The sequence below is a fragment of the Arvicanthis niloticus genome, chromosome 16 (genome assembly GCF_011762505.2).
Source record: "Arvicanthis niloticus isolate mArvNil1 chromosome 16, mArvNil1.pat.X, whole genome shotgun sequence".
Taxonomy (NCBI): domain Eukaryota; kingdom Metazoa; phylum Chordata; class Mammalia; order Rodentia; family Muridae; genus Arvicanthis; species Arvicanthis niloticus.
This window is the reverse complement of record NC_047673.1, coordinates 21,414,572-21,558,750: the sequence shown is the minus strand read 5'-3', so window position 1 is coordinate 21,558,750 and position 144,179 is coordinate 21,414,572. Positions and strand designations below refer to the sequence as shown.

At 35.9% G+C, this 144,179-nt stretch overlaps 1 long non-coding RNA gene across 4 annotated transcripts; it reads left to right on the top strand.

The window, feature by feature from the left end:
- The first annotated feature begins 64,080 nt into the window (after positions 1-64,080).
- Positions 64,081-140,646, top strand: LOC143434602 (uncharacterized). Of its 4 annotated transcripts, XR_013104218.1 has the most exons (7): positions 64,081-64,203; positions 98,943-99,116; positions 100,955-101,072; positions 105,428-105,499; positions 108,246-108,328; positions 111,559-111,584; positions 139,663-140,646. It is a non-coding gene; the product is annotated as an uncharacterized LOC143434602 (long non-coding RNA). The 4 variants fall into 4 exon arrangements; XR_013104216.1 differs by lacking the exon at positions 100,955-101,072; XR_013104219.1 differs by lacking the exons at positions 108,246-108,328; positions 111,559-111,584; positions 139,663-140,646 and adding an exon at positions 105,791-106,549.
- The last annotated feature ends 3,533 nt before the right edge of the window (positions 140,647-144,179 follow it).

Below are 144,179 nucleotides of genomic sequence, written 5' to 3'. Positions count from 1 at the left end.
TAACTGTTGCTCAACTTTAACAAAGTACCCAGTTTATTGATGTTGTATGTATGTAATATTTGGATTATTTTTATTTTTAAATTTAATTTATTTTTTTATATTTATTTAGTTCCTGTTCACTGTCCCCCTCATGGTCGCCCCCTCCCACAATGCTTTCCCCATTCCTCCTCTGTTTCTTCTCTGAGCAAGTGGGCCCCACCTTGGGTGTCCACTTACCCTGGCACTTCAAGTCTGTGAGGCTAGGCACTTCCTCTCCCGTTGAGGCCAGTGGATTATGTCTATTAAAGACTGTCTGAAAATAATCTTATATAATGTATATTATATATATATATGTAAATATATATGTATATATATGAAGAATATACACTCATATATCTTGAAATTAATATGTAAGAGAAATGAGTAGCTCATTTTAGTCATATTTTAATGTTTGATAACTTATCATACTGTTTTTTTATACCAGCATAGTCATTAGTGGAGTGCGTGAAAGTCCATGCATTTCTGTCCATTACAAGAATGCCACATAAATATGAATAATTTAGATTTATTCTATGTAACACTGATGATGTAAATTATTTATTTTATTATTTATTTATACTGTTTTGCTGTTGTAGAATATAGTTTGCACAATTTGAACTCATTGAAGTTCACAGATACATTGCAAAAAGATTTATTGTGCTGTCAGGGGTACCTCCTATGCATGGCAACTCTATCAACTTTGTAAATAAAAATATAATAGATCATCATTCATTTATTTGTAAATTGTTTTGTTAGTTGCATAAGTGATTAGTATGATTATATCATTCTGTTAAAGTGAAATGATGATTATTTATGGCTTTATCTCTTGAAAATTTCCTTATTCTTAAATATACTAATAAAGATACTCCAACTTTCGTTGTAAAGCACATTTTATCTTCATCCAACCTTTCCTATTAAACTTGTATACAGATTTATAAAGTTGTCAATTTGGATCTTGATTCAATTCCAATATTAGCATTTCTGCCTTTAGTTTATTTTATTAAGTTAGATAATTTATTTTCATAAAACAGCATTTCAATTCTACTATAAGGAGTTTTAATGTAGATTTAAGTATGTGCATTTTGGAGTTTAGAATCTAAAACTTGCATCCTTTAGAGATAGATATGCTTAGAGTGGGTCCAGGTCTATAATCCTAATGAGGTAGATGGCTGAAGTTTTTATTTTGTGTGTATGAGTGTTTTTTCATCCATATATGACTATGTATCACATTTGTGATTGGTGTCTTTAGAGGCAAGAAGGAACCATCAGTTCCCTTGGAACTATAATTACAGTTGTAAGCTGCCATTTAGTTGATTATGGCAGATGATATGATTTCTGAAATGTTGGCACTGATCAATGACAGGCATAGACCCTGACTACACTGCAATAAAAAGCTTTGACTTGCTTAATCTATAGGAGAAATGAGAGTACTAAAGTTAGAAGATTAAACAAACATGATGTGATGGAATATTGACGAGAAAATATTAATAACTAATTACATCAAACCATATGAACAGTATTTACATAGATTTTTTTCAGAGCTGAAAATTACCAACAAATAGTAAAAATCTTTGTCCTACCATGATCCATGAAGCAGAGTATGACATAGATTTAATTTGGAAACATAGACCTAGGATCACTGAAGACATAGTGTACAAGTTTCCAGGCATGAATGCAAGCAACCCTAAAAATGGTTCATGTTTCCAATGAGTAAAGAGCTACCCAAAAGTTCAAGAGCTATTTGTTTTTGTAGTATGGTTGTCCACATCCCTAAACCTTGTGACTTTAGAAATGATATAATTGAGAACTATATAAAGAATATACTGATAATTATGTACTTAGGATGTAGTAAGACACAAAAAGACAATCCCAAGAAAGAATCTAGCAACCAAAAAGAGTAAAATGAAAGTAATGTCAGATTATAATCATAGAATCTATATTATACAAAGATGCCTAAAAAATTAAAACAAGGTTTAGTTACTATGTGGTATACTTCACCATGAAATATTTAGCTATTGAGTTATAAAATAAGAAATATTAAAATATGAAATTCTCAAGTAAATGTTTGGAGCTGAAAATAATTATTATGAACAAGATAAACCAGACCAGAAAGACAAACATGATCACATTTTTTTCTCTGAATTATGAGTGTTATCTTTGAATCTTCAGTTGTGTGTGGTTTTTATATGGAATCCTCATAGAGGTCTGGAAAATAAGAATGGATAAAAGGGAAGGTGTATTAAAGGAAAAAGAGATACAAAGTAATACTATATAAACTTGGAGAGCTTAATGGACCAAGAAGGGTTAAACTAGGAACAGAAATGAGAAAACAAGCAGAGGTAGAACTATAGTAGGATCAAATGAAAATCATTTGAAATGACCATATGCAAACCTATGTGTAACTGGAAAATGTCCCTACAGTATGTATAACACATATATAGAGTTAAAGTGTAAACCCTCTAGATAATGGGACAATAACCCTATCCAACACAACTGGCTGGCATATAAAACCCACAGGAATAGGTTTAGTTGTTGTTCAGAGAGGTTCCAAATACCCTGAAACATTATTGGATGTTATCAGTGTTCTTGCCTATTGTCCCATTACTTGATGACAATGCCCTAGTCATGCACACACCATATATGTGAGTCAAAGAGTATGGAAAAATTCATGTAGTACAAACCTGGAAGCTTTCATTCTTACTGGATAGATTTCATGATACTAGAAGCATTAATGAATGCTATTAGAGAAAAAAATAATCACCAATTTTACCCAGTTGTGAAACTTAGAGCTAGTGACTACTGGGGTGGCAATAGAAGATACTCAGTGTTTTAATAGTTTCATGAATAATAAGGGAGTGTGTTGTGTCCTACATGGTCTCAGGGATCTACTTGAGACTAGAAAAGTGATGAAATCTAGATAAACACACAGACACACAGAGTATCTGGAACCTAGTAGGCTGTGCACTCTTATGGAGATGTCACTGTACCCAGAAGTTCAGTGCATATTATGAACAGTTGAACAAATGGGTGGTGTTATTGTCTACAGATGAAGAAGAAGAAAACAGTTATTATATACAGATAAACAAAAAATACAGAGTTATTATATACAGCTGTACAAGGAGATAGGTTATCTATCTTTATAGGGACAGCCTCTGTAGAGTAACATTCTTCAGGCCATTAATATCTGGGATCAGAATTCTATGATGTACATATTATGTACATACTATCAATATTCAGATTCTCATCTTAGAAATGCTTTGCCATTTCTCTGTGCCTCAGTCAATGAATTCTTCGCCATTCTGGTGAAGCTGAGGCATTATGGTTCTTGGCATGGCCTTTCAATGTCAAAAATAAACATTCAGTCAAGAAATTAAACTGTTCTCTACAGGAGTAACCTACCATGTTCTGATTTAAAAATCACTTCAAAAGATGAAACTCATATTTGGTGCAATTCCTGGGACAAGAATTATGGTTAACCATGTCATAATTCCTAAGAGGGAATCATATTCTGCTATATTGAAATAATATGAGGAGGATTCCTAATTATTTATTGTTGTACTTTTGGATTGATGCATTTCTCACACTCCATGATATAAACTATTACATATTATAGATGATGATAAACATGGAGACCTAAAACTGGTCAAAACGGGGAAAATAAGAGTCTGTGGCATGTTCATGCCTAAGGAGTATCTTACAGTTCTCTCTTCCTCCCAAGTCTCAGGGCTCATTTCAAAAGAGGTGGAGTAAAGAGAAAAGAGTACAAGAGCCAGAGGTGACAAAAGAATGAAACGAATGCATGTGCTCTGAACACAACAGGGTAGCTGTAGCCCTGTTCAAAGTCAACTAGACAAATTTTAGCAAGGAGAAAAGAGTGGATATATTGTCCCACATCTAGCAGAGAAGCTATAGGCAATGGCTAGCTTACTGGGAGAGGAGAGTCAGTTTTCTTTAAGAAAATTGCCAGTGGATAGATCAGCCACACTTTAGTGGAAGACCATACATTTATGCATGTGTAGACAGCATACATTTGATTTGACAGGTAAAAAATAAAGATATAATATACCATCAGTAAGAAAGGGGGTGTATCTGGAAGGTGTAATGGGGAGAGTGTGAATATGATCAAAATATTGTATGAAATTCTAAAATAAGAAGAAGAAAAAGGAGGTGGAGGAAGAGGAGCAGAAGGAGGAAGAAGGAGAAGGAGAAACAAAAGAAGAAATGGATGAAGAGAAGGAGGAGAAGTTAAGACATCATTTTGTTATTTGAAGACAAGTTTTATATTTTCTAACTGTTGGCAAATATAAGTAGTTATGGCTTCAAACAACTCTGACTCTGAAGCCATTCTTTCTAGTGCAGCCATGTAGAAAACATTGGGTACCACCATGATTTTCTTCCAGGTATCCTTGTATACATGCTCTGAGTAAATCATACTGTGTCAAATAACTCTAAGATATTTCTCATGAGAACCACAATGAACGTTGTCAGTGGCATTTGGAGCATAAATTGCAGGTTCTTACTGCTGACTGTAGAGTCCTTCACTGAGAATTCTATTCAGGTGAATTTGGGATTCTGGACTACCACAGAAAATAATATCAGGACTTTAGTTTTATAAAAAGTGGTGGTATTATTACAATCTAGATGAGGTAGTGGTAATCAAGGAAGAAAAGGAGATGATACATAGAAGAGGACATTATATATCCCAGACACAAATGTTACTTTCTCACAAGAACCATGACAAGTTGACGAGGTTTATTGCTTCTTGTCATGTTAGAGTTGAATCTTCTTAATTGTTTTTTATTAGTCTCATAAATTGTTTTCTTTACTTTCCAATTAACAGATTTTGTTTTAATTTGCAGGATAACTATATACCTACTTTTGTTATATTGTTTTAGTGGTTGCTCTAAACTTTATAGTGCATAATTAATAAATTTATTGTATTGCAATCTATCTTCAAATACTACAATACTTTGGGCATAAAGGTCTAATAATAGTATATTTCTGTTTTCCTTTTATACTATTTTCATTTAATCTTCTAAATATTTATGCTATTACAAATTATTTCTCATAAAAGTTTTAAATGTTAAAAAATTAAGGTAACCCTACTTTAACATTTCTAACATGTTAGTTCTGTGACCAAATATTCTCTTTTTGTGTGTGAAAATTATACTGTATTATGTTTCCTTTAAGTCTGAATTTCACAGTTCCATGATATTGTCCCTGTAAAGAAATAAATATCTAATTTCTGCAAACCTGTAGTTGAAGTTTCATCATTTGATACTAGGTATTTTCATGTTTGTTTCTGTAGATAGATGCTCCCTTTCATTTTTTTTTTTTTATTTTGCCTTAACCTTAGACTCATGACCAACAGCACTAGATCTCATCTCTAAACAAATTTCATCTTGTAGCTCTGCAGTTGGTGTAAGGTTTATCATGGTCTCTTTGTGTTTAGAACTGGTCTTGGGACTGTTGTTAGGTATCACTTCAAATAACAAGACTGACATGTACAGAGCGCAAAGATATAAGAAGTGAGGTATTAGTCACCTTTAAGGGTGGATAAATCAACCCCAAAGATATTAATGTAATTGCTGCCATTATTCATGGTACTAAAATTGGGTATCCACAAAGATAATCCATTCAATGTGGAAGACTCACAGAGAATCTCCCTTTGCTTTGTCACATTGCTCACACTGCCTTAGCTATCCGATTCCAAAGGTAAAATTTGGTGGCATTTTTCTGTTTTGCAATAACTGTATAATATGCAAACTCCCAGTGCCAGGTATCTCTCTTCTTGATTACTAACTCCATTACTCCCCTTCACCTCTTGTATTTCTTAATCCCCAAAGCAATTGACCCCAGCAGGGTCTTCCACACATGAACTAATTATTTTCTTCCTTCTAGAAGACATTCCCTATGTATGCTCTTAGTTCTCCAGTGTCCTTCGCTATAGTGTTCTGTCAATACCTCAGCAATGGTTAAACCTCTCCATTCTAAGCATATACCTTATGCTTTCAAAACTCACTACTATATGCTGCTGACCCATTTACAATAAAATTGACAAGAGACCTTAGGTTCCCTTTTAACTAAATATATAATTTTTCTTCAATATATCAAATAACTGTATCTTTTCTCTCTAAAATAGAAAAAAGTAATCTTTTTTTTATTCATTCTAAGTACTCACAATGACTAAACAATGTTCATTTTCAGAGGAAATAGAAGCACCTAGGGAAAAAAAGTGCGTATTTACTAAATACTTACCAAAATGCATCTTTGTTTCCATTTCCAAACTTTTGTTTTCCTTGCTTTCATGCAGGCCTAATGTCTTGCCCATCATTCAGTCCACTTTCACTCACTTAAGGTCCCATTTACAGCTATTATTCTCCTTACTGAACAGCAACATATTTCTCCTCTAGGCATTTTCCCTGTAGACTTCAGGATACGGCTGAAAATGTAAACTTCTGTGTTCCTCTTTAACTCATTTCCCCCTGTCCCTCATCACTACTGTTTATGACAAACCTTCTCTGTGGGATCGCTCTTCCTTTCCTCCATTGCTGTTTCTACGACTTGACACTCTCCAGTCAGCCCTGTACTCAAATTTCTTTCAGAAAAGATGTAAATCGAATTTGTGATTATTCTATAGTTCATGTCTTGGCTTACCTATGGCTCATTTGGTATAGTCAGTAGGTTTATTCTTCACTGAAAAATCTCACCTGTTAAACTCTAGAACATAACATTCCTTTGCTTACATGATTTTACTGGGAACTCATGATTCTGATTTGAGTACTCTCCTTTCTCTAGAGCTCTGACCATTTGGTAGTCCTACCATTCAGCTCCAAGCTCTTAATATTTCTGTCAATGCTCCTGTCTCTCTTAAGTCATTTCACTTGACCTGTTATCTGATGATTGCTTATTTTCCTGGATGCTATATTGTTCTTTGCAATCACATGTTCAACATTAACATGCATATGGAAGCCAAACAAACAAATCAAGTTTTTCAGGCCCTCGTGTTGATTCCTTGTTCACTCTGATGTAATGACGCTCTCTTCCATATGCTTCCATCACAATTATTGGTATTTATATTCCTTCTATTCTAAGACCATGAGCTGTTGACCTAGTGATTTCTGACTGCACCTGCAGTCTGAGTCTCCTAGTTTCTGAAGGAGGAATTGCTCAATATATTATGTCATCAATAATATCAATAATATTCTACTGTTCATTGCTTTCTTCTTCTCAAGGTCAAGGCTGAGGATAATATAGAATAGTCTTAAGACATCTTTGAATATTTTATGGCTTTCTCTTCCTAAAGAAGAATATCTCAAATCCTTACATGGTAATGCAAGTTCTTACACTATCCTACTCCAGTCTTTTTTGCTAAGTTTATTTTCCATTACTATATCATATAAACTTAGCAATCCTACTAAATGTTAAAGAATTTCTGCTTTGAATTTTTTCATTTGTCCTGTTTACTTTCTTTCATCTTTCAAAATCTCTCCAGTGTGACTCAAAGCTTTTCTTATAAGTAAGCCTTTTAAATCTCATCTACTCAAAGTTTTTCTTTGTTAAACTCTTCTGGCATATCTGATTTTCAGTGATAGTATGTTCGTTCCTCTAACTTTTTGAAAATTCACTCTGTATAATATTCATAAAGAAGTTAATATATTATAACTAGTATATACATATCCAGGTTAATTAAAAATTTTCCCAGTTTCTGCATGTAAAATTGCAGCCATTAATTCTCTGAATTCCTTACAGCTTCAAGGACAGTTCAGGAAGGTCTGTTATATTTTAAATGAATGAATCAAGAAAATAGGGTAACATAGGACATTACTTTAATCACATGAAAAGGCTTACCCCCCCCCATAATAAGGGTGATTATTCTGAATTTGGAGATAACTAGTTGCACTATAAAACATTGTCCAAGGAAGAAATCTCATGAGCTTAGTAGCTGTCATTCACTAAAATGAATTGTTTAATAGCTGCAGAGAGAATGAAAATTTGAAAGGGACACAGGACTATTAGACAATTAGCAACTACAGGAGGTAGGTATAATCCTTCCTACAAAAAAGGCAAATGGTTAGAAATTAAAGCATGCAACAGTGGTGGAGGATTCCTGGTGCTAATGTTCAGACCTCTGACAGATAGGCACTGATTTGCCTGTGGAACCATGCTTCCACCAGCTATACAAGTATTAGTTTAATACCCCAAAGTTGGAATTAGTTACTTGTCATGAACTTAATGGAGGGAAGTGATACTTTGGGAATGACACTCAAACTATAAGTGAAAGAAAGAAAGAAAGAAAGAAAGAAAGAAAGAAAGAAAGAAAGTCTGCCTTGCATCTTCTTGCTCTTGAGTTTCTAACGTACTTATTGGCAGGCATTAAAATAAAACATCTGGAGAAACTGAAATGGGCTTGGCAAGGCCCTATCTCTAGAACTGTGAAGCAGAACACAGAGTGAATTTGAGACAGAAATAGTAACTTAATCATTCCCATGCCCAGATGCCCTTTACCACCAAACATGAAGAGTTTCTTATAACTGGTACTGAGGCAGGAACTCAACATAAGCAAAAGAAAATTCACTGGATAGATGATGCAAAAATAAGTAATATTTTAAGACTCTTGCTATTTTCTGATACCAACAAGTAGGTGTTAGAATAGACAGAAGAGGAGACACATGGACGTATCTGGAAAGTTATTTATTACAACAACAATAACAACAAAACTTTAAAAATTCACTTTGCCTGCTTTTTATTAAATAACCTTTGAAATGACATTGAAAAACTTTATGGGTTTTTACATTCTCCTAAATTTTGTTTTTAGACTTTATCCTTTTCCTTTTTTAAAAAAATTGTTTTTGTTTTTGTTGATTGGTTTCAATAGGCATCTCTATTTTTCAGCTACTGCATTCTTAAGTGTTTACTAGAGCTCTCCTTTGGAGTGTTTGCTTACACAAGTGATCTACGAAGAGGAACAAGTTTTACAACAAATCCCTCTGAAGCTTCAAATCAGAAATCCTTCAGAAATCAGAATCAGAAGCTTCAGAAATCCTCTGCTCCAAAATATATATATATATATATATATATATATATATATATATATATATGACCTAGACTGAATTTCTTTACAACTGAATTCCTACAACATGTCAGCAGGGTTTAGGGAATTATGGTTCATGTCATTACTAAGACAGGAAAATTTATAAACCAAAGAACAAAGAGTCCCACTAGAATACAAACACACACACACATACATACACATTAATATATGTTCATTTACACACACACACATTAGTTTGTATCATCTCTGTTTCAGTTCAAATTTATAAGCAAAATATATCATGGCTGAATTATGACTGTTTGGAGTGAACACTGTAACATTTGGGTTTTTTTGTGAGGACTAGATAATGTTCCTGGAATGCATGATTATATTTTTCTATTAAATTAAATGCATTGTTAGCTTTAAATTATTTCAAATGTAAGATCAAGGGATCATGAAACTATCAATTCTAGCAAAATGTGTCTTATGGGGATTAATATTAAAATAAAATCATTAAGTTTGGTTCATCTTAAGTATTGGAGGTCTCAAATATATATATATATATATATATATATATATATATATATATATCACTCAATATATCTACATATTTACCTCTATTTCTATGTCTATCTCTCTATATATATAAAATACATTTTTATTAAAATTTCTTCTTTGCTTTTTTTTCTTACAGAGGTTAAGGCTCAGCACGAGGTGAGCCCTGAAGTGAAGTCAGTGCTACTTCAATAGACTCAGAGTCAGTAGTAGATGCAAGCTGTCTGTTCACGTGCTCTCTCTCTTTGCCCAAGGAATCTCATCATTCTTCCTCTTCTCCTTTCTTCCTTTACCCTTTTCTGTCTTTTGCATTCTTCCTTTCATTATTTTGCCTTTTCTTTTTTGACACATTTTTAATTCTCTATTCTTGATGTCCTCAAATTCACCTCTGGTTAACTAATGCTGCAGTCTTCACACTGGAGGGTACATGTATTGTCTCATAATTCCAAATTCAAGGTCAAGTCTGGCAATGAGCAATTTCTTATTTTTTTTATTGGATATTTTATTTACTTTTCATATGTTATCCCCTTACCTTGTTCCCTGCCCACCCAGGAACCCCCCCCCCATCCCATTCCCCTTCCTCCTGATTATATGAGGATGTGCCTCCACCTACCCACCCACTCCCACCTCCACACCCTCGAATTCCCCAACACACAGCATCCAGCCCTCATGGAACCAAGGATCTCCTCTCCTACCTATGCCCGATAGGGCCATCCTCCCTTACATACACAGCTGGAGCCATGGGTACCTCCCTAAGTTCTCTCAGGCTGGTGGTTTAGACCCTAAGAGCTCTGGTTGGTTGGTATTGTTACTCTCCTCATGGGGCTGCAAAACCTTTCTGCTCCTTCAGTCTTCATTCTAATTCCTCCATTGTGAACCTCTTGATCAGTTCAATGGTTACCAGTGAGCATCTGCTTCTGAATATGTCAAGCTTTAGCAGACATCTAAGGACACAGCTATATCAGGCTCCTGTCTGCATGCACTTGCTCACATCCACATCAGTATCTACCTATGGTGACTGCACATGGGATGGATACCCAGGTGGAATAGTCTCCAGACGGCCCCTCCTTCAGTTTCTGTCATTTGCTCCCTTGAGTATTTTGTTACTCCTTCTAAGAAGGACTGAAGCATCCCCACTTGGTCTTCCTTCTTCATGGGCTTCATGTGGTCTGGGAGTTGAATCTTGGGTATTTCAAGATTCTGGGCTAATATCCAATAATCAGTGAGTGAATGCCATGTGTGTTTTTTTGTGATTGGATTACCTCACTCAGGATGATATTTTCTAGTGCCATCCATTTACCTAAGAATTTCTCAAATTCATTGTTTTTAATATCTGAGTAATATTCCATTGTGTAAATGTACCACATTTTTTTATCCATTGCTCTGTTGAAGGACATCTGGGTTATTTCCAGCTTCTGGCTATTATAAATAAGGCTGCTATGAATATAGTGGAGCATATGCCCTTGTTATATGTTAGAGCATCTTCTGGGTATATGCCCAGGAGTGGTATAGCTGGGTCCTCAAGTAATGCTATGTCCAATTTTCTGAGGAACCACCAGACTGATTTCCAAAGTGGTTGTACCATCTTGTGATCCCACCAACAATGACAGAGTGTTCCTCTTTCTCCACATCCTTGCCAGCATCTACTATCACCTGAGTTTTTGATCTTAGCTATTTTGATTGGTGTGAGATGGAATCTCAGGGTTGTTTTGATTTGCATTTTCCTGATGACTAAGGATGCTGAACATTTCTTTAGGTGCTTCTTGGCTGTTCAAGTTTCCTCAGTTGAGAATTTTTTGTTTAGCTCTATACTCCATTTTTTAATAGGGCTATTTGGTTGTTTAGAGTCTAATTTCTTGAGTTCTTTGTATATATTGGATTTTAGCCCTCTATCATTTGTGGGATTGGTAAAGATCTTTTCCCAATCTGTTGGTTGCCATTTTGTCCTGTTGACAGTGTCCTTTGCCTTACAGAAACTTTGCAATTTTATCCCAGGAATGCAGGGATTGTTCAATATTCAGAAATCCATCAATGTAATCCACTATATAAACAAACTCAAAGAAACAAAACACATGATCATCTCCCTAGATGCTGAGAAAGCATTTGACAAAATTCAACATCCCTTCATGGTAAAAGTCTTGGAACGATCAGGAATTCAAGGCCCATACCTAAACATAGTAAAAGCAATATGCAGCAAACCAGTAGCCAACATCAAACTAAATGGAGAGAAACTTGAAGCAATTCCACTAAGATCAAGGACTAGACAAGGCTGCCTACTCTCACCTACCTATTCAACATAGTACTGGAAGTCCTAGCCAGAGTAATTAGACAACAAAAAGAAGTCAAAGGATACAAATAGGAAAAGAAGAAGTCAAAATATCAGTATTTGCAGATAATATGATAGTATACTTAAATGACCCCAAAACTTCTACCAGAGAACTCCTAAACCTGATAAAAATACTTCAGCAAAGTTGCTGGATATAAAATCAACTCAAACAAATTAGTAGCCTTCCTCTACATGAAAGATAAACAGGCTGAAAAAGAAATTAGGGAAATGATACCCTTCACAATAGTCACAAATAATATAAAATACCTTGGAGTGAATCTAACCAAGCAAGTGAAAGATCTTTATGACAATAATTTCAAGTCTCTAAAGAAAGAAATCGAAGATCTCAGAAGATGGAAAGATCACCCATTGGCAGGATTAATGTAGTAAAAATGTCCATCTTGCCAAAAGTAATCTACAGGTTCAATGCAATCCCCATCAAAATTCCAAATCAATTATTCATAGAGATAGAAAGAGTAATTTGCAAATTCATTTGGAATAACAAAAAACTCAGGATAGCAAGAACTATTCTCAACAATAAAAGAACTTCTGGGGGAATCACCATCCCTGGCCTCAAACTGTACTATAGAGCAGTAGTGATAAAAACTGCATGGCATTAGTACAGAGACAGGCAGGAAGATCAATGGAATAGAAGAATGCAAATTGATCCATTCTTATCTCCTTGTACAAAGCTCAAGTCCAAGTGGATAAAGGACCTTCACATAAAACCAGATACACTGAAACCAGTAGAAGAGAAGGTGGGGAAGACCCTCGAATACCTAGGCACAGGGGAAAAGTTCCTGAACAGAACACCAGTGGCTTATGCTCTAAGATCAAGAATTGACAAATGGGACCTCATCAAATTGCAAAGTTTCTGTAAGGCAGAGAAATTTCTACAAAAGGACCCTGTAGGCTTTAATGGCCTCTGTGGTTATGTTATCTAGATTCTTTCCCATGACTGTAAAAGCCAAAGGGAGGCCAGTTCCTGGTCTTCCACAGCCACATGACCACCTTCATTACTCATTCTTGAGAACTTCATCTGTTTCATTTATCATTCATCTGGGGTGACTAATTAGGTCTGAGTAATGAGGGATATATATTCCCAAGAAATGGAGATTTAAAGTAAAATAGAAGAGACAGTCTTAGGTCAGTTTCAGGCCAGCATCAGTCATCAACACAGGTAAGGATTGTGGTGATCAGTGGTGTCACGATGTCCAGGGACAGGCACTGTGTCACGTCTCCTCTTATCCAGCCAAACCCAACCCATCACTATCTTTGGCTCTTTTTGAAAAAGTTTTTCTACATATCCCAGGATAAACTTGAACTCATCATGTATTCAAACTACCCTTAAACTCCATCTTCATGTACATCACCAAACATAACCGTTTTCTTCATATATTTTCAGTGCATTGAGTCATATCCTGAATTCTTGACAGTAGTCAAAAACCTCCTTAGGAGAATTTCTTCAGTTTGCATGTTCTAGTATTCTTATTGTTTATGTGCTGAAGTTGGACTTAACATGTTATAAGCCATGGCTCAAATTTCAGCAACTTACATATGACTATATATCAGCACTTGTTGGAAAAATACCTTCCTCCAAATCCAACTGCCCACGTAATTCTGCATCTCAGTCTGGATTCCCTATTATTTTTCGCCATCAATACACTAATAAAACATAGTTTGAATTAGTGTGGTTTTTTACATATAAAATTTAAAAACTGTTAACCCTCCAACTCTACTATTTTAATTCTTTTGTAATTGACAGATCAGATCATTATGCACTCCTGTATGTTATATGATGTATTGAACATATATGTATTCACACACATAAAACTAATCAAATTTGAATAATTACTATGTCATCATCTTAAACACTTAGCATTTTTCATGAAGAATTTTAATGAGTAATTTCATATCTTGTCACTATCTTGAAATTTAATATTTCATTGTTAACTCACATTTTACTCTGTAATCCAACATTCGATTTAACTATCCCTCTTTATAACTTTATACTAATTGTTCATCCTTTTCCCACCAACTCATCTCTACCTTTTATAACCTTCTATTTCTATTCCATTCTATTTCTAGACAGCACTATTTACAGAATCAATATATAAAATCAACTAAAATGTCAATCAGTTGATTCAAGGTTTCAGAAAACAGATTATGCACGTGCAAAGGCAGAAATTCAGATATGACAAAAAATGTTATAACAGTTACAGTTCATAGGTGAGTGGGGATGACATTCTGTTTAACATGTATCTTGGTACTTCCTCACCTCTTTGCCTTTTAATTTATAGCTTAGGATAATTACTTCAATTGTTAATAAAAGTTTTGTTGATTATTATTGTAGCTATGCTAAATTTACATATTAATTTGGAGAGATGTATTAAATGATATATTGCTTGTTCTGACATGTGAGGACAAAGTACACATTTGAAACCTTATTGTACTTTTAATTTTATTTTATATTCTGAAAAAATGGTGTATATGTTTTGCATATTTTGTCATGTTATACTTTTTTTATTTTTTGAAATTTAAAATATAATTATATAATTTTCTCTTTCCATTTTCTGTCTCCAATCATTCCCATTTATTCCTCTCTTCTGTTCTCTCTTACAAATTCATGGTCTATTTTTTTTTTACTTTTTGTTACACATGCATAAACATAATATAAACATTTGTGTGTATGTTCTGTATATAAATATGTATATATACATATATATGTATATACATGTATATGTACATCTATGCTATATATATATATTCATGTATATACAAACTACTCAGTCTGTCTAATATTACCTTTATGTATAGATTTTCAGATTTAATTACTTTGTATTGGATAGCCAATAGGTGGTGGCTTTCCTGGGAAAGATTATTTTTTTCTGCTCTAAAGATTCCTTATCTGTTCTTGTCATCCTTGTTCAAGTCTTGTTTAAAGAGCCATGTTGATGAAATGCAGTGCATGTAGTTTCTCTTATCCTTCTAGGAAATAATCTCATAGCTAATTTCCTGTTGCTCTAGCTCTTAAAATCTTCTATCTCTCTTCCATAGTTTTACCTGAGCCTTAGGTGTTGAGAATTGTATTGGGCAACACATAATCATTCTTTTTTGCACTTTGATTGGTTATAGCTTTCTGTTGCAAAAAGAAGTTTCTTTGGTGAGTGGTTAAAGCTAAACTTATCTGTGGGTCTGAGGATAAATATTTAGATTACAGTTGGGAATTCTGCTGATCCAATAAAGCATTGGTAACAGCTTCTCCACCAAGATCTGTGACTTCACTACCTTTAGGTAATTGGCCAAGTTCTAGGACTTTACATAATTTTTCTCTCTGAACAAGCCTTCAAACCAACTAGAGAGCTGTTAGTTGCTGACAAGTTATACTTGCCACTATTTCACCAAAGGGTTACCATTCTGTACTGGTCCTTGTTGTATTCATATGTACCATAGTAGGGTAAGATTATTACTTGCTTCCCATGGAAGCCTTCATGGCACCTCTGATATCATGAGAGATAATCTTCAAGAAAGATGCTTGCAGGTCAGTTTCAGCACAGGTTCTCTGGTTTCTGTGTCTAAAGTTCATAGTAATTTCAGCAATAGAGACTCGCCACCCACCTCTAGGGTACAATCAAGGGCAAGAGCAGTAGTGATTAATGTTTGGGGAGTCTCTTGGGTAATCTTGACTCATATCTGGTGCTGGGGGTTTTGTTACATAGTCTGTGTGTCTTGTGGGAAACATTGTTGGTCCAGGTGGAAAACTTCATGCAAACTATATATGTATATATGTATTAAGACAAAATGTGTTAAATATAAATTTAAATAAATAGATAATTATTCCTTATAGCTTTTTCAAACAGCACTATTGTTATTTTATACTCTTTCTGCTTTGCACTTCTGTATTGATATAACTTCTCTCTCCCTAATTAAAGCCTCTTCCCCAGTTTCTCATTTCCCACATTCAATCACTTGTATCTGGTATTTCCCCTTTCTCTCCACATAGGTTTTGTTTACTTTTACAACTGAAGACTTGGAGCCAGGAAACACAGATGAGAAAACACATAACAATCTTTCTTGGTATAGGTTATCTTCCTAAATATGATATTATTTAGCTTTGCTCATTTACATATATAGTTTATGATTCCATTTTCTCTTCAGTTGAATAGTATTTAGTATTATGTATGTATCATATATTCATTCTCCATTTATCAGTCAAATGATTTTGTTTTATTTCCATTTCCTGGCTATTGTGAATGGAGCAGCTATGAACATGGCTGATCAAATATATGTGGACTAGGGTGTAGTGTCCTTTTGGCACATGCAAAAGAATGATATAGCTGTGTCCTATGATAGAATTAGTTTTAGCATTTTAGACAGCTGTACACACTGATTTCTAAAGTGGCTATGCAAGTTTGCAATCACCTAATCAGTGAATGAATTAGAATCTAACCCCACAACCTCTGCAGCATGTGTGATTGGTTTTTTTGCTCATATTTGCTATTGTGAATGGAATAAGATAAAATCTCTATGATTTTTTATTTATATTTTCCAATTTCAAGGGCTAATAAACATTTTAAAACATATTCTCTAGCCATTTCTTGAGTACTTTCTCATAAGATCAGTGCCCAGTTTTGAATGAGTCATTTGTTTTATCCTGACTGATTTTGTTTGTTTGTTTTAGCTCTTTGTATATTTTGGTTATTAATCCTCTGTCAGATGCATAGCAGGCAAAGTGCTTCCTATTTACTTGGTTGGTCATTTCATTATCTTTCCAGAAACTTTTTACTTCTATGAAGTCCTACTTGTTGAAGGTTGGCCTCAATTCCAGGGCAAATGGCATCCTATTCAGAAAACCCTAACCAGCATGTATTTCTTGGAGGGTGCTGCTTATATTATCTTTTAGGTGTTTGAGTGCTTCAAGTTTGATATATATGTCTTTGAGCCACTTAGAGTAAGTTTTTGTGCAAGATGATAGATGTGTTCCTTTCACTGTGCTGTAGACTAGCATGTCTCTAAAGTCAATAAGCATAAAGAAATATATTACTAATTCCTACATCTTTCTCTTCATTCAGGAATTTTCATGCAACTAGAAAGTACATAAGATCATTTTCTATTTTTAATAGTAATAGGAACTCAAGCTTGTAATAATTGAGTTATCCCAAGGTCTCTGTGTAATTGAAGAATCTTTTGCTCCTATTTTATCTTGTCTTCTATGCTATATTGTGTGCTAGCGTTGATGTTTGTCCTGTTTTTACCTGTCTCCAGAAACTACTAATTTTTCTCTACTAAGTTAATAAGATCATATATCATCCAATTCTAGTTCCATTCATTCATTGCTAACCTTCAAAATCAAATTCTCCAGTCATATAAATACCTTCCCAACTTTCACACATAATTCATCTACATTTAATTAACATTCTGTAATTGTGCATGTGTATGAGGCCAAGTCTAGTATTTCAATGCACATATACATTGTATGTAGATCAAAGCAGGGTACCCAGCATGCCCATCCAATTGTCACTACTTCATGGTGAAGACATTCAGAAACCCATCCTCTAATTATTTTGAAATATGAAGTAATTTATTGTTGTCTACCATCATCTTTCTGTGCAATTGGATACCAGAACATACAAATATTGGCTGTTGTAACATAAAAATAGAAGTATAATATATGGTTTATGTCTTAATGGACGATCTCATGACTTATTATTAAAGTCACATATTACAGAACAATAATGCAGAATATACCACTTGCTTCTCGAATCAATACTACTCTGAGTCCCAGGTTTCTGAAACTTAGGGAGATATAAATGAGACACTGGATTCTGTGAGACTGTAATAGAGAGCATGTTTCTAGCACAAGAACTAAATCCAATGTTTCTTATAGTTTGGATTTAAATGATGGCAGAATGCAAAAGAGAAATGTGCTGTAATACAAGACTCTAATAAATCAGGTGTCTACATGACCTTATGAACATTAAAGCTCCATTGCAACTCAGAGAAATTAGAGTTTTCAGGAGGGATCCAAGACGTGCATGGCTTCTGAAGGTCAGACACCACCTGGAATGTGTAAACAGAGTAGCACAAACTTTAGCTTCATTAGTTCCTCATTGTGGATCTTTATTTCCAGTCCCCAAAGAAAATGCACTTTTTAATAATTGTAATATTACTGACCTTTCCCAACAGCCTGTTGATTGATTGTATAACCTTTCAGTCTACCGTGGCATTGTGTACTGCCAACTTGTGTCCTGGACAGCAGCTTAACTCGATGGGAGAAAGGCTGTGAGGCTGATCTTTCCAATTAAAAAACAGTAAAACATTTAGGCTACAGGGAATGCCTATATCCACCAGAAAAGATAAAAAAGTAATTAACTGTTGATCAAGGGAAAAATCAAGAACAGGGAAGTGAGAGAATAGCTTTACTTTCCCCGTGGACTCTTAGTTACCCAGGTAACCAGTGCCTGCCCTTTGCTTGTAGAGCCCCAGATCAGAGTTTGGAAAGAGAAAAATTCTTATGGAAGAAAAAAACATATATTTGAGTTCTGTGCACAAGAAAATTATCAATGAGCAAATATCATTTAAAAGACTATAAAAGAATTAAGCACAGAATCACAACAGCCAAATAACATAGAACCATCCTAGAATGGTAAATATTGCCAATTAAAGAATTAGTTGAAATACCTATATTTTAAAAGCCCATAACAAGTTGAAAGAACAGATTTCATTAAGGCATTTGGGTTCTGATCTCTTATAATATTGACAAAGAAAGGGAAGTAAAATAGATAAAACAGATTAATATTTTATTCTATTCTTTAAAACATTTCTTAGTTAACTTGATTATTTTTCTAATTTGATTCTTTCCCATTTTGCCTATATCTTCCATCCTAACTAGAAACCATGTATCAAATGAATATGCTTTGTCCAAGATAAGATAAGTCTTTATAGATAATGACATTGAACTTAATATATTATTTTATTATTAAGAGATGTCTATGCATTAAATAAGGGTTCTTTTTGAGCCTTTGTATTATTTTCCAGTCAGTTATTACAATTGGTACTGTATCTACTGGGACCCATCTCTTTCTCTAATATTAGTTTGAATTATTTTGTGCTTTAAAAGCAAGAATATTATTTGAGATGGGGTTTTTAAGAGATTGGGAGAATTTAACATTTATATTTGGGGGTCTCTTCCAAACATTTCTGAGGAAACATATTTTTCTGATCTTAATTCTGAGAAAAACAATCAATTGAGTTATCAGAGAAATGAGAACTATATTATAATTCTCCTGTTTAAAAAATAGATATAAAAATAGAAGCCTAAGGCTTTGAGTAAATTCATTTATGTTATATTGAAAGAAGACTTAAGAGACTAAAGCATTTTAAAATTATTATCTATCAACATTCTGAATTTCTCTGGTATCTTTTATAAAATTTCTCTTTCTCTGATTATATTTATTTGGGCCTCTTCTTTCTTTCTGGGTATGGTATTTGTAGACTTTGTTTATTTTTTCAAAGAATCCTCTCATTGAAATGTTCTCTTTCTCTTCTCTCTCTCTGTCTCTCCTCCTCCTTCCTCCCTTCCCCCCCCCACACATACACACACACACACACACACACACACACACACACACACACACACAAACGGGAGGCGGGGAGGGAATTTTCTTTATATATCAGGTACTGGATTAGGTTTTAGTTTGTTCTTGTTCATGCAGACGCTTCACTATGTCACCTATTTGTGCCTCTCTTGGTTTTTTTATGTTGTTTTTGTTTTCAATAAAAGCATATCTATGTATGTGTAAATACATATATACATACATACATACATATATATTTCTTTCTTAAGATATCTTTTAATGTATTATGGATTTTGAGTATAATATATTCTCATTAGTTTTAAAAAGAAAATTTCTTTCTTAATTTTTCCTTTGACCTATTCATCATTTAGCAGTTCATTGTTTAATCTTTAATGCATTTGTGTAATTTATAGGCTTCTTTAGCTGTTGATTTTAAGATGTATTGCACTGTGGTCAGATAGGATACATGAAAATATTCAATTTTACTTTATTTGTTGAGATTTGTTTTCATTTTCTAGTGTATGAACTATTTTAGATAAAAATCTACTCTAAGAACAATCAATAATCATAATCAAGGTGGTGAAATATATCTACAATGTAAGGTGTAAATCCCTGAAGTAAGAAATTGAGAATCAGAATTAATGAAAGACTTTGAATGATGTTACAGTAGTAGAACTAATATTTTACTAGAGATGCCAATAAACAGAAAAGGGTATAATGAAAACGTGGTATATATACATTATGAAATTCTATACAGTTTTAAAGAAATGAAATTGTGAAATTTGTAAAGAAATTGATGAGACTAGAAAATATCTAACTGAGGAAGGCCGGACATAGAAAAACAAATGGCATGTGTTTCTATTATTTCTGGATACTAAGTCTGAATCTTCAGGGTTGATTATATTACCTGATATCAGCCCAGAAGGCTACAAAATCAAAAGAGACTAAGTAGTGATAGAGATAATGAGTTGAAAAAAAGGGCATTGGAGGACATGGGTGCCCTGAATGGGAAAAGGGGAAAGTTTGGAGATTCTAACATGAACAGGTGAGGAGAGGTAGCAGAGGGATAAGAAGGAAGAAAAGCTAAAGAACAGCAGGATGTTTGAAAATGCTTTAGAAAAACATAATTGTATAAGCTTATTTCAAAATAAATATGCAATATATGCATAATTTTCATATTTGTGCATAAGTATACATGTAGATGTAAATGGAATAACATTGCAAGGTGTGATAATACTCCACTCCAAATTTGTGGAGTTACAAAACTCCAGGGCTGCTCATGAAAAACCTCATATGAGACTTGGATATGAGACTTGAAGAAACTGACCTGGAAATGACCCAGGATCTTTATACTTGAGGGCTGGATTTCATAGTATTATAACATTATAGACAAGGTTCCTAAGAAAGAAAGCAGTTGATAGCTATATAAGTTACATCATTGACTGGCTCAGCAAATACTTCTTGTAGTGTCTTTAAACATATAGCTTTAATACTCACATTCTGTGCATCAATGAAGAACAATGTCGATAGCTTATGTTATTTGCGAAGCTCACAGACTTCCCTCCCCAAACAAACAGTTAATTGTAGATACTCTGACCTTTTCAAACATGCTCAATAAATGTAACCACACTATGAAGAACTTCTACAATCAAAACTTCAAATACCTGGAGAAAAAGATTTGGAGAGACGCTAGAAAATGAAAAGTGAAGATATATTCGGTGTTAATGGGTTGGTAAAATGATATGACAATAAAAATTCTACACAAATTAGTATACAGATACTATACAGAGTTAATCAAAATTCCTACAAGAACATTTAAGGAACTAGAAAAAAACTTAAAATTTATATGCAACTAGAAAATAGTCACGTAATCAAACCAATCTTGAGCAAACAAACATACAAAAGATAATACTGGAGGGATTCTAATTCCACACTTCAAAATACATTGTAATGCCATCGTAATCAGAATGGTATTAGAACAGAAACAGACATTCCATGTAGACCAATGGAATGAAATAGAAAATTCAAACAAGAGTCTTTGTAACAACAGTCATCTAATATTTGCCAAGAAAGCAAACAACAGACCCTGGAGAGAGACAGCATTTTCTACAAATGTCATGTACTGTGTACATATGTGTGCAGGAGTAGATGTATGTGTTGCAAATTCCATAAGTTGTAGCAATTTTAAGAGGACCATACTAAGTGATTTCAGCCTAAGTCCAAGATATAAACACATTCCTGGAAAGGTTGATTTGATTTTATCAGAGATGAGTAATAGAAATCACTATATAGATCACTGATATATTATTTGAAATAGAAATATTTTTGATTCAAATTCCTCTCAGTTACTCAAGCAATAAAAATGTGATTTATGTTTCCCATAGATATGTATGATGGGTATAGGGTTATTTATACATCACTACATGTAAACTTATTTATAAATGTATCAATCTGCAGCCATAATAAACAATTCATGCTAACTTATTTAGCTCCAATTCCAAACAGACCATCTCAACTTTCACTTTCCTTACCTGTAACGGCCCATTTCTGTGAGTGGTTTATTTTTTTATTATCTAAGATATGCTTGATTGTTCAGGCATAGATGTACAGCAGTATCAAAAACATTTATGAATAATTTGACGTGAAGTGATTTCATTAGGAAGAACAGAATGTTCAAGTGAAAGCGCTTTGTACGCTTCTGTTTCTGTATCTGCATTCTCATGGCATTGTAACATACATGGACTCACAGGAAAAAAATCTTTCCTATCACACTAATTAAGGGTCAGACTTTGCCAGGTAAACTTTTGTGATAATGGAAAATTTCCATCACATGTATGCCATTAGAATGACATTTATGGTAGATTTATGATTTAAAATTTTTTGTGTTTACCCAGTATACTGCAAAAGCATATCAATAAACTCCAGGTAATCATAGAACAACTTATTGTCTCTATCTTTCTGTTTATATAATGCCAAATATCTTAATTGATAATATTTAAATCATTTCTAGAGTCATTTTATGTGTCATACACTAACTTAAAAACATATTTTTGTCATGACATGGTGGCCTTTGCATTGAGATCTATAAGATTCAAATCCATGAGAATCTGTTGGGGTTAAAGAGTTATGTATACTTAGTTACAATAATAAAAAGTGACCATGCTACTCTATTATAAAAAAAATAACTGATTTTTAAACATGAAAACATCAAAATATTCATTTGGGAATTCTTGGCATTGTAGTCTATGAATATTCCCAGTTTTCAAGGCAAATTATGTCCTTATTTCTCCAAAGCATTGAATTACTATATAGCCATAAAAGATAAGCACATAAGAATAAAATTTTGAGTTCCTATACAAAAAATACACATACAATGGTTGATTCTTTACTCAACAAACATGCAAAGATATGTGGGAGAAAGAAAAGAATATATAATTTCACCTTGGAGAACTAATTACAGTTATATTAAATACAAAACCAAATCAGTGGCCTTGGAATATAAAGTTTCTATTGTTATTATAACATAGCTGTTACAAAATGACAAAAGATGCTTTGTATTGAATTTAACAAAATCAACACAATGTTCATTATGAACAAATGTAAACTAGAGAAAGTTATATAACCTTAAATTATTGCTATTTTTCATAAGTAAATATTAGTCTTCAAAAAATTAACCTATACTTTTGATTATATTCTCCTTACTTTTAAATCTATATTTGTAATACTAGAGTGACTGGACAGTAGCATGCTAGTATTTTCTATGACTTAGAAATCATTGTGAAATTTCTTACAGAAATATTTGTTTATATCAGTATTAGTAGAATAGTTTCATAAAAGTAGTTCTAATACATTTTTCTAATTCTCAACATGACAAAGAATAACTTTGCAGTTATAAAATGTTACTCTAAGTTATAGTCAATTTTAAATTTTATTTGGATTTTTATCCTTTATAAGACTGGTAGCACATAATTTTCTTGGTTTGCTTATCACTGTGTTTTTAGTATGAATTTGTTTGACAGCTAACCACTGAACTGATCATGGGGTTCCCAACAGAGGAGTGAGAGAGAAGACTGAAGAAGCTGAAATGGTGTGCAGCCCCATGGGGAGAGCAACAATACCAACCAACCAGAGCTCCCAGGGTCTAAGCTACCAGCCTGGGAGCACACAGAGAGGGACCAGGGCTCCAGCTGCATAGGGGAGGATAGCCTTGTCAAGAATAGGTGGGAGAGGAGGTCCTTGGTCCCTAAAAGGCTAGATGCCCCAGTGTGGGGGAATTCCACGGTGGGGAGGTGAGAGTGGGTGTGTGGGTGGGGACACATCCTCATAGAAGCAGGAGGAGGGAGAATGAGATGGGAGTTCCTGGGTCAGGAGGGAGAATGGGGAAAGGGAATAATATCAGAAATGTAAATAAAATAGCCAACAAAACAATAAATAAATAAAAAGTAAACGTGACAAAAATATTCATTTTTAATTTTATTTCATTTTAGTGCTTATTTTGCTATTTTTGACTTTTTTTCTAGTGCTATACTGCATTTCATTTCAACTGCACACTTGCCTCCTTTCAGCTACACTCCTATCTGGACCCTACTCCATCTTAGCTTTATGACTTCTTCGCTAATTATTATTTACACACAAACACACACACACACACACACACAGAGAGAGAGAGAGAGAGAGAGAGAGAGAGAGAGAGAGACAGAGACAGAGAGACAGAGAGACAGAGAGACAGAGACAGAGACAGAGACAGAAAGACAGAGAGAGCCCTATAGCCATGTTTCAGGTTTTTAGGGTATGATTACAACAACATAAATGAACCGGAAAGTCTTCTATTAAAGAGATGTGCTAAAATATAGAGATTTGCTTATATATGTGAGCGTCTTCTTTTGTGGTTGGCCATTGTTCTAGTTTTTTGGTTTTTTAGGCCATTGATTTAAAATGGAGTCTAAGATTTCTTTATTTAAGAACTTTAAAAAGTTTTCATCTTTATTTTATCTGGATTTAATATATGACAGTAAGATCAATGCAGAGTTCTGTTTTTTTTCTTCCTGTGAAAATCTTCTAAGCCTGAATTAGTTCATAATTATTCCACCTTTCATCTTTGAATCCAGGTTGAACTTGGAGATTCATCAAGTTTTCATATATTCTAGATATATCAAATTGATAAACTATGAAAAATAACTACTTCCTGGTAATAATCATTTTGTGTTGATTTAGTGACAGTCATTTTATAATTATTCAGGCCTGACAAAATATATGCTTTATAATCTAATCTTTTCAGGGCTGTGTTTGTGGGAAATTCTTGAATTCAAACTTAAAATATAACAGCAAATTGTATCCATTTTTCTCATTTCTGAGTACACTGTAGTTAATATATTGTCTGAAGATATCATAAATCACCACAAATGAGCAATAGGATTTATTTTTTACAAATTTGAGTTCAGAATTCTAAACTTTACATATGAACAGGATGTTCCTTTGACGTCCTCTAAAGGAAAAGCATCCTTTACTGCAGTCACAGTTTTCGGTGGCTCAGTAATCTCTGGCATAGTAATCATTGTCTTGTGTTCAGTTTTTTTTTTTTTTTGCATCTTTTTCTTCTCTGAATCTTTGCAAGGCAAATATCCCCCCCCCCCTTTTTCAAATACAAAGATCCAATTCTTTGATTTTAGCCCTTTGAAAATATAGAAGGGTATAATTGTGAGATTCCTAATTACATTTCCCAAGACTTTACATCCAAATAAGTTCACGTTCACTAGCACCAAGGGATTGGGACTTAATCATATATTTTCAGTGTATGCAATAAACCTTTGACAATTATGTTCATTTAAATTACAACGGAATTGGAGTCAATCTACCTGAAAATATAGTACAACTTTCTCTTAGTCGAAATAATTTCCTGCACTGAAGTTTTACCCATTCTCTTAAGATAGGCCAGATCTTACTAATTTTGTCTTGAACATTTTTAATTGCTACTCTTTTAAACCATATAATGTTGTTCACTATGACTATTTTTAAAAGTACAGCTCCATTCTTGATTATAATTACTATTATATATTTTCATATTTTTAAAGAAAGAATTTCTGTTATGTTTTTATGACTATTACTCTCAAAGTTTAAAGGATGATGTTTTATATTTATTTTGATTAATGTTCAAATTTTATTTCTTTAAACTCATACACTATTATTCTATTGACAGAGTATTACAGATATTAGTATAGACTCATGTGTGCATAAGTAGATAAAGATAGTAGATTAACTATAAGTTAGTGTATGTGGGCATGACTATTTTTTCTATGTCTGTTCACTGAAAATTTTTAGATGTTGGACACCTAAGTAGACAGGAGTGATTCCAGTACCAGATCTTTGAAGATTGTCTGGGATTAGGACAAGGAAAATACAAGATAATCCTCTAACACTGGGTAGTATCAGGAAATGAATGTTAAATAAAATGTAGGTTGAGAGATTAGAAGCAGATTTCCTGGCATGAAGGTTACTAAAGAGCAAAGCAGAAATGGTTTGAACAACACAGGAAGGTTTTTTGGATAAAATTCCAAAAATAAAGTAACTGTCTATCGATATATTATGATACAAGTAAACAGCTGCTCAACAACTAAGAAGAAACAAATCTTAAAAGACATAAAAATAATCAATGTAGAAAAACAGTTTGAATATCAATTATACTTAATCTAGACACTGCCCATTAATGAATTCCACGACTACTAGGGAAGATTTAGAGGAAGCAGAATATTTGACTTCTTACTGAGTTTCTCTCTAAAATCTTTGCTGATTACAATATAGTTTTATTACAATTGCAAATTATTTTGTCTTCCCTTCAGAAGGACTCCTCCTTTTGAGGAAATCAAGTATATACTTACTGCCTTAGTCACATGCCTGTTCAACATCATCAATCATTAATAAAGCATGTGACTATCACAAACCTCCACATAGGATGTAATGAGAAGGGCATACTGAGGCCTTGACATTTTCCTAGAAATTGAATTGACTGTAGTCATTACAAAACACCCGACAAGCCAAAGTCAAAGGTCATGCTATATAATGCACAGTCTCCACACCTCAAAAGAACCAAAGCCTTTTGTGTTATAAAATATCAATGTTAAATGGAACAAAGACCATCATTTAAAAACTAAAACACTGAAAAATTTAAAAGAACATACAGGGGTTTCTTTTCAAGATTTGAGTGATCAAGGACTTTTTAAAAAAGAACAGTTGTAGAAAGACATGGCATCAAGTGGAAGGATGGGGCTGCCATCCCACAGTCAAAAACTCTGACCCAGAATTGTTCCTGTCTAAAGGAACTGCAGAGACAAAAATGAAGAAGAGACTGAGGGAAAGGCGGTCCAGTGACTAACCCAACTTGGGATCCATCTCAAGGGCAGGCTTCAAGGCCTGACACTATTACTGATGCTATGGTGTGCTTACAGACAAGAGCATGCCAGAGGGCTAACATGGCTGCCCTCTCAGAGGGCAGACTGGTAGAAGCAGGTACTTACACCCAACCAATGGACTGAAGTCAGAGACCCCTATGGCTGAATTAAGGAAAGGCTGGAAGAAGCTCAGGAGGAGGGAGACCTGATAGGAAGACCAGCAGACTCAACTAAAATTGACCCATTAGATCTCTTAGACACTGAGCCACCAAGCAGGCAGAATACACTAACTGGTACAAGGCCCCTGACACATAGACAGCGGGAGAAGTTATACCCAACTCTTTATAGACTTAAGGCCCCAGAGAGTGGGAAAGCCTGGTGGTGGTGGGGGCATCCTCTTGAAGAATGTGGGATGGGGAGGAATGGGGTGAGGAACTGTGTGAGGGCAGACAGGAAGGGGGCAAAGGCTGGACTATAAAAAAAATAAAAGTAATAAAAACAAACAAAAAACCAAGACCAGTTGTAAGTATCTGCATCTGTCTAAGTTAGCTGCTTGGACTGAGGTCAAGGACCCTTATGAAAGAGTTAGGGGAAGGACTGAAAGAACTAACGTGGATGGTGCCCCATAAGATTACCAACAGTGTCAGCTAACCTGGTCCCCTGAGAGCTCCCAGAGACTAAGCCACCAACGAAAGAGCATACAGGGGCTGAGGCCCTTGGCATATATGTAGCAGAGGACTGCTTTGTCTTTCCTCAGTGGGACAGGATGTGCCCAATCCTGGAGAGACTTAATAGCCCAGGGAAGAGGGATTTTGGAGACAGGGGTTGGAGCACCCTCTAAAAATTGAATCAGAGAGGGGATGGGGTAAAGAACTCTGAAAGGGTAGGTCAGTAAGAAGGGTGGTGGCAACACTTGAGATGTAAATAAATAAAACAATTAATTAAATAGAAAACAAAAGAACAGCAACAGTACAGGATCTATTCCAAACTATCAACAGTTGGGACTTCTTGGAAATAAATAAACATGCTTGTCACCCAAGGAAATGATCAGAAGAGTTTACAGATAGCATAGAGTGGGAGAAAATTTTTACCAGCTACACTTCAGAGTAAAGGCTAATGTTCAGAATTTATAAAAAAAACACACAAAAAATCAAAAAATATGCCAAAAAATTGGGCAAATGGATTCTTTTCAAATAAATTAGGAAATACAATTGGCCAATAACTAATTTTAGAAAGTGTTTAATATCCCTAACCATCAGGGAAATCTAAATTAAAATGACTTTGCGATAATAACTTACCTTGGTTAGAATAGTTTTAATTCAACAAATTTTGCAAATATTGGAGAGGAAGTGGAAGAAAAAATTTTCTCACTGTTGGTAGGGGTGCAAATTAATGCAGCCATTTCATTAAACAGTCTGGAGAGTTCTCAAAATATTAAAAATAGAATTAACATTTGACTTAGCTCTTTAACCCTTAGGTATATACCCAGAAAAATTCATACCCTAGTATGGAGATATTTATACACCATGTTCATTGCTGCTTTATTCTATATAGTAAAGAATTATAATGAACCTAGTTGATGGATGGATAATGTAGAACTTGTTGTATACATCAAGTGAATTACCATTTAGAAAGAAAAATAAAATTTAAAATATTGTAAGAAATCAAGTTATGCAGTCTCAGAAGGAATGGAAAAACATGTATTCTCACTTAAAAGCAAAACCTAGTATATTCGTTATGGTTTTACTGCTGTGTACAGACACCATGACCAAGGCAGCTCTTTCAAGGACAACATTTAATTAGGGCTGGCTTACAGGGTTAGAGATTCAGTCCATTATCATCAAGCCACGAACATGGGTGCATCCAGGCAGACATGGTGTAGAAGAAGCTGGGTTCTACATCTTCATCTGCAGGATGCTAGCAGAATACTGACTTCCAGGCAGCTAGGATGAGGGACTTAAAGCCCACACTGACAGTGACACACCTACTCCAAGAAGGCCACACCTACTCCAAAAGGGCCACATTTAACAGTGCCACTCCCTGGATCTAGAAATACAAACCATCACCTTCCACTACCTGCCCTCATAGGCTTGTTCAAACATATGAATCTATGGGGGCCATATGTAAACATAGCATAATGCAAAATACATTTAGTCCAATTTCAAAAGTCCTCATAGTCTATAGCAGTCTTAACAATGTTAGAAGTCCAAAGTTCAAGGTCTCTTTGCAGATTCATCCAATCACTTAAGTGTAATATCCAAAGCAAGACAGAAAAACAGCTGGTCAAACTCCAAACTCTTTATCCCCATGTCTGATGTCAAAGCAGTCTTTAGATCTTCAACTCCTTTTACATCTTTGTTGACTGCAACAAACTTCTTTCTCCTGGGCTTGTTCCACTCTGCCATAGCATCCTCAGCAAATAGCCCATGGCTCTGTCATCTCAAACATCTTGGGATCTCCAAGGCAACTTCAATGTTACAGCTTCTTGTTTCAATGTCTGGGATCCACACAGGATCTGTGCTCCTTCAAAGTGCTGGTGTCACTTCTCCAACTCTGCTCTTTGTATCACTTTAAGCTCAGGTTGATCTACTCCTGATCATCTCATGGTACTGGCATTTCCAATACACTGGAGTCCTCTGCTGCAACTTCTGAAGCTATTGGCACTACCAATAGCTTGTCATAGACTCTCTTCATAGTGCCAAGCCTCAAATCCTTTGATGACCCCTTCAGTCTTGGGCCATCAACTGCAACCTCCATTAATGGTCTTCATGGTCTCTCATGCCAAGCCTCAGCTGCTCTTCATGAATCCTTCATGCCTACAAAACCAATATCAAAACCTGGATGACTCTTACACATTACTAAGTACAGCTGCAGCATGAGGTACAACCTTGGCTATCTCTGGAACACAGTTTCTTTGTACACTCAGAAAATGCTTCCCAGAAGATTTGACTTCAGTGATGCTGATCTCTTCTTAATCATCACTAATTTCTTAACTGGAGCTAACCAGCATCAATTGTCCCAGTAGTCTCCTTCTCTTCTTAACTATAAAACCAGAGTCACATGGCCAAACCCACCAAGTTCTGCTGCTTGCAGGAGCTGGAACATGGCCCACATTTTCTATTACATTATCACTACCTTCTTCTTTTCCAGTTTCTTCACTGCTTAAATGTGGCTGTCCTGGATCTTGCTCTGTGGGTTGACCTTGAACTCAGAGATCTGCACACTTGTCTCTTGGGATTAAAATTTGCATGCCATTAATAGATTTAAGCTTTTTTTTTCACCTATAACTTGCTCTGACTCAGGCTGGCTTTGAATTTAGAGATCTGGTTAACTTTTATTTCCTGGGATTAAAGGTGTGTACCAACTTTTGTATTAGTTAGGTTTTACTGCTATGAACAGACACCATGGCCAAGGCAAGTCTTAGAAGGACAACATTTAATTGGGATGGCTTACAGGTTCAGAGGTTCAGTCCATTATCATCAAGGTGGGAACATAGTAGGATCCAGGCAGGCATGGTGCAGAAGGAGCTGAGAGTTCTACATCTTCATCTGAAAGCTGCTAGTGGAAGACTGACTTCCAGACAGCTAGGATGAGGGTCTTAAAGCCACTCACAGTGACACATCTACTCCAACAGGGCCACACCTTCTAATAGTGCCACTCCCTGGGGCAAGCATATAAACCATCATACCTAATCAATAATATATGTATCTATGTAAGCATATGTTCATATGGGTACTGTGTAACATGCATACAAGAAAAGTCTAATATATAAAGGATGCATAGGTTGAATGCAGATAATGAACATGATTTATGAAAGAAGATATAAAGAAAATTAATTTTTTAGTTTTATATCTATGATGGATTTATTTTTTGTTTTGTGGGCAATAAGTACATAAAATGTATTTAATAGTGAGAGTGTCAAATCCAATGAGAACTCCTTTGACTATGGAATTTCTACTCAGAATTTACAGAAGTTAATTTATATCTATCTATCTATACATATAGATACAGATATAGATAGATAGATCAATAGATAGATGTATAGAGAGAGACAGAGTGACTTTTGTTCTGATTAATATGAATATATGATGTTCCATGGTATTTTAATTGAAATTTTTAATAATAACATTGAAATATTTTTTAAATTAAAACAAAATTAGAGTCAGAAAATTCAGGGAGAGGCTGAGTAATGCAGATTCAATGAGAATAAGTTTACATAATGACTAAGTACAGCAAGCACATTTTACCAGATTACATCCTATGAAAGGAAAAATAGCATGTATTTAAAATGTGGTAAAATCCAAAGATTCTACTTAATAATATCATGGCAACATCAAATTTTCAGCTTTGATAATCATAGTGTTCACTTAAGATATGAATATTAAAAATCTAAAAGAAACTTTAATAGGAAGTCAATGTTCCTTCTTTGTGAGGGAGAGGGAAAGGGAGGGGGGAGGGGGAGGGGAGAGGGGGAGGGGAGGGGAAGGGGGAGGGGGAGGAGGAGGTGGGGAGGGGGAGAGGGAGAGGGAGAGGAGGGGGAGGGGAGAGGGGGAGGGGAGGGGGAGGGGGAGGCGGGGAGGGGGAGAGGGAGAGGGAGAGGGAGGGGGAGGAGGAGGGGGAGGCAGGGAGGGGGAGAGGGAGGAGGAGGAGGATGGGGAGGCAGGGAGGGGGAGAGGGAGAGGGAGAGGGAGGGGGAGGGGAGAGGGGGAGGGGAGGGGGAGGGGGAGGCAGGGAGGGGGAGAGGGAGAGGGAGAGGGAGGGGGAGGGGAGAGGGGGAGGGGAGGGGGAGGGGGAGACGGGGAGGGGGAGAGGGAGGGGGAGGAGGAGGGGGAGGCAGGGAGGGGGAGAGGGAGGAGGAGGAGGAGGGGGAGGCAGGGAGGGGGAGAGGGAGAGGGAGGTGGAGGGGGAGGGGAGAGGGGGAGGGGAGGGGGAGGGGGAGACGGGGAGGGGGAGAGGGAGAGGGAGAGGGAGGGGGAGGAGGAGGGGGAGGCAGGGAGGGGGAGGGGGAGAGGGAGAGGGAGAGGGAGGGGGAGGAGGAGGGGGAGGCAGGGAGGGGGAGAGGGAGAGGGAGGTGGAGGGGGAGGGGAGAGGGGGAGGGGAGAGGGAGGGGGAGAGGGAGAGGGGGAGAGGGAGGGGGAGGGGAGAGGGAGACAGGGAGAGGGAGAGGGAGAGGGGGAGGAGGAGGGGGAGGGGGAGGGGGAGGGGGAGGGGGAGAGGGAGAGGGAGAGGGAGAGAGGGAGAGGGAGAAGGAGAGAGGGAGAGGGTAACAAATGACATAGAAAATAAGGAAAAAGCAGATATGGAGGCTGCAGGAATATCAGTGCTATCATCTGATGAGATTAAATTTACCAGGATTCAAAACAGCATAGTATGATGTTGGGAACCGCATTAGCACCATGTTGGAAGCCAAAAAATGTTGAGAACTGCACTAGTCCCTCGTTCGGACTGCCAAAAATGTTGCGGCCTGAGCAAAATGTTGAGGCCCGGGCTGCCTCACGTTTGGCGGCCACTGTATCCTGGCCCAAGCTGCCGCTCCAGTCCGTGGGTCGGGGTTCAGCAAGAAAGAGAGAGTGAGAATGGACTGGAAGAATGAAGACCAGACAGAGTATGTTTCAATCCCGTTTATTCTTCAGTCTCTCTTCTTAGTCCAAGTCCCAAGTCTTGAGTTCCTAGTTCCTAGTTCCTAGTCCCTAGTTCCTAGTTCCTAGTCACTAGTGCCTCTAAGTTCCAAGTTTCTTCTTCCAAGTGCCAAGTGCCTAACGTCTAATAACTAACTCCAAGTTGTTCTCTCTAAAGTGTCTCTTTCTCTCTTCTGTGTCTCCCTAATGTCTAATTCTCTGCCGTCTGCCTCTGCCTTTTATATGTCTCACTTCTAAGCCATGCCTCTAAGTTACACCTTTAATCATGCCCTTAGATGTAGGAAGCCGCTGTTAGCAGTGGCTATATATTTGCATTTCCAAGATGCCGCTGGCCGCGTGTCTTCTCCAGATGTAAACAATTATCTACGCAGTTGCTAGGCTGATAGGCGTGCAAAAGTCACTGCCAATCCCGAGGCATAATATTGGGTGGTGAGCGAACAGCCAATCAGAAGTGAATACATCACTCTAGATTGTACTTAAGCCGGACCCCTTCCTCAGCTCTGCCCTTCCGCGCCTCTCCGCGTTTCCCCACGTATGTGAGACAGATTAAAGCCTCATTTTTGCAGTAACTACCTGATCTCTGCATCTCGTGCTTTCTTTCCCACGGATGCAAGGCTAAGGGGGGCGCGTTAGACTTAGATCTTGTCTCTAAATCTGATCTCTACACTTCTAAGTCAAACTCTTAAGTTACACACCTTTAATCTCACACACCTTTAATCTCACTCAAGGTATCTAAACCAAGATTATCAGAGTGTGCTCAGCTGTTGTAGGCTATTGTAATCCAAATCTCATGTCAGGGTATATGGCTCAAGATGGCTGCAAAGCTGATAGCCACTTTCTGCTAAAAGTCGGCCCCCAACAGTATGAAATAAAACAGCATTATTTTCAAGTCTAAAGATTTATTAAGCATATATGCTTAATACTTCAGCTGAAGACAGTGACTAAAGATATGAGTTTTATTGTTAGTAGGAACAGAGACTGAACAGGACAGGTCACCAGCAATCATCAGTGAGTAGCAGGGATGCTAGCATGAGGACATATGCACCGTGAACAGAGACATTTTGGAAGAACATTGATAGAAAGCCTATTGCTTTTCATCAGAGCTTCGCTGGCATGAACTCTTCCAGTGGGCTTTCTTCATTTTTCTGAGAAACACCTGCTGTTTCCTGTGTCCCACGGCGGTCACCACCAAGGACTTTTTGAAATCCTTGTACCACCATACTGAAACTTATGATCAGCACCAGGCTGGGAGGCCGTCTGATCTCAATTGTCTATGCTGTTCCCTTAGCTGCCAGTGTGACTCCTCCAAATCAGTCTTTCATGTTTGGGATTTCTGTTGGAGATTCTGATTTTCATTTAATCTAAAGGTTTCTTTATAAATTTGTTTTATTAATGCATTTTTTTTTTTTTTTTGTTTCTCAAAAGCAGTTTCTCATGCTATTTCCTGTAATCATTTCTTTTGGTTTGGGAGATTATAATTATATTATTATCCTCTTCTGGTTTCTCTCTCCAAAGTCTCCCATGTATCATTTCTTGCTCTCTTTGAAATTCATGGCCCCTCTTTTTCTAAATTAATTGTTGTGGGTATATGCATATACAATCTTAAATATATACATAAACCTGCTCAGTGTGTGTAATGTAACTCATAGGTATGATTTTAGGGCTGACAACTTGGTATTAGAAAACCAGTTAGTGTGCTCTTGCCTGGAGAAGGTTTCCCTTCCTCGTGGCATTCCTTAATTGGTTGGGGTTCTTTTGTAGTGCTGAAGCCTTTTGGGATTTCCCCTGATTCATGTCACCATTTCTATTGTTGTCCTTGTTCAGCTCCTGTTTAGGGAGCCATGTTAATGAGACCTTATGGATACATTCTTAGGAAACAAACACATAAACAAATCTTTCAAATTTGTTTTGGTATGACTAAGCACTGAATGAATGAATGAATGAATGAACGAAAAAATATATAAATAGTAAGTAAACAAATAAATGAATTACAAAAGAAATGAATGAACTATACAAAATCATGAGCAACTCCTGCTTAGCCCTATATTAGGAATTTTGTCATTTTGAATATTTATTTCTGTAAATAAAATAAAATCATTCTACAATTTGACGAAAAGTAACTTTTAGGAGGTAACACTGTGCTGGAGAGAGAATGTCTCTGGGAGAGGGTTGTGAGTGTTTATAGCTTTGTTTCACATCCAGTTTGCTTGTTCTGCTTCCTATGTTCCTTTGAGGACTGGTATTTGTGCTTCCTCTTCCTGCTACATGCTTACAAGAATTTCCCATCATTACAGACTGTCTCGTGGGAATGAACATGCAGCTAGATAGTAACTATAAAAAGCAGCTTGCTCTTCATGTCCGACCGCTAATAACTGGAGCAGGGGCTGTGCCTGTTACCTGCCTTTGAGTTCCCTCCTTCTAACTGAGGTCCTTTGTCTAGCTAGGCTCAACCAGAGATGATGCACCTACTTCCTAGCAACTTGAGTAAACAAAGAGGATTGATACCCATGGGAAGCCTCCTTTTCTCTGAGAAGAAGAGGTGGGTCAAGTAGGGAGGGGAGGAGAGGGACTCAGAGGAGAGGATAGAGGGGAAGCTGTGATTGGAATGTAGAGTAAATGAGTTAATTAATTAAACAAATTAAACAGAAATAATAGTCCCTGTCCCACATAGTTTTTTTTACAGACATTTCATCATAAATGAAGTTGATCTTCAGTTGAATATTTTCTTTGGCACTGTCTTTTAGATTCTGAGGAATTTTCACACACAGCATCATAGTAGACATAAAAATATAAATTTTTGATAACTTACTGTAAAAAGGTTGTTAAAGTTATATGTCTCTTTCTGGGACTGTAGTCATTTAAATACTAGCTAGATGGAATGAAGAGAGAAAATAAAGGCTGACAGTTTCGCAGAGTGTTTGAACATTCCTGTGTCAGTTACAAAACCCCAGGCTTTGATCTCTCGTACAACATATAATAGATATGCGTTCCTAATAGAATGTGCTGTTTATTTTCTAAAACAGATGTAAACAATTCAATGACAATCTAGACATCTTAAAACAAATTGGTTTTGTGCAGGTTAGAAATTCAATACAGTTGTTATTGGAGAGGAGTTGTGGTACTGGTAGGCTCTGCTTCAGTGAAGGTCTTACAGATAATGTCTTCCTTGCTGTTCCAAGCTAGAAGGAGAATTTAGTTCCTCATAGTTGGAGAACTACATAGATATTCATGTTCTGTTGGCTTCTGGTGGCTTTGGCCACCCCCAGTGTGGTAGAAGCTGCCTGTTAGCCTCAGCTTAAGGCTCCTTCCTTTTTTCACAGTCAGAGCTCTCTCTCTCACTTTGAATGTCTCCTGCACATTCTTCTGTTGTCATATTTTCTATTTTGCTTAGTTTGCCTTCTTCTTTTCCATTAAATCATGTCTTTAGACAACACATGCAGATAATCCAGCAACAACCTATTTTAAGATGAATTTAATCACTTATTCCTATCTGCAAGCTGAATTTCCCTTATGGAAAATAATATTCTCATGGGTTCTGACAATAGTGATGAGTATGCCTTTGGGAATCAATCATTCCATCTTCAGTACAGTAAAAAAAAAAAAAAATCTATATTACATATCAAACCACCTCCCATGTGACCAAATTTCTAACAATGTCCAAGCTGGGATGACTCTGAATCTTGGAGGTCCTGTAAAAGTTTTGTAGACAATAATGACACATCTATGTCTGTACTTTTGCTAGAATCATAATAGAAATGCTTTCCTAGATCATCTCTAAGTTCATCAGACAAAACGCTTTGTAGTCTTTGAAGTGTTTGCCTCCTGAGTAGAAAATAAAACCACATATTTTTAGTCTCCTGAGTTTATGTTGGATTGTGTGGGTTTTGTTGCTTCATAGAATGTTGGCAAACATGGTGTACATTCTTCCTCATTTTTTTTCATAAAAAAGGAACCATTTAGTAAGTGATCTTTTACAGTTTCTCCTGTCTTTTCCAAGGAAGAAACACAGTAAAGTCAAGGACATAACAGCACAAGGGGGCTTTGGTATCTCTGTCACTAGAGATACATGCTGTATTTTTAGCCCACTCACATCTATGATACTATTATTAAATAATAAGATATTATACTCTTTTCAACTAAACCTGTTGAATTCAAGGACACTCTAGTGTAGCTTTTAACATGCCCTGAACTGATGTCATCTGACGAACACTGACTAAACACTGTCTTGAGGGCTTGAAATCAATGACCAAATAGTGGAAACAATTTAAATCAGCAAACACAGGATCTAGTATGCATTACAAGCACATCCATATATATTTCTTTTTCTGATCCCACTTGAGCTAACAAATGAAAATCTAAAATGATTTTTAGAGTTATATAAATCCCACTTTGATTTTATACAAATGGAAAAAGAACCTAGATTCTTTTAAGTGATTGCCTCACATAGACTCATGCTTACCTATTTAATACTTCCCATTTGATTCTCAGGCCAACCGATCCTTTTTTTCTTCCACTTTTTCATTTTTCGTCTAACTCGAGACAGTTGTTGAAACAAGAATGGAAATGATATGCAAATTAAGTAATTAGAAGTAAAAGTACTAAAACTATGTTTCTCAAAATTGTCCATAAATTAAAATTTATAACAGCAATTTCATAACACCTCAACACCTCTACCTCAACCAACAGTGTAAAGACAAACATCTGTGTATAGAAAATTCTTTGGCATGTGATGCATTGTGTGAGATACAACTTACATACCTCGACTATAATAGGAATAATTTGTTAAGTATACTTCAGCTCATGTCATTTTGTCATTAATTCTTTTTCATAGATACTTGTTATTTTACAATTCCTACATTTAAATTTTTTAGCCACAGGAATTTCATAAAATGTTTGAGCATAGTCATCAGAGAGAGCATACTAATGTTTAAAATATTAGGTTTAGATGAACAAGAAACTGAAAGTTGTCAACACTCACAGTCCCCTGTTGAGTAGGTGAGAAGGTTGTTGAGGGAAACTGAGGAAAGAGTGTAGGCACAGCATGCACAGTCATCCACCCCATCCACCAAGGATGCTTTATGATTCATTTCATTTGTCATAGTCGCAAAAATGCAAATTCTGTTTCTAAGAACAGAAGTTCCTTCTGCTGAACATTCCCCACCTATAGCTGATCACATAACTCATCATTGTTAAGCAAACTGAAACGATTTATAAAGTAACAAGAAACTATGCATTTGCCCATGTAATACAACACACAAAAAGAGATACTCATTTCAATCTGGATAGCAACAGTCCAATTTTAGTAATTGTCTAAGTGGAGGTGTCAAAGATACCTGTATCGGAAGTCAGGATATGATTTCCTCTTCTGCCTATCTTTATTGGACTGTGGGATGGAATTCAAGTGATTGCATTATACTCACCTGAAAATAATAAGTGAACAGGGGATGAGGTCAGGTTAGCAAGAAATGAGGCGGCAAAAGTAGAGTTCTGTATTTCTGAGTGTGGGTCAGTCACTGCGAGAAGCTGTCTACCAAGACGTGTTACTTGTGAAACTTTCCGACCTATTTCATTTACAAACAACTGTAATGAAAGAGTACCTATTTAGTATCAAATATACTTCAACTCAAGTATAATCTAGCAGTGTGGACCTGCTATCATAGCCAAGCACAGGGTAGAAATTTGTCCAAACTTAACCTACTATTTAGGCAAAGTAGATACATAACACTATGTACTTATATAAAAGGTTATCTTATTGCTCCAGCAAGAGCCTTTATTTCAGTATTGTGATATAGAGGGCCATGCAGGAGGAACAACTAACTCATGGAATGCAAGTGGCTCACCAGTTAGCACAGCCAAGATGGGTGAACCGCAGTTAAGGCATGACCCCCGAAGACTAGTATCCCAGGATTTCATGCTCTTATGGAGTTTTGCTAGGCTTGATGGCCTCACTTCCCTCTTAATCTAAGAATTGTATAAACTCTAAGGAGACTTCCAACAGCTTATTGGGCAGTATCTCTGGAAATAACAATAATAGTGCTTGATCTCTTTAAGACACTGCTGCTGGAGCAAATTAATGATTCAATCACCACCCTAGGAAAGAACTGAGAGATGTGGATTGTCAGCTATAACTGCCCCTCTTAAAAAAAAAATCAGAAACATAAAAACGTTAGTGAAGTTAGGTTAAGATGTTCATGCTACTGGCTTTGATGTCAAAAATCTTAGGGAACAATGTGAAATTCAGAAAGGCACATTCTTATTAGTTAAGCTAGAGATATTCTATGGTGATGTGACTCTCACTGATGCTGGACTGGTGATAATTGATTTCTTATACCTCTTTTTGTCTTCAGCTTTCTGGAATGACTTAATAAGAATTGCTGATGAGTAGATACGCATTCTGAGGATTTAAATTAGATATGACTGACTTTTATATAATATTTTAGATTTGTGATTATTTTAAGATTCTTACAAGATTACTTTTAAAGGGAAATAATAAAAGAATTAATTCTTTTTTGTAACAGCAAATTGCAGCCTACCCTTAAGAGAAACTGACTGAGAAAACTATCTTGCTAGTTTACACTTTGTTAATCTCTAACAGGTTGCTTAGTTAGGAGTATATATAAGGTCTTGGGAATAATTTGTTTTTGTACCTGTACTGGGTAATGTTATTTCTTGTAAAGGTATTGGGGAACATCCTCTTCTTTCAGAGTCTTTATTAGAAGAAAACTAAAATGTAATCACATTGTAATTTTATACTGCTTGAAAGATTTTGCTAGGATATATAAGCCATAGGAGAGAGACAAAAGTCAGTGAAACATTGTTCCTTCCATCCACCAACTACATGTATGTATGTATACATGTAAAGTTTGTGTGGAAGTATGTTGGAACATCGTTCCTTCCACCCTCCAAGTATGTATATATATGTGTGTGTGTGTGTGTGTGTGTGTGTGTGTGTGTGTGAAATGGTTGGAGCCTACTTGTTGGAACTTGGTTCCATTCACCCACCATATATGTATATATTTATGTATATGTACATATATGTATATGTAAATTGCTTGAAGCCTACTTGCTAGAGCTTTTTCCTAACCATTCAATGTGTAAATCTATACATTTCTGTTTATAAGCCTGTCTTCAAATATGCACACATGTATGTATGTATGTATACATATATGTATGTATACATATATGTATATATGTATGTGTATATGTATGTATTTGTATGTATGAAGTTATTGAAGTCTGCCTTTTGCTTCATCCACTTAATGGCTGTGTATATGTATGAAATTTTGCTTTTCCCTTTTATTTCTTGTTGGCCCCAGGTGTTAAAAAAGCTCAGAGTTTAACATGGGCCACAGGGAGTGCCAGTCCCAGTAAATTAAGCTTTATTCCCTGAGAGAAAAGCCTGTTGAATAATTTCTCTAATCACTGGCCGCTATAGGTAGCAGTCCCCAATTGTATCAGGACCAACCCCTGTCAGTGGCTCTAAGCACTGACCCCCATAGGCTGCATACCATGGTTTATGTACCCCATGGGTGCCAAACTGGTTATTGGCAATGTGAAAGTCATGAAAATGAAGGTACACATAATATTATGTCTATAAGGAAGGTTCTGACCAGATGCCTAGAAAACTATACTCTACTCAGTCAGGCAACATATTGTAGCTACAGTGCTACCTCTTGTCTGTATAAATGGTAATGGGGGGTCCAGTAAAGCTGAGCCCTCATAAGTTCTATGTATTGATAATTTATATTAAAATACAAAATTAGGGACACAGTCAAGTTTTTACACTAATATTTTGGATTGTGCCATCTACTCTTGAACCAAGTTAATGTCATGTCTGAAGCTCATTCTTCATTACAATTCCTCTGTGGTCTTCCTGATTTTATCCCCCAGGCTCCAGAATTACTAGAGAGAAATGTCAAAGATGACAGTTATCTTCAATTAAGCACCCTCCTTTTTATAAATGTGAAAAGCTTATGCCAAAAAAGGATGACAGTTTACATTTTTATTTCCTCCTGGGATCTTTGTGATGAAAAGGCTTCTGAGAGTTCAGTGGTTCAGAAATCTTTAATCATACAAAAGCCCTTTTATTTATCATGGAGACTATGACACATATGTAGCCCCACACACACACTGCTATTTTATATGTGGTCTTGAGCCTCTATTCAAATGATGCATTTATTATACTAAACATTCTTTGTCTGGCTGTAGATTTCTATTTTTAAGGCATTTCCATGTACAAAAAGTGAACAAAACAATAATGTTAATAATATTCTTACCACTGAAATTATTTCTACATAGTGATTATTTTCAGTTACTCTTAAGTATATTTATTCTAATAACCCAGTGTTTGGTCTCACCTGAGTTTCTAATATTTGCCAAACGCCTACTCTTGTGACTAGCACACACAGTGGTCTCCACCTTAGAAGTGGTTGCTTGTTGTCTTCTCATTTATGAATCTTTTCCCATCATGGAACTACTTTTACCACTGACTGCACATTTTTGTGTGGCTGGGGAGAAAAAACTCACTGATTTGCATATGTGAAGAAAGTTCTCTGCTACTGAGCTACATGCACAATTCTTTGCTCTGGGTCAGTGATTCGTTGGTCCTGAACTCATTAACCTCCTGCCCCCAATTTTGTCTTCATATCCTTAAGAGCTGAGTTTATAACCATATACTAGCATATGTAGTTGATTTAACAAAACAAGAAGTATAATATGACAGTTGTTACCATAGCACCACTTGTCATGATCATTGAGTCAACACTATTAAACTATCATGCTTGAAGGTAATCGCATACAAATAATAAATTTATTATCATCATTTTATGCAACTAAGAAGAATCAAGTAAGAGAGATTGTATATGGCAAACATAGATAGAAGTATCTATTGCATAGATGTTTGAGATAGATAGAAGGAACCTATGTATTTACTCTGCCGTTCTGCCTTAAAGTTTATTCTGAAATGTCAATATCAGAGGTTATTTACATTATTATAATTTAACCTTCATTATATTTTTAGATTAAGAAAAAAATTAAAATTATTTTAATGGACAGAATTTGTATTCATAAGGCACAACATAATTTAGTAATATAGATATACATATGGAATGATTACACAACCTTATTAAGCATTTATTATCTGAGATGCTTTGTCTGTGTGTTTATATGTGTATCTAATTAGACCACTTAAAATCAACTATCCTCATCGTTTTAAAATATATATTGTTATCAAATATAGTCACTGTTAAGCATATTCACACTAGTCCTAACAAATGTAATTTTATATCTTTTTACAAATACATCCTAAGTGATATATAATCTTCTATAGCTTCTTTTCTAGTTTTTGCTTCTGTGAGCTATTTTTCATATTTCAAATCATTTGGTATGTGTCTTTATATTCCCTGTTCATATCATTTAATGTAATGTCCTCCAGCTTCATCCACATTTTCAAAAATGGTAAGATCTCTGTGTTATATATGAGATGTGTTTGTTTTAACACCAATTTATTCAATGGCCTAGGATGGTTAACTATCTAGACTTTTATGAACAGTTCTGCTATAGCAAGAATAGAAATATTTCTGGAATGTAATAATTTCCTGACCTTTATATGTAAACTCATTAGGAGGGTTCTTAGGCAAAGTTCTATTGCTATGAAGAGATGCCATGACCAAAAAATTGTGATAAAAGGAAGCATTTTGTTGGAAGACTTACAGTTTTAAAAAGTTGGGCCATAATCAACAAGGCAAGAGGCAAACAGGCATTGTGCTAGAGCAGAAGCTGAGAGTTTTACATCCTGATCTGCACAACAGAAAAAGAGAAAGAGAGACACTGAGCCTGGCATGGGCTTTGGAAAACTTAAAAGTAACATACCTCTTACAACAAGTCCATACCTCTTAATCCTTCTCAAAGTTTTCTGCAAGCCAGAGACCAAACATGCAAACATATCAGCTTATGAGAACCATGTTTATTCAAACCATCATAGTATGGTTTCTAGATCAGATAGTGGTTCCACCTTTAAGCGTTTTGAAATTAAGAAGACTTCCCCACAACAATTATACCAGTATTATTTTGCTTACTATAACCTTGTGCAGGTTTCAAATGCAATAGTATGATAGCTCTAGTTTATTTTATTTCTTTGTTGTTTCCTCAGAGATTGACATTTGGATCCTTTTGTTTTAAACTTTTTTTGTTATTGTTGTAAAAAAATGTCATTGCAATTTTGATAGAGATTACCTTAAAGCTATATAAAGTTGAGTAGCATAGATATTTTAATGATATAGATTCTTCCAACAAATGTACTTAAGATGTCTTTTAAAAAAAAATTGTTTCTTCTTCAATTTATTTTATATATACTTTATAGTTTTCTATGTATTGCACTTTTACTTCTTTGATTTAAATTTTTCACATATATGCATATTAAAATTTTACAAATGGGAATTGTTTAAATTTTAATTTTTGGATAGTGTAATTCCATTTGAAGAGATGTTAATGAAATTTGTGCATTGCTTTTTAGATCTTATAGCTTTATCAAATTCATTAATTTATTTTGATGATTTGTTTGACATATTTGGAGATTTTAGTATATAAAAGATAACCTTATGTGAGCAAAGATAATGTAATGGCTTCCTTTCTTATTTGCATGTTTTTATTTATTCCTCATTGGTAATTTCTCAGCTTAGAAAATCTATGTTGAATAGAAATGATGGTGATGATGATGGTCAGCATTCATGCTTTTGTGAAAACTATTTCAGCATTCCATATTGAATATGATATTAGTTGTTGCTATGGCCTATATAATTTTAATTTTATTGAGAAATTTTTCTTGTATATGTAATTTGTGGATATATAATATATAATATTTTTATGCTCTCCTAATTAGCATTCAACTTTGGAGAATTATACTTTTGTAACACTATTTTACTATCTTAAAAATTAAATTTAAGATATTAACATAGTAAATATATGAATTTAGTAGTTATTATTGTTGGGTAAAGGCAACTATTTAAATCAAGTATCTACTAATATTCAATACAAGCCAGATAAATATGAAACAAATAATATCACATAAGCCTAAGATTTACAGTGTGACTATGAGAAAGGATATACTACACAGGGTGAACAATTGTCTGAAATTGATACTACGTCTTTACCTATGTCTTGATCTTTTCTAGAATAGATTGGCCATTAAAACACACACACACACACACACACACACACACACACACACACACACACACAATCATAGAAAGCATGGGTAATCCAGGAACATATGAAATTAGTTGAAGCTACAAAGAACAATTAACTCTCTGTTATGGAAATACTGGCTATGGTTACCAGGACAGTTGTAGAATAGACTTAATATTTTCAAGTGGAAAGAAGTTTATTTATTTTTGGCAGTGGGTAGAAGTAAGAATTGCAGAGATCCTGGAGAAATGATGGAGGATGTTGACAATTTTATATCTTAAATTTATTTTTTACTGCTTATCAAATAGGTGTCTTCATACGACATCAGTTTTATACCAATGCTTAATATTGGTTAATAAAAAGTATAGAAGTAGTTAAATTCCAAGTATTGATCTCAGAAAAATAATATACAAAGATTAATAAAATAGAATAAACAATATGAGAAATGAAAATTTTCCCAAAGTATATATATTAAAATATTAATTTTAGAATAACATTGTTGGTATATGTTTTTCTCTATTATTGTCAAATTTTGCATATTTATACTTTTCAACAATAGAACAGTTCTGAAAATTTCAAAGAAATCCTCTCTTTTCTTTTAAATATGCCTGTTTAAAACATAATATAGGTTTAAGCTCACTATGTATGCAGTGTGAACCAAACCTTCTCTACAGCACTTAGCTCAGGGGAAACATAGTCTTATATTAGTATCTAATTCTGGAAAACTAGGTTAAGTTTTTAAAAATGTTGCACCCCTGAAGAGGTTCATCAACCTTAATTATATATATGTTGTGATATCACAAAAATCTAACACCATATAAACTCACACATTTTATTCATTCCATCAACATTGAGTAAAAATATATTAGAGACTTTGAAGAACATGAAGAATATTTGTTTTCTATTAACCAAAAATATCTAGTGGAGGAAAGGGTTTAATTCACCTTACAATTCATCTTTTAAGGGAAGTGAGGGCAGGAAATCAGTGGAAGAAGGTGGAGGGGAGAGGCATTGAAGAAGTGCTAATAACCTGAATTCCTTTCCACATCTTGTTCTGTTTGTTTACTTATGCAATTCAGGGATACTTGTCCTAGGGTTTCATTTTCTATAGTAAATTCCCCCCCCCCCATCAATTATAAGTCAAAAAAAAATGCCCAACACTCTTATCTACAGGACAACTTAATGGAGAAAATTCCTCACCTAAGATTTGAGATTCCCTCTTCCCAATTATAGATAGATTTGTGTCAAATTGACTAAAAACAACTAGCAGAATTGACACCTTGTTGAATTGAAGCACAGGCACACTAGTATTAAAACTTACACTCTCTTTATTTTTGGTACCCAAGATTGAACGTTAATATTAATACAAAAATATAAAGCAATCCAAGTTTTAAAAATAACCTCACCACACCCCCAGCTATCTCTCCAGTGCCTGTGTTTTCCAGTCTTGATTGCTAATACAGAGAACAATACTGTAAGTTCTCTTTTATTCACACTGGCAGAAATTTAGAGTGGTGAAACTTCTTGCTAACAGATCAGCAAACTGTTTTGGAAATGATACAGCGCATTAAGAAATTTATTTGAAATGGCCTCACTCTGGCATCTCCTGTGCTTACTAAAATTGTCAAGCTATTAAGCCTCTTTATGTTTCTGTTACCCTCTTTGAAAGTTAAGAATTATAATAGTATCTATTTACCAAATGTGGATATTCAACAAAAAGTGAATCAAATCCATGTGACTGCTTAGAACAGCCTGTGGAACATGGCATATATCCAGTGAATGTTGATTATTATTATGTGACTACTAAATATTTGATGAGACACCTTTTCTGCTGCAATTAAGTTAATGACATTTTAAGTGAACTACTGCCTCTAAATACAATTGAGAAAATGACCTATTGGTCAACAGTCTAAGAGAAAATATAATTCTAGTTAGAATAGTCAAATGGAGCCACCAAATAAAATTTGTAATTTATAGGGAAGTACAGTGGATGGCTAGGCACTCAGAGACCTGGTGATCATAAGAACCCATCAATCTAAGACTATAAAAGAATCAAAACAACATCGCTAAAGCCTTAGAAGAGTGATTAACAACATGTGTTATATATGCAAAGAGACAGAATCATTGCTGGGGGTTCAGTATCCAAGAAAGATTCACAGGTAAACACACACACACACACACACACACACACACACAGAGACACACTTGTATGTGTGTATTGTGTATGCATGTGTGTGCACGTAAATATATGTATGTGTGTATGTGTGCATGTGCATATGCATGTGTATGTGTGTAAGGGAGACTGCTAGTAAGGAAGGGAGGAAAGCTGAGGGAAAGAAAAGGAGGTAAGATATTAGGGAATGAGTATGTTTCATGTACATTGCAAGTATGTCTGAAAATATCAAAAGGAAACCTATTCTTGGGTATGATTAATACATGCCAATACAATATTTTAAAAGAGTCAGAAAAAATGGCTCAGCTCTAAAGAGCTCTTACCTTTCCTCTAAAGGACCCAAATTAGGTTTCCAAAACCTACATAGGAACCAGAATCATGTGTAATTCCAGCTTTCAGGAACCCCAGAACTCTACTGGCCTCCAAGGCACTTAATCATGTTCACATGAACATACATAAAAATATATAAAACACATCTTTAAATATATGTATTTAAAAAACATTACTATGTTCCAGTGCCTCCCCTTTGTTAAATCACAACAATTACATAGTTTAGGAGAAACTAAGATCAGCTTTCTAGCCTCAAATCAGAGATTGAGACTAGGTTAGACCTAAGCCATCATCATAATTAATGTAATGAACATATAGCATTGTATTATAGGAAAAAATATAATTCACTAAGATCAGGGGCAACAGTCTGCATGGAGCAGATAACTTGTAAAATTCTGTGGAATTTTCAGGTTTAGGTAATGTCATGATGCAGGAGTAGCACATATGAAGACATATAATTTAGACTTCGATTCATCTCTGTGTAGATTGGACTTTACTCTTAAAAATTAATCACAATAGTTTCTTATAAAATTTTGTACCTATCATAATTCTTTAAACAAAATAAGAATATATTTGGAAATAGAGTGTCTTAGTTAGGGTTTCTATTGCTGTGATAAAACATCATGTCCAAATGCAACTTGGAAGAAATGGTTTGGTTCAGCTTACAATTCTTGGGCCACACTCCATCATGGAGAGGATAGGAACTAAAGTTCTGTTCTGAATGAAAAATCTTGAAGAAATGCTACTTTCTGTCGTGCTCTTCATTATGTGATCATCCTGCATTTTTGTTCAATCCAAGATCAGCTGTCTAGGACTGGTACCACCCACAGTTGACTTTGCCTACCCACATCAATCATTAACGAAGGCCCAGAAGACTTACTTGTAGGCCAGTCTCATGGAGGCATGTCATCAACTGAGTGTATTCTACCATGATAGCTCTAGCATATGTCGAGTAAAGAAACAAACCAACCAGGACAATTACTGAGGATGGAACAAGTACTGAAATTACTGAATCATAATATCTTCAGCCATAATAGTAATATCCTAGGAAACCATACTTCATAGTCAAAATAACTTATTTAGGTGCACTTAAATAAGTTTTTGGATCATTGAATCATGCATCTTCTTTGGAACTACTCTTCTTTCTTTCTCTCTGTAACTTTTGCTCCCTTGATTAAAAGAACAAGATTGAGTGTTGTAACATCCACAGTGTAGCTTCCTATAGCAGTCGTGTTGATAGCCAAGGGCCCAAGGAATATGCCTGGTATGCAAGCAGTATTCAAGATAAAAAAGTATTGATAAGTAGAAACAGAAGTATCAAGAGAATAAAACTGAAATACCGAATGTCGTGTGACAACAATATCAACAGACAAAGTCTGCCGGGAATATAGAAATATATCGGCTACTTGGAAGGTATAGGTGTACCTGGCTGTACTAAGACCATATATTCTCTCCAGAGTGCTCCTTCACATCACGGCTTACCGCCGAGGCAGGGATGGCATGAGTTAAAACACAGAGGCACATGGATTTTGAAAAGAGAGGGCATCAAGGACAAGGTATACCCTCTGATTTTTAGTGGTCCGAGTGGTTATACAGGTGTCTATTGTAAAAGCCAACAGGAAATTTTCTGAATACCCCTCTTGTCCATGCTGCCCACTGCAGCATCCTGAAGACTTCTTTTTAAAGCCCACCACTCACATGCCCAACTCAGGGGAATCACGGATTTTTGACTTTGCAGAGGAAAGAATTTCAACATGAGCTACTATGATATTCTTGAGCAAGTAATTCAGCATAGTCTTAAGAATAGGAGTTATTTGAAGGAGAGAAGTTCAGCAGAAGAGTAAGACTTCAGTCAGCTTCTCACACAGTAGACATACATATGACTCTGGTTTTCTCAAGTCACATCTCCATAGCTTTCAAAGACCATTTTCAAATTTATTCTCAACGAAAGTATGGCTTTAGAGGCACTGTGGGTTTTATTGTGACATGATATGACAAAAACACAGAGTAAGAGTTTCATGAAGTGGTAAAACATCTATTTTTCTATAAATGTAGTTTTCTGAGAAATTGTAGGTTTCCCGATGGGAAAGGAAGAAGTCTATCCATGCTTGGCCTTAAGCATGATACACAGTCATTTACTTATTTGTTTATTAAGACCATCTTTATGTAATAGTAGCTTTGTCTTTGTGTGGCCACTTCACAAGAAATATTGATAATCCTAATGAATTTCTTTACTCTCAGCTGGCAAGAAGCTTCAGTCAGAGACTGAGAAAAGAGCCTCCTTCCCTTCTGATGTCCCTTTAATCTTCCCCATTTTCCTTGCCACAATTTTACGTAAACATTTGCTTCATAAAACTTAAGGAACTCTGAGAGAATTCTATATGCTTTTATTGTTGGCTTTTGTTGAATTTTACCTTTGCCTTTTGTTGAATTTTACCTGTGCAGAGCTCTTCTGTTTTATTTGCAAAGAGTACGTAATTTTGCTCTATAACTTTTGTTTCATTTTTAAATGTCTCTGCAAGTGTCATGCTCTCCCTGGAGTATTATGAAGGGTGTAGGCACAAATGTAGGCTAGATTCATTTCCATATGCTTAACAAAATCACAAAGTGTTTTAAGTGCAACCAATAATTACTAGATTAACGGCAGCCACTTTCCAATGGCAGCATGTAGTTCTATCACCTTACTACTAGAAAATCAGATTCCTAGAAAATGCCTTCTCTGTAATTACTTCACAAATTAATTTTTCATTATTTTCATTCATTTTAACTTTCAAACTTAATATTTTGCATTTATATTCAAAACTGTGCGTTAGGTAGAAGTGTAGTTCAAAGTTCATGTGTTTGGAAAAAAATGTAAATAAAGAGAAGCACTAGCCATATTTAGATATACAGATTTCAACATAATAACACACAAAACATTTAGTAATGTTTTACACTAATACTTTGTAATAAACTCCCATAATTTATATCCTCATATATGTTTCTAAATAGTCTTTTATTTCTTCTGGATTTTGATCCTTATAAAGCTAGATTTCTAAATTTATCCTAAACATTCATTTAATTTATAATATTTTTATGTTTTAGACAATTTTCTACATGTATGGTCTGTCTTTATTACATACTACTTTAAATTCCTGTTTCTACTTCCACCTTATACCTCTCAAACATCCCTTGTTTACTCTCTCTCTCTCTCTCTCTCTCTCTCTCTCTCTCTCTCTCTCTCTCACACACACACACACACTGACCTGAATAGTTGTGTTGTCAACTTGATGTACCTGTGAGGAGGAAACTTCAATTGAGGCAGTGTCTCCATCAGTCAGATTGACTATTGACATGTCAGTGAGAAATTTTCCTGATTGTTAATTTATGTGCATAAAAGGATGTAGCATCCCTAGACATGTGGCCTGGAATGTATAAGAAAGGTAAGTGACAGGCAATCAATAGCTACTGAGAGAGGAAGAATCAGTTTTCTCCAGGAACAAGCTCCCTGATAAGTTATCTAATGCTATGTGGTCAGCTCCAAATACATGTACATATAAAGAAATCTAAAGGGACTCAGTAGTTTACATACATACATACATACATACATACATACATTCATACATATATATATATATACACACACAAACACACATACACACACACATACACACAAGAAGAGGTGATGAATTTGAAAGCAGTATGATTCAGGGGAGTATGGGAGGAGCTGGATGAGGGACAGGGAAAGTAAAAATGACATAAATAAAATGTAGAACATTTAAATTGAAAGGGGAAAAAAGCAGCTGAATAAGGGCCTGAAAGGAATCTGTGAGCACATCATTCTGCCATGAATCATTGTTTCAGTTACTCACTCTAGGTCTCTGTCTTGAGTTCCCCGTTAATGATAGATTTGTCCCCACATTTCCTTCAGACAGGAACAATTCTGAATTTTGAAGATGAGTGGTGGGCCCCATCCCACCACTGGGGACCCTGTCCATCAACTGGAGGTTGTCTCTTCCCTCTTCCGGTTCCATCTCCTCACTGTTGGACATTTAGTCTAAGATCATCCCCACTGAGTCCTGGGAGTCTTTCACATGCCTGGTCCCTAGGACTCTCTAGAGGTTTTCTCAGTCCCCCATGCATATTTCTATTCATTCTGGTCCTGCATGTCAACAGGATGTAAAATCTCCACCTGCTGCTCTTCTCTCTTGGAGAGGTTTATTTGCAAACTGGCTAGTAATGCACAGAAATGATAGCTGAGCTGAGGTGTAATACTCACCATTGCTGTTGCTTCCCTGAGGAGATTCCCCAAGCAGTGTTTTCATTTCAGACTTTTTAGGATTTAAGTTTATTATATAATTCCTCCAGTGACTTTCAGGCTTCTTAACAGTCACCAGAAGTTCTTCAACTTTACAATTTTTCCATGTGTACATATTTTAATGTAGACAATACATTCTTTTATTCAATTTTTCTATCCCTCTGCTTGCAGTATTCAATTTTCCCTCTGTTCTCCCTCTCAAGTTTATTACCTCTTCTTTAATTTACATATATAAATATATATCCATATATTATAAATATAATAATTTATATATAATACAATGTATATTATATATTTATATATATAAATATTAAACAATATATAATATATGACATATTTATAAATATAAATAGTTACATATAAAATAGTTTGTATATATATATGAGTCTAAGTCTGAGTGTGTGTGTGTGTGTGCATGTATTTGTGTGTATGTGTGTATACTCTTGAGTTCGTTTGGTGTTGCTCATGAATATATTTGTATATTTGTGTATTTAGTTTGGAAATGGATGGCTATAAGGAAGCTTATCCCTGTAATAAACTGATGTGACCTCTCTCAGCAACCATTAATTGGCTGTAGTTTTTCATTTAGGGACAGGGCCTATAAAGTTTTCCTAATGTTCTTTGTATGTCAATTAGTGTGGTTAATGTAAAGGTCTTGTCTACATGGCTAGGATGTTAAGATATTATGAATGCAGCTTCTTTGTCAAATGTAAAAAACATTTGGGCTGGGAAGATGGCTTAGCGTTTAAGAGCACTGACTGCTCTTCCAGACATACTGAGTTCCACTCCCAGCAACCTCATGGCTACTCACAACCATCTCTAACAGGATCTGATGCTCTCTTCTGGTGTTTCTGAAGACAGCTACAGTGTACTCATATAAATAAATTATAAAGTAAATACATCTTTAAAATATACATATATAGAAGACATTTTCCAGCAGACATTCCTTGATGTTCAGTTAACTTTGGATGTAGGTATGAAAATTGCATATGTGCCATGTGGGGTTGGGCAACTGATGATCTGTTGTTCTCTTCATTCTGAGCTGTTGTAAATTTCTGTAATCATCTCCATCTGATGCTAAAAGAAGCTTTGTTGATGAGGAGTGGGAGCTATGTTTACCTCTCAGTATTATGGTATTTAGCATGTAGCTGTACTGGGTAAGGAAAGATGCAAGTGGATGCTCCTCTAGGATCTGTCATGTCAGCTCTGTGGATAGTTGGCTATGTTTATAGTAACAGGTATGAATTGCATCCTATGGAACAGAGCTTAAGTCTAATTAAATAGCTAGTGCTGATGTTACGCTAAATATGTAAGTCCCACAAATATACCACAAAGGATACACTGTCTGACTTTTGCTTTAGTCTATGAGCTTTAAAATTGTATAAGACAATTGACTGTTTTTTTCCTTATGTAATTTACTTAGCACATTTAGATGTTGTGAGAGCTAATTACCAGGGAAATGGCTTCCAGGTTACCTTTACTTATTCCTCCAGGTATTCTTTCTGAATTGTCTGATATATTCAATAGGGTCTTATTTTCAAGTTTTGGGAGAAAATGACATGGGTAATCATCTACATTTGGTGGGGTGGGGTGGGGTGGGGTGGGGGTTCTGTTCAACTCCATCAACCAACAACTTCAAGGGGGGTTTTATGTCTACCACTGGGGATTTTGCTAGACAGTATAATGGTTTGGGGGGGCAGTATTATCACTCCAAGATAGGTAGCGGGATATATATATATATATATATATATATATAGTATATATAATAAATATAATTACATTATATAGCAAAATAGTTATGGCGTAGCAAGCTAAGTTCATTTAATGTGTGCTAAGGCATGGCATAGCTAGATCACATGGTAGATTAAGGTTTAGCTGTTTGTGAATTCTCTAAACTGATTGCCACAGCATCTACACCAATTTTCAGTACCACCCACATGCTTACTGGAATTTGTTGTCAGTTGTTTTCCTCATACTGAATATTCTAACATGGATAAAATGAAACTTTAATGTACTTTTAATTCTCATTTCCTCCTAATAAAGGATTTTAAACACATTCTACAAACATAGTTAATAGGACAAATTGACAACCTACAGAAAAAATAACTTAACTAATGCCACAATTGATAGAGTACTAATATCCAAACTATATAAAGAACTCAAGAAGTTAACCACCAAAACACCAAACAACCCAATCAAAAAATGGGGTATAGAACTAAGCAGAGAATTTATCATAGAGGAACCTCAAATGGTTGAGAGACACTTAAAAAAGTGTTCATTTTATGTATATGAGTACACTGTAGTTGTCTTCAGACACACCAGATGAGGGCATCAGATCTCATTACAGATGGTTTTGAGACACCATGTGGTTGTTGGGAGTTGAACTCAGGACCTCTGGAAGAGCAGTCAGTGCTCTTAACCACTGAGCCATCTCATACCACTCCTGGGCATATACCCAAAAGATGCTCCAACATGTAACAAGGACACATGCTCCACTATTGGGAAAGAACCCAGATGTCCTTTAATAGAGGAATGAATACAGAAAATGTGGTATATTTACACAATAGGGTACTAATCAGCTATTAAAAACAATGACTTCATGGAATTCTTAGGCAAATAGATGGAACTAGAAAATATCATCCTGAGTGAGGTAACCCATTCACAAAAGAACACACATGGTATGCGATCACTGATAAGTGTATATCAGAATACTCAAGATACAATTCACAGACCACATGAAGCTCAAGAAGAAGGAAGACCAAAGTGTGGATGTTTCCGTCTTTCTGAGAAGGAAGAACAAAATACTCACAGAAGCAAATATGGAGACAAAGTGAGGAGCAGATACTGAAGGAAAGGCCATCCAGTGATTGTCCCACCTGGGGATCAATCCCACATACAGTCACCAATGCAGGCACTATTTTGAAGGACAAGAAGTGCATTCTGACAGGAGCCTGATATAGCTGTCTCCTGAGAGGCTCTGTCAGAGCCTGACAATAACAGAGGCAGATGCTTGCAGCCAACTATTGGACTGAGCATGAGGTCCCCAATGGAGGAGTTAGAAAAAGAACTGAAGGAGCTGAAGGGGTTTGCAGCCCCATAAGAAGAACAACAATATCAACCAACCAGACCCCCCCCCCGAGCTTCCAGGGACTAAACCACCTACCAAAGAGTGGTCCATGGCTTCATATGCATATGTTACAGAGGATGGCCTTGTTGGACATCAATGGGAGAAGAGGCTCTTGGTCCTGTGAAAGCTCAGTGCCCCAGTGTAGGGGAATGTAAGGTGGGGAGGCACGGGTGAGTGGGTGGAGGAACACCCTCAGAAGCAGAGGGAGGGTGGATGGGATAGGAGGTTTTAGGGGTGGCAGGAAAGGAGATAACATTTGAAATGTAAATAAAGAAAATGGCAGGTAAATAAATAAATAAAGTGGCAGGTCACTACAATAATAAAAGAAAAAAAAAAAAAAACAGAAATGTTCAAAGTCCCTAGTGATCAGTTAAGTGCAAGTCAAAAAAAAAAAAAAAAAAAAAAAAAAAAAACCCTGAGATTCCACCTTACACCAATCAGAATGACTAAAATCAAAATCTCAGGTGACAGCACATGTTGGTAAGGACGTGGAGAAAGAATATTCCTCCATTGCTGGTGGGATTGCAACTTATTTCTTAGCCATTTTGTTTCTTCTTTTCAGAACATTGTATTTATATTTGTAGCCCATTTTTTAAATGAGTCATTTATTTTCTTGAGTCATGGTTTTTGATAGTTGTGTGTAATCTAGATAATAATCCTCTAAGAGGTATATAGATATATAGATGGCCAAAATTCTCTCCTATTCTATAGAAATTTTCTGCACTCATTTTTAAATATTTTTGGGGTTTGTACAGACAATTCTTAGTGAAGTCATATGTTAATCTAGAAAAAGTAGATGAGTTTTAGAATTCATCCAAATTACCAAAGTTACAATAAGAAGATATCCACAAATATCTTAAATAGACACATAACAAATGAAGAGATAAAAGCAGTAATAAAAAGGATTTCAGCTAAATAAACCCAAGCACAGATGGATTCACAGCAGAATTTTACAAGATTTTCAAAGATCTAAAGTCAATCCTTTTTAAAAAAGTATTTTTACAAAATAGAAACAGAAAGAACACATGCAGCCTCATTTTGCAAAACCAGTATTACTCTAATGATACAACAACAAAACTATTGGCCAATCTGATAAATATAGTTGCAAAAATTCTCATAAAGCACTTGCAAGCCAAACTCAGACATATAGAAAAGAAAATCCACCATAATCAAGTTGCCTTTGTTTCAGAGATGCAGTGATGGTTCAATACACTTTATTTTAGAGATTCAGAGATGTTTCAATACACATACATCAATAAATACAATAAAACATATAAATGGACTTAAATACAAAGGCTACAAGTATCATCTTAATAGATTCAGAAAAGATCTTTGACAGAGTCCAACAACATACATTCATGAACAAAATCCTAGAGAATAGGATTGGAAGGAACATGATTCAACATTATAAAGGCTACATGTGACAAATTCCACAGCCAGCATTCCCCTTAATGGTAAAACCTTAAAGAACCCTATTGAAATCAGGAATAAGTAAGGGCCATCCATTAGTTTAGGTCATTTTCTGTTTAATCTTTAAGTCCTATGCTAGAGCACTTAAGGCAGTGGTTCTCAAACTGTGGGTCTCAACCCTTTTGGGATTCATATGTTTGATATACTGTTTATCAGATATTTACTTTATAATTTACAACAGAAGTAAAATTATGGTTATGAAATAGTAAGTATGATTGGCAGGTCACTACAACTTGAGGATGTGTATAAAAGGGTCATAGCATTAGGAAGAGTGCAGTGACTCAAGGCAAAACAAGGCAACCAAAGTGACACAAGTAGAAGAGTTCACATCATTCCTATTTACAGAAGATGTAACATTCCAGGTATGAGGTCCCCAAAATTCTACCAGAAAGCTTTTAGAAATAATCACCACTTTCATCAATGTTTTGAAAATCAATTAACAAAGATTTGAAAATCAATTAACAAAATAGGTAGCTTTTTTATATACCAATATCAAATGCACTGAGAAAAAGATCATGAAAACACTATTATTCACAGTAGTCTTTTAAAAAATTAAGTAAAATATCAGACAATAAATCTAGCAAGATAATGGAAGACCCCTACAATGATAAAGATTGTGGAAGATGCTAGAGAATGAGAGATCTCCATGCTAATGATTAGTTAGTAGAATTAATACTGTGAAGGTAGTCATTCGAACAAAAATAATTTCCCATTCAGTGCATACCCAATGAAAATATACTTGACATTCTTCACAGAGATGGAATAAACCTTAAATCTATATAGAATAAAAAAAGGACTCTCGATAGCCAAAGCAACCTTGAGCAAAATGTACAATGCTAGAGAGATTACCGTTACCTATTTCATAGTATTATTGAACTATGATGACAAAATCCTATGCTACTGGTACCAAGACAGACATTTAGATCAATGAAACAAAATGGAAGATTCAAACAAGTAGATATGAAGCTACAGCCATCTGCTATTTGACAAAGACACAGAAAATATATACTTAGGGACAGAAAACATCTTTCATAAGTAGGTAAATATATGTCACCACAGAAGAATGAAATTAAGCCAATGTCTTTTACCCCACTCAAAAATTAACCCCAAGTGGATCAGTGACCACAATGGGAAACCTGAAGCACTGAAACTCCTATAAGAGGACATACTTAGGATCTTGTAAGAAACAGGTATAGGAATAGACTTTGTCAATAGAACTGCATTCACCCAGGAATTAAGGCCTACAATTGACAAATAATAGCTTGTATACTATTTTCTCTTGCCCCATTTCAGTAGTGAGGCTTCTAATCTGCCAATTCCCCTCTAAGTTCCGAGTGAGTAACAGTGTTATGAAATTGGTTGCTGATGTAGATCTGTGGCCCTTCACTATGACTCAAAACTTTCCCTGACACAAACTTGGCTCTAAGGAGATTTTTTTATAAACGAAATAGCATAATCAAAATGATAATAGCAAGTGAATAAATTTTTGTTTTTCTCCAGGATTTTGGTAGTAAGGAAGATAATCCTTGGTCCTACTTTACATACAAAGCTATCCCTAATGAATATTTAAGCAAATGAATGCTAAATACAAATGAATTGCCTGCAATGCCCAAACATTAGAATACCCACGTGGGTTATATCTTAATGAAATCTCAAAGAAAACTAGTTTGAAAAATTATTTGAATTGATTTTAATTGGCCCATCTATTTTCTTCCTTGTCAGAGAATGCTTTTAAGTATTTAAAAACATTTAAATTAAGGTTGTTTTAGATAGTTTAGGCTAGCTATAAATATCAATTTTTCTTCTGTTGACATAAAAATCACAAGTCTTACCTCAAAGAACATGGGAGAACGGTTCTCCTGGAGGCAAACATAAGTCACTGTACCCTAAGAACAGGGTATAGTGAAAAGGGCTCACTAAGTTCTTATAGAAACAGGATGAAATCAAATTTTAAATCAAAGCATCTTTGAAGTACACGGGTAGAAGCATCAGACAGGTGGTCTCTGCAAAGTGGGGAAATCTGCCATAAGCCTTAGATCCTTCTGAGCAACATTATTTGCCTTAGAATAGAAGAAAGCAATCTGTGAATACATCTCTTACCTTAAGGGATTAAGAAATAGTTTATTCTAGGGCCAAATTCAGTATACCCTGGGCCAGAATTTAGGTTACCCAAAATTTCATGTATTGACTTTAGTGAAGTTTTTCTAGTAATAAAGGAAGGTAACTCATAAATTAAAGCACTTTGCAAATATTAGATACATAGATGAGAACAAGTCAGAGAAATATCAGCCATATGCTTCTGATAATACATGAGGATACTCTTAGTCTTCCAGTTAGGGAATTATAATATTTTGTTAAGCTAATATAAGGCAAAAGTTAGCTACAAGGATATTAAGTCAAACACAAAGGTAAAGAAAGACACTATTATGAGGACAAAGATAGGACAAGACAAATTGTAATTAGACATTGGACTTACAATAATACAGCTTCACAATCAGAAATGTTATGTAGTCAGTCAATGAATCTCAAAATATCTTAAACCAAAATGAGGGTTTTGTGTTTTCTGGGAGATTTCAGTTTATACTGGGAAAGACTTTATTTCTCTCTTTGAAATGCTGGAGGATGTCCCTTGGATTAAGCTTATTGATATATGCCTTTTCCAGAGAATCTGTGTGATTTGCTTCTTCTAGGATGATCTCTGTTTCTTCTTGTCATCTCACCAGGCCTAGCCTCTTCTAGGTAGCTTGTTTGATCTGTTTCAAAACTCCAACATGCCTGAAAGTGTCTGTCTAGAGTCCTTTCGCCTTATGTATATGCCTGGGGAGGGTGGGGTTTAGTGAATCCAGTTAATTTCACTGCTTCCTGAAGCCTTTGTCTTATTTATTTCCTGAGCTGAAGAAGCTTACCTGTAAAATAAGATGTTTCACCTTACCATAGGTGCTAAGGGTTAGAACATCCTGTTGTTACACTGTCCAATTTCTTAATGAGTTTTTCTAGACAGAAGGTTTTAATCTTAAAGGAAACTCCTATAGAAAAGGAGGGTATAAAAGAAAAAAAGAAGGGGTATGTAGGAGGGTGGTGTGTGTGTATGTGTGTGTGTGTGTGTGCGCACACGCGTAGAATCATCAAATGTATTTGAAAATATAATGAAATAATGCTGTGTATCTTATTAAAATTAAATTAGTATTTTAACATAACAAAGATTATCATGACAACAGTACTGATGAATTGATTCTAACAACAAAATTTACAGCCAAGTATTATCTAATCATAGCTAGGCTGCCTACTACCTTTGGGGAGAAAAGGGGTTTGTGTGTGTCATATATACCAGTTCCCCCTCAGAGTCAGAATTGTTGGAGCCAGGAGGAGTGTAAGTGATGACTTGGAGTGATCACTGTCTTTCACTGATGACTGAGAAATAAGTCCCCAGAATGATGAATCACCTTTTCTCAAAGTAGTTAAAGGTAAATCTGTCACTTAGACCAACAAAATGGTTTTATAAATGCCAGTTGGAGGTAATGTCTGGCTTATTATGAGAATACTTCTACCCATTATTCTTTGCTCAGAATATTGAAATGTCTATTTCTAGAGCATATCTGCTATCTTTTCACAGCAAGGCCCACAAACAAGAGTTTCTCCAAAACAAACTGATAAAGATAGAATAGGGGTTGTTCTCAGTAAGAAAATGTGCAAATCACTGCTGCATAGAAGACCTAGCCTTAGGTTTTCTCAGGATGCTCACCAAGCAGGCAGAGCATCCTCTGCAGATAAGAGTCTGTTTATAAGCTGTCCTAAATGCGTTCATTTTGGTTGACCTTATTCAAAATGACATATTGACAGTTTAGATACTGGGACCGCTTGTCCAGTTTTCAAAGCCTTAAGCTTTCAGGAACAAATATAAAGAAGTGATTTGAAGTACAAAGATTGAAGCAGATGTTCTCAAGTGTGTTTCATAAAAAAAAAAAAAAGAAAGAAAGAAAGAAAGAAAGAAAGAAAGAAAAGAAAAGAAAAGACAAAACAAAAAACAAAAACCACACTTTTCCTTTCCAATCATGAAATGTTCCTTGGGATAAAGGCTTTTGGGCCTATCTGTTCTTTGTCATCATCAAAAGAAACAAAATTATATCATCGAAATGACAATGTTCAAAACAATTTAATACTCCCATGTGGTAGGTTAAATGTACACACACACACACACACACACACACACACACACACTCACACAGAGTGAGAGAAACAGAGACAGACAGAAACAAAGACAGACACAGAGACAGTTAGAATGAAAAGAGGGAAATTAAGCAGGATATTAATTGAGAAAATAAGAATAACTTCAGGGAGTGTAAAAGAGGTAGATGTTCTGGAGAAAGGAGAAATGATAAATGTAATGCCTGTTTGCTTGTTTGTGTGTGTGTATTTTTATTACCCACAAAGACTCCACATTTTTCTGACCACTGATTCCACTTGGACATAGAATCCAAGCTTGCTTCAGGTCTACCACAAAATCCCAACACAACCTTTGTCTAACTAAGCCTCCCTTGACTTATTCTGAGGTAGCCATCTGCTAGGCTGCTGAAACTGTTAGAACAAAGAGTAGGATGACTGTGTGTCATTGTTTACCAGCTTGGGAAGACCTGACCATAAGAAGCAATGGAGAGAGCGAGAAATAGTTCCAGGCAGGGTGTGATAGGGTAGAGCAGTCCCTGTAACTCAACTGTCACTCTCCCAGTATTGTTCACCAAGATGTCATTCTCGTTACTGTGATTGGCTGGCTGCAAAAGAGGCGGACACTGCCTCGTATTCATGCTTTTCGTGGCAAGTGCTACACCTTTCTATCCATTCTTGACTCTGAAATCAACTAGCCAAAGTTGTACATTAGGTAACATTTTATTATATATGTTCTATTTCTGTGATGAATTCACAGCAAAGCCCCATACTTACTCTCATATAGTCATGAGGGAAAGGAACAATATTGAAACACTGCTGAACCATTCTAAGTCTGTCATGCAGGCCACCTTTGCCCACCCCTGTGAGTCCTGAGCATCTACCAAAGAGCATTACTGGTAAAAGAGTGAACAAATATAAATTCTGCTTTTATTTTGTTCCATTGGAGCAAAGGCTTACTCAGTTTAAGCAGATTACACTCCTAAATAGAAGCCTGTGGCATGATTAACAGACAAAAATAGTTCCATTTATATGTCCACCTAAATTTATCTTCTTGAACTTTTTGAATTGTATTGAGTTTTTTCAAAACATGAAAATTTTGATTCAAAGGTATTAAAAGCAATTGAATTAGAGAGAAACAATATTGAAATCAACATACAGCATTTCTAGAGAGAATATTTTGTGTATTAAATGGATGTATCACCTGTTGATTAAAAAGTTTATGGTCTGTAAGCTAGGCAAAAAAGATAGAAGTTTGGACATCTGAAAGACAGAAAGGATTCTGGGATAGAGCCATGGGGGAGATCCACCTGAGAAGATATGAGGAGATGAACGCATGCTACCTCAGTGCAGGTAACCAGCCACGTGACAGGATGTAGGTTAAAATAAGTGCGTTATCTTAAATTTTAATTCTAGTCAGAGAAGTAACCAGGTGTATGGCCAAGGTATTTGTAAATATATTTTGAGTCTGAGTCTTGTTCCTTGGAGTATGACGCCGGGAAGAAGAACTGAACCTAACTTCTACTAGCTTCCATAATTAATTTGGTATCACGTAGAAGTTTTTCAAAGGGTGAATCAAAATTTTGAATTTTGAGGAACTATAGGGAAACAAGCCCTTTAAAATTACACATGAATTTGGCAGCATGATGTATTAACATAAGGAAGGCACACAGCAAGTGACCTGATGACAGAGACTTCCAATTAGTAAAATATTGCCTACAGCTGGCAACCTCCAATTCAAATATGGGTTACAGTAATATCCCACTTTATATAACAGCCACAGAAGGATTCACCTGCTCTATGGAACATGATAACAGGTCGCTGAGTTATGACACAATGTTCTGCCAAAGCCTACTTCTCTCTCTCTCTCTCTCTCTCTCTCTCTCTCTCTCTCTCTCTCTCTCTCTCTCTCTTGTGTGTTTTCTTGAAATAGAACTTCATGTTAGAGTCTACACTTCAATGCAAAGGAAACAAAACAGGTGAGAATCCTCCAGAATTCTCTCACATTGTTCACCAGCAGTCCTAGAGAGTGAACACAGAGCAGTGTCCAGAGGCACCATGATCACTGAGGTAAGCCTGAGAAAATTTAACATTAATCTTTAAACTTTTATTTATCTTCCTTCAAGAGTATTTGAATTGCAAAATTAGGAAATGCACTTTAAATTCAAAGAACCTGGTCTTGTGAGGTAGGAAATGCTCAATAAATGTTAGGCAATAATATTATCCTCTAGGTCAGTGTATATGTCAGTGTATAGCTTGAGATAAACATGTGCTTATGTTAAGAAATACTTGTAGAAAATCCATGCTTAAGCCTTGGTTTCCATGAAAACACTAATTCACAATAAATATGTAATTCCAGGATATCCACTCATTTCTTTCCTAGTAATATAAAATAGGGAAGGCACGTATTTCAGCTGATAGTTATAAATAAAAATTAGTCAAAAATCTGAAAATCCCTTGTTCAATCAAGACATATTCTCTTTCAATAGATTTTTAAAAAAATTCTCTCTCTATCCTCATCTTTTTCTTCCAGTATCTTTATATGATCTATTGCTCATGGGAGTGATAGAAAAGGAAATGAGTGGAAAATAATAATGTCATAGTAATTTACTTAGAAATGAATTTTTTAAGACTATTATTTTTTTCTTTCTCCAACAAAGAAAGTATACTTACTCCCCAAACACTAAAACTATCTTTATCATGCAAGTGGAATCTTTTTCAAATAATGGAAACTAGGTTAAAAATGCACAATCTTCTTTTTGTACAAGAACAGCAATAGTACTCTTTCAGCAAGTAATGGTATAGCTTTATAGGAGTGTTTGTTTGTTTATTTGTTTGTTTGTTTCACAGAAACATGAAGAGAGTGACTACTATATAAAACAGGAAGTAAATTTAAAAAGTATAAACCTATAAAACCCTCATTTATTGAGACTCTTTTGATATGATTAATCATATCTTATTAAAGTTACATGCAAACATGTGTACATATATGCAATCATAACTTATTCAAATTATAAGCAAACACATGTACACACACGCATATATATGAACATACACTTTTTCCAAGTATATGCATTTTTCCTTAAGCATTTATATGACTATAAACACATTTCAAGCTCTCTACTTGAGTGCTAGATAATAATATAACTAACATTTTTTAGTTCTCTCCATTTAAAAAATTGTAATGTGGAACTAAAATGGATTGACAGATTTAATAGTTACAGTATACTTAAGAAATATTATACAATTTACCCAAATCAGAAGAAATAAATCAAAGTTTAAAGAAAGTAAATAAGTTGTTCCAAGTCATTTGCTTATCATTTATTACCCAGGGATTGGCCCAGCTTTACTAAAATTCCAACTCACACTAATACTGTAGACAACTGAAAGATGAAATAATATAAATATCACTAAGATAGTTTTATGAAAGTCAATTTAGGAAAAATAGAGCAGTCATCAAAAATGTATTTGTTATCACAATAGAAATTTTCTAAGAAGAGAAATTTTCTTTCAAATGAAAAACGTAAGAAAATAAATTGTAAGATTTATATACTGCATTATAAAAATAAACATATTTTCATGAGAAAAGTAATAGCTATTTTCCAAAGGTCAGATTATAAAGAATAAATGTAGGGTCTAGGAAGAAAATTACCATCTGACTCAGTGTCAGATAAGCATAATATGAAGGGTTATAGAGTGGCTTAAAAAATATTGTCAGTCAAAGAGAGAGAGAGAGAGAGAGAAAAGAGAGAGAACAAGTGCTTTATAACAAGCTCAGACTATCAGAAACATCTAAAATTATATATAAATTGTTAGTAGCATCTAAGACTAATGTATATGTATGTATAAATATATATGTACATATATTTATCAGTGTATATGTGTGTATATGTATATGTATGTATATCATGCATGCTAAATGTTTCTGAATTGTTATTGGGGCTCATACAATGTCTCCTCACCATAAGACCTATACTGCTAGAGATGACCTCTCAGCTATTTCTTTGCTGTCCCATCACTTACTCTTTGCCTCTGATATTATATGCCAAATTAAAGGCTTTTTTTTTAACAAGTTGCCTTGGCCATTGTGTTTTTTCACAGCAATAATAAAGTAAATAAGACAGACTCACTGGTCAACCTCACAGTTATTTGTGGGTTTGAGGCACAATGGAGATAGGTAGAATTCTGATCTAGGTTGGTAAAGGCTGGCATGGAGAGTCTTGCCTTTCTATTCCACTGCCAGACTACGGAAGAAGCTAAGCAGGAGACTGGCTCAAAATGCTAGGGTTAGGAGTTTTCCCAAAGCACATACAAGTGAGGGAGGCTTTGAGCCACATTTGAATATGCCTATCCTTTTCCTTCTGAGATCCTTGTCACAGTGGCTTTTGGAAACATGTGTCATTCAGGCTGTAGAGTAGGTATTATCAACCAGAGTAGATATTACCAAACACTTTAATTGATTTGGATTCGGGAAATTATATGGTCCATCTTTATAAACAGAATTACTGGTTTGCTATATACAACAATTCATTCAGGGCTCTTATTTCACTTGATTTGAGACTCACTCCTGTGATGTGGAATGAGACTGGCTTTCTGTTTTCTCAGTACATTAGAAAATGCAAAGCCTAAGACAAAGGTCCAGGAGTCATTCTTGATTCGCACACATCTAACACCTAAGCCGATGCTCGTTAGATCAGATGTGCAGGTTGTCATAAGCTAACCTCTGATTATCGATTCACCAAGAAACATTAACCTGTTGCATAAGATTCAAAAACCAATCTGCCTGATCTCTTTTTGTACTTATGTTTTCCTATGATGTCTGCTTACCCAGGAAGTACCTACACAGAAAGCAGGCTTCAGTAGAAGAGATGTTTCCCACCTACGCCCAAATTCCTGATGGACCCATCTCTCATGTCTCCTCAGAAAGGTGCAGTTCATCTTGATCTCGAAACTCTCATCTCGAAACTCTCATCTCTTCCCTCTGGCATTTCCTTACTCAGCTTCCGTTGTCACTAGTGGTTGTTTAAATATTCTTTCAAAACTCTCATTGTTTCCTTTTCTTGGTTTCTTAAATCCCAGTTATTTGTTAATAGTTGTAAAGAAACAACAGGATTTGTTGCTTTTGTTTTATGAGGCAGAACCTCACTGCATAGTCCTTGCTGGTGTGCCAAGAACTCGATTTATACACCAAGCTTGCCATAAACTCACAGAAATTGGCTTGCCACTGCCTCTTGAGTGCTAGAGTTAAAGAAATGGTGCTAGCATGCCTTATAGGTTTGTTTGTTGTTTGACTGTTTTTAATGAGAGAAAATACAAATCTTTTTTCTGTGATTTCTGCAATACCATGTCTTACTCTTGTATCAGGTACTTACTACTCCATCCACTATTTTAACATACCCACAGTTCATAGAGTATTTGAATATGCTTATTCTTGAGATGCTGGTGACATTCATTGATTACTGATGGTTTTCCTATGGTAGTGACTAGTAAAGATTAGTGAGAAAAAGCTAGCTGCTCTGTGTAAGCTTATAAATGGTTTGGCCATATCATATTCAAATGAGTTAATGTTCTGGGTCAGAATTAACAAGTGTCCAGATCTAGGTCAGGATGCTGCTCTCTCTGAAGATGAGGGAGGGGACTCTCAGACTAAATCAGCTTCTTTGCTCTGACTAAGACCCTCAGAAAAGAAAAATCCATTCTGTTCACCAAAATGGAGCTGAAATGGAATATCATGATTAAAATATAAAGGTAAACTTTCCACAAAAATACAGTATTTGATCACTAAAAATCAATAGACAGACTTGATTTAAAATTATAATTCCAAAAGAGTTTCACTACATAAAATAAACAGTTCTAATGTTTGGACATGAATTTATTATGGCTGATTCACTTCCCTACAGGAAGGTGACCACCCATCACCTTTGTCTAAGTATGACTTCAAACCTGGAATAATTGGTAACTATGCTCACAACTAATTATAGTCAGTAATCTTGCCTAAGTTATATGACACCAAATCCTGTTTTGAGGAAAGAGAAAAGTCAGCTTATTGAACAACATAGACATATAAAAATATAAAAAAGAGATCATAACAATAGACAATTGGTGGTAGCTGCTATTAATTAAAAATAACATTTCATAATGACTTAATTCTATGTCCTTTCTACTTTGTCTCATGTGATATGAATAACACATTTTCAAGGTAGAATACATTGTTATCCCTGTTTTAAAGGGCTTTAACAAAACTGATGCACAGAAAAGCTAAATGAACAGTTAGTGATCCAGGCATCCTAGATCCAGACCTCCACATACAACTACATGTCTCTGTCCTGTGCTCCATGCTGGTTCAGAGCATATATTGCACTCAGATGCTCAGATCAGTAAGAAAATCTCAAGCATATGATGACATCTAGGACTCACTATCTTTATTATTTGCCTAATAACCTTCAGATGCAAGTATGTAAGATAATCTAGCACATTTCTTAATAAACAGCCTGAGATTTTATTCCCAGCAACATCAGACCAGAGATTTCATGGCTATTTGGTATTACATAATGCTTATATGCAGTTGGTTCCTGCCATATCATGATTTTATGAAAATCATGAATTTGTTAACTGATGATCACTGCCAAGTTTCAAACTCTCATCAACAATATAAAATCGCTATTGGAGGTGTATGTATGAAAGACTTTTCCTCATTCTGTGTCATTATTCCTGAACATATTTATAGACTGTAGGGAAAATAGCAGAGCATGTTTCTGGTATGTTTACATTTTGTGCCATATACATATTTGTGTCTAGCAGCTGGTGTCATACCTATATATTTAATGAACAATTATACCAATCTAAAACACCAGCTGCTTCTAGGTCCTGATATATTAGGTAAAATATGATGACCTTAGCATTTGGTTACTGTAAAGCATCTTTCTCTGCTCAGAAACCTACTGTGTAAGGCTCACTCTAATATAATGATAGCTCCAGAAAATGATTCTTAGAAAAGCAAATCCATGTCTAGGACAAATATTTGTTTTGTAAAGACAGAAAAAAAGATGTGAGAGAGGGCCTGCCACCAATGACCAAACTGTTCTCAGAAACGTAGAACGCCAAGTGAAGATTGCAATTGGATATTGCTAGTAATGCTTTCAGAATTTAGAATCAGCACACACCCCCACAAGAGAAATGAATAAAGATTCTCCTTCCATGCTGCGACTCTTGCCCTCAAGGGACACTTCTCCTAGGTAGGCACAGGTGGATTGTTGCTAAATAAGTTAATACTATATGTTATGCTACAAACGATAATTTGGGTGAAATTTTCCCAGTGGCTTTAAGAAGAAACACTTTTAGTGTTGGAAAATGCAGATAACAAAAATTTAATAACCAGCCACATTCAATATAATCATTCTTTCTCTTGCACTAAGCAATGATTAAGACCCTGAATGGACTGAAAAGTGTAAATAACTTTATATATTTATAGTTTATTATATAAAACAGGTAAGCTCTATTGATTCAAATTGGGTTAAGTTATGGTAATTATTTCAATGAAAATCCTTATGCTTCTATAATATTTCCATTTGCATATTGTGACACAATACACATTGATTGAAAGATTACAGAAAATTACTGTGAGTTTTAAATGAAAGAAATCATAGCATAGATAATAAAATCATTTTCTCCACACAAGTATAAGCCCCTTGAGATACACTAACATGTTTCATTACACTTAATCTTCAGTGTTATTTGGTAATTATACAGCAAATTATCTATTCTTCCTTTCTAGACTCTATTAAACAGTTAATAAAAAATTTAAACACTAACATTCAGTGGTTTATTTTAATAATATTTCTCTAATCCCAATCTATCTGTAATTAAGCATTTATTTCATTAAAGCTCTGTGAAAAACAATATTGCATTTTCTTTCTAAGCCTGTATGTGTACACATGGCCATTAAAAATGGTTTGTCTTCTCATTTGCATACTTTATTGGGGTGATAATCTGAGGTGACAGTCTCTTGGGAATATTGCATTTAAATGGCTAGATTATTGCCATATTAGAAGCACCCAGCCCAAACCAGAGCTTGAATCCTGGCAACAGGTGAAGTAACTTAAAAAAAAAAAGGAAGAAAAAGATGGAAGAAGGAAGGAAAGAAGGCGTAGGTATGAACAGAGAAAAGGAATAAAAGGGTAAGAAAAAAGTGGCTCTCATTATAATTGTTCATACTACTACATTAAGGCTGTATACGCTGAGCTTTATCCTAGACACCTGAAGATAAATGGACCACTAATCACTTGTATCACCATCACTGGAGAAAAAAGAATTTTAGGAGGTACTGTTTTTAAAGTGCATAGTTGGTCTTAAAATGATTTAAATTTAATATTTGGTAGAGGTTAGATCAAAATTAAATCTTCTTTTTATTAATATTATTTGACAGCCTAGCAAGGACTCTTTGAATGTATTATGCTAAACTTGTCAAGAGATTGGTTGAGACGTAATCCAGTGATCGACAAAGAACTGTGGAGTTGTTTTGCATCTTCAGGATTGATACAGGAAAACAAGCCACAACCAACCAAACAAAAACAATAGCAACGACAAAACACTTAGAATGAGCACTTGATAGGAAATATACTGACCTAAGTATAAACAGACCGAGACTGAATGTGAGAGGCAGGGGCATCTCTGTGATAAGCTCTGGTCTTTAAATCTTTTGAACTTTTTATAGTAGTGCTGAGATTACAAATACAGTTGGTCTTGGGAATTCATTAATTAGAGAATATCAAGAGCATTTATAGATGAGAAAGTTAGTGTGATGCTTTTATACTTCTTAGACCTTGGTGAGGGCTACCTGTAGAATTAGCATCCATGAATACATTTCTCACAAGGAAACTCACCCAATTCTTTGATTCTCAGATCTGGTTCATCTATTTCTCCATTCAGTGTGTCATATTTTATGATACAGCAACGTTGAAATTACTCTCTGCCTTTTGTTTGCAGAATTTCCAGTATGACATGCATCTCAAAAATACTGAATGCAATTGCAGTTGGAATGTAAAGTACATATTAGGTACAGATTTGTTTCATAGAAGAAGTCAAAGTGTTTTCTGAAGATAATAAGAATCTTTTAAAACTTGAACAAATTACACACAACCCATACTTATTTATTTTTTAATTTGTTTCTTTTATTGAAAATAGATTCTTTTTTCATACAATATAACCTGATTATAGTTTCCCCTCCTCTGAGTTCCTCACCACCACCCCCTCTCAGGATCTACTTCTTTTCTGTCTCTCATTTAAAAAAAAACAAAAAAACAAAAAACAAATCAAATCAAACAAACAAAAAGAACAAGAAAAAAGGCTTATAAGTGATAATAACCAAAAAACAAAATAAAATATAATAAGATGAGACAAAAGTGTCATATCTATCATATGAAAGTTGGACACAGCAACCCAAGGGCAGGCACAAGAGTCAGAGATCCACTCATTTTCACAATCAGACATCCCATAAAAATAAGCTAAAAGCTATAATACATATGCAGAGAAACTAGTGCAGACCCATGCAGGTCCCCCTGCTTCAGTTTTTGTGAACTCATATGTGCTTCACTTAATTGATTCAGAAAGTCTTGTTCTCCTGGTGTGCTCCATCCCTTCTGTCTCTCAGGATATTTAGAGTCTTCTGCAGAATTCCCTGAAGGCAGAGGGAAGGGATTTTGATGGAGAACTCCCATTTAGACACTCTCCACATAATGTCTGGTGCCATTTATTGAAGATTTAGTGAAATTATTTTTTAGTTTTTCTCCATCCCTATATCTTTGGGATGAAGTCTACTTGATAATTGTAGATGGTCTTTGTTCTTGGATTTGGATGCAAGTATTTTTATTGAGTATTAGTGCATGTATGATCATGAGGAAAATTGCTCTGTAATTTCCTTTGTTGGGTCTGTATACGGCTCTGTTCTTATGGTAAATGTGGCCTCAAATGAATTCAGAAATGTTCCTGCTGTTTCAATTTTTAGAATAATTTAAATAGTATTAGTGTTAGCTCTTTAAAAGTCTGGAAGAATTCTGTGCTAAAACCATCTGATGATGAAGAGTGGATGGGAAATTTTAATAACTGCATTTATTTCAATAGAAGTTGTAGACAGATTTCATTGTTTAAACTTTATTTAACTTTGTTAAGTGGGATCTATCAAAAATTATTCATTTCTTTTTGATTTTCTGATTTAGTAAAATACATTTCCTTATGATTCTCAGAATTTCCTCATTGTTTTTTGTTATATACCTCTTCTCTTTTTTGATTTTGTCAATTTGGATATTTTCTCTCTGCCTTTTCATTGGTTGTAATTAGGAGTTGTCTATCCTGTTGCTTTCCTCAAAAAACAAGCATCTTCCTTCAATGATTCTTTGTATTGTTCTATTTGTTTGTAATGTATTGATTTCAGTCTTCAGTTTGATTATTTCTTTATTTCTTGCCATTTACTTCTCTTGGGTGTTGTTACTTTTATGTTGTCATTTTTCTAAAGGTTTTCAGGTGTGCTGTTAAATTGATAATGTAAAATCACTTCTTTTCTTTCTGTTGTAGGTTCTTAGCATTATAAACTTTCTCTTAGCAATGATTTCATTGTGTTCCATAAGTTTTGGTATATTTTGTATTAATCTACACTGAATTTTGTAAAGTCTTTAATTTCTTTATTTTTGTCTGACCAATTTTTCATTCAGTATATTATTTTCATTCAGTTTGCAAGAATTTTTAAGTTTTCTATTGTTGGTGATATCCAGCCTTAATCCATGATAGTCTGCTAGGATACAAGGGGTTGTTTCAATATCCTTGTATCTGTTGAAACTTACGTTGTGTATGAATATGTGGTCAGTTTTGGAGAAAGTTGCATAAGTGGAAGGATAGAAGATATATTATTTTGTGTTTGAGTGAAATGTTCTGAAGATATGTTATATACATTTAGTTTATAATGTTTAGTTTCTCTCTCGATCACCTGTCCATTGGTGAGAGTGGGATATTGTATTCTCCCACTAACAATGGTTGAAGGTAAATGTGTACTTTAAGCTATAGTAGTATTTCATTTACAAACATGTGTGTCCCCTTGTTTTGGGGCACAGATATTAAGAATTAAAATGTCATCTTGTTGGACTTTTTTCTTAAATGAATATGTATCATTCTTCTCTATGTCTTTTGATTAAACATAATTTGAAGTCTATTTTGTTAGCTATTAAAATGACTGTAACATCTGTCTTAGGTCCAATTTCTTAAACTATTTTTTCCCAACCCTTTACCCTGAGGTAATATCTACCCTTGATGTTGAGGTAAGATTTTGGGATGGAGCAGAAATATGAATTGTGGTTTTACATCCTTTCTCTAGTCTGTGCCCTTTTATTGGGGAATTGTAACTATTGATGTTGATATTGAGAGATACAAGTAACGGGTAATTGTTGATATCTGTTGTTTTATTGGTAGTGGTGGAGTATGTGTGAAGGGGGGGGAAGAATGACGAAGAGCATGTGCTTCCATTCTTTGTTTTCGCTGGCATGAGATTATTTATTGCTTGTGTTTAAATGGGTGTATTTAACCTTCTTATATATCAATTATATATTGATCATTACATGCTGTATTTTTGGCCTTCCTTCTGATCCTCCCTGCTCTTCACTTCTGAGAGTCTACTCATACCCTGGCATCTTCATTCCCTGGACATCAAGTCTCTACAGGATTAGGCACATCCTCTCCCACTGAGGCAACACATGCAGTCCTCTTCTACTTATGTGCCAGGGGCCTTGGACCAGCCTGTATATGCTCTTTGGTTGGTGGCTTAGTCTCTGGCAGCTCCAGGTTAGTTGAGACTGTTGGTCTTCCTGTTGGTTGCCATCCTCTTCAGCTCCTTTAATTCTTCCCCTATCTCTTCCATAGAGGTCTCCAAGCTCAGTCCAATGGTTGGCTGTAAGTATTTGCATCTGTTTCAGTCAGCTGTGGGTAAACTGCAACATAACATAGCAACAGTAATAGTGACAGTGTGGCATGTACCCATGGAATGGATCCCAAGTTGGGTTGGTCACTAGATGGTCACACCTTCAGTCTCTGCTCCATTTTTGTCTGTACATTTCTTTAGACAGAAACAATTCTGGGTCAAAAGTTTTGAAGGTGGCTTGGTGTTCCTATCACTCCACTGGGGGCCCTGTCTAACTACAGGAGGTGGTTTCTTCAGGTTCCATCTCTCCACTGCTGGACATTTCAGTTAAGGCATCAACAGTTTAGTCCTGGGAGCCTCTCACGGCACAGAGACAGTATCCAAATTAACAGAATCAGGAATGAAAAGGAAGACATAACAACAGAACCAGAGGTAATTAAAAAAAAAAATCAGATCTTACTACAAAAATGATACTTGACAAAACTGGAAAATCTAGATGAAATGAATGATTTTGGAAGCAAATATGGAGAACAAAGTGTGGGGCAGAAACTGAAGGAGGGGCCTTCCAGAGACTGCTCCACCTGGGTATCCATCCCTGGTACAGTCACCAAAGGCAGATGCTGATGTGGATGTCAGAATGTACATGCTGACAGGAGCCTGATATAGCTGTCTCTTTAGAGGCCTGCCAGAGCCTGACATGCACAGAGGCAGATGCTCACAGCTAACCATTGAACTGATCATGAGGTTCCTAATGGAGAAGTTAGAGAGAAGACTGAAGGAGCCAAAGGGGTTTGACACCCCATGAGGAGAGCAACAATACCAACCAACAGAGCTCCCAGGGTCTAAACCACCAGCCTGGGAGCACATAGGGAGGGACCCATGGCTCCAGCGGCATAAGTAAGGGAGGATGGCCTTTTCTGGCATAGGTGGGAGAGGAGGTCCTTGGTCCTGTGAAGGCTGGATGCCCCAGTATGGAGGAATTTGAGAACAAGGAGGTAGGAGTGGGTGGGTGGGTGGGAGCACATCCTTATAGAAGCCCAGTGGTTGTTCCTGAAGCACAGGCATGGAGAATAAAGCTGGCACTTTCAATGTCCTTTGCATATTTAGCTCCTTTCGTGTTTAGTGTTTCATGTTCTAAATCAAAGAATTTATTTTTGGTCTTCTACTATATTTGTAGAGGGGTGTGTATATCTCTCTCTGAGTGTATGTGTGTGTGTATGTGTGTGTGTGTGTGTGTGTGTTATGTATGTGCATGCATATGCAGGTGCACGTATATGTACAAGCATATACAGAGAAGCAGGAGATGATATCAGGTGTATTTTTTTTATTGCTCTTCACTTACTTTATGACACACTGTGTCACTGAACCTAAAATTCACCAAGTCATTTAAACTGGCACTCCAAACCCATGAGATCTTATCTCCTCACTCTCAATGTACCAGTACTTAGGTTACAGATGTGTGGTTCCTGGGGATCCAAATTCATGACTCCATAAATGGGCAGCAAACAAATTACCCAGTGTATCATCTCTCCATCAACTTAAATTAACTATTTTAAATTTTAAAGAGATAAGAGAAGCAGAAGTACCATCATATTAACAATCAGTATTTATTCAAAAAATGGCCAAAACCCTTATGTGCAGATTATAAAACTAGGAAAATGTGAGATTGGAGAATACAGAGAAGAAAGAATTAGAAGCATGCCATTTGAGCCATTTAGGTAGATATTCCCTGGATATGATTCAGCCACAGTTATGACGATTCTGGAAGAGCAAGTATTTGGTTATTCTGGGAATGCTCCTGAAGTAAGACACATCAAGGAAATTAGCTTCTGCTATACATATTTTTAAGTGACCTTAGTCAACATCCTGCAAGTAGGAAGAGAAGAAGGCAAGTATTCTTCATTTGAAAAGCATTCCACATGGATGACCACATGCAATTAGATTAATTTTTGTGTCAAGAAAAATCATCCTTTTCTCTTCTAGTTATTCATCAGGACACTGGTAATCATACCAGATGGGATAGTTCCTATACAGGATTTCTTTACTGTTGTTCATTAATAAAACTCCCATTTGAAATCCCTCTTAGAGTGACAGATAAGCTAAGCTACAGTACCAGCAAGGTAATACAGTGATACATTTATGTAATATACTAATATATTTCATGTAATATAGTAAAATCCTAGTCACAGTTAAACCCCACATGTTTTGGTGAGTATTTTGAGTGCCCCAAATGTATATGTGATGTGCTATCTGAGGAAGAAAAAGTTTCTTTGAAGAGGAATGTATTGAATGTTTGTTCACTAAAATCTGAACCATATTTGGTTGAATACATACATACTATTGTTGAAATCATTAATTATATAGCATATATAATTGTATGTATGTATGTATGTATGAAACAGGCAGCAAGAAACACAAAGTAGAAAGGAAAACATGTGGGAATGAAAAGAAGAGGAATAATATACTATTTATATATCTCCAGCAAACAACATTTATACAAACAAGAGCACAGACTAGATAGATAGATAGATAGATAGATAGATAGATAGATAGATAGATAGATATGGATATATATATCCTTGTCAATCTGAAATATGGAGGTTCTAGAACTCATTCTCCCTCATCAGATACTCCATTAGCATATAAAATAACATCAGGCTAGGTTGGTCTCCCCACAATTTCATAACTTTCATTTCTCTGTTTATTCTACAATAAACATTTATAAATGAATTTCTTAAAATAACTGGTTGATGGGCCTAGGCAGTTGGGTCAGTTAGCAAACTATAACTCAGGGCAAGCATGAAGACATAAGTTTGATCTCTAGCATGAAAAAAAGCCCATGAGTGAGTTATGTTTACAGTTCCATTATTGGGGACATTGAGAGAGGATTCCTTGGATTTGGTTGCATAGCCAGTTTTACTGGTTAACTTTAGGTTTTCTGAGAGATCCTGTCTCATGAACAAAAATAGTGAAGTGGTTGAGAAAGACAGCAAATGTTGACTTCTGGCCTCCATACATGTGTACACACATGTATCTGCACCCAAACACACTCAACCACACATAATTCTCAATACAGAAGTACAAAGTGAAGTGAATCCTGTGTATCTCTGCATACAACTCTTATGAGTTAAGGGACTATAGCAAATTCATGGCTTTGAGTTTATTGTTAGGGTGTTTTCCATACTTCATTTATAAATAGCTGAGAGGAGTTAACAGACAACAGTCCAGATTACCTTACATGGATAGGTGGTTTTCAAAACGTCAGAAGTCTATAGAATTGATGTTACAAATATTTCTATATTAATGTTCATTTTGATTAGAGACCTGTCTGCTCCTGAGAGCTTCCTGTCATGGATTCTAAGAAGAAATTGAGCATCCTTGGAGTTACTCCAGTTGTGCAGTGACAGCCACTAGGCAAGAATTGCCACTTTCCTTCTACAGACAAATTACTGTCCAGAAAAGGACACACATGCAGAATAGTCGACGGATTATATCTGCCTAGACAGAGTAATCAGCCCTTAATAATTCTGCATCACTAAGGTCTGTCAGATGATTCTGGGCCAGAAGGCTGAATATTTGATGCTCCAAAGTTCGGTAGTATAGGGGCTTTCCAGGTGTTCAGCGGTCTCTATAAATTGGCTAAGTTTTAGAAGCTATGCTTAGTGCTTCTTATAATTTCAGTTAACTCAGTCATTCTGGATTTCTGACGGGGTTGAAGACCTATAGTCTCATAGCCAATCCTGGCTATTTACTTTGAGAGAACAGATCTGAGAGGATGGTTTTCAGCTGACATTCATTCTAAAGCCAAGAAAAAAGCCAGGTTCAAAACTAAGTGTTTTAGTTAGGAGAGATGACAGAGGTTCTGCTTAGTCAACAAAATGATGGACTGAGTATTAGGACTATCTTGTACCTCACTGGTACAATTAGGAATAATTATGCTTTAATTGTATTTTGAAAGAAAAGTTTTATTTTAACAGGAAGGATGTTATGAAGGAGGAGCTAAGGGGGAAGGAGTACCGAGAGGAAGAGATGGAGTAAGGAGAGGAGAAGATGAATGAGAGGAAAAGCCAGGTGATGAGAGAGAAAGGGGGAGGGGCATGGAGGCAGATGTTTACGTGTCTCCACCAGTCAAAGATAGTTTATATATCTAGTTTGGGTATTGGGTTACACTTCTGATTTAGCATTACCAAACTTATAAAGCCTTTGATTAACATTTTAAAAAATTGTATAAAAGCAAAAAGGATAGAAGTTTTCTATGGAGGGGAAATGGGGAAAGGGGATGGCATCTGTAATGTAAATAAAATATAAAATAAAAAAAAGAAAATTAAAGGAAAAAAAAGAAGTCTTTAAATTGATCATGAAGTGAAAACCTCAAGATTTCACAGCGGCCAGGTATGTCTCTCAGTGGAAAAGCCCATGCATAGTTTCCAAAAGGTTTCAGCTTACATCTTTAGGAAAAAATATATCACACTCTGCTCTTCGAAGCTGTAGGCATGATAAAACCTGTACTTTTCTATAGTCTTTTCTTTTTCATTTTTCTTCCTTTTCAGTTTCTAGTCACACTAGCCTGAAATATAATGCAATGCCACCTACAGTGCTCTAGTGAGAGTACACAAACTATTCCTTTGACTGTGATGCTTTCTCCCAGCTCCAGCCATCTCACTTAGTCCCATCCTTTTTGGTCTGTGCTCAAATTCCACTTTCTAATGAATCGGTTTTCTTGATCTGGTCTCTGTCTTGCGTGGCACATGGCAACTAAATAAAATTTCGTTGGTCAAGACCTTCTAACGTAAAATCACTATCTGTGTAATTAAAAGACTTATGGGTTAAAGGGGGAAAAAAAGCAACAAGCTACTTTAACTCAAAATGGGGATAACAGAATGGCTCAGAACGTAAAAGTTTTTGTCCATAAGCCTGAAAACTTCTGTTCAATCCCCTTAACACACTTAAAGGAGGAAAGAGACAACCAACCACACAAAACTATCCTCTGATTTCCATATATACACTGTGGAAAACATGCACCCCACACACATCATACACATACACACAGACACACACACGCGCACACACATGGACACACACGCAGACATACACATAAGCACATGCACACATACAATAACAGTAATAGTAATTATAGTAGCATTAAAATAAACCAATCATAAATAAAACTAAAAGGTAGAAAACCTCACTAAGAGAGTTAATTTAATAAAGTATAAATTTGCAAGAAATGGTACAGATTAAAGAAAGGAGAGATTAAAAATAAAAATAGTGTATTAGGAGCTAGATTATTAAATACTTGGTATCATAATGCTTGAGTTTCAAAGACATTTCAGGAACAAATCCCCAAGAAGATTGGACAATGAAGTAAAGCACATACATATGCTTTGAAGTCAGGGCACTGCTCTGAAATCAGCCATGACGTGACATTGGCTTCAGCAGACCGCAGTCATAGCATCTCATATGTGTAGATAAAATTCAAAAAACATAAAATGTACACAACTCTAGATTTAGATGACATGTCAGGTGTTTCTAGCTCCAATATTTCAGTGAAAGACAAAGTAAAAACAGTTCACCACCAAAGTCAACGTGTGTTGAATAAGTATGAGGCTTCATATAGCAAACCCAAAGGTGAAACACCCATTTCTGGCTACACTTCCCAACTTCATGACATGCCTGCTTATTGACGTGCCACACGGGTGCACAGAAGACTGAGTGCAGAAAGCCTGATGAGAAGTTTGTGGCACCAGTAAAAACCTGTGTTCAGAGCCATTTCTAACTTTCTAGAGGCCCATTCTGGTTTTATTATTGCTGCTAAGGATCTCAATGGAGTGTGACTTAGGGGCTGGGTGCACATGGCTTTCACTACCTGTCACAGGGACTCTAGAATATAGCCCCAAGGTGATTGCCCATATTTTCCTGGAGTGTTTTATTATTCCGAAATGGATACTGCTGTTTTCACATGAATGGACGCTGTCCCAGAGAGACAGCATTAGTCAACTTGCACAGCAACTTCAAGCTGGCAGGCGCATACATCTGGAATCCATTACCTCCTTTCTACCCAACCTGTCTAGTTCATAACCACGTCGACATTTCACTAGTCATTTCACTAGTCCAGCTCTCCTTTGATCATCATATCCTCAACAAATTTAACATGTTTCATGCTAACTGCCCCACAGTGTTTTATAGAAAATAACCTGGTGGCATCACTGTCAAGGGTAAATTGAAAGAATTCAGCTAGAGTTCTTTTTACATCTAGAACACCTTCACATTGTGAGGTAGGTCCTCCTATTCCTTCCCTAAGACATCATAACAATTTTTACTCCATGTGCACCCTCTTTTCCCTCCACTCCTGTTTTCAGATTTCACTGTCTCCTCACAGGTATATCTATTTATACTTTTGTCTCTCAAATTCCAGTACAGATATACCATGCTGTCCAAACCCTTCCGTGATAAGATTGCACTCCTCACATATGACTATGGACCCTTCTTCCTATGCCCTCAGCATGCCCATTGAGTTTCATGTGGTTAACTGTGATAGAAGGTCAGTTGCTAGGCAGTACTAACCTTGATGACTAGTTGTTTTATGTAGTATGTAACAAATACCTGGATATTTGACCCACCTGATGTTGAGGATATAGCTCATTTGTAGTAGTTTTCTATATGAGTGTATGAGGCTCAAGGTTTGATCCACAGCATCCCAAATAAAGAGATAAATAAACTGGTATAATCTTTTAACTCTTGTGAATGGAAGTCAGTTAAATGGTAAATGTTTGTCATGACTGCTGAGCATAAAAGATTGGGAGAGATTTTAGTGTCTGGACAAGAATAGCAATGTGTTCTTTCCAGTTCATGAGGCTACTGACATCATCCAGTCTCTTCTCCAAGTCAAACATTCTGCCCTCAGCAGACAATTTTGCTTGCCAAAAGGTACAGCTGCTTCCTCTTGAAGTTGGTATCAGGAAAGTTTACATGGGCACAATGACAGAAAGATAGACATGAGTAGAGAAAACTACTTTCACCTGTGCCATGTTCCCCACATGGCCCTCAGGAGAAAACCCAAGAGGCCATGATGATTTTTTTATACACTTGTAGAACTACAGGAAGTTAAGGGACATCAGAAGTACAGAGACATAAGAATAATTTTTATGAGAACAAGTATGTTCCCACAATTCTTTTTTTATTTCCGAAAAACTTGTCATCATTGCCAGATTAATTTTTTTCCAAATTCACTTGAGTTTCATAGTTTAATAAAAAACAAGAGTAGATACTAGTTAAAACTCTAGTTTTTCCTTTTCGTGTCATTCAGGTTTCGTTTTATTATGTTGAGTTTCTGTTTAAACTTCTTCCTTGAACAAATTAGCATTTACTAATATTCTCATGGGACTTAGAAAGAGTTTTGAAATCTTATTGATCCATAAAAGCCCAAGTTTGAGAACAAGAAAGTACTCTAGACACAGCATGAAACCACTGATAATATTGGAGAAATCGTGGGCTGGGCTGCAGGGAGCAAGTGGCCAGAGTTTGCATCCAAATTCTCTCACTGAATGTATGACTGTCAACAGTTGCTCTGGGTGAATATGGAAAACCTAAGTTCTACACTTGAGTAAATCGCTGGTTTTGTAGATCTTTCTGGGATGGTTGATTGTCACCTCTAAAGCTAAAGGAGAAGGAAGGAGAATGTGTGAAAAGAACATGTATCTCCTACGTTCCTCCTTCCAATGATAGAAGAGTATCTTTCAGATATTGTACCTACTGGGTCTTGATGAGATGTCATCAGAGGGAAAAACTATCTATTTCTATCTTCATGTACATGTCTAATATAGGATCATGTTCAATCTTTAATGCAGCTTTGCCTTTTCCATATCTTGATGAACAGCTCCAAATATTAACGGTTCAGACACACAACCAGAGTCATCATCTCAATTTCCATCTTTTACTCATAACCCACATAAGATTTAGGAGATGTGTTGTTGGTATCTTAAGATGCATCAGTGTTACAGTGTGTCTCAGCATCTCAGCTGCCACTGTCTGTCACATGGATTTTATGAATGCTTCCTTTATCTGTTTTATTGGAACCCTATGGTCTATCCATACAGCAGCAAGGTACAGAATTACTTTCCTTAGAATGTATCAGTGATCCTCACTCAAAAGAAAAGGCAAATGCAAAGTCGTGAGATTAAAAGTCCTGATGATCTGAACTAAGAGCAGAGATGGTTCCTGCCTTGTAGCTTCTTGCTTCTGCCATCTTAATTCATTCATACATGTAGCTACTACATGCTAGCCCCTCATTTTTTAAAAGTTCTTTCTAATTTTACCCCCCCCAACACAAACACACATCTACACTCATTTATTTACAGTATATTTTTATTAAATATATTATTAAATTTTTGAAGTTAAAATGTAAGTACATACTTCTCTTTCATTCCTCCAATCCTTTCCATGAACCCTTTGCACTATCTGTCTGTCTGTCTATCTATCTATCTATCTATCTATCTATCTATCTATCTATCTATCTCTTCCTCTAAGTGTGTATGTATGTATCTCACTCTCAAATTTATGGCTTCTTTGTCTTTTTAATTCATTTGTGCATGCATGTGTGTGAGTTTGTGTATGTGTGTGTGCATTTGTGTTTGTGGGGGGGGCATTTGTGTTTGTGTATGTGTCTGCAGGATTTATGTGTGCTGTCAGTACAGCATTTTCTACAGGCAAGGAAAAGGTGACAAATCCCTTGACCTGGAGTTATGGACAATTGTCTGCTCCTATGTAAGTGCTGGGACTCAACCAGACCCTCTATAAAAGAGGTGAAGATGTTTAACTACTGAGCCACCTCCATAGACACTTGGCTAACATTTTCTTTGGTGGCTGTTTGTTGCTTCCCAAGGACTGCTGGGCACTTTGTTTAAACCCACAAGGCCAGTATGTACTCCCCTGTGCTCCTCTCCCTCTTTTCCTATAGGACTTTTCTTCATTACCTGCATCACTGTCATTACTCAGTTTTGATTAGTCTTTTTTCTTATCACTGACATACATTTCCTAACTGAAGTCTTGATGACAAAAGTCTCCTCTATCCCCACTTTCTATTGGATATTTTTTTTAACTTTTTGAAGTAACAGATTGTATATTTTTACTGATTCTGCTTCCATGTGGCATCCATTTTTACTTAGTAATATGTTCATTATGCAAAATCAATTTTATTTTGCATGTATGTAGTGGATTTCTATCCCATCCAAGCTCACTACTGTCTTGTTTCCCCTTCTACATTATGCTATTACCTTTGTCTTCAAAAATAACAACTTCCTTATTTCAATTATTTTTCAATTAATCTTTGTAAGTATACACAATATGGAATTTATATGTGAAATTTTTACATATGTATGTCATTGTACTCTGGTCATATTTGACTACATCATCCTCCCTTTTCATTGGCTCCCTCTTATATGCAAGGCATATATACTTTATATTTAACAACCACACACATGCACACGCCCATACATTCATGCACACACACTTGCTGAATCTGACAAATAGTTAATGTGCAATATTTGTCATTGTTTTTCTTTTCTCTCTTATTAATTTTCTCTCATTTCACTTTTTCTCTTTTAGAATCCTTCCATCCCTCATGACACTACATAGTCATCTTTATATTTACACACATGCATGGACCCACACTTTTATACAAATATATATTTCTCATAGGTGAAAAAATATGGGCTATTTCTGTTCCTAAGTAGTTTACTATACCTAACACAACAATGTTCAGTTCACCCACTTCATGCCTTTGTCATAAGTATTTAAAGCCATGTTTCTAGTAAACTAGGTATTCAGTTAATATTGGTTGAGTAACACCAAAGTCAAGAAAAAAATTAATTACTGAAAAATGGAATTTGGAGGAATGATCTGATCTCCAGAAGCTCTTACTGCTCCCAAGTACCATGATTCAATTAGTTAATATAGAATATTGATTCTGTGGACCCAGGCTGCCTTAACTGTGAAACTAACCACTACTAGAAACATGAACAACAAACCATGTATTTTCATGTGCTAGCTAAGTGAAGTAACATCTTGCTCAACCATCTTTTATGTCAGAATCAATTGATTCCTGCTATTTGCCCCCTGTATCCTTAAGAGCATCATTTGTAGAGTGACTCTGAAATGTTCCTTTCTTTTATTTTTGCTACTGTAAATTTCAGACACTGGGAGATATAACCTAGAGTTTTCACTGTTGCTTATATTTCTACATGGGCAATAAGAGCCAAGAGTAGAATAATTTAATAGCATGAACCCTTCTGGGAGATAGCGTCCAACATGGGATCTGTGAAAGTCAATGCAGCTAGGGTTTGAACAAGTTCTTAGGACTACAAAGGCAAATACCTATTCAGAAGCTTGTAAGGGCATATAGCCCCTCTACTGGCTTAGCCCAGAGAGCATGTTTTCCAAGAGAAGTATATTTTCTGCTCACTTTGTACAGAAATTTTCAGTTTTGTCTCCTTGTACCATTAAATCCATAACCAGCTGTGTACTCTTGGAAAAAACAGGGTGCTAGCCAAGGATGCTAAGATAGCAAAGGGCAGAGATAATGACAGCTCATCGTTCCTCCCATTCTATCCAGCACTGGCTTTACATGGATTCCTTTTCCGTTTTCCTTTTAAGTGTCATATTAGAGGTAATTTTCATCTTTTGGAGAGGAAAAAAGATCTGATATTAGAAAACACTGAATCATATATTTTTGAGAAAAGAATGCAACTGCTCTTGTTTGGTAGCTATTCTCTCTCTCTCTCTCTCTCTCTCTCTCTCTCTCTCTGTCTCTCTCTCTCCTTTCTTAAAAGAAATAAAAATTTAATTAATCATTACAATGAGGTTTAGAATCATAAAAGTAGAGTTGAAGTAGCTCAACAATTTCTTTAATGTGTGGTATTATTATAAATCTCAACTTAAATTACTCTTAATTTTCTCTTCTTTAATTTGTGGGTAATGCCGGCCTGAATACCTGGTTCTGTGGTAAGAAGAAACAGCAGAGTGTAACTGGATTGACATACTTATGAGAGAGGTAGAAGGAAGGGTATGCAGAGTTAATCATAGGGTCAGCTATGAAAATGAGATTTTCTTCCTTTGTTGTTGCTATTGTTGAGGATGAAGAAGATGGTGATGATGATAAAGGTGTTGTACCATAGCCCTCCACTGGTATTACAAAAAGGCTTTAGAGATGTGTCATATTAAATAATTTATATCCTGTGCCCATGGAAGGCCGAAATTGACACAGAGCTGAAAAATTCAAGAAATGAATAACTGGGTGAATGGCGTCAGGAGTCTTGGTCTCTTTGTGTTGCCTGTGAAATTGGTTAGGGACTGTTGAAACTGGAAAAACCTTAAAACCCTTTAAAGATACATGGCAATTAGTTTAAAGCCCCCATGATTTTCTTTCTGTATCACATTCCTTTCTTTGTCTCCAGATGGTTTTCTAGATGTAATTATGTTGCTATATTGCGAAAGGAGGAATAAAGGAAGCTTAGAACTCTGGAGAGTTATTTTCTAACACAGTTAAGTGGCCTCTGTGTCAGGATTTCATTATCAGGGTCCAGGATGAATATGGCAGAAAAAGGAGGAGGACAAAGACAAGCAGATGAGAGTGTGATCACTGCAGCCAGAAGACATTCAATTATGTGGATAGAATGGCGTGCTCTGACATTCTCTTCATTCACTGTGAAGAACTTGGAGGGTATCCATCAAGGACTGGGAAACATACCTGCTCTTTAGGCAGTAGTAGAGCAAATTCAGTAGGTTCTGAAAAGAGTTATAAATGGTAAAAGTTTGGAATAAATTTCTTTTTTTTTTTTTATTTCTTTTTTTTTTATTAGATCTTTCATTTACACTTCAGATACCATCCTGTTTCCCCATTCCCCCCCCTTAGAAAACCCCTATCCCATGCCCCCTTTTCATTTTGCATTTATACATTTTTTTAAGAAATGTTAATCATAGGCTTTATAAGTTTGGTATTGTTCAATCAGAGGTGTAACCCACTACCCAACCTAGATATATCAACTATCTTTGACTGGTGGAGATACATGAACATCTGCTTCCCTGTCTCCCCCCTCTATCTCTCTTTCATCACCTAGCTTCTCCTCTCCTTCTTCTTCTCCTCTTCTTACTCCTTTTCTTCCTCTCAGTACTCCTCCCACCTTAGCTCCTCCTACACATCACCCTTCCTGTTAAAAGGAAACTTTTCTCTCAAAATACAATTAGAGCATAATTATGCCTATTTGTACCAGTGAGGTACAAGATAGTCCTAATACCCAGTCCATCCTTTTGTTGACTAACCAGCACCTCTGTCATCTATCCTAACTAAAACACTTAGTTCTGAACCTGGCTTTTTCCTTGGCTTTAGGATGAATGTCAGCTGATGACCATACACTCAGATCTTTTCTCTCAAAGTAAATAGCTATAAGTTTTCAACCCCATCAGAAATCCAGAATGACTGAATACAATAAGGGCACATATCAGATGTCTACAAATTGTACATCCTTAAAATATGGCCATACAAACTAATTTTGAGGTATTTGAAAAGCTTATATCAGGTTTTCTATTATTTTATTTCAACTAAAAAGAAAAGGATATTTTATATAAATATAAATATAATCTGGACTTCTTAAGACTTTGATTTTTTATTTATTTACATTTAAAATGTTATCCCCTTTCCCTGTTTTCCCTCTGCAAACTCTATCCCATCCCCTTCCCCCTGCTTCTATGTGGTTGCTTCCATACCCAACCACCCAGTCCCTCCTCATTGCCCAGGCATTCTTCTACACTGGGGCATTGAGCCTTCACAGAACCAAGGGCCTCTCCTCCTGTTGATGCCAGATAATGCCATCCTCTGCTATATATGCAGCTGGAGCCATTGGTGCCTCCATGTATATTCTTTGGTTGGTGGTTTAGTCCCTGGGAGTTTGATTGGTTGATATTATTGTTCTTCTTATGGGGTTGCAAACTGCTTCAGCTCCTTCAGTCCTTTCTCTAACTCTACCATTGTCAGGCTCTGGTAGAGCCTCTCAGGAGACAGCTATATCAGGCTCCTGTCAGCAAGCACTTCTTGGCATTCACCATATATTTTGCTTTATTTTTTGTTACAATTTTAACATATTTTGGCTTCATTATGGGCTTCATACTTTATGTATTCATTTACATACATGTGCATTATTTTTTCCTAATTTAGTTTCCTTCTCAGTTGGTCCCCTTGCTGGTCACCCTTCTCTCAAATAACGTCTTTCTGTTTTCATGTCACATGCATTTAACAACTCTTTTTCTGACTGTCATAGCCCTCCTAAATCAATCCCCTCTTTCTCTCTCTCTTCTTTTTTGCCCTCAAATTCCTTCTTCTCTGCTCCCTCTCACTTCTTCTTTCCTTCACTCTCTCACTCTTAGGCATTTACAACACACACACACACATGTATATATTATACATATATTAAATATATGTGTACATGTGATCTAGATTCCGCAAATGAGAGAAAACATGTAGTACTTGTCTTTCTACAGCAGGCTTACTTCTCTTAACATAATGATCTCTGTTTTCCTAAATATGTGATTTAAATTTTCATTATATATAAAAATAACATATTCTGCATGTACACATCCATCCACCTAGTGATGAGTAGATGGGTAAGCTCGTTTTATGTGAACAGTGCTACAATACACATAAATGAGCATATGAGTTGGTTGGATTTGGCTCAGAGTCCTTTGAGTATACATGATCAAAGTGGTAGCATCAGCTCATTTCTTCTAGTGATTTAAGGTCTTTATTCTGTGTTTCAAAATTCCCATTGCAGTAGTCTTTTATATTCTTTGTTAGGACTGCTCTTAGATAATTTTTCAAAGCTACTGTGAATATATATATTTTTTCTGATATCCTTTTCAAGTTCTTTTTTGTGTATAAAGAAGCTATTGATTTGTGTATCTTGATTGTTTTTATCCAGCTACATAACAGAAGGTTATTATCAAGTCTAAAACTTTCCTGGTGCTGTCACTAAGGCCCATTTAGCATAATGTTGGAGACAGGTTTATAATATATAACCTTTATTATATTGAGGAAAGTTCCATCTTTGCCTAGTTTCCTTGAGACTTTTACTATGAAATGATACTGAAAGATGTGTTTCTTGCATCTATTAAGATGATCATGTTATTTATATCCTTGAGTCTGAGTTCTGTAATTACATTTATTGATTTCCATATTTTGAGCTATATCCTCCCATCCTTTGGATGAAACGAACTTGGACATGGTGCAGGATCTTCTTAATGTGTTTTTGAATAGCATTTGCAAAAAATTTTAATAAGAATTTTTACATCGTATTCATCAGGATAACAGTTAAGTAATTTTCTTTTTTGTTTTCAGTGTCTCTTGTTTTGCTCTCCAAATAATCCAAGCCTTGTCCAATGAGCTTGCTGGGAATCATTTCCATTATAATTTGTAGAACAGTGTGAGTTGTTAGCACCTCCTTAGTGCTACCTCAGCACCCAGCAACTGAGTCCAAGCAGCCCTGGACTTTTCTTTGCAGGAAACCTTTTGTTACTGAGAAAAATCGCATCCCCTTTTACTCTTGTATTTAAGTAATTTAAGTCTTAGTATTTGGATTTAGTTTTTGATAGATTATAATTGTGAAATAATTATAAGTTTCTTTTAGATATTCCAGTATTTTGGAACATGAGTTCTAAAGTATGTCTTAACGGTCTAATGGCTTTATGAATCTATTGTATCTAACTATATTCAATTCTAATTCAGTAAGTTTAATTCCTCTCTCTCTCTCTCTCTCTCTCTCTCTCTCTCTCTCTCTCTCTCTCTCTCTTTCCCAATTTCTCAACCTCATTTATCTTTACAAGAAATCCCTTCTTTGACCAATTAAACACATATTATGAATGACATTTTATCAATAATAAAAGGCCTCCTGCAAAGAAAAGTTCAAGGCAGATTGGATTCAGAGCTGAATGCTAACATTAAGGTAGCATTTACAAGTGTGTGTGTGTGTGTGTGTGTGTGTGTGTGTGTGTGTGTTTATTCTGTTTTGTCTAAATGCCATTAATTAATGCCCAAGTCTAGCTTACTCTAAAATTTCTTTGTTGACTTTTTTTCTCTTTTTGAAGGACTGTTTTTCTTGTTTGTTGTTTTGTTTTACTTTTTATACTGCTTTTACTGAAATAAAGTTATATCATTAAAACCCTCGTCCTCTCTTCCTCCAGCCTCTCCTAGTTACTCCCTTGTGACATCTTACATACATAACTCTTTTATTGGATAGCCTGTTTATCCTTTGAGTACATCCCTGGGATAGGCTAATTCTTCTCTCACCAATCCCTAGTTACAATGATTTCTTAGGAAGCCATACCAACAGACACATCTACATTACCGTTTCTAAACCTGTAGCTCAGGGCAGAAACATTTTAAGGCTCAGAATACCTGGAACTCTGTTGTAAATTAGTCGCAGCTAGAAATGACTGCATAAATAAGATTGGAACAATAACAGTATCAATAGACATGCTAATGTAGAGGGGAAATTTGTCTTAGATCCTAGGATTAGACAAAGGACTACAGGAAACTTTTGTTGATTTTCACTTTCAATGAGCTATCTAAAAGTGAGAGAGGCCTATTGGAATAACCCACTGAGATTTTCCCACAATCCAGATGACCTCTCACATCCATTAGCATCTTTAAATTAAATTAGGAGCACCAACATTCAGTGGATATTTTCACAATTGTTACCTTTTGATGGATTGCTTTCTTTATTAATCTTCAGTGTTCTTTATCTCTTCTTCTTCATTTTAATTTGAGATCTGCTTTGCCTTATATTGAATAGCTTTTCTTTTCTATTTCTATTCTTTTGATAAATATTCTTCTGCCTGTTGATTCTCATGTTTTGGTTATTTTTTGACAGGAAAAGTGTGCTTTTTCAAGGCTGCAAAGCATTGAATATAGGTTGTTTGGTTGTTTATTTTGTATTACAGGTTTCCAGCATTAGACTATACATTCTTTTCAAGTTCTACTTTATCTATTTAGTCACTCCTGAAATTTTTAATATCCTATTCTGTCTGTCGCTGTTGAGACTCTCTTTCTCTTTTCCATCTACTGCAGTATTCTGTTTAGTGTGTTTAGTATTCTGAAGTGCTGATATGTTGGCCAAGAGGTTCCTAATTTATGTCTTTTGGAAATATATATATTTTCTCTATTAAAAGTAATATTTTGCTGAGTATAACAATCTTGTTTAGCAATTAACTACTTTCAGGGCTAGGAATATATCATCCCATGCCTTTTTGTATTTTATATTTGCTCATGAGAAATCTGACATTATTGTGAAATATTTGCATTTGTAGGTATGTTCTGCATTCCATTATAGTTTTTCCTGTTGTATATTTGTTTTGTTTTTTGACATCTTGATTAAAACATGCTATGTCTTCTTGTCTCCTCTCTGGTCATGTCTATTTGGAATTCTAAATATCTCTTGTGTTTAGACATACCCCCCTTTCTCTAGAAATAAAGAAATTTTCATTATGATTTCAAGAAATAGATTATCTATAATATTAGTCTCTATCTCCGTTCTGTTTTGCTCAATGGATCTATGGCCTTATCTTAATCAAGATCATTGTTTTCCACTGTATTTTTGATTATATGGGAATTTTATTCCCAAAAAAAGGTGTTAGTGGTCAATTTCCTTACTGATTTTTTTGTATGTTGCTAAAATTTTTTCAATATTGCTGATTATTGTTATATAGCTTGCTAATATTTTCCTCTATGTTGCAATTTTTCTTCATATCCTTGATTGAATTTCTTTGTATCTTTATGAATATCATTTCAGTAGTAAATATTTGAAATCTTTATCTTGTACATTTTCTGGTAATGTTAAATTCATTACTTGAGTTATTATGTTTTTTGCTGTTGACTGTTAGTTGCTGTGATATGACATGGTCTGCCAATATTTAACAGTGTTTTTATGAATAAGGAAAATAATTTCAAAAAAATGAAACAGAAGCCAATAAAGCTTCTATAATATATCTATAATATCTCTGAAAGGTGACTATATTATTTACCAAAAATTTATTACTTCGGCAGTGACTACCCACCATTTTCCATGGTCTAGTGGTATATGTCCTTCTGATCCTCTCCTCCACAGATCCTCCTCAACATCATAGATCTATCTCAGGTACCACATTCATCCCCGCACCACTCTGGCCAAACTGTTTGTACCACAACAAACCAGATCTGTCTGCCCTGACCTACAAGCTTCTCCCATGCCACATCCAACCTCGCCATCCAGCTAGATCCTGTCTATTCTTTTCACCCAGATCTCATCACAAAAATAAAAACAGTTTGTAAGATCAAGCCAATATCTCCCTTACCAAAAACCTATCAATCCTTTATAAATGTAGCCAGGGGCAATTACCTAGATGAGCCTCAGGATGCCAAACTTAATCATAAAATTCATCAAATAATTCAAGATGTTTGAAAAAAGACACAAGAAAACTTCTCAATGAACTTAAAGAGAATGAAAAAATGATAAATATTTGAATGATATTCAAGAACACACAAACAAGGTTGATAAAAATAGGAAAAGCAATTCAAGATTTGAAAACAGAATCTAATAAAGAGATACAAACTTTGAAGAGGACACAAGCTGAATAGAATATGGGATTGAAAAATCCAGTAACACAACTAGAAAACTCAAATAAAAGTTGAATTAATTGAGTAGAGATAAAATATGAGGATTCAAAGATAAGGCAAAATAAGCAAAGAACATGAAAAACTTTTAAAATGAGTAAGAAACATACAGGACACCAGAAAAGGTCAAACTTTCTAAATATAGGTATGAATGAGGGAGAAGAATTCCAAGTCAATGGCATAGACCATCTCCTCTAAAAGATCATACAAAAAAAATTCCTCAAACTGAGAATGGATACACTCATCTAAATACAAGAAACACACAGATCAGTAAACACAGAAGATTTTTTTAAAAAGTTCATATCATAGGTAGAAAAAAAGACCTGAACAATACATTCCAGATTCTAAAAGAGGAGGAAGTTAGATAAATAAATAAAAGGGCATGAGGTGAGTAAAATAACGATAAATATATCCTAAAGAGTCATAAGGAACCATTCCATTAACAGTCTACTTAAAAATACATGTAAGGTGGGCTGAAGAGATGGCTCAGTTGTTAAGAACACTGACTGCTCTTCCAGAGGTCCTGTGTTTAATTCCCAGCGACCACATGGTGACTCGCAACCATCTAAAATGGGATCTGATGCCTTCTGGTGTGTCTGAAGAGAGTGATAGTGTACTCATATCCATAAAGTCAATCAATCATTAAGTAAAACACATGTAAGTCAGGATATAAATATACATATATGTATTTTATAGGAAAAATTTCCAATCTAAGCTGACAATTTTTAACTTACAGACTAGTAAGAACCCCAACACCACCAAGAATGAAATGACCCATTTGAGTTGGTTGATAGGACTGTCCAAGAATTTTCTATTAAACATTATATAGGTTATTAATATTACTCTTGGTTGCTCCACAGAGTGAAGTCCCTATTCCTGCAGACACCACACACTTAAAAGATAAGGCCTACAAATCCCCAATTAGACCTCATCTGAAAGCACATTTTCTGTGAACTGGTTCTCATGGGACCTGAAAAGGTGCCATGTAAGCTTCCAAATCAGAGGAGCAACAATAATCCTAACCAGATATAAAATTCATGAATCACAACAACCATCAGCATGGCATGATACTGTAAGGGTGCAAACCCTGGCAGTAATTAACAGCACTCTAATTATATTTAAGACCTGCTCCCTAAAAGAAACTTGCTTACTACTGCAGTCCTTGACAGTTTCCTGAGGCTAGTGAAGTTATAGAACTTAGATCATTACCTACAACTACCACTTTACTGAACTAATGTAATCCCTAACTATATTCTAAACAGCCTTATGCCCTCAGATAAGTATAGTTCTCAAATATTGTTAACTATACTTCATTATGCAACCAAGACCATTATAGAAACTAAAACCAATCAAAAAAACCATATCTACCCTACAGATATGGTAGCTAAGACTCGGGTATCATTGCAAAAGAAGAGAAGGAATGATTGAAAGAACTAGGAAACTACGATGTGTGATGTGAGATTGTCTCTTTTAGAAATATCAGAGAAGCTACAGTTATTAGTTACATGGCTATCCAACACATGACCCAAACAAGAATGACATCAGTAGACATGCTAAAATGAACATGGAAAATCCCAAGAAGCCTCAAACCTAGAATAAAAGCTTCAAGCAACTAAGAGAAGATGAAAGAAATGATATTCCCTAGTGGAAAGCATAGCAATTAGTTTCTCTAATACTACATTTTCATCCCTGAAAACATTTCCATACAGGTAATACTATAAGGAATAAGAAGGTTATATTTTTGTATTTGGGAATACACATACAGAGATATGTTTTTAAAAAAGAGGCTATGAATTTGAAAGCAAACAATCTAAGGGGTATATGGAAGGACTTGGAGGCAAGTAAGAAGAAATGATATATTTATATTATAATCTCAAATGACAAATATTTTAAAAAGCACATTAATTAAAAATAAAATATTTGTTTTCTATTTTTAACATTTCTCTTCTTGGTAACTGCATTTTCTCACTAATGTGTTAGGTTCTTGACAGCACTAATTCTCTTTTGAGTTCTTGCCTCTGTTTATGTTATTCAGAAAAATATCCAGAACAGAATGTAGTCTAATACATGTTAAATGAATGGCTAGGACATAGAAATTTAAAGATTAAATCTAGCAGGTTTAGGTGTAAGCACATTCTAGCACTCAAAGCTTGTGGCAAGAGTATAATGAGTTTGAGGCCAGCTTGGGCTATATAATAGAGACTGTCTCAAAAACCATACAAAACCCTTCTGTTATTATCTGAAGACAGTGAAGAGTATGGTAAGTCTTCTCACCATCTAATGTCTTAGGACAATAGTAGATAGCTGTATATGACATGAGAAGGTCTTTGGCTGTACCAAACCTCAAATCATAATGGGTTCAGTGTAAATAAACTGCAAGATATGAGAGATTTTGTTTTTCTTTGGCATCTGTAATGTGGATAATTAAAAGAAGTGAATGCATTTACCCTACATGAAAAAGAAGAAGAAAGGTTCATATTTCACTCAGACCACCTTGCTCTGGAGCTGCCAGCCCCTTCCCCTGGGTCCTCTGCCCTCATTAGCTATATTTGAATCTATTCTGCATTCTGATGAGGTCAAACTGCAAGGATCCAAGGTGTATATGAATACACCTCCATATTCAGCTGTAAAAAACTTTGAGCAATTCTCAAAATTATCCCAAATTATCCTAAACACAGAATACATTGCCTGAGTAGAAGCCAGTGACTTACTTGTAAGTAAGTCTTTCTTTCTCTACTTTCACATGTAGAGATCAGAATGAGGTTATTGTATTGTCTGGTATCCCAGATGATTCTACAGAACCGGTCCTTTGTCTTATGCATTGAAAAGCACAATATAACTATATATTAATATAGGTTTTGACCATCTGCCTAATATCAGACTTGATACATGCTAAATATTTATATGTATATGTTATATTTATATGTTAAATCACAAGACAACTATGCAGGTAATAGTGAATGGATTTCTGGACAGAATTGAGGACTATAAATAAGGAGATTAGTCAGTCTTTGGTCACTAGACACACCATTGAGTTCAGCAAAATATCAATCAAATTCCTTAGCCTGGCATGCAATTTTGCCTTTCAGATAAACTAGCATTCTTTGACTTGATGATTGAGTTTTTCTACAGACTTCATAGGTGATTTTTTTTTCAGCAACAGTTATCTGAGAATTTATTCTAAGGAGGCCACAGGCTTTGAAGAAAAGTTCAGGCATAAACGTTTATTACACTAGTATTTGGGTTAGAGTTCTGTAACTTACTGATTGTGTGAGCTTGGGGAGTTTAATAGATATTTCTAAATCTATTTCTTATCCACAAAGTATATATATATATATATATATATATATATATATATATATATATGAAATTTTGGGAGGATGTTGCAATATAATATTAACAGAAATTGCCACCTCTATCCCTAAGAAGTGATATTTTTATTTCCCACTTATTAATTCTAGTGGAAATAGGCTGAACTTAGTGAAATTTAAACTAAGATAAATACTTCATCCTGACATCGGGTGCTATGACTTTCCATATGCCACTCTCCAGTTTCCTTTTATGTGTAAACCAAAAAAACCTGGGATCTTTGGGGAAAATAACCTGATGATTACTAATTAGAACTGTGAGATACACTGAAGCCCTGGTGTTTTGGTTCCTTCCTTTACCATATCTCCATTTGTTTCCATGGAGAAGCCATCTCTATCTCTGTGAGCATCTTATTTAATGTGATTTAGGCATTCTTGTGCCTAGATCTGAACTCTTCCTTCAAAGACCCTATTTTTGAAATAGTCTGAATTTGGTGCTACAGAGAGACAGCAGAGTATTCAAGACATGGTTCTTAGTAGGATGTTTTCTGGTCACTGAGAGAATGGCCATGAAAACAGGACAGTACTCTTCCTCTGTTCCTCTTCCAATCTTCTACCAGGAAGTAAATACTTGCTTTATTGTTATTTCTTCATGTGATATGCTGCTTCAAATATAGTTCCCAAAACAACAGAGTCAACCAACTGATATCTATATTTGCTTTAAAGCAATGAGTATATATGGGCCTCTGTTGTCGGGGATAGCCACCCACTTTCTCATGCCAAATACAGCTACCTACTATTATCCTAAGACGTTAGGTGATAAGAGGAGTTACCCTACTCATCACTGTCTTCAGATAATAACAGAAAGGTTTTGTACTATTTTTGAGACAGGCTTTATTCTGTAGCTTAGGTGGGCTTCATATATATTGAATTTTCAAATGTTTTGGTACATTTGTGAAATGCAGATTAACTAAATATTTTTCTAAATTTAATATATTTAAATTCTCTGTCATTGAACATACAGTAAACTGACCAAAACCTTGCAACTCTCTCTACTGGGATTCACATGATTTTTCTGCAGTTATGTTTATAGACATCAAAGGGTCAGTCTACTATCATGCTCCAGAAGGGGAACATTAAGATGTTTTCCAGCAATTCCTTATCAGGACTGCTATAATGTTGATTTTATACAGTTTCTTGCCAACGATGTCAAATTTGATGCATTTATGGTGCATTTTTATCTCTTTTCTAGATCTGATTGGGACAAAGGAGTTAGTTCTAATTAGTTTACGTATTAGAGTTTATGCATCATCCTGGAACTGCCTAGGGGCCCATTGGTATTATAGGTGTAATAAAATCCTAGTCATTAATCACAATAAAACCACACAAACACTTATGCAGTATGAAGTTTTAACTTGGGGCATCTCTGAAAGTGTCCGAGGTAATTCAAATCATGAAATATTCCATTAACAAACACGGGGCTAGTCTCAGCAATAGAGTGTTCTGTTCATTCTCACCTCAGCTATCCTTCTACATGACTCTGCTTTGACAGGAAAAACCAATTAAAGTCACTGTTTTAGAACTTAGTTCAGCATTTCAACTGTTTCTTTTTGTCTCCTCTCTCTATCCAATCTTTCATTAGCACAAACTACACAATACTCTGGCTTCAGCTGTCCAGAGCAATAGAGGGGGGTTGGGGAAGAATTGAATATTTTGTAGAAAAGCTAGAGAGCTCTCATGGAATGTGGAGACATTGAAATAGGACACAGTGGCTCTAGAGGCTGCCCATGCTTTCTAGCATTTGAAGGAGTATGCATAGAAGCCACCTCAGCATATTCCCATAAGGGCCAGATCAATAGTGACATAGAAAGTAGCCATAGGAAAAAGATGTGGGTACTTATGCGATGTTAAAAGAATATTTGCAACTCTCAACACATCTCAGAAGCCTTGGCCAAGGCAGATGGAATTGAGTGTCTCAGAACTATATCAGGGTCCTTTCTTAAGTTTAATGGAATAATATGTTTGACACAGACAGGAATAGCCTTCCTTATCAAGAAGCCTGATACAAGTGAGTGGGCATCAGGTGTGAGCTCTCTTTACTTAGCTCATTAAAGCAGCAGGATCATCCCTAAGCTAGGTGTGTTCCAAAAGGCAAAGTGAGCAACTGGTTTGTACCTCAACGGTGGTGCATACACAGTATGAACTGGATTTTAGGTTCAATTTCAATTCTCAGCACCATACACTAGATAAAACATATAAATTAACTGTATCTTTAATGTACAAATAGACTGACAAATCTCACTTTCAAATTTTATCGGTGTATGCCACAAAATACATAGTCAGATTTATTTTTATACATGTATTTAATTGTGTAATCATGACCCCTATGGAAGTATTCATTTCTAATATTTCTAGTGGTTAATAGCATTTCATTATATATGGAGATTCTTTGATAAATATTATAAAGTCCATAAAACTTCCCGAGACATTAATAACCATAGTGGTAATGGAAGAATGGAAGGAAAACACACAGATGACAGAGAACCTACATTTCACTTTTTTGTTGTTGTTATTGCCACTCTTGCCATGCCTCTTTTTTGGAGTGTCTGAAGGCATTCAGTCGATTATGTTTATGAAGGGAGCAGGCATGAATGACTATATTTGAACCTGTTAGCCAGGGTTTCTGTTTGTCTTTTTTAAATTACCTGTTTAGTGAATAAACTTCTTATATCAAGAACTCTACCAATGAGCCTTACACATTTGTTCAAGATGAATTCTTTGTCATTTTGGTAGACTGAGTTACTTCATATAACATATTACCACAATATTGACTATTGTCAATGGATTGTAGTATCTCTTAACCTTGTATCATAACTTGAAGATTTATTTTTCTTCTTTTTCTTGTAAAAGACCAATTTTCTACGTGGAATTTAAATGATGAGTGCCTACTATAGTGGTTACTGATACTTTTGAACTTGAGGACATGAATATTGAGTATGTTTAATATATACTGACTAATGCATCCACCCATCATGCATCAGTACTTCCATGGATATGGTGACTTTTTGATGACAAACACCATAAAATGTATAGAACAAATTATTCAGTGATACTACAGAAGGAGGAAGAGAAGGCAGATATAGAAAGGAATACTCAAAAACTCATGCTTTCCCTGCTTCTGCAGAAAGTATATTCTTGAATTAAAATTTTAACATCAGGTGACTTAGCACATCTACTGTCTTTTTGTTACCAGATAAAGGCAGAGACATAAGAAAGATGTTCATAATTCACTTCCTCTCTTACCTTCCCATTCCCCACATCTATTCTCTAACCAATCAGACTGTTTCCTTAAACAACTTGGTCTTTTTCTCTATAGAAGGACTTTACAAGGTTTTATTTTCCTCAACCTTGGTCAGTTGCTGCTATGCTTTGTCCAGTGCAATCCATAACATCTTTGCTATTCTCCCCTATGCTGAGTTATTTTTGTCTTAGATACTAACTTTAGTTATAAAATAAACTGGGAGTAAATCTTGCTAAGTAAGACAACTATAACTTAAAACAAGAGGAAGGAGAATATAGACACTTTTGATGTTGATGTGGTAATGAATGAAAAGAATGGAATCTGGTAGACCAAATATATTTTTAGAGTTTTTATTCTGTCCTCTCAGCTATTCTGAGGACCAAAATCTTAACTTCAATAAAAGAATTTACTGCCTCATTGCTTCAGCATTTAACAAATATGTGTTATGCGTGCTAATGGCTGGAACTATTCCAGATGAAAAATGGTCCCTATTATAGAGTCTAGACCTAGTGAGAAGCTGAAACAATAACAATGTAAATAAGAATATAGTTTTAAGTCATGATAAATGTTACTAAAACATTAGTCTGTGAATAAAACAAGTGATTTCCATGGAATGACATGAGCCAGTTCTTCCTGTGATTAGGGAAAATCCTTCTTAATAGGCAATTCCTCCAAAACCCAGACTTGAAACACCTGGGACAGGGCATTCTGAGCAAAGAAAAAAAGGCTATTAAAGTTGATTGTCTACAGGTTTATGTCTTAAAAGTTTAATGGCAAGTTGACATGGGGCAAAGTAATTTTTAGTTTCAATTGTCAACTTGACAGGATCTAGCATCACATGGAAGATGATTGTTGGTAGTATCTTGCCTGAGTTATTGGAGGTAGGGAAACCCATCCACTATGAGTGGTTTCATTCCTTGCCTGAGATCCTAGACTGTATAAATTGAGAAAGAAAGCTGAGCAATATCAAAAGGACATACATCACTCTCTACTTCATAATTCTGTTTCCAATGTTACCAGATATTTTAACCTGTCCATTGATTTTCCAAACATTATAAGTTTACCTTAAATTAGATATAGAAAGAAGCCTTTCTTTTTATGTGGCTTTGATTAGAGAATTTTATCACAGCAACAAGCAGAGTTTATGACATGCATATAGAAGCGAAGATAGAATCATATTATAACTAGAATACATTTTAAGGTAGAGCTAATTGTATTTGCTAATGGGCTTAGCAGTGTAAAGGTAGCAGTAAAAGCAAGAAAAGAAAATGCTTTATAAAAATTTAGCCTGAGTAATTAGATTGAAATAGGAGTAATGAATATGGACTGCAAAGAAGGGAATATCAAAGTGCTATATTTCTATGAAGTTTAAAGGAGTAAGAGTTGGGAAAACACTGTACAACCATCAGTTTATCAAAGTAGACACTAAGGGTCAGTAAGGGGTAAGCTAGAATAGCCAGGAGAATATGTATCAAGAAGCTATGGAGAAATTTTTCCATGGAGAAATGTCAAACAGGACAAATAAAGTGATAATAGAATTCTAATCTAACCAATGACTGTACCTGATTTGCAGCTCTCCGTCTCAAGTAGCTCCAAAGCACAATGAAAAGATATGAAACTGAAGTAGCCTTAAAATACCATCTTTGTCACTATCTCTAGTTCCTTGTTATTACTTCCTCTCTTCCTCTAACCCAAAGCCTCTATTATCTCCACATTTCTTAAAATACTATACAACAACATAATTCAAGACAAAAGCATACCAGGTTACAAAGTGTCTTGTCAGTGAACTTTATCTACCTCTACTGCAGCTGCATGTATGGAAGGAAAAACGAGGAAACCTAAGAGTGGAATGAATATAGGATATCTGGAGATATAGCATATAATATTGGCCATGGGAAAAAAGAAGAACATCAGTTCATGATGGTATCAGATAGGCGAAATGATGGGCAGGTTGAGATCTAATAGACACAAGTCAGGGTATACAGACAAGATGCAGCAAGAATATATGTAGAAGCATCCAAACATAAATCTATGTTGTGCTAAAATGAGCTTTCCCTTGGGGGTTTCAACTTTCTAGTATTAGACTTATGGACAATTGTATTTATAATGTGTTACATAGTATTTGGCGCACTACAGGCTCTGGATGGCTTTCAAATAGATTAATGGATTTTTTGGCATGCCATTAACATGCTATTTTGGAGCTGAAGGACATCTTAGAGACTTTCTAGCACCACTATTTTGTTTTAAGGTAATCGAAAACCGTTCTGAGCAAAATGACATAATTTTCTAACATTGTCAAGCAATATTGAAAAAAAAAACATAAATAAGACTAGACTCTAGAGATGTCTGTGCTAATGAATGTGACACGAGTCATTACAAAAGGGCATCCTTAAGGATTTTGGTGTAAATTACGTCTATCTATCTATCTATCTATCTATCTATCTATCTATCTATCTATCTATTTTGTTTGCACCATATGACACTCATCTGTAGATCAGATAACAAATTTTTTGTTTTCTTTTGCCATGTACACTTTGAAGATTGAACACTCTGGCTTGACAGGAAATGCTTCCATCTGTTGATCATTTTGCAGACCTACATTTAGGTATTAGAGATGAGTATGCCTGATAGTTTGACCTGACTTTAACAGCAAAGAGTAGAGCAATCTGAAATGAAATTTAGGAAAAGAGTCTGCTGGTGAAAAGGAAGGAAAATGAATGCACACACTATTTTTTACCATTATTTTCTTGCCATAAAAGCACATACATAGATACACACGCATGGTCCTTGTCCTTGAGACATTTTACTTACATGCTGTCTTTCAAAAATGCTAAAGAATTTAAGAATCTTTCTCTGAGAAGTAGGAAGACTGATGAAAAATACTGATAAAGGCCTAGTGTGATAGTCAGTGTGTAATAATGTTCATTTGCAGTACACTGTCTAAGGAATGCTAAACATTACAATAAATAAGCAGAAACTAACCGGCCATTTAAGGAAGACACTGGCATAGAACGTGGTTTCCAGAGCCTAGTTTCCAGGATAATTGCTCTTTTTAACTTCAGATGTTTCATATGAAAAACAAATTTTGGGGGGCTCAGAGGATAAAGGAACTAGCTGCTCTTCCAGAGATCCTGAGTTCAATTCCCAGCAATCACATGTTGGCTCATAACCATCTGTAATGGGATCCAATGCCCTCTTCTGGGTTACAGGCATACATGAAGGCAGAAAACTGTATAAATAAATAAATAAATAAATAAATAAATAAATAAATAAAAAATAAATAAATAAATAAATATTTGTTATGAAAGTTAGGATTTTTGGTTTAAAAGGTTATGACTTTCTTCCTGGTTTTCATCAGGAGTTGAGACTATATTTTTTTTTTACTTATGTTAACACTTAAAGTCATTTTGTTGTTAATGCTGCTGTTTTGTGTTGTTGTTGTGTGCTGCTGCTGTTTGTACAGGTGCCCCATCTTTCACGTACCCTTACTTAGACTTCTCCCATCTTCCAGCAAGCCTCTATGTCTGGTCGATCCATGTGTGTCTTATTCCCAGTTTATCTGCCCCTGAGGATATCAGTCAAAACCTCAACAAATATATGGGCTGAAAACACTTTAAAGTCTTCTTCCTCCCTTCAGGTATGCATTTTAATGGAAACCTTTAAAAATCTAAAAGCCTTGAAAACCAAAAGAAATCAATGTTTAATGGTTGTGTTTGAAGCATTATGACGAGGGAGAAGATGCCGAAAAGAATTTCAGATCCAACTGAGCACAGACAATTCATCTTATGAATGAGCAAACTTAGAAGGGGTGAAGGAAATAGCAGCTTCCTCCTTACAACCCAAGGTCCATAACTCAGACAGGAATATAGATTGCTGCAGTCAGGAATTGTGTGCTCTACATAAAATGTCACAGTACCTTAATGCCACTAATAACAATCCCCTGACCCTCTACTCAGTGCTTATATCCAACAACAGGGCCAACCTCAGCATCTAGACATATCCTGAATGAACCTTTTACAGTTCATAAGGAAAATGGTAACCACTATTGAACATTTAAGGGTCATATTATTGTGTTTGGGAGAGTATTGACTGGTTTTGTAACATTTTATTTCACGAAGAGGACAACTACTTAGGGAAAATATCTTGCTTTGAATGAAAAAAAAGTGTTCTTACCTATTCTCAAATATTTTACATAACCCAACTTGATCAGATCTTCAGGTATAAGCATTCTAGCTCAGTCAGAAAGCTTGGTGACTTTTTAAAAAAAAAAATTTAATTTTTATTTTTTGCAAAGAACTAATTCCAAACAAAGTAGGTGGCCAAAGCACCAGAGAAAAATCAGATAATGAGTGGTCTGTAATTATCAGCTCAAATATGAAAGAGATTACAGAGCAGTAGAATCTGGGAAACAGGAAGAGAAGGACAAAGGTCACATTTAGAAATACTAAGAAAAAACAAGAAACTGAAACCATGAGAAAAAAAAACTTTATTATACAGTAATTGCCAAAGAAAGATCAGAGACAAAGCAGACTAAGACAGCTGATTTTTTTAAAAGAAATATTTGCATAAAAGGAACTAAAATTTGAAAAATGTAAATGGAAATTTCTAACAGTGTTAGAAAATAAAAGATTATGACAACAGGAAAAGTCTGCAAAGAACAACAAATAAGTTACAGGCTATTAAATACTGAGAGAATAAGAAAAGGAAGAAGGCTCAGAACATGAAAATGAAGAAAAGTAATTTAAAGATCATCCCACAGAGGAGCCAAGAAGGCAGAGATAGAAAGGATAAAAGGGGTGAGTAAGTAACAGATATTAATATAACTCACGGAAGTCACGGGAGCTATTCAGAACATAGTGGCGGAGGCTGACGGGAGTGAATGAAAGAACATACTGCAGCTATGTAGAAACTTTTTAAAATTTGTGCTTAAAAATATGTTGAGAAAGCATTCAATAGCACTTTAAATAGCATTGTCAGGATGAGAAAGGTATTTTAAGGTTGTAATTAAAGGCATATTCAAGTAGAAAGGCAGTTATTTGCAGTATTCCAAACATCACTTTAGAGATCTGTGTGTCAGTATAAATATACATAGAGTCAACCCTGACAATATATAAGTGCAATTTAGCTATGTCATCTACCTCTGCTAAGGAAGGAGTATGGGATTTTCCAGTTCAGAATTAAAGAAAAGTAGTTTGGAACTTTTTATTCATATATATGAATATATACATATAAATCATATATGCATATCTACTTATATATGATCTATATATGTACATATATGCATATATGTGAATTGTATAAAAATTTATATATATATATGAATTACAGGACATTTGAAAGAACAACATTGAGTTCTATATATATGAATTACAGGACATTTGAAAGAACAACATTGAGTTCTGAGTATACTGATATGAACAACACAATTGTTCCCCTCATTGTACCATTCCTTCAACTCCAGTTTTAAATCTATAGAGTTGCCTATTCCATGATGATCTGAGAACCTATGTCAAGAACCATGAATGTAGAAGTACTGCATCTGCAAAGTTCTCCCACGATTCCAGACAAAAGACTCCCTGTCCACTACTTGACTGTGAGCAGAAGATCACCAGAACATGGTTACCAGCTTGATGGGTCTTTCTTTCTCTTTACTTGAATACTTACCACTTAGAAAGAAACAGAGTTTTTATTATCTATTCAAAAATTCAATAACTTGGGTGAGATCACAGCCACCAAAGGTTATGATATTCTTCATTCAATGTGGAATTTTCATAGATAAAAATCTCTGCACAGAAGGTTGTAAGGAACATACATTGAGTGTTTAAATACAATGGACAAGGATATATCTATTGATACCTTAATAGGGAAGTAAATGAATTAATATAAAAATTTAATCACCTGTGGAGTTCTTGTTGAAACACAAAAAGTCATATTTGATGGCTGTTATTCAGGGATTGTCCCTCATTCTTAGTTTCCAGGGCTGTCAGTAAATTTTTTTTAGAACATTCTTGGTTACAGAGAAACACCTAACTGTTCACTTTAATAAGAGGGTTCATTCAAGCAACTTAGTAAATATTTATGTCATAAGATGTGAAACAAAATACATTGTCATTGACCTCGGTACTAAGTACTGGGATGTGCTCATCTCCTGAGTATGGCATAGCTTCCTAGACTTTGTAATCAGTTTGCAGACCATCTTTTCTCTATTCATATTAGTTCTCATGACATATTTATCCCAATAACTATGATGAACTAAGTTTCACAGAGATATGTGCAATAGAATGAATGCTACCATGGCCTGATGTGAAAACCTCAGCAGAATTTGAATCTATAACTGGAAGTCCTTGCTTTTGTCTTAGTGAAATACTCATCTGTATCGGCGGTGGCATAGAGAAAAAAAATCCTAATCCTCAGAACAAAATCAGAAGTGATTTATTTCTATATATTATGTTGTATTGTATTGTATTTCAGATATACTATTCAGATCATTATAGCTTGTTGTGTAAATATATACAAATAAAAAATAATATTTTCTATTCTACATATTTTAATTTTTACAACAATCTCCTGACCTGCAGATTTGTCACTATGTTGTAACTTTGTTTAATTCAGAGAAAAACCTTCAATTTTATTATAACCAGATCCAAGCCCCATTCTGTACATTCATAATTTGTTGGCTGGCTCACTTGCTTTGTTTTGATGAAACTCAAAAGCAAGAAGCAACAAAGCATCCTGTAAAATAAGGGACCACTTAAACTGAATTTCTCTTCCTTAATCTAATGCATCTGTGTAATAGCTGAGCCGCACTGGCAAAATTTTCTTTGTCATACATGCTTTGATCTTTGAAAAATCCTTATGACACAAGCAAGGGAATCATTAATATTTCCATTTTACATACCCTGCTTTTTACAATAATGATAGAAATTAGGACATAAACTGATAAATCAAAAGATTTGATTCAGTGCCTTCCCAAAATACAACCATATGACAAATAAATAAATAAATAGCAACCCTCAAGTGAAGAGTAAGCACTTTCTACCCCTCCCCCATAAAAACATAGCCTAATTGTTGAAGAAGTATATGTACATAAAAATTTAATTATTACAGAGAGGCTGGCAGTGCAGCCTTACAGAGCAGTTGAGAATGGAGTGAATCCTGGCAGTTGAGCACTGCTGATAATAAATCCAAAGTGAATTCAACCAGAGTTGCCTGTGGCCAGCCATTTGGGAAGCTTTACCAAGCTTAGCAGTAAGGTTTCCAGGGAAGATCAAGGACACTCAAGTTCACGAACCTGATTTATGTCTGGGATTGTTAGAAGGCCTGAAGTGACAATCATGGGCCTGTGCTTTTAGGTTTAGTTTTGATATCATAGTTCTAGCTAACAGCCATGCGGCATGCTGGGCGGTGGTGCCTGTTATGTTATCTGACTTCTCAATATACTCATGAAGTTCTACCTCTAGTCTAATAGATGAAGCCTGCCAGGATTCTAAAATCAAAGGATTATTTGAGTTCAGAATCATAACCCAAATAAAAGCGTTTATACTATGGATAATGGACAAATAAGTAAGGAAGGTGATTAAAAGATAAAATTCTGACACTGCTTTATTCCAGTGAAATATAGGATGAATTTCACATTTACAGTCTTAGATGAGAAAAAGAAAACAAGTTGGGCAGAGGCACCTTCTGACACAACCTGTTCACTTTCCAAATGGAAGAAGACATGTAGAGAAATTTTAATCCAGCAGCATGGCTGTTCTGGCTGAAATTCAGATTTACCTATAATCCCTCTGGCTGGAGTACAGACATACCTTTTATACACACCTTTGATCCCAAACAATGAGTCAAGAGATGGAAGGGCAGCTCAGTGAGTACAGTTCAGTAGAGTTCAGGCAATATAATGGAGTTCAGTTGAATTCAGTTCACACAGTTCAGTGCAGGTCAAGTGAAGGTCTGACCAAACAAGTCAGAGAATGAGAAGCAAACAGATTAGAACAGATCACCAGAGTTAGTTTGAGGCAGAGCAGATCAATTCAGTCAGAAGCTGAGAGAAGCCAATCAGTCAGCTTGGAGAGGTGTTTGGTCTAGAACAGCTGAGTTTATCCAGCCATCCAGAGTTCAAAAGGAGGGTGAGCTTATTCAGCTGTAAGCCTCTGAGATGAGAATTATATCAAGTGAATAAAAGTTACTTTTACAAAGACACCCTAGGGCTAGATGATTAGGGAACAAGGTCTTCAGTCTCCATTAAGAAAGCAATACACTCACTGCTGTTGAGCCCTTATTTTCTCAACAGATACCTACAGCTTGTGTGGATCCTAAATATGTCAAACCTTATATTGCTTTCTATTTTATACACTTTTCTCCTGTCATTTATCATATCTTGCATGGCCATATAAGCCACAACCACACCCTCAAATTCTAAATTTAGATCTTAAATATAACAAATCCCAACTTTTCCCTTTAACTGTATGTCTTCATATCTGATATTTGACATCTTCTGGTAATTAGCTTTAATAGGAATACATTTAAAGACACTTTCATCTAAATTAGTGTGTATTACCTTCCTAGTGCTATGATCCTTTAAAATATAGTTCCTCATGTTGTGGTGATCCCAACCATAAAATTATTTACATTACCACTTCATAACTGTTATTTTGCTGCTGTTATGAGTTGTAATGTAAATAACTGTTTCCTTGTGGTCTTAGGCAACCCCTGTTAAAGGGTCATTTGACCCTGTAGCGACCACCAGATTGAGAAGTATTGTTCTAAATGGGGTCCTCTCTGTGAGATCCATATATCCCAAATATTACAAGTAGCAAGTTATCTGACACATCCCTTTGCTGTAAATTGGAGGGTTTCTGAATTGTCTTGGATATAGCCCCATCTGAGCTAAATCTTGTTTATCCTGTGACTTCTTACTTCCTTTGTCTTTCCCTCCTTCTGTCCTTTGTTACATTCTTAAATCCTGATTTCTGATTTCCTTCCTCTCTTCCTTTCTTTTTTGCTTCCTTTTTTTCTGCACTTTTCCCATCTTTCTTCCCCCTCCTTTCCTAGCTCTTCCTTCCTTCTTCCTTTATTTCTTTTCTTTCATCTTTTCCCCTTCATTTCTTTCTTCCTCCCCACTCCCTTCTCCTCCATTCCTACATTTTCCTTTCCTTCCCCTTTCCTACTACCTCTTCCTTCCTTTAATCTTTTGTTCCTTCACTTTTTATCTCCTTTCGGTCTTGCTCAATTTCCTTCCTCTCCCTCCTCCTCCTCCTCCTCCTCCTCCTCCTCCTCTTCCTCCTCCTCCTTCTTCGTTCTTTTTGAGGTATGTATCTTCTTGTCTCCCTTATCAGAACCACTTTTCCCTTATTCTCTTATTCTAACCATAATAGTTAATTTTTAGTAGTAGTAGTAATAGTAATAGCAGTATTTTGTGTTTATGGAACTAGCAGTTAAACCAGGGCCTTCTATAGTAAGATAAGCACTTTTCTACTCAACTATACCCCCAGTCATATTTATTATTACTTTGATGATAATGTATCTCAAACATGTTTAAGCTTTACACATATATATTTAATTTTATGTACTTAATATTATATTTGACATATAATTTTTCCTTGATTTTAATGACTTCAAAGTAAAGGTAGATTTTTTCTATAATTCAAACACAATTTAATGTATTTTGTCCACAGCTCAAAGGAAATACTGCAGACTTGTTTTCATAATTTACTTCCACATGATCTTCTACTCTACCTCCAATGCCACATAAGCACCAGGTGTTTTCTATACTATTTTTTTTTTTTTTTAGCAAACAATAAGTAATACCATTATATAAGCAATGGTCATTTCTATAAAATTTAAATTACATTTAAAAACTCCACTGACATATCTATACCATGTATTATAAGTCAATTGCACTGTCTTCTTAATTATGAATCTCATTGTTTATGTTTACATTTATTATAGTAACCTACAGTGTTGATGCAGAAGCTGAACATCTTGGACCAACAAAGGGAAGAATTTGATTCTAAGATGTATGTAAGTACACCATGTGAAAAGCATCTCAGAATTTCCCCAAAAGTACTCAAAGGGAGGGGTGGGCAATGAGTGAAATCACCTCCCCACAGTCAAGACAAATCCACTCTCTGCCAAGATAAGAGTAGGAAGTTGAATCACATTTATTTTCATATTTTCATCTTAATAATGAGGATCATAACAGGTCTATTGTTAATGATCAAATGTGTTAAATCATATGAAACTAATAGAAAGAAGCTGGACCATAGCACATCTTAATTAATATGAGTTAATGTTACATTATCCATTATCCAGGAGGAAAGAAGAAAAAAAGATGGATCCACATGAACAAGCTAGTCTGACTTATCAGACTTATAAAGGAAAACTTATCAAGCAAAAAGAAGGAAAGTACATGGAAATCTTTTGGAGAATCACATGGTTTCCAAAATAAAAGGACAGAAATATTGTTATTATTATAAAGTAGAATGGAAACACAAGATAATCCACCAAAATGAAAGCTTTCAGAGTTAAAAAAAGATAAAAGGCAGGTCTGGCTATGTAACTCAACAGTTCTTTCCTAGTATGCACAAATTTTGACTACAAATATTGAACAAATGCAAACAAAATAAAAAGATAATATGATATAAAATAGGAAATATTTAAAAGATATGAAAGAATGAATTTCACTCATTTACTCATGACTTCATGAAAATAAATAAAATCTTATGGACACTGGCTTTGTCTTCAGCTTTGAAAAAAACAGCTCATGGAATGAACAAACAGAAGTTCCAACTGGATAGGTGGATAAAAAATAGGAAGAATATTTTTAGGGAGAAATTTCAGTAATAAAGGATCTGTAAGTTTAAGACGGAAAAAACAAGCATTCTCAAGGAGATGAATATACAAAGACTTCTGAGTTATATATAAGGGATTATGGGAACTGTACAGAGATTGGGAGAAGGTACCCCATACACATTTCAAGAAATGAGAAAAGCTCAGTTAAATAAATGAATAGAGGTTACTTTGATACTTTTCCTGATACATGGTTTAAAAACCACTTATGAAAGGATGTGTGTGCTCATGTAAAAAGACAGACTCAATTTAATGAAACATTATACCAAACTGCAGAAGTAGAATACCTAGGAAAAGTGACGGAAGAAGCCTGTTCCACTCCACTGGAGATGCTGAAAGAGCACCTAGTGTGATAATATAGGCCTTGGAAAATAAAAAAAAAAACAATTTCCTATACATTTTATAAATATAGAAAAGAGTATTGTGAGGGCTCCAGACACAAACCAATGTTAAATAGATTGAGGTACTAATGATATTAAGTTGATCAGCATACAGTGCATAAATCTAAACTTATCAAAATTCATACCATTTATTCCATAAATATGTTCTACTATTGTGTTAATCCAAACAATTTTCTAAAGCTTAAGAGCATGTAAATCCTAACTACCCCAATTTTCTGATGACATACTATTTGTGTGTATTAATTATTATACTGTACATTATAACCACTAGTAGTTAAGATGATTGATTACAGGTTGTGTATTAGAATAATGAGCATATTCAAATCAACACTGTTTGAAAAGGAATGGTTGGATGAAATTATAGTTGCCTTATTATTTTAAATGAATTTATTGCTCTTTTTAAACAAGGCATATCAAAGTGCCATGGTACACCTAAGGAAGTCAGAAGATAGTTTTTAAAAGTTGGGTTTTCTCCTTTCACTGTGTGAGGCCAGATATCAAACTCGGGTTTTCAGAATTTACAACAAATGTTATTATCAACTGCACCATCACAAATGCTCCCAGGTTTATTATTTTTAAAAAATTATATTATGACTTAAATAATATAACTAAATATTAACAGGAATTGGTGAGCTTTCACTTCTTTTTTAATTGTAAAGCATTTTCTTCATTAACAGTTAACAATTTCATTCAAATATAATGTTTGAAACCACACTGAATCTGTATGTTAAGAATATTTCTGTCTTGGAAATGTAAAGTCTTTCTATCCATGAACATTGAATAGTTTCCTTTGTTTAGAATTTCAACATTTTCAGTAATATTTCATAACTCTCAGAGTATATTTTGTTCTCTTTTTAAGGCTTATTCCTAAGTATTTTATGCTTTTGGTATGTAAGTGAAACTGTTTCCTTAGTGTAATTTTTAGATTACACATTGCATATGTATAAGCATACACTGATATTGTATCATGTAGTCTTACTAAACTTATTGTTTCTAATTGATTTTTTAGTGTATACTTTAGAAAAAACATCTTCACATACAAGCTTGTGTCATCTTATTTCAGGGATAAGTCATTCAATCTTTCAGAATCATTTATGATATTATTATAGATTGTTCTTGAATGGCCATTCTCAGATTGCAGAAGCTTGATTCCTAATGATGTGAATGTTACGTTTTAAATCATGAAATATTATAACATATTGTTTAATTCATCTATTATTTCTTCTATAATTATTATATGTTCTTCCCTCTTATGCTGATAACCAGAGGCATTAACTGACTAGTTGATTAATGGTAAACAACCATGGATTCTAACAATAAAATGACTATGATGTGCAGTATAAATATTGTTATGTTCTCAAATTCACGTTGCCTGTATTTTATGAGTACTTTGTGTTTATATTCCTGATCAGTATATCTGTGGAGTTTCATTTTCATGTGATATCTTTGGTTTTGACTTTTCTTCTATTGACTTCTGTTTGTCTTGTATTTTTAACCTTCTAATGAAACTCATCAAGAAGGCAAAGCTACAGCGATCCCAATGCCTGCAATAGAGGCATATCATATCTTAGCCAAACTTGGATTTCAACTTTGTGAGACTGTAAGTAAATAAAATATCCAAGAATATCCAGCTCCCTGACACTTAGAATTGTGGTCAATTAGGTAGGGTTTTTAAACCATTGCTATTTGTGGTGATGTTTTATTCGTTGATAAGAAATATTGATAATATTGGCTAAGCAAAATCTAATAGTATTTCCATTAATCTAGATCCTAAACTGCTTCTAGAAAACTTTTTTCTAAAGGAGAAACTTGATTGTAATACTTCCTTGTCACCCACAAATTTTAGAAGAAAATATAAGCAACAAAATTTCTAAGGTGATTCCCAAACATGTTACCAGTGCTGAATTTATTTGTCCTGGCTAATGGACTAGATTTTCATTCAATTCTGTGCTCATCTTGCCTGATTCCCTAAGACTCAATTCAGTCTTGATATCTTCTAGGAAATATTCATAGCATCTCTACATTTTATAGAAGTTTATTGTGTTTAGAATTTCAAGTACTTTTCTGTTACTACAATCAAAAACATATATTTATGTCTCTGCCTTATCTACTAGCATAGTGAGTGACCTCAAGATGATTTCAATAAATTCCTTGGATTTTTAAAATAGATAATAATTAATAGTTGAAAAAATCTATAAACTGGTCTCTCCTTGATTCTCAAAATGTATTTTGTTCCATTACATAGTAAATTACTTGAGCCTCTAAAAGACCTATAAGATTTATATATTCAGAAAATGACTCTGTGTTTTATTTATTTATTTATTTATTTATTTATTTATTTAATGTGGGAGTCTTTCTTCCATGTATATCTGTGCACTGCATGTATGTGTTGCCAAAAGGGACCAAAAGAAGCTATCAGATCCCCTGAAACTGGAGTTACAAATGGTTGTAGACCAGTATGTAGGTGTTAAGCATTGAACCTTGGTTCTTGGAAGAGCAACCAGTTCTCTTAGCTACTGAGCCACCTCTGTACCTATAGAAACTTTAACACAGACTCACAGACACAGACACACACACACACACACACACACATATATCTATATCTATATCTATATCTATATCTATATCTATATAGCTCCTGCTGGTTTTTTTTTTTTTTTTAGCTTTTGGTGATTATAATAAAACTACATGTTTCCTTTTCTTTTCTTCCTTTCCAAAGCCTGTCATCTGCCCAGCTCTGCTCTTCTTCAATCTTCTGGGATTTTTATCCATTAATCATTATATGAAGGTATGCCTATGCATATACAGATGTTCCTACATATAACCTGCTCAATCCATTTAATGTTACTTGTATGTATGCTTTCAGGGCTGTCCATTTGGCAGTGAACAACTAACTGGTATGCTTTTTCCTGGGGAAGACCACCTCTCCCAAAGTCATCACCAAACATCAAAGAAACTTCTCTTTGCAATAGACAAAGACCACTAGAAAAAGCCACAAACAACAAAGAGTTGGAGATCCCAGTGTCAGCTGATACATCTAAAAACACTCTCCTAATAAGCTTACAACACAAGCCAGTAAGCTCATGGAACACTGCAGAATAGGAGGCAGATTGTAAGAACCAGATCAGAATGTTCAGTGTCTCCTAAGATTGTCAGAAGCTGCATCTATAAAACCTCACCCAGAGGCCATTCTGAACATGATCTGAACATGAGTGACATCAATAGACATGCCAGTGTGAAAAGAGAAGAGTCCATAAAACCTTAGAATGCACACTCACACACACACACACACACACACACACACACACACCAAACAAAGAAACAAAAACTGTGAGCATCTGTGAAAAACTGGGAGAGGGGCAAAAAGATGACTTTTTATTTCTCTTGCTTCAGGCCATAGCACTGCTCTATCACAAGAATTTCCCATCTCAACCAAAGACAGAATAGTTCTCTTAGCCACTCAAAATGAAACCATAAACTCTATTCTTAATGCTTTATTTTCTTACTGACAAAGTGCCGTCCTGTTAGTTTTATTCAATGACAGCCACAGCAACCACCCTTTACTGGGCCATCATCACTTCTCACTTAGAAATAATAAACACTCTCTGAAAATGTCCTCCTGCTGGCTCCCAACTTTCTATTTGATATGCTAAACCCAGAGTTACCTTCCCAGAATGCTTATTATATCACACTATCACACCGTTGCACTTCTGCAAATGCTCCAGTTCCTGATATTGTATTTAAATCTGGACTCTTCATGTTTTCCCATTGAAAACCATGCAATATGGTCTTCTACTTTTCTCTTGTGATTTTTATCCTCTCTCTTTTCTTTGCTTACTGTGCTTCAGCTACATGTGTCCTCCTAGGACCTTCTGTTTCCTCTTCTTGATGTGCTTTTCCAAGGACAATGCTCAGCTGGGCCTTAGTTTAGATATCTTATCTTTAGACAAATATTCTATGACCACTGAGTCTAAATAAATAAATAAATTCCATATCCTTTCATTTTATTATATTCTTAACACTTAATAACTTATCACGTATTCTTTTGCATGCACCTCTCATTAGACATTTACAATAAACCATCTCTTTAATGAAACAAACACATTTAGAACATCTTCATGATAACCTTATTAGAGAAAAAAAAGCACAAAAGACATCCTGTATATCTGAATAAATTAAACCACCATCATTAATGTGTATTAAGAGTCATTAAATGAAGTTGTACAATATGCAGTTTCCTCAACTGTATTCAAGGAGCAAAACAATTAGTCAATGCTAAGATACAGCAAACACAACTCTCTTATAAATGTGATTTAGTATTCCACAAAGAGAATTATAAAGCTAGAGAAGGTGAGTGGGGAGATATTTTTTTAAACCATCATCACACATATGCTTGAAAATACATGATCTATCTACTTGGAAAAGGCTTGATCACATTCACACCAAAATTGTGGTAAGTATTTCATTTGCAAAATGATAAGTTAGAGAAGTACTTGATTTATTAAATAGGATAATGTAATTAGACTAATTATTCAATAATAAATTAGCAGCAATCAAATTCTGTAATGAAGACCTCACTTTCTATTGGTATGGGATTAACAGGGTAGAAATTTATTGCACAATCTATAATAGAGACATAGAAAGTCCATTTTCTAAAAAGTATCCCAAGCTACTGTGGCCCAAGAAGAGAATTGTCATTAACATCAGTATGAATCCCTCAAATTGTACAATAGAAATTCTAACTATGAGATAAATTCTTTGTGTGTTTCTGACTGTCTGTCTCTCTCCATATATATATGGATGGATGCATGTCAACTTTACACAAACTAGAATCACCTGGGAAGAAGATACCGCAGGTGAGGAATTGCCCCCATCAGCTTGGCCTATGGGCATGTTTATGAGGCATTAAGAGTTCATGTGGAATGTCCCAGATGATGCTAGGTGGTGCCATCTCTTGTAGGAGGCCTTCAGTTTTATAAGAAAACAGACTGAGCAAGTAATGGAGAACAAGCCAGTAAGCAGAACTCCCCCATGTTGCCTGCCTGTGGTCCTGCTTGAGTGTGTGCCCTGACTTCCCTCAATTATCTTTCTCAAGCCTTCATGTATACATAGTGGGATAGATAACTGTCATTTCCTTTTCGTTTTATTTTTTGTTTCTTTTGAAACAGTATCTCACTATCCAGTTGTTCTTGAATCTGCTGGAATTCACTATGTAGGGCACCTTGACCTCAAATTTGTGGCAATCCTCTTGCTTCTGGCTTCTGATTGCTGAAAGTACCAGTGCCTGTACGCCATGACACTTAGCAGCAATACTTATAGAGGCAGTCAACCCTAGATCTCGAATTAGAGAGTCAATAATGGCCTTCAGGTTTCTATACAGATACAGCGAATTTATAAGACACAACAGCATGCTTCCTGCCTATAAAAAAAATTACAGGTTTTTGTTCAAATTAAGCAAACAAAACCCCTACATGATGTGGTATTAGAAAGTGTTATTAATATTAATTTATGAATTTTAGACAATAGGAGGACACAGATAAGAAAGGTTTCCTGTACATACTAACAGGAATGTTACAGTGTATTTTTTTAAAAAGCTAGGTGACTGCAAAAGTACAAAAGAAAATAAACTGGATAAGGACTTCATTCGTGATATGTTTAAGCCTGTTATACTCTAGAAGAATTAAAGTTCCAATATCAAAGACTTGGGGACTTTCTACAGAAAGGACAATACCTTAGCCCCAGGTTATAAACTTCAGATCCCTGAGATCAAGTCTCAGGGGTACCTAATCCCTCAACAGTCCTCTACGTTCCCAATGGGGTGTGTAGCAAAAAGGGCATGTCTGTCTCATGGCCTTGTGCTTTTCCTGTCTCCCTTCACCTCCTTAAAACATTTCAGTTGCCTTATCTAAGTCACTGAGGATCTATCCAACTGCAGTCACAGTATGAACAATTTTTTTTTTTTTTAGTGTTTCAGAGAGAAAGGTGCTTCCTTTGCCCACAATACTATCATTATCAGTCATCTCAGCAAAATCAGTACTGAGCAGGGTGACAGCAGCTGCACATTGCTGATATCCTCTTGATATGGATTTCTAGATGGTTAACCTAGAATAGAATGTATATTGCTTTGATTTAAAACCGCAGGCAGAAAAGCTTCTTATTTGAAGGATTAAAAGCAAAATCTGGTTTGGTTATAATTTCCTTGTGTTCCATTTGAACAGCAGGAGTGCATACTTAATTTTCCCGTCCTTTTACTTAGAGCAATGTGGACTTTGATATTAAACAAAAGAAGAGATTTACTCCCAATACACAGCATAGGCCATGGCCATGGGCCAGTGGCATGTTAGTTGGACTTTGTTACATGAGATGCAGTCCTAGATATTTTTTTCGTTTAATTGACTCAATGACTGCAGAAAAGTTCATTTACTGTAATCAATATGACTTTACATTATGCCTCAGTCAAAAACTACTTTTCCGTGGTCAATAACAATTAGACAGATGGACAGAAATGACAGCATTAATGGTGGTGAAACTTTAAATTTATATCTAATGGTTTTCTCAAAAGAAAATAAAAGCGAATGAGAGGAATAAGTAATTGCATCATATTGAATTTGCAACATTTCAGGGAGGACACAAAATGGGCTCTGGAAATAATAAGCAAAAAATAACAGATCGTGAAGCTGAGGTGAAAACCATCTTTCATCCTTTCTGTTCCCTGTGTTTTTCTTAATGGCACAACTACTGGAAGTATTGTGAAGGGCACAAATAGAGTGCAAATTTCTAGTAGAAATTTTCAATGAAATAAAATAGTTTCAATTTGGGAAAAAAGTTATTGACAGTTGGTAATTGAGGTTTCATCAGGAATGATGGTCAGTGTTCACTGTGGAAAAAAGCAGCCAGATAGAGAAGAAAGTTGGAGTAACAAGAAGATGTGAGCAATGGGATAGGAATGAGCCCCTATGGGAAGATGCAAGTGATGTAGCAACACAAACAACAAAGCATGTACCTTGCCCAGCACTGTGCACTAGCTCAGCCACACTCTTGTTTCCTGCCTCAAATGGTGGCAGCTTTGTAACAAGCACTCTGATTTTTTTTATTCATTTTGAAAAACAAATACTGAATGGTTTTGGAAAGTATTCCTGATAGAAAATTGCAGTACCAGAGGGAGATATTAAGTGTTGTTAGACATAAAATGAGTGAGTTCCTAAATAAAAGGGCAAGGCTGGCTGAGGAAGCCACTGGAGCAGCAGTCTTGAGAGTGCCTATCTATTGCAGTGAGATGGCAGGTGAGGAAGGGGCCTCATTAGGACAAGAAAAGTCAAAGTTTGTCAAAGCCGATGTCAGATTCTAGTAACGTTATGTAAGCAAATCTAAAACGAATATCATCAATAAAGTTCTAGAATTAAAGAGTATAAGATCGTTATATACCCAATTGTTATAGGAGTAGAATCCTTGGAGAATGTAAAAATGACAGAAGGCTGTTGTAGCTGACCCAGCATGAGCCAGCATCCTAACTCTCTTACAGATGCCAAGTCTCCAATTAGAACCATATTTTATCTAAGGACCCTGTTCTCATATTTTTACCTTGAAATACTAAAGAAGTTTTAAAGATTTGTTGGACTTCCACAGATGCTCACATAATAATCATAAATGGTTTTTGATTGTTGTATCAAGAAAAAAATATTTTTATCCATCATCTTGCCATTCCCTCCCATACATTATACTTAACAGTGTTTCACAAGGACACTGGGGATGCTAACTCAGGTATCCACCAAGCTGTCTCTTGACAGCCATGGGAGGCTTTCATACCAGATTATCTAAGAAAATTTATCCTGGAGAAAGTAAGAATAATTCAGAATCTTTCCAACATTCACTTGGCATTTTGGTCTTAATAACATGCTTAATGTTGAGTATAGCAATCTCAGTCTTCAGTGAAAAGTCCCAAGCAGAAATGTAAATGACAGAAATTGTTTATATGTGTGTAGAAAACGATAAGGTCTCCCAATAGAAAAATGAGTTTGAAAGGGTTAAAGAAAGAGACCAGTGTTTGTAAAAAGGAAATAACATGGAAAAACAAATGCTAAGAAGTTTTGACTGAAATTTCAAAATCAGACTAGCTATAGATGTAAAAAGTCAGAGAAATTATTGTATGTGACATATACATCTAGAACGGAGACAAAGGTGCAAGAAGGTGAAGTGAGAAGGATGCTTTTAGACCATTTTGAATCGACACACATAACAAAAGTATAGGGAAGGCAGGGGAATGTTGATTTTGAATCATTTTAAAGACCATGATTCATAAAGTTTATCTGCTTAAAGCATGAGAGCAGACTCTTGTCTACAATAACATTCTTCTTGGGTCCCAGTGGGGGGAGAGATAGATATTAGTACCTCAGGCAAGCTTGTTCCCTTTCGACTGTGCTATTTGCTTTCTACAGCACTGCAGCTTTCATCAATGATTTTTTGTTAAAAAAAATTGCTGCATATACAATGCACACACATCTCCCTGAACACAGGACAGGGCTGTCAATGCTCTGCCTCCATTCAAGCCTCCTGTACAAGTTGCTTCTTATCTTCAGCTATATTGTGTCCCCTCCCTCTTGCTTAACAATGACGCTGAGAACCAATTTATAAGTGTCCAGTTGAATGCAGGGACATTTATATCTTGTGAGAACTTCCGCAAATGTAGGAGGCATAGATGGGTTTACAGTGCTTGTCACAGTTCACTGGAACTCTAAGATGAATCAACGACAAAGAGACACTTTAAATTGCCATTTTGATTTGAATTTAATGCTACACTTGTCAGTTTCTCTAAGTAAGAGAGCAAACAATCAGTCCCTAACAGGAAAGGCTTTGCATCCTTTATGCAAACCAAAGGTGTCCTAATAATTACCTTACTGGGGACTTAAGTAAGACTGAGCTTGCACTAAACACTTGAATAAGCAACATAAATACACTGAATCTGAAATTGAGCTTATAGGACTTATATTTTATTTGACTTTATTTTGACATTTCTATTAAGTCAGGAACCAAACCAAAGTTTGTTCTCATCTTAGTGAAACCCCTATGAGCAACACAGGATCTATACAGTTTCTAAAGCAAACACTTAGAACAAAATTAGAATGTCAAAACTTTGTGTAAAACAGTATATTTTTTATTCTAGTACTTTTCTCTATTTGAACCATTTTAAGATGATACAATACTGTGTACAGTCTCTTTCAAATGGCTGATACATGATGAAGCCTAACTAATGCCTGAACATAATGTTTTTTAAAAAAGATTTAGGCCACGTGTGGTGGCACAAGCACTTAGTCTCAACAGAAATTTAGGAGGCAGAGGCAGACAGAGCCTGAGTGCCATGAAAAGTCTTTCTCTCCAATAACATCAGATGTGATATTTCTGCCCTGTTCCAGACCTTTTTGTCACAGTGATGAAAATGAAGCTAATATATTACAGTTTGGGAAGTTCTTGCATTTCTGCCTTGAGTGCTTTCTAAATTTCTATCAAGGAGATTTGAGGAGGATATCCATAAGATTGGAAACTTTCTTGGTTAGACTTTTATATTGCTGTGAAGAGACACCATGACCACAGGAACTCTTATATAAGAAAGCATTTAATTTGGGCTTGCTTACACTTTCCGAGGTTTAGTCTATTATCAGCATGGCACTGAGGTATTCAACAGATATGGTGCTAGAGAAAAGCTAAGAGATCTACGTCTAGATCCTTAGGCAGCAGGAAAAGAGAGTGACATTGTATATGGCTTGAGCTTCTGAAAACTCAGAGTACAACCCCAAGACATTCTTTGTCCAACAAAGCCGCACCTTGTCCAACAAGGCCACTCTGCCAATAATGCCACTGCCTACCATAGCATAGAAGCCGATCTTGAACAAAATTCCCAATCTGGATGGCATGACTCTGCAACCTTGGCCAAGTTATGGATGTTAGCATTCTTTTCCCAAAGGACAATGGAAGACTTATAACATTGCTTGCCTATAAACATGTGAATGTACTAGCTCACAAGTCTGTGTTTTTTCTTCTAGCATAATACCTTTTTTTCTAGGTAAATGAATGTTAGGTCCATTTGCTTATAAAACATATTTCTATATCTTTTCTACAGCAAGATAACTAGTGGTATTTCATCTAAGAGGCAATTATTTAGAAACTGAGAGATAATCTATAAAAGAAGCAACCAATGGAATCAATTCCTTGTAAGTGTGGCTTCAGTTGAACTTGAGTGAAAAAGATGCTTCAATGAGTTTATTTCCATTGTACTGAGGCATTCTCATTGTCTCCTATGCCTGAGTGATGTCCTCCTATGTTACAATGCAATATTCTGAAAATATTTTTTTCATCTTAAGAGACTGGACCTTAAGCTGGACCTCAAGCCAAAATTAATAATATACCTTGAGGTCACTTAAGACTTAAGACCACTATCCTACCATATATTCTCTCTTCCTGTTACCTGCAGAACTAAATATAGATCTGCCTTTAAGAGAACAATATAGCAATCAACCTAAAATGCCTTAGATTTCCCAAGTAATCAGTTATTATAACCTAACCTTATGTATAGTATTAACCTTAAATTATCTACTCTTCCATGTCCTTGACCCAGAACAATAACTGTGTATTATTGGATGAAAACTGCAAATACAGAAGTTGTAAGCAACTTCATAAACTCTACCACAGAGATGGAAAACATGCATTTGCAGATATTGGTTGATTAAAAATGATATTTCTAATTTGGGTCAGTTGGAATCAATTTCCTGTAAAATTCTATTAAATACCTCTGTATTGTACTTCATTCCTTTACTATAGGATAATGTGCTTTTCAATAAATACAGAGTGAAGACCTTTGTTAATGATACACACACAGAGACAACATTTCCAAGCAGTCTCACAATAGACAAAATCACTCACACAAAGACATACACAGCTCAAATAACAAACATACAGAGAGACACACAGATAGAAACAAAGAGACAAACAAACAGGAACAGACAGAGTCACAAGACAGCCTTCAGACAGGCACAGATTCACACACATACAACCGACAGACAATGGAAGACACAAGGCACATGAAGTAGAGAATTTAAATCTGTACTCACTCTTAGTTAAACAACTGCAATAGGAATAGGAAATGCTTTTATTTTTTTATGTAATGTGACACTGATACATTATTGGTGACTCTGAGTTAATCACTAATGAATTATAATCTATGAATTGCCCACTAAAATATATATATTACAGCACTAATATCCAATGTGACAATACTGAGATGGGAACTTCAGGATCCCTGTAACAAATCCAATAATATAAATTTATAAATAAATATGAAAGGCAATTTAGTTATTGATAAAATGGCCTTGGTGGAATATACCTATGGTTGCAACATTTGGGAGACTACAACAAAATCATGGTTTTGAGGCCAAGCATATGTTCTTTGTCTAAACAAACAAAACATTGCGACCTGGCAGGGACAAATAGGCTTGTTCAGTTTAAATAAAGAACTTCTTAGAAATCAAATGGAGATGAAGCCAAGGGATTCAGTATTCTGGGTTACACCTCAGGACTCAGTCACTGGGAATCCTGAATCCTTTATGTACATCATTAAAATTTGCTCTTGAGAACAAGTTTAGGAACATTTTTATTATCATAGAAATTTCTACTAGTCAGCATCTTAGTCTTCTTAGGATATCATAGCAAAATGCCATTGTGGGCTGGCATAATAGAATTTTATTCTTCACAATATAGTAGTATGAAGAATTCTAGTTCAAGAGGTTGGCAAAACTCAGTCTTGAAGGATGCCAGGAGGTTGAAAAAGAAGAGTGGAGAGTTCAAGGTCATCCTGCAATTTATAGTGAGTTTCAGACCAGCATGTAAGTGAAACCCTGTTGCATGAAAAGAGAGTGAGTGTAGAGGACTTTGCCACTGTTGAGAGTGAGGATAGGGTGCTCTGTTAATATTGAGAATTTACTTTCTGATTAGCAAACAGTATCTTTGTTGCCTTACATGGGGGAAGGTGCTTCTTGTAGACACAACATGAGAGCCCATTTTTTTAATCTTTTGTAAATGTAACTATCTCCTGAAGGTCTTATTTTTATTTGACTTTTATTTTATTAATTATGTTTTTATTTATTCACTACATCTGGTTCACTACCTCCCTTCCAGTCCCATCTCACAATTCTTTCTCATCCCCCTCCCATTCTCCTCCAAGCAAATGGGGTCCCCCTGGGTATCCCCTCACCCTGGTATATCAATTCTGTGTGTGTATACATATATATATTAATTATAATATAATATATATTAATTAATTAATATATAATATATATTAATCTATAATAATATATATGCATATATATTATATATAATTCAAGTGTGGCACACCTCACAGTGATCTGTGTCATACCCTATCAATCATTAATGAAGAAAATCCCCCCACAGGCAGATGTTACTGAGGTAATTCCTCAAATGAGGTACTTATCCTTCTTTGCTGATGACTTTACTTTGTGTCAAGTTGAAAACAACTAGCTGGCATGATTCTCAATATCATTAGCTATCATGGACTCCAAACTACAGTGAGATATTATCTCAATGCCATAGCAAAGGATACTATCAAAATGATAACATAAAAAGCAACTAGTGTCAGAGTAAGATTCCATGTGCTTCTGGTGGACATGTAAATTACTACAATTTTATGGAGATTCTTACAAGAAGTAAAACTAGATTTTTTTAAAATATAATTCAGATATTCCACTGTTGGGGTGCACATAAAGGGGAAACAAAACCTGGTTATAAGAAAAAATGAGGTGCAAGTAAAAATAGGTACACACACACATATACACACATACATACACATATACACACATACATACACATATAAACACATATACACACATACACATGTACACACACATATAAACACACAATCACACACACAGACACATACACTCACACATACACACAGACATACACACATACACATGCACATACACGCACATGCACATACAAACACACAACCACACACACATCTATTTTAATACTACTCACTAGAGTTGAGACATCGGTTCAGTCTAGGTCTATCAAGAGTTATGCAAAGAAACCGTGGTCCATAAATACAATACAACACCACGCAGCCATGAAGAGTGGAATCTTGCTGTATGTAGCAGTAGATGAAACTGAAAGTCTTCATGTTACGTTACTTAGACCAGGCAGAGAAAGACAAGAACTTGGTCTCTTTTGTGTGTGAAAAGTAAAGGAAATATTGTTGACAAGAAAATAGAATAGTGGTAATTAGCAATTAGGAGTCCTGGTGGGTTTGTGCATGATTCAGGGTTGCCAGGGGGGAAGACTGGACTTCTTTACGTGAAATCTGTAGGCATACATAGAAATGTCATTAGCATGTGTAACTTATGTGAAAATTTAAAAAAAGAAAAGAAAAAGAGCAATAAGGAGTAGAGGCATCCCTGATAGCTATGGTTAGGGTAGGAAATATATACAACTCCAAATTATTATTTCTTCCCATACTGTGCTAGCTAGTTTTATGTCAGCATGACATGAACTAGAGTTCCTTGGAAAGAAGAAACTTTAATTAAGAAAATGCCTCCTCCAGATTAGCCTTAATATGGGATAGCCCATCCCATTGTGGGTGGTGCTACACCTAGGCTGGTGTCCCTGGGTTTTATAAGAAAACAGGCTGAGTAAGCCATGAAGAGCAAGCCAGTAATCAGCACCCTTCCATGGCTTCTGCTTCCAGGCTCCTACCTTGGTTCCTGCCCTGACATCCTTCAGTGATGGAAGTGTGGTATGGCAATTAATTATAAGCTAAAACAAAGCCTTTCCTTTCCAAGTTGCTTTTGGTCATGTCCTATCACGGCAATAGAAACTCAATCTCCAACACCTGCCATTCATGCCTTGGTCCTTTTATATAGAAAGCTGTGTGATGTATCACACAAACACATTTTCTGGGATCCTTTGCTTTGAAATCTGCTTTTAGCCAGTTCTTCATCACTACTTAATCAATGAAAAGCAGGAGGTGGTAACTTCAGGCTTGGGATGGTGATACTCTGTGCCTCCACACTGGAAGTAAATCATCCCCAAACCAGGCCACTCAACCTGTGACTTTCCCAGCTTGAGTTATAGAAATATAAATGAATTTTGCCACATAAAAGCTAAGCATTAACCTGAACAATGGCTTTGGAATAAAGATTAAGAGAGCAAATCCATTTGGCCTTAGGTATTAAAGTACAAGAAAACAGCATCTTTTTGTTATTGCTGCCTGCCTTCTGCTTCATATTTGATTTCCCTCCAATTAAGATACAGCTTTGCTTGCATTCCAACTGTTCTAATCATGTCACTATCAAACCTTTTCAGAAAGAGAGGGAGAACCTGGCAAGAGTTAGTTACAGCGTGCACATGCTCAGTGGGTGCTGGGTGGGAGACAACAGCCAGGGTCACACAGGCCTCCGTTTCAGTGTCATTTTAAAAAGAAGACACAAATACTCCCTAGCAAGAGTGAAGGCAGAGCACATTGCTGAGATCTTGATTTTTCAGTTTTTAAATATTCTTGTTCTACTTTTTTTTCACTCCATGTATTTTCTACTAGTTAGTTGGTGCCTGTGACAAAAAAAAAAAAAAAAAAAAAAAAAAAAAAAAAAAAAAAAAGTTTTCTACTTGTGATCCAAATCTCTAAAAATCAGATAGCTTCCCTCTCTTATCAGCATCTTTTGTCACCACTGCCCCTGGAGCTTTTTTTTCTTTCCCAAACAAAATCATCCAAGGCCCTGAGTAAGAGGGAGGCATTTTATAATGAGTAATTACAATATGTTCATTTCATTAACCCTATATTGCCCTCCAATCTGATTTGACTTTCCCCCAAAAGAAAGTAAATTGAAAATATAGGAAATCCATAGCAACAAATGAAAGACCTGGCCTAGATAAGCTGGCTTGGTATGTGATGGAAATGTACCTTGAGGGCCATGATGTGACCTTTTCAAGAAACCAGCAGTCATAATTATGTACCGGAAGCACACAGAGTTTCTAAACAGAGCAGAGGAGGAAGAGAAAGGACAGCATATTAGAGTCAAGTCAATTACCTGTCATCTGCACAGGGCACTCTGTTTAGTTGAGATGAGCATGGGGTATCAATTAGAGAGAACACCTACATCCAATATCTTTCATTGTGCATCTTCCTAGACTCACTTTCTTTGGCAATAGGGCCTGTGCTGGTTGCTAACCATACAAAGCCATGGCACTAAATTTCAATATTGTTTATAAAGCACAGTACAGACTCAGTCATGGAGCAGATCTCTCATATGTTAACTTTGCAAAACAAGCTTGACAAGCCATTGCCTTGCACTGAAGGAACTGCCCAGTAGGATGTCAGGGTGTTACTCCACTGATATTGCTTAGCTGATTTTGATGCTTGGTGAATTTGTTAGTGTCAGTTTCTTCATTCTGTGTCTAATTTTTTGTGGTGACACATAACTGTTCTTCCTTTCATTGTCTCTAGGGTAAGACTATTTCTGCTGTAAAAGACAGAGATGGTACAGCTTTTTCAATTTTAGAATTCAAAGACTAGGGAAAGATGTAATAGTAGTTCTCCTAATACTGGAAAGTCATATTCACAGTAGTTATATAGATTTGGATTTAGCATCTTATTTGATTAAAGAGTGGCTGGTTTTATGTCAACTTCACACAAGCTAGAGTCATCAGAAAGGAAGGAGCCCCAATTGAGAAAATGCCTCCATAAAATCAGCTATAGGGCATTTTCTTAATTAGTGATCAAGATGTGAGGGTGCAGCCCACTGTGTGATGCCATCTCTGGGCTGATGGTCCTAGGTACTAGAGAAAGCAGACTAAGCAAACCATGGGGAACAAGTCAGTAAGTAGCATTCTTCTAAGGCCTCTGCATTAGTTCATGCCTCCAGCTTCTGGTCTGTCAGAGTTCCTATCTGGACTTCCTTTGATGATGAACAGCAATATGAAAGTAAAACCCAATTAAATTCTTTCCTTCCCAAATTTGTGTTTTCCATCATGGTGTTTCATAATAGTAATAGAAACCCTAATTTGATTCTACACAGAGCCTTACCAACCTAAGTGCATTGCTTTGGATTATGTATATTCCATGACGGGAAAGAAAGGCATTCTTGACAGAACAACCTAAGACGGACTCGGTCTTCTTAATGAAATAAAAAACGGGAAAAGAGCCTTTGGGGATGCTTGGCAAAAATCTGACATGGGCCAATGACAAGGAAATGGGCTGCTTGGCAAGAATATGACAGGCTAGAACAAAGAAGGAATTTCAGGCAGGAATCTAAATCTTAGGCTAGAATAAAGAAGTAATTTCAGGTAAAAATTTAAATTTTAGGCTAGAATAAGGAAGTAGGCTTCAGACATGAAAATGACTTTGGGCCAGAACAGGGAAGTTGGCTCAAATATTTTGGTCATCCTAATAAGCCCTTAGAAACAGTGATCATGGGCATGTTCAGAGTTGTGTTTAATGCTTTGCTTATTCTTTGACTATTTGTGTTTATTGTCTTGCTTATTCCTTGACTATTTGCATCTATTGTATTCCTAGACCCTTAACCTAGAACTGACCTTAATACATGCATGTAATTAAAATGATATAAAAGCAAAAAGAAGGAGGGAGAGTGGCATAGGTATTTCTAGGGAAGGGAAATGGGGAAAGGGAATGACATCTGAAATGTAAATAAATAAAATATCCAATAAAAAAGAAATAAACTTTTAAAAAAATGAAAAAGAGACAATTGGTAATATAAATATGTGTTTTTTCTTTGAGTCTCAGTGGATTAAATCTATATTTAATTTTTAAAATTTTTTGTTTTGAAACAACATGACCCATTAAAAAGTTGTGAAAAATGCAGATTAATTTCATTAAGCTTATGTTCTGTAACTACTTCCATCGTCCATATATCAATATCCAGAAATTACCATGGGTTATGTTCCAGTCCAGAGACCTATACACATTCAATATTCACAATTCATGACTTTTTCTCCTAGATTCCTTTTCGGGTTGAAGATACAGTTCCAGATTTGACATTGGCTGGGTTTCAAGTTTGTTTATCAATCTACAGTTTATGGTGGTTTTTCAGGGTTTCTTCCTTATTTGTAAATTCTACAGTATTGAATAGCACTGGCCAGTTGTGCTTAAGGTTACTGCTTGTGGACTTGCAGGATGTTTTTTTTTCTGGATAAGATTGAGATCACATATCTTCAGCAGCCATTCAATACATGACACTTTCATCCAAATGTACTGTTACAGAATGTACAGAATTTGGGGTATTATTTAGTTTTCATTTAAAAACTTATTGCTTATTAATTTTATAATTTTGGATCTCAGTCAAACCCAGAGCCTTTAACACACTGAGCAAAGCGCGTGACCATTGAACTATGCCCTCACACAAAAGAATGCCTTATTGATAATATTAACCTGATCACTTGGTAAAATGGGGACTGCCAAACTGTACTAACTGTATATACTAAGAGCTTTCTCTTCTTGGTGAATATCTTACAGCTATAGCTATTTTGTGACTATGTAAATGTTCTCCTCATTACAGACATATGCACATGTTGACTAGTTATATGATCTACCAAAGGATCAGGCTTTTATTACTCTGAACTCTGCTAGCAAATGCTAATTTTAGTCTAGTATTACAGATTATTAATTTAATTTATATGATAAAAAAGGTATCATTCTCTACCATTTCTTTCTCTCTTTAACTATTTACTTTTACTATTCTATGAGGGTAGAGATAGAGATAGAGATAGAGATAGAGATAGAGACAGAGATAGAGATAGAGATAGATATAGATAGACAGATAGATAGGTTCATTCCATGGAATTGAACCCATTCATTTTTTGCTCAAATTTTCTTAGATGCTGCCATTGGAATTTACATCAGGCAAACCTCTGAGCTATTTGATCTTAAGTGCTCTTAGAGTACTTTCTTAGTGCCTAGTACAATAAAGTTTCTTTATCTCAACTTTGTTATTTCTCCTTCAGCCCCAGAAGTGCTTACTCCTGTTTTCTTATTCATTTTCTTGGAGGATTATGTTTAGCAACAGAGATATGAATTCTAGGTATTCTTCTTTTCCAAGCGATCATTACATCAGGTGCCTTCCACAGACTGGCCCAGGAAATTTGTATGCATGCACATGAATATATTTTGTATATTTCAACATTTTGTATTGACTCCTCTTGTCCTCTGCAGAAAAAATTGCAATTCAACCCTACAAATTGCAGTGTAACCTCTTTTTCTCTCACTGGAAATAATCAGTGCACATGCTAGTTGTTGGTTTTATTTCAGTTCACACACACACATACACACACACACACACACACACACAAATACAGCATGACTAATCCATAGTCTTTGAAAATTAAGTTCACTAATGAGAGAATGAGAAAATTTATATGCAGATCTTTTTTTCTGTAGCATGGTAGAATATATAATTAAATGCTTATTTGTGAAAGCTTTTAAATTACCTATTTTCTCTCCTAATATTCTTAATGCACTTACATCCTTTATGTGTGCTATGTTTGTTAATGTTCCCATTCCATTTTGGATTTTCCTGGCAATTTATTGACATTATATATTTCATTGTTCATCCATTTGTGGATATCTTCTAGTCAGAACAAATAGCCCAAGTTACATTCTGGGAAGGTCAGATTTTTCCAATCCTTGCTAACCCATTTTCATTTCCCATTTTATAAACTCTAATTCTCCCTCTCTCTTTAAGGTACATACAAATCATTACTTCCTTTCTATATATTTTTCTCACAAATTATATATTCTATATAGACCATTTATTACAAGACAATGAGAGTTTAATAATTACATGCTGATATAAGTTAACAGTTTTTTTATATTTCTGATAAAATTAGCTAAAAAACTACTTCGAATGGACAGCTATCCTTTGGGATCACAGTTTTAAAGGGTTGTATGGTCCTATGGTCTTGAGCAGAGCATCATGGCTTTGAGGAAAGTGGAGCTGAAACTGCTCTATATTTCCTGGGGAGCATAAAGCAGAGAGAGGGATCACAAGAGGAAACCAGGGCAAGAAACAGTCTGAAGGATATACTTCCAAGTAATCTTTTTCTCCCAAAGAACATCCTTCTTCTCTTTCTTTGTCTCCCAGTAATGCCACCATAGTACAAACCCCTCTAGTGCAGAATCCATCCAAATTGTCTCTAGAGACATTACTTGAGGCATTTTCACCAGTCACTGCCATCTCACTTTGTTAGGTTTTGTACTTTTGAGAAGACTATAGATGCCTATCATGTACCTATGTATATAGTTTAGTCAATATTTCTGAGACACATGGCATAGTTTCATCAATACTTCTGAGACACATGACAGTTGGGGGTGTCTGAAAATTTACATGTACAAAGAATAGTAATACTTATATATGTGTGTGTGATTTCATATTATTATATAGAATATAATAATTTATTAATTATTTTATGTATTTACATTCCAAACGTTGCCCTCCTTCCTGGTACCCCCTCCATTCCCTCCCACTCTCCTTTGCTTGTGAGGATGTTCCCCTACCTACCCACCCACTCCCACCTCACCCTGCTAGCACCCCTCTTCCCTAAGACATCAAGTTTCTACAGCATTAAATGCATCTTTTCCCGCTGAGGCCAGACAAGGTAGTCATCTGCTACATGTGTATCTGGAACCATGGACCAGCCCATGAATGCTCTCCGATTAGTGGTTTAGACTTGGGAGCTCTGAAGGGTCCCGATTAATTGATATTATTGTTCTTCCTACGGAATTTCAATCCCCTTCAGTTCCTTCAATCCTGCCTTCCATTGGGATTCCCTTTGGCTGTATCAGCATCTCTATTAATCAGGTGCTATCAGAGTTTCTCAGAATATAGCTATACCAGGCTCCTGTCAGCAAGTACTTCTTGGCATCAGCAATAGTGTCAAGGTTTGGTGTCTGTAGATGGGATAAATCCCTAGGTGGGGTTGTATCTGGATGGCCTTTCCTTCAGTCTCTGATTTATTTTGTCCCTATATTTCCTCTAGACAGAAACAATTCTGGGTCAAGAATTTTGAGGATGGGTGGGTAGCCCCGTATCTCAAATGGAGGCCATATTTATCTACTGGAGGTGATCTCCTTAGGTTCAATTTCCCTACTGTTGGACATTTGGCTAAGGTCATTCTTATTAGGTCTTGGAAGCCTTTCACATCTCTGGTGTCCTGGACTTTTTAGAAGCTCCCCCTGCCTCAAATCCACATGGTTTCATATTTTTATTCATTCACCTTGCCCTCTGGACGTCTCTACTGTCTCCCCCTATACCTGATCCTGCCCCCGTTTCCATTCTCCCTCCCCTCTTCCACTCAGTTTTCTCTCCTACCTCTAGTCATTATTTTGGTCCCCCTCCTCAGTGGGATTTAAGTATCTACATTTGGGTCTTTCTTCTTGTTAAGCTTCATATGGTCTGTAAGTTATATCATGGGTATTTAGAACTTTTTAGCTAATGTCCACTTATCAGTGAATATATACCATGTATGTCCTTTGGGGTCTGGATTACCTCACTCAGAATGACAGCTACAGATTGGACAAAGAGTTTTCCTAGCCCTACCTCCAATAAAGAATTACTATCAAAAATAGAAAGAACTCAACAAGTTAGATTCCAGAAAACCCAATTTTAAAAATGGGGTACAGAGCTAAACAGAGAATTCTCAACTGAGGAATATCAAATGTCTGAGAAGCACTTATAAAATGACTCAACATCCTTAGTCAGCAGGGAAATGGAAATCAAAATGATTGTGAGATTCTACTTCACTCCAGTCAAAAAGGCTAAAATCAAAAACTCAGATGACAGTAGATGCTGAAGAAGATGTGGAGAAACAGGAACACTGCTCCATTACTGATAGAATTGCAAGTTGGTCCAACTACTCTGGAAGTCAATATGGTGGTTCCTCAGAAAATTGGAAATAGATGTATCTGAAGACCCAGCTATACACCTCCTGGGCATATACCCAAAAGATGTTCCACAATATCACAAGGACAGGTGTTCCACTATGTTCATAAACAGCTTTATTTGTAATAGATGGAAATTAGAAACAACCCAGATGTCCCTCAACCAAAAATGGATACAAAAAAATGTGATTCATTGACAGAATGACACAATGGAATACTAATCAGCTGTTAAAATGGAGGACAACATGAATATTGCAGGCAAATGGATGAAACAAAAGTGTAATATTTTTAAGGTTTTTGAAACATAAAGAAATATGGTATAAATTAGTCATCAGTCCATTTAAATATTTAAGGCATCTAAATCTCATGTGTATATATGTGATACTGTACAGTATTGGTTATGTGTAAGACATATATAGATGAAGAACAAGAGGGAAAGAAGATTAAACTAAAAGGCTTAGAAATGTGAAGACAATGGAAGCAATAATGTTATAGAACAGAAAACAGAGTTTGTGCTTGACTAGAAGTAAAATATCTGCAAAGCAATAGGGTCAAAGGTTTGAAAAATGAAAAAGTCAGATGAGTGAGTCTGTGGTCACAATAAGTGCATCCCTATTCAGTGCATGGAAAGAAGAATATCTAGCAAATTTCAAGAGCTTCTTTTTTGATAAATGTATATTTCACCAAACTATCATGGATGCAAATATAAAAATCTAAGGCTGCAGGAAGTAAAATGATAGCTTGCTCTACCCGAAATTTCTCTCAAATGTACCTACGGCTTCCTGACCCACTTCTTTTCATTTAATAATTCTCCAGAAAGAGGACAACTGCCCAAAACCTTTAACTTCAAATGAACACATATTTAAAAAACTAATTTCCTATTGTATGGATATTCCTTTAAATTTTGTGGTTTGCCTTAAGTCAAAAACATATCAAGAATCCATTAATATCACAAAATAAGAAAGAAAAATAATTGTTATTATTATGCTATCTAAACACTTCTCTTGCTAGGTAATGGAAATAAGGAGGTGACCAATACTGACATCAATCTCCCAATTCAAATTCTGAATAGTGTAGACAAACATAGACAACAAACAGAACAAAATACAGCTGAATTACAAAGAAGAAAGGAAGAAAGGAAAGAAGGAAGGAAGGAAGGAAGGAAGGAAGGAAGGAAGGAAGGAAGGAAAGAAGGAAGGAAGGAAAAAAGAACTTAAACTCTCTGTTTTAATGAGAGTGTCATACCAATCTGGTTAATTCTTCTACCTCACCACAAAAAATTCAAAACCTCCCTTTGTCTAAAAGAAAATAGAAGATACCTGTGTACAAGATCAATGTAAAAGAACAGAGCAAGAAAGACATAATAGAGCAATGGACACTCTACAAACTCCTCAAGCAGTGCTTGACTTCTTTTTCCTGAGTAGGAGGGATTGAAGATAGGATAAAAGGCAAGGACAGTAAAAATGACATGTGTTTTTCTGGAATATTATCACATCTTATAGGCATGTTCCCTAAATGGATTCTGGAAAGCAACTTAAATGCCAAGTGCACCATTTGTTTTTAAAGACACACATTAAACACCCTGATATGGCCCCGTATATCTTGGTGGTCCTCAGAAGTATGTTTAATAGCATCACTCCTAAGATTCCTCACTCACTCCTGATAATTAGATGCCCCTGACACCTACTGCTTCATCCCCTCTAGGTGTTTAGTAGTTATTGTTTGGTTTGGGTTTATGATTGGTTTTCTTCTTTTCCTTAAAAAAAAAAAAAATCTGAGGCTTCTTTTACATCTGAATTAATTATTTTTCCCAAGCTCCTTGATTTGTTTTTCTCATGCAGGGGAGACAGGTAGGAGCGTTAATTAAATATTTTCCTGTCAAATGCTGATGAGATCTTCAGTGCTACTGGACTGTGTGTGTGTGTGTGTGTGTGTGTGTGTGTGTGTGCTCTTAAATCCTTATTTAGTGAGAGACAGAAAGGCAGTAATGGTCTCTTTATTTTAATGGAACAAAACAGAACTAAGTGGAGGAGGGGGTCTAACTTGGGAACATGAGTAAGTAGGCGAGCACTGCAGTCCAGAAGCTGTTGCTGCTTCTGCACTGGGGGCTTTGCTTTGGATCTTTTTCATTGCATCCTTTGTGTTGATAGAGATAGACACAGCCCATTGCCTGCAAGGATATAGGAGGCTGTTGGAGAGAATTGTGTTGCTACAAGAAGAACAAGATTATCACAGGAGCAAATAGCCAGATGAGGGACAGAGAGTGAATGATTCAGATGCCAGAAGGGCCTAAGTCTCATCTGAAAGGAGAAAGTACATTTCTCTTGTAACTTTATGTGAAACCAAGAATAATTTGCAGGCCTTTTTGTGTCTACAGTCACAGCCAATGCTTGCCTATTTTGTTTAGTTAACTTATACATATATATATACATATACATATATATATATATATATATATATATATATATATATATATAGTATACATGTTGTTATTGGGAACACAATAACACAAAAGGAGAAAAATTAGATTTAAGAATCTCTGAGTCTTTATCTAATATTATTTGAGAGTCCTTTTTTTGGCCCTTGAAATGGTACCTGCATCATTTTTTTCACAAGATATATGTAGTTATGTGGATTTATCATTACATAAAAAATATATAGTTTTTTAAGGTAAGTTATTTCATGTTTAAAGTCCCCAAGTAAGATACAGTGAGTTTTAGCATGTGAAAACAAAATGAGGTAGAAGACTTTTGTCACTTCATGGAAAAGAAGTGAAGTCCTCTGGAAGATGTTGCTTCTTTCCCTGGTGTCTGCTTCTTCGGTCATGTGATTCTAGGTTCTGATTCTTCATCTTTCTATCTGAAAAATATTTACTTGAGGGCAGTTTTCCTCTAAAATCACACTGCAAATTCTGACCTTTCAGTAATTAACCAAAAGATCATCCTAGCCACAGGTGATCTTTCCTTGAAATCATTTAATCAATACTGGTTTTGCACATAGCCTTTGATAGTTATTTTGGTGGCCAGTTGGTAATGTGCACTTCTAATCCAATCACGAGAGAATTAAGCTCACCCTGAGCCACATAGTGATCCTCCGACTCAAAACAGGATCATTTTGCTGCTGTTGTTGTCGTTGCATTTCTTATTTTCTTCCTATTGTTCTAACAGCTAGGTCTAAATAATAAATGGACTATCACATAAAGACCAAGAAGTCTGTTGCTATTTTATAACCTAGAAATGACAGGGAAGCTATGCCCTTCCTATCTTAACAGTATGGCTGCCTAAACAAGAACTAAACAGTGATAATAACAATCAATATGCTAATGTGCAAAGGAGAAGTCTTACAAGGTCTGACCCCTAGACAAAGAAAGACAAGTAGCCAATGATTGGTAAGAGAATGAGAACTAACTTTTCTTTACATGAACCCTGAATTGGTTATCTTACCCAAAGTAGTCAGACCAAAAAGCATATATATACAGGCCCCAGTAAATGGGCTGTGCAGACTGTATTTACACATTCATGCATTTATACATGTACCAATAATAACGGAAAGGAGATCATCAATTCATGGAACATGGGAGGGTTTTACTGGGAGCACAGAAAATAAGAGAGGCGAAGTAATAATATTTTAATTTTTCAAATTTAATAAACAAAACAAAAACTTCACACATTTATTCAATATGTTTCTGATCCTTATTTCTGGTTGCATATGGACATGGAGAAGATAGAAAAGAAAAATAAACAAAAAACAAAAAAAAATTAAGAAAAAACCATTAACACCAGGCACTCATTTCTGGACAAAGAAGATATTGATACCACAGAGAGACATAGGATTGGGGAGTTTATGCTAATGGAAGAGAAGCAACACACAGAGTTTGTAATCAAAGAAGTGCTTTCTGGTATTTATGTTGTAACATAATGAAAGAAATAACTTGAGAGGCAAGTATCTGGCTTGTGAGTGTATGGGAATGATACACAAAGAACAATTTTTTACCATGCTCATATGCTTGGGTATTACAAGGATATGTAGGGCCAGTGAGTGTTTGGGTTTCCCAGAGAGCATGTGAAAACTCTTGGTGGGCTGAAGGGAAGAAACTCAAGAACAGGTTGTTACACTGACTAATTTTAATAATCAGTGGTCAAACTGAATGGTGTGTAAATCCAGAATCTTTTGATGACAAAGCATTTATCTATAAGACAATGGGAGGCACGGGTCAGAGTGGATTACATCATAAACCTCCAATCTTCCTTGAATAACTAACTTGGTAATAGTATCAGGAAGATTTCTATTGCAATAGCAACACAAACTATGAGAGACAGATAACTGAAAAAGCAAAGGAGTTATTTGACCTGTCCCTTCTAGAGATGGTAAGCCATAATATAATGGCCTCGTTGCTTTGAGCCAAATCTGTACCATGGCAAGCATATGTAGAAAAAAACTCTTACTTATGGCAAGGACAAGAACGAAGCAGACAGAAAGAGGCCTGTGGTCCACAATCCCCCTCCATGATTATACACCTCTTATTAGCCACAAATTTGTCTGAAAATAGTCTTTGCGTACCTTTACATAATTAGGTGGTCTGATGAAGACACCTTGACTAGGACATTTTAGACTCTTCAGTTTGCGTAGCCGTCTTTGAAGTTCTAGACAATGCCAAGCTCATCCCAAATCTCATGATGGCCAGTTGATCTTATTTATATTGAGCTTCCTTGACAACATGACTTGCCCAAGGGCACTGACAGGATGATATGCTAATAGACGGCTTCTTCCTGTGTGTGCTCCATTCTTCATTGCTAAGAAGAAAGATGCCATGTCAGGAAAAGGCAGTTTTATATTTCCTGCATTATACAGTGAAAAAGGATGAGCCAAGCCACTTAACTGCCTCAATGCTGCAATGCTCAGTGACCCTGAGTGCTCCTTCAGCCTTGGCTGAATGTGAACTGTGACCTCACAGTGAAGATGTTCATTGGCCCTTCAATTCCCTGGGCTCTTCAGTGTTTTGCTTTGCAAATAGAAATGTCGAAAGGTCCAGTCACTAAATTTATATTTAGTTATGTAGTTGAAATTTGGGGGGTAAGAATGTATTTACTTTCTGAGCTTTGACTCAGCAGGAGAGTTGTGAAAACCTACATAAGAAATGACCTCATTTCCTAAAAGGCTCTGGCCTTTGCCCTCTGGCTCACCTTGTTAAAGTGAGCAGAGCAGCATTGTGAGCTCCCACCTAAACAGTCAGCCTCACTTATTCTGGGCAGACAGGATGAGATGAGCCAAGAGACAGAGATTTTTTTTTTAAAGATGTTTTATTAATGTGTCCCTTGACTGTTCATTTGCTAAGGGTTTACAAATGCTTTGTCAATTATTAATGGTCTTGATACCTAGCTTTAAAAAAAATCCTTAAAGTTGGGAAGGATATGGGCATTAAATAATTCACACTCACTGTGACTTCTCCTAAATGGATGCCTTTTAACAGATAAAGCCAAGGTAATCTGGCTTAAATTTGTTTATCTCTGGTTTGTTTCCCTCTTACTCCTCCAAGAGTAGGGCTGCACACTGAAGAACAGGGGATATCATCTTGTTGTTAAAATTGGAAACAAAGAGCCGGGACTTGCCTGGTTTCAAGCTAATGTTTCTCCTGACCTTGGGTAATGGTTGGAAAGTCATTTAACAGGGCTCTCTGCTTGACATTTTCAGATTCCTCAGGCTCTGTTCTGCAACTCATTTCTAAATGAATTATCGGAGATGAATTTAACCAGCTCCCCTTTAGTTTGCACCTTCCTTGCTCTCGGTATATCACTCCTAGCTGGTCCCTTGCCTTGCACAGACTGAAGATCTGTCTCTCTGTCTCTCTCTGTCTCTCTGCCTCTCTGTCCTTGTCTCTCTGTCTCTCTCTATTTCTTGTGCACACACATGCTCATGTGCTTGTGTGTGTGTGTGTGTGTGTATGTGTTTACATTTGTACATGTATGGATTTTTAAAGGTCACATACACTACATTTCTCGACAAACCAACTTCAAAATACAAAGTATTTAGCATGGGCTGCATCCAGGGAATCTAGAAAAACCTGCAGTCAGAGCCCTGTATCTGCAGTTTTATATATATATATATATATATATATATATATATATATATATATATATATGACATTTTCTTTTTTTTCTTTATTTAGACTTCAAATGTAATCCCCTTTTGTAGCCCCCCTGAAGAAATTCCCTATTCCTTTCCCCTCGCTCCACTTCTATGAGGGTGTTCCACCATCCACCCACTCCTGCCTTCCTGCCCTGGCATTCCCCTATACTGAGGCATCAACCTCAGGTTCACAGGACCAAGGGCCTCTCCTCACATTGATGCCAGACAATGCCATCCTCTGCTATATATGTGGCTGAAACCATGGGTACCTCCATGTGTACTCTTTGGTTGGTGGTTTAGCCCCTGGGAGCTCTGAGTTTGGGTGATCTGGTTGGTTGACATTGTTATTCTTCCTATGGGGTTGCAAACCTCATCAGTTTTTTCAGTACTTTCTCTAATTCCTCATTGGAGACCCTATTGATCAGTCCAATGGTTGGCTGCGAGCATCTGTATCTGTATTTGTCAAGCTCTGGAAGAATCTCTCAGGAGACAGCTATATCAGGCTTCTGTCAGCATGTATTTCTTGGCATTCACAATAGTGTTTGCATTTGGTGACTGTATATGAAATGGATTCCCCAAATGAGGCGGTCTCTGAATGGCCTTTCCTTCAGTCTCTGCTCTACACTTTGTCTCTGTATTTGCTCCCATGAATATTTTGTTCCCCCTTCTAAGGACAGGAGCACCTACACTTTTGTCTTTCTTCTTCTTGAACTTCATGTGATCTGTGAATTGTATCTTGGGTATTACAAGCTTTTGGGCTAATATCCACTTACCAGTGAGTACAAACCATGTGTGGCCTTTTGTGATTGGGTTACCTCACTCAGGATGATATGTTCTAGTTCCATCCATTTGCCTAAGAATGTCATGAATTTATTGTTTTTAATAGCTGAGTAGTACTCCATTGTGTAAATGTACCACAATTTTTGTATCCATTCCTCTGTTGAAGGACATCTTGGTTCTTTACAGCTTCTAGCTATTATAAATACAGCTGCTATGAACATAGTAGAGCATGTGTCCTTGTTATATGTTGGAACATCTTCTGGGTATATGCTCAGGAGTGGTATAGCTGGGTCCTTAGGTAGTACTATGTCCAATTTTCTGAGGAACCACAGACTGATTTCCACAGTGGTTGTACCAGATTGCAATCCCACCAACAGTGGAGGAGTGTTCCTCTTTCTTCACATCCTCACCAGCATCTGCAGTCACCTGAGTTTTTGAACTTAGCCATTCTGACTGGTGTGAGGTGGAATCTCAGGGTTGTTTTGATTTGTGTTTCCCTGATGATTAATAACATGTGTTTCTGGGACAACTATGCTAGAATTGGGGTAGGGGTTAGGTCAGACAACCAGAGCCTAGAAGCTGTGGGAGACTTCAGAGGTCCTATACTGTGAGTTGGCTCAAATAATGTTCATTTAGATGAAAGAACGCAGTGGTAATAGATCATAAGTAGAAAGCCAAACTTTGCAAAAGAAAGTGTGATGGTAAAGTCTAGACCAGTTTGATAGGACCATGGTGTGTCCAAATTAAATATCATCTCTGCATATGTTTGTGAATACTCAATGGACTGTACAGATTGTCCCCTGTGGGGCAAGTGGAACAGTATCACCAGACAAAAACTGGGAAGATTGAGTGGATTCAGAAACTTCGGCAATTCTCATATCTGAGAATGGTACATGTTTTCTCTACTCCCAACCTGGTTCCTGTCTTTAAGCATGTGAACATGACATTCCACATGAGAATTGTGACAATTAGTCATGTAGAACAGAGCCAAGAGTTCTCCATGCTTATGGGGTATCTATTTGGCCAGTCCAAAAGTTTAACTAATAAGCTTCCCTATCCACACATTTCTTCTTACAAAAGATGTTTAATCTTTGGTCCACCCTGAGTAAGTGGTATGTATGATTTTCATCATGATTAAACAGTTTGAACAATAAGGACTATCTCTCCCATCAAGAACTGCCATGCGGGAAGCCATCATACAGAGCTGTGCTACCTAAGTCTCTCACAGAAGGCCATTCTTACACCTGACACATCTTGAGCTAAGCCAGATTCCTCTTTTCCCCAGCTAGGTTATCATCACTGTCCTGAGAAGCCCCTGGTTCTCAACTCCTAGCAGTTTCCAGTGGCATCTGGTTGTCTGAGAGTTTCGGAACTCCAGTTTCTGTCCCATTTCTCTTCTGGCTGGCACCTTATCTTAGGTTGCATACCCCCAAGAGGGTGTCGGGATTCCACAAGACCAACACCACCATGTTTGAGATGATGGCATGTAGCCTAGTGCCTCCTCGATTTGTCTGCCCAAGGGGGTTTTTACATACTCCAACTGTAAGGCAGAACATGGGCCCACAGTTTCCCTCATAGTTGGTGGTTCCTGGTTACTTCCTTGAGGGATAAGATAAAACAAAAAAGGAAGAAAGGGGAGAAACCTGCCTCTTCTTCACCCCTTTTGCTAGATTTACCTGAGACTTCTACCTCTTGAGATTAACATCATTTGTATCAGTGGATTGTGGACCTCAGAGCTTAGAATGGAATTAAACTGACTTTCCTGGTTTTCCAGTCTACATGTGTTATAATGGGACTTTTCAACCTGCTAATCAAATAACCCAATTCCCTTTAGTTCTGAGGAACTGACCAATAACATAATAGTTACTGTCTATTTTTTCTCTGTTGATTTATTTATTTATTAATACACTATACATCCCATTCGCAGCTCCTCTCCTCAAAGGATCCCCCTCAAATAACCCCTCCCTCCAATTGATCACCCTTTCACCTCTGAGAAGAGGGAGGTCTCTCCCAATGAACCAACCCACCCTGTCACCTCAAGTCACTGCCATACAAGGCACATCCTCTCCCACTGTGGTCAGACACCCCAGTTAGGAGAGCAGGATCCACCTGCAGGCAACAGAGTCAGTGTAAGCACCCAGTAGTTGTTAGGGTCTTAAGAACTGCACGAAGACCAAGTTGCACATCTGCTATGTATCTGTGGAGAGCCTGGTTCTAGCCCCTGTGTACTCTTTGGTGTTTTGTCTCTGGTAGCCCACAAATTTCAGATTAGTTGACATTGATGGTCTTCTTGTGGAGTCCTTACCCTTCCAGGTTCCTCAATCCTCCCCAAACCATTCTGCAAGACTTCTGTTGGCTGTAAGTCTCCGCATCTGTTTAGGTCAGCTGCTGGGTGGACCCCCTCAGAGGACAGTTATGTTAAGCTCCTGTCTGTGAATCCAGGCTGACAGACATAAACATTTCCTGGGGCTCCAAGGTAGTTGAAGGCAGAAGGCAGGCCAGCAATGTGTCAGTAAATATCTGCCGACAGTTGGCACATACCCTCCCCCAAATTGGCAGAAAGCTTTAAAATACACTCCAACCAGTGCTTAAAAATATGAAGAATTACAATTTAACATTGCAGATCAGATGTTAACAAAGGGTTATCACTGTTTATGACAGTCACCATAATGATGTGAAATGTGAATGTGAAATGTCCCCATGGGCTCATATTTTAACACTTGGTTCCCAGCTGCTGGAATTGTTTGGGGACCTTTAGGATATGGTGCTTAGATAATGAGCATAGGACAGTAGGATTGGCTTTAGAAAAAAAGTACCTAACAGTAAGACTAAGTCAAATATTCCAAAGCATACAACTCAAAATTCATTGGAAAGACTGATTTGAAAAGAGAATGCTAGCAGAGGTGTGCTATCCTTGAACAGGACAAAAAAAGGGGGGGGGGGGCATCTACTTCTTTTATTGTTATTTTGTTTAGGAAAGAACTTATGTAGTCTAGGTTGCTTTGAACTTGTTATATAGCCAAGGATGACCTTGAAGGGCTTCTTTGGCTTACACTTTCAGGTAACAGTTAAGGTAAGAAACTCAAGGCAGGAATCTGGAGTCAGGAACTAAAGCAGTATTCATAGAAGGGTGATCAGTCAAGAAAATGTCCTATATGCTGATCTATAGGCATTCTGATGAAGGCATGTTCTCAACTGAGATTCTTCTTGCCAGTTAATGCTATACTGTGTTAAATTAATTAAAAAAAAAAATCAGCTAGGATGTTGACTAACAAAATTAAGGACTAGCTCTTGAAGGGCCTACCTCCAAAGATAGGGTATAGACTTGTAGAATGAAGTTTAATTTACAGTGTGATTTTCATAAGTCCAAAGATTTAAGGCAGACAAGTTTCTGTAGCCAAACGGAAGAGTGGAACAGTCTCATTGTCCATTTTGAATGAAATAGCACCTCTGTGCTATTCTGCTCCAGTGTTGTCTTATCTGTGCCAGGTCAAAACAGTGACAGAGAACAGACTGATACAAACTATCCTCAGTGCTAGGTAAGTATTAGGAGCCCCAAATTTATTTAACATTACCCACAAACCGATCTGATCTTTTTTTCTACTCCTCACCTTTTATTCAGTGCTGGGATGGGATCTAAGATTCGAGAAAGGTTAGGCCAAAACTCTACCAATGAACTCCATCTCTGTGATATTTATATGCGTAAAAGAAAAACAACCCCTTTAAAAACATATTCCCTATAGCTTCTATCACGATACATTACAAGATAAATATAGAGAATATGAAGCAAACAACCCCTTTAAAAACATATTCCCTATAGCTTCTATCACGATACATTACAAGATAAATATAGAGAATATGAAGCCAACAAAACTGAACACAAAAGTATTTACATAAAATATTGTTGGTCTTTTCTATCAGTTGATCTGAAAAGGCAGAATAGGAGTTTTTTTCCCCCTTGTGTGTAGAGAAAATAGCATTGAGAAAAAAAAAATGGATCCCCGGCCACAAGATGGCTCAGTGAGGAAAGACACTTGCCACCTCCCCAGATAATTTAAATTGCCCAGAACACACAAGGTGGAGGGAGAGAACTGTCTACCATAAATTGTCACCTGACCATCAAATGTTCATGCCTCTCTTCAACAAATAAAGAAAAGAGAAAGAAAAATAGATTTCTATTTCTTTTCTCCACAGGCATTTCTAACACGTGCCTCTATGGTCTAAAGACATAACCGTTTTATTTTTAAATAAATACAACCCAGTGCTAGGTCTAAGTGTGACTGATTTTATTCAAGTTTTCCCCTCTCTATCTGAGGACTCTGTAAGGCTCTATAATAATAACACTAAAAAGAATAACAATAATAAAGAAAAATGTACAGTTTTCTGTTAACTAAGGTTTATTCTAAGAGCATGAAGTATACTGTTCAAACCTGAGCTAATATAATGACTTAACACTCTTATGTTTTTACCACTCTATACAGTTGAAGACATGGTAATACACAGAAGGCAATCAGTGGGTCCAAGCTAAAAAAGCCTGTAATCCACAGAGCTGGCATTCAAGGCCAGTTGCCAGGCTTTCTTTAACATTCTTTCTCCATAGACCCCATACACTGCCTGTGAAGTCTGTATTGTTCAACCATGTTTTCAATGATAGACACGCTTAGCTAGTGAAAAAGCTAGCCAAAATGAACAGAACATTTTAATACATCTAATACATGCTGATGTATCCTTATAATGGATTTAGCACCTAAACTATACCAGTTATCTAAATTGATGTTTCTGAACTTATCTACAGATCTCACAGCATTGGATTATACACATCAGGTCCACATTTGAATGTAATAAGGCCTTAAAAAAGAGAGAATATGCTGAAATGTATTATATTACTCTAATGACAACGTACATGTGTTAGAAAGGAAGACGAATGTCAATGGAGTTAATGGTGATTATCCATGGAAAGGCACTGCAGACATTTCTTCTGCTGCTTTGGGGCTATGTCGCAAACCAATGCACTGGGGTAGTGCTTGCCTCAGTTTTTACAACAACTTTGTGACGTCTCCTTTTCTCTCACTTTTTAGGATGAAACAAATGATATATGCCTACATCCCTACAAAAATGTCTATCATCATGCAAGAGCGCAACTTTTCTTTCCACTACCTGATTTTAATTGGTTCACCTCTTGTCATTGAGAAATCACTTTGTTTGGAATATCAAGATACCTTCTATTCCTGCTCACATGATTATAATTAATGTGTTTTCTGCGAAGGCAGCTAAATAAATTGTAACTTTTCCTCACTGCTCTGAAACTTCAAGCTTAGGGCTCAGAATAAGTGATGTGCCTTTAGTTTAAAAAGGAGATGTTCTCCTGATAAATTGAATTTTTAGTTGTCTTTACTTGTCTAATTTGGAATACCCCTCACTCCTGTTTCATTGCTGAACAATGAAACGAAGCTGGAGATGACTCCCTCAGTTGTGTTCTGTGAGGAAATGTGGATGTGGAAAAATGAGAGACATGAAGAGACAGTTGCGTGTCCCAAATAAATAAGTTAGAGGTATACAACTGTCACATGGGCTGCTCACCTGAGTATGATCCTTCAGAACCTCTGCATTTGGAAAGCATTTCTTTTAAGCCATCTCAGAGAGCCTTTCTTTCTCTCAATAAATATATATTCGATGCTTATCATAAGCCATGTACCCTGTCCTGCCCAAGTGGCATAAAAGTGAAAGAATATTATTCCTTCTCTTGATGACTCACTCTATAGAAGAAAACATACATAAGGAAAAAGTATGAACATATTGTGACTAAGTGTGTCAATAGCTTACTCCAGTTCTAAAAGCTTAATTTACCCCAGAAAGCAATGATTGGATCCATCAGGGAATTGCTGTATCTAGCTGTCTAAATAAAGTCATTTGATAACTTGCTCTGAGCTTATACTATATTTAGAAATAAAGATAGATAGATGATAGATAGATAGATAGAAATATAGATTCTATAGATATAGGTAATATTGATAAATATGGATATAGATTAAATATAGATGATATATAGAGATAAAAAGAGATAGGCATAGAGAATATAGATACACATATATTGAATCAAATAAAAATTTAACATTTTAAATTTTAATTTAAATAAATATTGCCTAATTAAGTGATATGTGTCCATGAAAAACAAAAATAGAAGTCCATATGAATCAGATCCAATTTTCCAAGCCAAGTTCTCCAAATTTCTTTTAAATTTGATATTTAAAATCAAGGTTTTTGTTCCAAATTAATCTTACATGCACTCTTCCAAGTGATCACAGAAAGACATGGATTAGATCACAGTTATTTTATTCATGCTTTCAAAAAATATTTATTATCATCTGTGTGTGTGCATGCACGTGGTAGGTATATCTCACACCAGAAAACAATTTTGTAGAGGACTTATTTCTTTCCTTTCCTATTTACATTGGTTCTGAGGATCAAACTCCATTTTCTATGTTCCTACCAGTCCATGTGCCTTTGACTTATTAATCTTGGGAAATTCAACCTTTTCTCATTACTCTGCACCCACAAAATATACCAATATCTGTAGAGCAGAAGCTGGCTCCTGTTACTTCAGTAAATACTGTTTATTCTTTGTCTTTTTATGTTCTAAACACATCTTGTACATATTCACATTATCAAACTTTTAAAGAAGAAAGCGAAAGGTAAGCCTCTCGATTATAAAAACTGTATTGGCATATCCTTGATTTCATATGGAGTTAATACCCATATGCATTCGGCACTCACATAACTTACTAATCAAAAAGGGAACAACTTTTGTGTTGATGATATTTTCGCTGTTGTAATGAAAAAAAAAAAAAAAAAAAAAAAAAAAAAAAAAAAAAAAAACCTGTGATGGTTGACTGTTAAAGAAAACGTTTGTGTTGGCTTATAGCTCTACCTCTGAATGTTCCAGCCCAAGTTTGGTATCTCAACTTAGGTACCTTGTGATGACAGCAAACCTGTAAGAGCACCACCTCATGCCACTAGAAACAGAAGCAGGATGTGCCAGGAACACAATCCACTTGAAGGTACATTCCAAATGCCCTAAGGACCTACTATGACATTAATGGTATTTTCATCATTAACGGCAAAGTTGCTGTTTGATCCTACTGTTTTATTTTATTTTATCTTATTTTATTTTATCATCTTTTTAAATATTACTGGTCTTTTGCATTTATTTTTGGATGTGTGTGTCTTGAGCTTTTTCTTTTTTAAATTATTACTCTATACTTCTTTTAATTTTTATTAAATTATTTTATATATTCACATTCCAAATGCTGCCACCCTTTCATGTTCTTCCTCCCAGAGTTCTTCATCCCCCTCCCCTTCTTCTTTGCCTCTTAGAGGGTGTTCCTCCACCTACCCATCCCCATTTCACCCACCCACCACCCACCCCCTTCCCCCCCACACCCCCCACCCCTGCCCCAGTCAACATTCCTCTTCACTGGGATATTAACTATCTATAGGATTAGGCACATCCTCTCCCACTGAGGCCAGAAAAAGCAGTACTCTGCTACATATGTGCCAGGGGCCAAGAACAAGCCCATGTATGCTCCTTGGTTAGTGACTTAGTCTGTAGAAGCTCTGAGGGGTCCAGGTTAGTTGATATTGTTCTTCATATAAAGTTGTCATCTCCTTCAGCTCCTTCTATACTTTTCCTAACTCTTCCATAGGGGTCTCCAACCTCAGTCCAATGATTAGCTGTCTCTGTCAGATGCTGGTAGCACCTTGCCTCTCAGAGGACAGCCATGCTAGGCTGTCTACAAGTGCAACATAGCATGAGAGATAGTGTCAGGGTTTGGTGCCCCCCCAATGGGATGGATCCCTAGTTGAGCTGGACACTGAATGGCCTTTTCTTCAGTCTCTGCTCCATTTTTGTCCCTGTAATTTTTTTTAGACAGAGACAATTCTGAGTTAAAACTTTTGAAGGTAAGTGGGTGTACCCATCTCCCCACTGGGGGCTCTGGCTATCTACTGGAGGTAGTCTCTTCTGGTCCCATCTCCCCTCTGTTGGACATTTCAACTAAGGTCATCTCCATTGAGCCCTATGTTCATAGCATCCTTATTCATAATAGCCAGAAACTGAAAACAAACCCTATGTCCCTCAACTGAAGAATGAATACAGAAAAATATGGTTCATTTAAACAATGGAATACTATGCAGCTATTAAAAATTAAGACACCATGAACTTTGCAGGTAAATTGATGGCACTAGAAAATATTATTCTGAGTGAGGTAATCCAGATGCCAAAGGACATGCATGGTACATACTCAGTAATAAGTAAATATTAGCCAAAAACTACAGAACACCTATGATACAACTCACTGACAATGAGAAGTTTAACAAGAAGGAAGGCCAAAGTGAGGATACTTCAATCCCACTTAGAAGAAGGAACCAAATAATCACAATATGCAGAAGGAGGGAAGAACTGGGTGAGAGAGGGTGGGGGAGAGGAGGGGAGATCAGGTATAAAAGGGGGAGAAAGAAAAGAACCCCAGAGAGCTGGGGGAGGGGAGGGAAGATCAGGTATGAAAGGGGGAGAAAGAAGAGAAGCCTAGAGAGCCTGGAGAATGAATGGAAATCTGCAGCTGCAGCGGGTGGAAGATGGTGGATGGGCGGGAGGGGACCTTTAGAAAGCCCCAGAGACTTGGGATGTGAGAGGCTCCCAGGACTTAATGGGGGATGACATTAGCCTAAATTCCCAAGAGTGGGGAGATGGTAGCTGAAGAAGCTTCTTTTCTTTTATTCTTTTTTCTTTCTTTTCTTTTTTCTTTCTTTTGTCTGTTTTCTAAAGAGGGAGCAAATGAGAAAGATGAATGGATTTGGGTGGATTGGGAGGACCTGGCATGAGACAGGAAGGAAAAACTATGTTCAGAACATATTATGTGAAAAAAAATATTTCCCAAAATTGAGGCATAATAAGATCTATCATATTTAAGTAAAAGGAAAAAAATGCTGGAAAGAGGGTAAGGATAAAGGAACTGTTGCATTCTGCCATAGGAAATGCAAAAATCAACATAGTAGTTTCTGAGAAGATGAAATACAGATCGGTGATGTGTCCAGAAATTGCTCTCCTAAGCATGAACCAAAGAAAATAACATCGTCATAGCCTGTAAGGCTGTCTGCTCTCCCGTATCCACTGAAGAGTCACTGTCAACAGCCAATACATGACAGAAAATAATATCACATCCTACAATGGTGTACACTCCCATATCTGCTGAAGAATCATTCTCAATAGTCCAGATGAGGTCAGTTTTCAGTGTCAGTGTTCATTGGAAGAGAGATAAGGAAACTGATTCTTCAGTTGGTTCTACAGAAGACCAGGCTAAAACATGAAAGAACCTGAAGGATATTATGCTAACTGAAACAAGACAGATAAATTTTTTTAAAAAGTAGTATGTGGTCTCACTGTGAATTCCACAATCTTAAAACTCAAATAAACAAAGACACAGAACAAAACATTCTTTCCCATGTTCTCCAGAGTTGATAAAGGAAGAAGAAATAGCAGGATGCAGATCAGAGGAGAGAATATAGTACACTCAGAAAATGAACAACTCTAGAATAC